The sequence below is a fragment of the Notolabrus celidotus genome, chromosome 20, assembly GCF_009762535.1.
Source record: "Notolabrus celidotus isolate fNotCel1 chromosome 20, fNotCel1.pri, whole genome shotgun sequence".
Classification (NCBI taxonomy): Eukaryota; Metazoa; Chordata; class Actinopteri; order Labriformes; family Labridae; genus Notolabrus; species Notolabrus celidotus.
In genome coordinates this window covers 774,737-895,654 of record NC_048291.1, presented here as the reverse complement: position 1 = coordinate 895,654, position 120,918 = coordinate 774,737, and the positions used below count along the sequence as shown (strand labels likewise).

General features: G+C 44.1%; 6 protein-coding genes and 1 long non-coding RNA gene across 16 annotated transcripts; 3 read left to right on the top strand and 4 right to left on the bottom strand.

Annotated features, from left to right (window-relative positions):
* The first annotated feature begins 3,941 nt into the window (after window positions 1-3,941).
* On the top strand, window positions 3,942-30,729 carry hook2 (hook microtubule-tethering protein 2). The gene is made up of 23 exons (XM_034711024.1): window positions 3,942-4,173; window positions 7,706-7,788; window positions 8,290-8,362; window positions 8,493-8,543; window positions 8,628-8,760; window positions 11,568-11,635; window positions 11,955-12,020; window positions 12,123-12,203; window positions 14,027-14,184; window positions 16,588-16,728; window positions 18,968-19,169; window positions 19,307-19,417; window positions 21,094-21,181; window positions 21,409-21,475; window positions 21,804-21,941; window positions 25,589-25,676; window positions 25,921-25,926; window positions 26,075-26,109; window positions 26,195-26,277; window positions 26,397-26,500; window positions 28,691-28,798; window positions 28,888-28,959; window positions 29,054-30,729. The coding sequence occupies exons 1-23, from the start codon at window positions 4,129-4,131 to the stop codon at window positions 29,180-29,182; spliced, it is 2,130 nt and encodes a 709-aa protein (XP_034566915.1). The 5' UTR covers window positions 3,942-4,128; the 3' UTR covers window positions 29,183-30,729.
* A 2,781-nt stretch (window positions 30,730-33,510) lies between these two features.
* trir (telomerase RNA component interacting RNase) lies at window positions 33,511-36,718 on the top strand. 2 transcript variants are annotated; one of them, XM_034672927.1, is made up of 3 exons: window positions 33,511-34,328; window positions 34,626-34,697; window positions 36,279-36,718. In XM_034672927.1, the coding sequence occupies exons 1-3, from the start codon at window positions 34,011-34,013 to the stop codon at window positions 36,384-36,386; spliced, it is 498 nt and encodes a 165-aa protein (XP_034528818.1). In that variant the 5' UTR covers window positions 33,511-34,010; the 3' UTR covers window positions 36,387-36,718. The 2 variants fall into 2 exon arrangements, with proteins under 2 accessions (XP_034528818.1, XP_034528819.1); XM_034672928.1 differs by having other exon boundaries at window positions 33,514-34,313.
* A 1,697-nt stretch (window positions 36,719-38,415) lies between these two features.
* ubn2b (ubinuclein 2b) lies at window positions 38,416-53,015 on the bottom strand. Of its 2 annotated transcripts, XM_034672924.1 has the most exons (17): window positions 52,300-53,015; window positions 49,900-50,100; window positions 49,692-49,793; window positions 49,384-49,515; window positions 49,184-49,290; window positions 48,611-49,106; window positions 46,623-46,693; window positions 46,396-46,525; window positions 45,490-45,596; window positions 45,278-45,388; window positions 44,733-44,876; window positions 44,595-44,645; window positions 44,454-44,499; window positions 43,006-44,304; window positions 42,584-42,797; window positions 41,003-41,071; window positions 38,416-39,029 (listed from the first exon to the last, which is right to left on the bottom strand). In XM_034672924.1, the coding sequence occupies exons 1-17, from the start codon at window positions 52,636-52,638 to the stop codon at window positions 38,983-38,985; spliced, it is 3,666 nt and encodes a 1,221-aa protein (XP_034528815.1). In that variant the 5' UTR covers window positions 52,639-53,015; the 3' UTR covers window positions 38,416-38,982. The 2 variants fall into 2 exon arrangements, with proteins under 2 accessions (XP_034528815.1, XP_034528817.1); XM_034672926.1 differs by lacking the exon at window positions 41,003-41,071.
* A 1,846-nt stretch (window positions 53,016-54,861) lies between these two features.
* On the bottom strand, window positions 54,862-57,973 carry rpsa (ribosomal protein SA). Of its 4 annotated transcripts, none has more exons than XM_034711338.1 (8): window positions 57,843-57,973; window positions 56,939-57,109; window positions 56,361-56,479; window positions 55,846-56,091; window positions 55,467-55,595; window positions 55,198-55,381; window positions 55,079-55,111; window positions 54,862-55,002 (listed from the first exon to the last, which is right to left on the bottom strand). In XM_034711338.1, the coding sequence occupies exons 2-8, from the start codon at window positions 57,069-57,071 to the stop codon at window positions 54,908-54,910; spliced, it is 939 nt and encodes a 312-aa protein (XP_034567229.1). In that variant the 5' UTR covers window positions 57,072-57,109; window positions 57,843-57,973; the 3' UTR covers window positions 54,862-54,907. The 4 variants fall into 4 exon arrangements, with proteins under 4 accessions (XP_034567229.1, XP_034567230.1, XP_034567231.1 ...); XM_034711339.1 differs by having other exon boundaries at window positions 54,862-54,999; XM_034711340.1 differs by having other exon boundaries at window positions 55,222-55,381.
* Window positions 57,902-60,530, top strand: LOC117832278. Its single transcript, XR_004635174.1, has 3 exons — window positions 57,902-58,200; window positions 59,823-60,029; window positions 60,312-60,530. It is a non-coding gene; the product is annotated as an uncharacterized LOC117832278 (long non-coding RNA).
* Window positions 60,531-62,078: 1,548 nt separating this feature from the next.
* On the bottom strand, window positions 62,079-67,256 carry LOC117832876 (mitochondrial glycine transporter A-like). 4 transcript variants are annotated; one of them, XM_034712189.1, is made up of 9 exons: window positions 66,954-67,256; window positions 65,588-65,694; window positions 65,110-65,234; window positions 64,313-64,397; window positions 64,038-64,217; window positions 63,772-63,940; window positions 63,236-63,396; window positions 62,628-63,115; window positions 62,079-62,586 (listed from the first exon to the last, which is right to left on the bottom strand). In XM_034712189.1, exons 2-8 carry the CDS (start codon window positions 65,600-65,602, stop codon window positions 62,993-62,995), a joined length of 858 nt encoding a protein of 285 aa, XP_034568080.1. In that variant the 5' UTR covers window positions 65,603-65,694; window positions 66,954-67,256; the 3' UTR covers window positions 62,079-62,586; window positions 62,628-62,992. The 4 variants fall into 4 exon arrangements, with proteins under 4 accessions (XP_034568080.1, XP_034568082.1, XP_034568081.1 ...); XM_034712191.1 differs by having other exon boundaries at window positions 62,079-62,602; window positions 62,653-63,115; XM_034712190.1 differs by having other exon boundaries at window positions 62,079-62,594; window positions 62,653-63,115.
* Window positions 67,257-68,905: 1,649 nt separating this feature from the next.
* Window positions 68,906-117,955, bottom strand: LOC117832324 (myosin-9-like). 2 transcript variants are annotated; one of them, XM_034711415.1, is made up of 41 exons: window positions 117,626-117,955; window positions 100,426-100,757; window positions 95,666-95,822; window positions 94,916-94,943; window positions 93,370-93,463; window positions 92,864-92,884; window positions 90,936-91,028; window positions 90,791-90,854; window positions 89,767-89,865; window positions 89,538-89,681; window positions 87,911-88,006; window positions 87,166-87,437; window positions 85,811-85,984; window positions 85,090-85,263; window positions 84,896-85,010; window positions 83,784-83,968; window positions 80,255-80,376; window positions 80,103-80,172; window positions 79,848-80,008; window positions 79,478-79,586; window positions 79,255-79,386; window positions 78,939-79,145; window positions 78,716-78,853; window positions 78,505-78,628; window positions 78,243-78,414; window positions 77,946-78,158; window positions 77,713-77,857; window positions 77,423-77,629; window positions 77,224-77,328; window positions 76,953-77,105; window positions 76,611-76,859; window positions 76,314-76,526; window positions 76,011-76,223; window positions 74,813-74,974; window positions 74,578-74,706; window positions 74,406-74,494; window positions 74,194-74,317; window positions 73,871-74,079; window positions 71,983-72,091; window positions 71,710-71,882; window positions 68,906-70,498 (listed from the first exon to the last, which is right to left on the bottom strand). In XM_034711415.1, exons 2-41 carry the CDS (start codon window positions 100,750-100,752, stop codon window positions 70,375-70,377), a joined length of 5,895 nt encoding a protein of 1,964 aa, XP_034567306.1. In that variant the 5' UTR covers window positions 100,753-100,757; window positions 117,626-117,955; the 3' UTR covers window positions 68,906-70,374. The 2 variants fall into 2 exon arrangements, with proteins under 2 accessions (XP_034567306.1, XP_034567307.1); XM_034711416.1 differs by lacking the exon at window positions 92,864-92,884 and having other exon boundaries at window positions 69,034-70,498; window positions 117,626-117,952.
* Window positions 117,956-120,918: the final 2,963 nt, after the last annotated feature.

The window sequence follows — 120,918 nt, the reverse complement described above, 5'->3', positions numbered from 1 at the left end:
TCTGGCACCAGGTGAATTCCACAGCTGGACTGTAATAAAAAGAAAAAGTAGCCTGGCATATTTATGATTAATTCACTGATAGAAACTGATGCAGCAGGAGATTTAAAACCTTCCACAGCAGCATTTAAAACAAAAAGCATGAAAATCTGACTGTAGCTCTGTGAACTTCACAATCTGTGGAGACATTTCTAACATTAGGGAACTTTTTAATGTCATATGAGCATGTTTTTTTACTTTATGGTGATGCTATTTTCAATGTAGAGAAAGGAAGCCCAAGTGAAGGAGTTGAAGTATCTCACGGGAGAGTGTGACATGGATCGTGGGATTAACGGACGTGTCGATGCAGTAATGCCGGTGTTGTGCCAGATCGTTGTGGTGAGGAAGGAGCTGAAGGTGAGGTTTTACAGGTAGATCGACGTTCCATCCTTATGCAACGGTCATGCACTTTAGTGACTAAGAGAGTGAGATGACAAATACAAGCGGCTGAGCTTCCTCTAGGGTCAGGAGAGTTTCTGCTCCTCCTGGGCACCTCCCTTTGGAGGTTCATCCAACTTAGAGGTGACCACGAATGCTCTAGAGTCTCTCCAGCCACAACTCGGTCTCAGCAGATGTGTGTCTAACATGAGTCTGGTCCTGCTGGAGGTTTCTGCCTGTTAAAGGAAGTTTGTCCTTGCCACTGTAACTTGCTAAATGCTGCAAAGTGCTCTGCTCATGGTGGATTAAGATGAGATCAGACTGAGTCCTGTCTGTAAGAGGGGACTGGATCTGATCCGGTCTTGGTGCCTGGAGACAAATTAAAGCAAACTAGCCTCTTTCTATGAGTCTGTTTCAGCATTTGTACTAGATTTTACCTTTCAAATCAAATCCAGCCACATGCTCATCGTCCATTTATATAAATCGCCTTAATTTAAAAGCTTAACAACATTTTGCATCCTTAAATCAAGAGGCAGACACTCTGAGGTGACAATGCAGTTCATTATTGTCTTAAATGAACAACTGAGGAGGACAAAGTGTTGGTTGCTGAATTAAAAAAAGCTCAATACACCTTTAATTCTTTTATTTTTGTGCTTTAGTGAGACTAAGAATGCTTCAGGATGTATTTGAAAAGGTGTAATCTAGATATGCACACTTAACCATCGCTGTAAACAAAGTCAGATTTCAGTTGAGCGTGCGTGGAAAGAAGTCCCTCTATTGTGCAATCACATGAAAACATTACTCTGATTTTTCTCTCTGCACATTCACCGTCTGACACGGAGATGTTCAAACATCCAAATAATGTTAAAAAAGACAAATATTAAACATTTCAGGGGGATGAAGACAAGGTGAAATGTTTTTATTAATCAGGAAGACTTCACAGATATATAACGCCCGTGTTTGTGTGTGCAGAAGGCCGTTTGAGTTTGCACTTTAAGAATTTTTAAAAACAGGAACCATCCCCTTCTTTTTTTCCAAACAACAAAACCACAAGATTCAAAAAAAGGAATAATTACTCAATCTAAGCTGCCGGCCCTCCCACCTCCACCCTGCTAGTTCCCCCAGAGGGATGCAAGTGCGTCAGAGAGGGGTTGGAAAAGAGGAGAAGTAAAGCCTTTTTGACTTTCAGGAAGGAAGCACATCTGGGGAATAAGGAAAGAGAGAACGGGTGAAAAGAGGAATTAGCGTGGAGGAAGAGGAGCCGGCCAAAAATAGTCAGCCTCCGCTCGAGCCCGGCCTCGCTTGTGCCCCTACCACACCTCCTTCCACAGAGGCATTAGTCAGCCCTGACCTATCCCTCTGTGGGTGAATAACTGCTCTGCTAACCCCCCCCCTCAAGTCATGAACCTCACTTCCTCCCAGGTGTTATAAGAGACCCCGTCCTGCTTCTTCTCCCCTCCAACAAACACACTCCTTTTATGTGATTTACCTCCGTTACAGACCCTGGCAGGCTGCGTGAAGGACATGTGCAAACAGATTAACACAACATGGAATGACAGAAATGTGTAATCATTGTTAAACTGTAACCCACAGGGAGATAACAGGAGCAATGTCATCGAGGTGTGATGTTTAATTCAGCTGCTGGAGAGGAATACGTGCATTCTTGTGGCGAGAGAACCATCTAGAAAAACAGGAACCGTGTCCACACTAATATGGTAAAACCAGATGTAAGGCACTGTTATGACCGAGCTGCTTTTTGATTCATCTTCTGCAGGTGCACAAGAAGCACGGTGGACTTCGGTCACAGCTGAAGTGTGCTAAAGCAAACAGGAGGTGGTGGGCAGTGTTTTGCAATCCAGTTTGATCTGTGGCAGCGACTGAGAGTGCAGGAAGGAGACGTGCCAGCGTGCAGATCACCGAGGGAAAGAGCGTACGTGTGTGACAGCATGTTAATAATACGCGAGGGAGGCTTCTGACAGAAACTTGAGAAAGTTTCACTCACGCTGGAAATCCCAAACAAGTGTGACCTCAACAGTGTGACAATGTAGTGTTCAAAACAAGAGAGAGATATGAATGCTTAATATTTTATTACACTCATATGAAATTGAATAATATGCATAATAAATAAATTAATATATTTATATTTTCCTGTTGTTTCCAAAATCATAATCTGACTGTTCTTTTTTTTTTACTTTATGTCTTATTATACAGATTTTATGAAGCACCTGTCAGAGCCGTGTTAATTTAAGGTATCTAGCTGTGTCGGCTGTTTGTTGACTAGAGCCATCTAGTGGTGACTGAAGGAACTCTGAGTAAGCAGAAAGGAAAAACAACAAGACCTTCAACAGAGAGATAATATTCACATTCAGTATTTGAGTTTAAAAAAAATTATGAATTAAAAACTGTAAAAATAAACAAAGTTTGGGTGTTTTGTTTAATTCTGTTATATCAAGGTGAGAATGAGGGACATTTGTTGATGTCACAGGTTCTGATATCATTTTACAGAATATAAATAAATTATGAGGCAGCTTTGAGCCTCTATTTTAACTTATATTGTGCTTCAGTAAAAAAAATGTGGTTGAAAATAATCATTTAGTAAATTTATTTTTCCAAAATAAGTTTAAATTAAGTCTAAGTATTTTTAGAAAATACGTCTTTGTACAGTGGCCCTAAAGGTCCATTGCACAGACATCTCATGACCACAAAAAACATTTCACTAAACTTTTTAATTTCGATTTGGGTGCCAAATACATTTCACAAAACACAAACATAAAAAAAGCTCAAAATGTTTAATACAATGTGAAAAAAAAATCTCAAAAAGTGAAAATATCTAAAAAAAAAAATAAAAAAAATTGATAATATTTCACACAAAAAACTGAATGTTTTCACATTTAAGTTAAATGTATTTGGGTTAATGAAATTATGAACCATTTTTAACTTTTTTTGTTTGTATTTTAATATATTTTTTAATTTCAAATAATTTTGAATGTCGTGAAATTTTGTTTTGAATATGTTTTGCAATTGATCAATAGTTTTGTTATTCATATAATTTTTATGTCCTGTAAAATAAATTAAGCATGAAGAAGTTTGTATTGTGTGAAATATTTTTATTTCATTAAATATTTTTGTATTAAGAGCAATGATTTTGTATTTCTGATTTTTTTGTGTATTAAGATTTAAGTTATTCACGTTCTTTTTAATTATTAAATTTTGGTTTTGGTGAAACATTATGAATTGTTTTGGTGTTTATTGAAATGTTTTCTTATTATTTATATTTATGTTTCAGTCTTTGGTCTTTTGATTTAGTTTGTGTGTTTTTTAAAGAAACAAGTCAAAGTGAATTTAGCTCAAATACAAAAACACAAACTCAGAGTCATAAATCACCCTGTATTGTATCCTGCGTGAGAATAAGAGCTTAAAAACACACAGAAAGCCTTTATTTATTTATTTAATGATGTTTTTCTTCTATTTAGTCTGCGACATAATCCGTCTCCATGGAAACGCTCTTAATACGGAAGCCCGCTTGGGTAATTTGAGCCGAAACGCGAAGCGGGTAAGTAGCAGCAGCAGCAGCAGGAGGAGGAGGCCGAGGCTGGACAATGACTGACGTGGAGACAGTCAGGGAGTGAGTCCGACCCTTCTCTGGAGGAAAGAAGAGTTTAAAGCTGAACCTGTTTTCTTTGAGCTGCTGAGAGTTTGAGTCCGAGCCGCAGGATGAGTCTGGATAAAGCCGATCTGTGTGACTCTCTGCTCACCTGGGTAAGTTTCATGCTAGCTCCACAGCTAACCGGCTAACAGGTGACAGCAGGTGTTTGTTAATTAGGACGGCAGACATGGAATTTTCTTTAAACTCTAATCCCTCTTATACCTCACAGATATACACATTTAAAGCTCTTAAATTAAACACACACTCACAGGGAGGTGTAAAGTCATGTGTTTGGAAGCTAACTTCAGCTAGCAAGGTATGCTATCTAGTTAAGTAAACACATTGGAAGTTTGCTCATTCTCTTATCTGAAGCCAACGTCAGCAGAAGTTATCAGCCCCCCAAACAAACCTTAATACCTCAGAGTAATGTAGAGTAATCTCAGGCTGGTCTGCTCTAAAGCAGGGGGAAATCCACCTGTCTGGCACTTTCACACAGAGACTAAACTAACACACTGTAAACTAGTATTAAGAGCTCGTTAAGCAGGTCTGTAATCCCCTGCAGTCATTTCACTGATGTTTACAAAGACTGCATGAGTTCAGACACAGCAACTTATTACCATGCATTAATTACAAGTGGGGTTAGAGTATTTAAAAAGCCACATTCATGGGTTTCACTGCAGGTAGGAGGGGTTCTTTTTAACCACATTTAAGTTTTCTTTAACAGGAAGTCTGCTTTGATTACTGGACTTCATTAACCCTCCTGTTATCCTTGGGGTCACTTGGACCCCATTTAATGTTTAATGTCTCTAAATTAATTTCTAACATTTTTCTGGCTTCATATTTCATGTTTTTTCCTAATTTAATGGGGACAAATGGGAAAATGTTAAATTGAAAATGTTTATGTTCCAATTTTCTGTAAAAAATAATCATGCATCAGTGTTCCTTGGGGTCAATCTGTCCCCATGCTGTTTTAGCTGTATATAACATAAGAAATAACCACAGTTTACACACAACGCTGAGGTCTGTCATCCTCAGGACTGAACACACACACACTCACTCTTTCAAGACCCAACTCAGTCGAGGCATGATGGCTGTCTAACATGAGTCTGGTCCTGCTGGAGGTTTCTGCCTGTTAAAGGAAGTTTTTCCCCTCCGCTGTAACTAGCTAAATAATGCAAAGTGTAATGCTCATGATGGACTAAGGTGGGCTCAGACTGAGTCTTACCCTGTCTTGAAGTTCTCTGTTCATAATTTGAGACAGGACAGTTTTCCCCTCAGTCCATCTTAAACGGGCTCAGGTCCAGAGAAGTCTCTGTGGTTCTGGATCAGGTTTAAATATGACTTCCTCTTTCCATGGTTCAGTTTTAACCTGCATATGTGGATGCAGTGCCTCCCACTACAGAGTCATGTCTGTTTTTAATGCAGTGACTTCCACTACAGAGTCATGTCTGTGTTTAATGCAGTGACTTCCACTTCAGAGTCATGTCTGTGTTTAAAATGCAGTGACTTCCACTACAGAGTCATGTCTGTGTTTAAAATGCAGTGACTTCCACTACAGAGTCATGTCTGTGTTTAATGCAGTGACTTCCACTTCAGAGTCATGTCTGTGTTTAATGCAGTGACTTCCACTACAGAGTCATGTCTGTTTTTAATGCAGTGACTTCCACTACAGAGTCATGTCTGTGTGTAATGCAGTGACTTCCACTACAGAGTCATGTCTGTTTTTAATGCAGTGACTTCCACTACAGAGTCATGTCTGTGTTTAATGCAGTGACTTCCACTACAGAGTCATGTCTGTTTTTAATGCAGTGACTTCCACTACAGAGTCATGTCTGTTTTTAATGCAGTGACTTCCACTACAGAGTCATGCCTTGTTTAATGCAGTGACTTCCACTACAGAGTCATGTCTGTGTTTAATGCAGTGACTTCCACTACAGAGTCATGTCTGTTTATAATGCAGTGACTTCCACTACAGAGTCATGTCTGTGTTTAATGCAGTGACTTCCACTACAGAGTCATGTCTGTTTTTAATGCAGTGACTTCCACTACAGAGTCATGTCTGTTTTTAATGCAGTGACTTCCACTACAGAGTCATGTCTGTGTTTTATGCAGTGACTTCCACTACAGAGTCATGTCTGTGTTTAATGCAGTGACTTCCACTACAGAGTCATGTCTGTGTTTTATGCAGTGACTTCCACTACAGAGTCATGTCTGTTTTTAATGCAGTGACTTCCACTACAGAGTCATGTCTGTGTTTAATGCAGTGACTTCCACTACAGAGTCATGTCTGTGTTTAATGCAGTGACTTCCACTACAGAGTCATGTCTGTGTTTAATGCAGTGACTTCCACTACAGAGTCATGTCTGTGTTTAATGCAGTGACTTCCACTACAGAGTCATGTCTGTGTTTAATGCAGTGACTTCCACTACAGAGTCATGTCTGTTTATAATGCAGTGACTTCCACTACAGAGTCATGTCTGTTTTTAATGCAGTGACTTCCACTACAGAGTCATGTCTGTTTTTAATGCAGTGACTTCCACTACAGAGTCATGTCTGTTTTTAATGCAGTGACTTCCACTACAGAGTCATGTCTGTTTTTAATGCAGTGACTTCCACTACAGAGTCATGTCTGTGTTTAATGCAGTGACTTCCACTACAGAGTCATGTCTGTGTTTAATGCAGTGACTTCCACTACAGAGTCATGTCTGTGTTTAATGCAGTGACTTCCACTACAGAGTCATGTCTGTGTTTAATGCAGTGGCTTCCACTACAGAGTCATGTCTGTGTTTAATGCAGTGACTTCCACTGCAGAGTCATGTCTGTGTTTAATGCAGTGACTTCCACTACAGAGTCATGTCTGTGTTTAATGCAGTGACTTCCACTACAGAGTCATGTCTGTTTTTAATGCAGTGACTTCCACTACAGAGTCATGTCTGTTTTTAATGCGGTGGCTTCCACTACAGAGTCATGTCTGTTTTTAATGCAGTGACTTCCACTACAGAGTCATGTCTGTGTTTAATGCAGTGACTTCCACTACAGAGTCCTGCCTTGTTTAATATGCAGTGACTTCCACTACAGAGTCATGTCTGTTTTTAATGCAGTGACTTCCACTGCAGAGTCATGTCTGTGTTTAATGCAGTGACTTCCACTACAGAGTCATGCCTTGTTTAAAATGCAGTGACTTCCACTACAGAGTCATGTCTGTTTTTAATGCAGTGACTTCCACTACAGAGTCATGTCTGTGTTTAATGCAGTGACTTCCACTACAGAGTCATGTCTGTGTTTAATGCAGTGACTTCCACTACAGAGTCATGTCTGTTTTTAATGCAGTGACTTCCACTACAGAGTCATGTCTGTGTTTAATGCAGTGACTTCCACTACAGAGTCATGTCTGTTTTTAATGCAGTGACTTCCACTACAGAGTCATGTCTGTTTTTAATGCAGTGACTTCCACTACAGAGTCATGTCTGTTTTTAATGCAGTGACTTCCACTACAGAGTCCTGCCTTGTTTAATATGCAGTGACTTCCACTACAGAGTCATGTCTTGTTTAAAATGCAGTGACTTCCACTACAGAGTCCTGCCTTGTTTAATATGCAGTGACTTCCACTACAGAGCTGACTATCTTTCATGTCTTTATTTGCAGCTGCAGACATTTCAGGTGCCGTCATGCAACAGCAAGCACGACCTCACCAGTGGAGTGGCCATTGCACACGTGCTGCACAGAATGTAAGAGAGCATGCATTCCTCATTGTTGACCAAAGTTTCTGTTACATCATGTAATGTTTGAACATATAGACCAGGTGTTTAAGTGTGAATCGTTACTGTGTCATTTGAATACCTGTATCTAAGTTAGGAGCATAAATCTGAGCTGCTGGTTCATTCAGAGATTTGCTTATCTTTGTAAAATGCAAAAGACCTTGCAAAGTAAAGGAGCAGTCTGCGGTTTCTGTGCCGCCTGTTGCAGCAAGTTTCAAACATTTGTAACCAACAGAAGCACAAGAGAGTGAACTATTTGAAGGTCAATCCTCTGCTCCCTCTCTCGCTGCATCAAGAACAGCGCGCCACATGTGACTTTAAGAACCGCTCTCCTCAAATGTCATTGTGGTTAGCTGATCAGAAGCGCGGGACATCGTTCCCCCGTGGCTCGCTCTGAGTCTTGGAGTCTTGATGTCCAGAGATTGGCCGTCCTTGTCGTCACTGGAGTTCTCTCTGTGCTCTCATTAACAGAGACCCCTCTTGGTTTAACGAGACGTGGCTGGGCAGAATCAAGGAGGAGAGCGAGGCCAACTGGCGCCTGAAGGTAATTTGTGAAACAGCTGGATATGACAGGAGCGCCCGCAGTCAGTGAGAATGACACAGACGTCTCCTTTCATGTCCTCTGATTAAAGCTTGGATCATGATCGTAACTCTGATCTCTTTTCTTCCTTCAGGTCAGCAACTTGAAAAAGATCCTGAAGAGCATGCTGGAGTATTATCACGACGTAAGAATATAACTCCTACTTTCAATCTCTTGTTCTCTTGTGAATTCGATCCACACTTAATCCCACCTTGCTCCCATTGAACAGGTGCTCGGGCACCAGGTGTCGGACGGCCACCTGCCGGACGTGAACCTCATAGGAGAGATGAACGATGTCACTGAGCTGGGGAAGCTGGTTCAGCTGGTGTTGGGCTGTGCTGTGAGCTGTGAGAAGAAACAAGGTGAACGGAGGAGGGAGGGGGGAAAAAAGGGAGATGTAGCCATTTGTGAAAATATCTCACAGGATTAACTCTCAGTCAGGTCACATGAGCACCTCATCTCATGATTTCCCCACACATGAGGGGCAGTTCAGACTTCTTGAAGTGAGGTTTATATGAGGAACTTTTTAAACACTGAAAATGAAGCTTAACGTGGTGCTCGATTGAAAATGCCTTGAACACAGGAACTAGTGAGCCCCTGGTCAGAGCACAATAAAATCATGTTGGTAACTGGACACTGTTTGCCTTTCATGGACAGGACCATTAAAGGTATATGTGGCCGACGCCTCTCCACCCGCACAAAAGTGAAGCCAAATTTCCTCTGCAACACATTTGGACATCTAGGCAAGGCAGCTTTATTTGTTTAGTGCATTTCATACAGGAGGGCAACTCAATGTGCTTTACATTAAAACATTAATGGAAACATTCAGACAAGCATAAAAGAACAGAATTAAAATGACAAATATGATAAAACATAGAAAAGGAAAATTAGAAATATATTAAAAATTATATTAAAATTTAAAGTGAGTTAAAATAATCAAAGATAGGAAGACGGAGGTAAATAAAAAGGTGTTGATCTTTGATTTAAAGAGGTGAGAGTTGGAGCAGACCTGCAGCTTTCAGGGAGTGTGTTCCAGATATGTGGAGCATAATGACTAAACACTGCTTCACCATGTTTCCTTCTGACTCTAGGGACTGAAAGCAGACCAGTACCTGAGGACCTCAGAGGTCCAGGTGGTTCATACAGTAGCAGCAGATCAGCATACAGGCTGTATAAACCATCAGCAGGATTTTAAAGTCTATTCTCTGACAGACAGGAAGCCAGTGTAGGGATCTAAGAACTGGTCCCTGTTAGGACTCGAGCAGCAGCATTCTGTATGAGCTGCAGCCGTCTGATGGACTCTTTAGGGAGTCCTGTAAAGACCCCGTTACAGTAGTCTAGTCTGCTAAAGATAAATGCATGGAGGAGTTTTTCTGCATCCTGCTGAGACATGAGTCCTTTAATCCTTGATATATTCTGAAGGTGATAGTAGGCTGACTTTGTAATGGTCTTAATGTGACTGCTGAAATGAAGGCTGTTAACACTTCCGCATTGGAGTCATATTTATAGACCGGATGTTGCCACTTGGTCCTGACCCCCATCCCTTCCCCAAAACTGAAGAATAAAACAGCAAAGATCAAGGCGTTTGAGCCCTTTCTGATCGCTCTTACTAACTAAATCTAACAAAGTTCACATGAAAACAAACACCAGCACGATAAGCTCTAACTAAAGACAGGAAATGATTGGACGTGTATTTTGATTTCTTAGTTTGATGCATGTCCCGTCTGTTGACAGACAGGCGGCTTGCTTTGTGACGATGCTGCAGCCATCCTGCAGCATCGTTTGTTATCATGATGACATATTTATCCCACACCTGTTCATTTCTGTCAGGCCAGTGAGTTATTGCAGGGGTTCCCCAACGTTTCAGCCCCTGACCCCTAAAATAGCAGTGCCAGAGACCGGCAACCCCCACTGTCCCTCGAGGCGGTTAAATGTCCCTCACTGCGGCGGGAATGCACTCGTCGGCAAATCTGAAATAAGAACATAAAAAAGGCGTAAGAATCTTTCCAAACAGAGCAGGTCTAGACCGTACTCTATGTTCTATTATTAACAAAGACCGGATCAGATCCAGTCCCATCTTCCAGACAGGACTCAGTCTGATCTCATCTTAATCCACCATGAGCAGAGCACTTTGCAGCATTTAGCAAGTTACAGTGGCAAGGACAAACTTCCTTTAACAGGCAGAAACCTCCAGCAGGACCAGACTCATGTTAGACACACATCTGAATCTGAGACCGTGTTGGAGAGAGGGATAGAGGGAGATGAAGAGAGAGAGATGATAGTGGAGAGACGGATAGTAGTAGTTGTAGCAGCTGGAGTCTGGACCACGTCCACAGCAGCAGAGATCCAGAGGAACCTACGAGACAAGGGAGCTCAGGGACTCCAGAAAGGTCTAAGAAAAGAGAGAAGAGAGGGAGACCAGAAGAAAGAAAAAGAGGAGAATAAATGGTGAAGGAAAGGATAGAAGGAAAGGACAAGATGAGAAAAGGAGACAAAAAGGATGAAGAAACATGGAAAGAACAAAGAGAAAGAAAGGAAAAAGGAAGACCAGAAGAAGAAAGAAGAAAGGAAGGAAAGAAAGAAGGAAGGAAGGTATGAAAGGAAAAATGAATGAAAAAGAGAAAGAAGTAAAGAAAAGTAAGAAGGAAGGAATGAAAGAGAAGAAAGAAAGAAAGAAAGAAACCAAGAGACCCAAAAAAGGAATCTCCAGCAGAGATCCAGAGGAACCTACGAGACAAGGGAGCTCAGGGACTCCAGAAAGGTCTATGGTTAGTAACTTTAATGGGACAGGAAGAGTTAAAGTGAGAGACAGGCAGAGAGATGATGGTGGTGAGACAGATAGTAGTAGTTGGAGCTATTTGCCCTTAAATAAGCGCAGAGTGTCTTGTGTACTCACATGTATATATAGTACCACATTTAATCAAAACTTCTCAGTAAGAGCCAATCATCTGCTCTCAGTAGTAAACTCAATGTTGATTCTCTTTACCTCATATAACCTCACTTCAGAAGATCTAATGAGAGTAAATCCTGCTCGTTCCTCGTCTTCAGTTTAAAAAGCAGAAGTCTGAAAATACTGTCTCTGTGTTTGTTTGATGTGTAGGAGACTATTTGTGTTAATCTGCGTTTGGCTGCACCTTCTCTTCTTTGTGTTGTCTTCTCCTAATCACAGAGCAAATCCAGCAGATAATGACACTTGAGGAATCTGTCCAGCACGTTGTGATGACAGCCATTCAGGAGGTGAGTGAGCCTCGCTCTTATCCTCCCGCTTCCCTCCACTCTCCGCGTTAATCCCAGCTCTTAGTCACGCTCCATTCTCAATCAAAGAAACACGGATTGGCATAACACTGAACGGAGTCCCAGAAACCCTATTATGAGATATTTCAGGAGCGTGTTGAGTGTGTCATTGGCGCTCAGAGGTATGTTGAGATGTTGCACTATTAAGGGGAAACAACCTGTTCCAGGGAAGTTATTCAGAAACGCAGTAAGCCTTTCTTTTTGGAACAAGCTCTCCTGTAACTTTTGAATTCATTGACTTTGTTTTCCTGCCGTGTTTCAGCTGTTATCAAGGGAGCCTTCATCTGATCCAGGAAGCCCGGAGACCTTCGGGGACTTTGACTACCAGGTAAAAACCTTCTGAATATTTACTCTCTCTCTCTTTGTGTGACTGATATCATGTCTCCTTCATCTCCTTCATCTCCTTGCTCCGTCTGTTCTGTGTTCACAGTCAAGGAAGTATTACTTTCTGAGCGAGGAGGCCGACGAGAAGGAGGATCTGAGCCACCGCTGTCGAGACCTGGAGCATCAGGTTTGTTCTTACCTGAAGGGAATCCCTTGAGATCTTAGAGTTCGGATCCCTCTGATTTCAGTCCTAGTGGATAAAGGAACACATGACATCAAGTTAATTGTCATGCTGACTTCAGATTCTCCTTTAACTGAAAAAACAGCCAAAAAATGTCAGTTTCCTGTGCAGGCTTGCAAACTCTTGGTTTGACTGAAGAGTTAGTTAAATATGAGATATTTAAAGGTACAGTATGTAATTTTTAGAGGCATTTATCAGAACAAACTTGGTCAAAATGGAATAAAAAATTCAAAAGTATGTTTAAATCAGAGTATAATCACCTGAATATCATGATAATTTTGTTTTTGTGAAGTTAGACTGAGCCTTTTGTTGCTACCTCTTTCATGGAGGCCGCCATCTTGCTCCCCCATGTTTCTACGGTATCACAGAACGGACAAACTAGTTTGTATTTGTTTTGTGGCTCCAAGAAGAAGATAAAGAGGTTGTTGTGGGCAGAAAAAAATGTATTTCTAAAAGGGAATGAAAGAAAGAAAGAAGGAATGAAAGAAAAGATGAAGGATGGAAAGAAAGATTCAAGGAAGGAAGGAAGGAAAGAGGTAATGAAAGAAAGAAAGAAAGAAAGGATGAATAACAGACCCCAAAAAAGGAATCTCCAGCAGAGATCCAGAGGAACCTACAAGACAAGGGAGCTCAGGGACTCCAGAAAGGTCTATGGTTAGTAACTTTAATGGGACAGGAAGAGTTAAAGTGAGAGACAGGCAGAGAGAGGAGAGAGAGGGAAAGACAGGATCCCAGTGTGTCAGTCTAAGCCTATAGCAGCAGAACTAAGACGTGGTATGAACAGTATCTAACACAGAGTTTGAGTCCATTAAAGACTAGAGATCAGTAGAACACATCAGTTTGCCTTGTGTTAGAAAAGGTAACTCCTTCCTGTTTTAGGAGTAACACTTATATACCTGACTCTGACTCTGGGATGTATTGTGGCCTAGTTTCTCTGCTCTGTGTTGTTGGATGTGTGTGTGCCTGCTGCTTTCCGTGCCCTCGCTCTTATTGATTAGCCCGCCTGAGACTCTGTTTGTGTTCCCTTGGCTTGTTTTTGCACCGCCGACTGAGAGGGGACTAATTTAGTATTTTTAAAAGATCCACAAACCAGTCGATAGTTGCATAACATCAAGATAAAACTGACACATTGCCTTGGGATGGAGCGGTAGCCAACAATAATTTGTACTGCTCTCAGCCCACTTGTTTGTTTACTTACCGAGCCCACGCGTTAGGGATTAGTCATTTGTGTTGTTTTGAAAGCTATTTACCGTCATGGTCCTGCTCTAAAGCGTGCAATCTGTGCTGAAAGTTCAGAGTAGGGTTCTGCTGTGCTCACAAGGAGAGATGTCCACGGGGTGAAGTCACTTGATGCCAGCTCGTCTCACTGTGACTCAAACGTGAACATATTGTGCAGCCGCTTCCTCAAACCCGGAGTCAGAACATCTCTCCCCTTCAGGGTCACCATCAGATCAAAGATCCTCATTGAGCTCTGCATATTTGTCGATTCATATCATGACAATCTGGTTTATGACCTCAAGGCAAACACTAACAACTCACTATTGAGAAAGTCCCATCAGCCTGAGACCATTTGAACCAGCTGACTGGCTCGTATCTGAGAGCATGTGAAGTAAGAATAAAGCATAAGGAGGAGAAAGTGTGTCTCTTTACTTCTGTGAGTCCGTCTTCTTTTTATTAGGAGCAGGAGAAAACTTCTTCCTTTCCCTTTGAACGGACTTTTCTCATCAGCTGATCTCCTTCCTCCTCCTGTTCCTCTCTCTCTTGCGTAGTTGTCGTTGGCTCTGGAGGAAAAGTCGACCCTGCAGGCCGAGACTCGCTCCCTGAAGGAGAAGCTGAGTCGCTTCGACAACTCCACCACCGCCATCACCGGCAAGAAGCTGCTGCTGCTGCAGAGTCAGATGGAGCAGCTGCAGGAGGAGAACTACAGGTACAGGCAGAACATCATTCACACATTTCTAAATACAATACATGCTCCAGGAGGAGTTTTAGATACTGTAAATGTAAGAGAAGTTAACTCTGATGACTCTGTGTGACCTCCTCAGTCATGCAGGAGTCACCGTTATGTTGAGGTTTGAAGGTTTCTATAGAAGTGCTTTCAATTCTCGTCACAGCTGCGAAAGACTAAACCACACATGAGACGACTTCTAGGTCTTAACTGATTTTAAAACCATAAGAGAGCACACAGGAGGGGAAACTATTGACTGGTTTCAAACACCACAATCTCCTGAACACACTGTGTGAGATGAAACGGCCGCTACACCACACACTTAACGTTTGTGGTGACGATTTCACAGAAACTTGCGCGATCAAATGTGACTTCAGGAGACGAACTTGGAGGAGTGTGCTCTGATCTGCAGCAAGAAACAAAAAATGAGAAGAAAAAAGAGTGAAATGTCTGCTGAGGAGACGGTTCAGGGGCGGAGTCAGGGGGTGGCCACCCTGAAATCCTTATCCTTAATCAGCTGTTGGCGGATGTCAGAGGCGGCACTTATACTGAAATCAACTATTTGAGTTGTGTTTCTAACGGGCTGCTAGAAGCTTCTTTGCATTTCAACGTGAAACATTTCTTTTTTGAGTTCTTTAAATGGCGACTTTACACAAACGTCTTCATTTTCAGTCCTTTAAAAAGTTACGTTCACACAATGATTTAAAGCTGAGGTTGGTGTTCAGATTCAGATCCTCTTTTTGTCATACAGGTTAAAATGATCTTTATGTCCTGATGGTAATCAATACATAATGTGTTCTTAAAAAAGAGGTAAAAAAAGCTGCTATCTACAGCCGGAGGAAACCTGGGAAAACACCAACCAATCACCGTTTTTGAGGGTCCAAAATTTTAAACCAATCAGATCCCATCCTGCTGTTCTGCCCGCCTCCTGCAGAGCGTACATGTCCCCGGCGTTCACTCCCCGTCTCCTGCCTCTGCTTCCCCTGACTCTACTGACTGCCCCTCTGGCTCGACCTCAGGCCTGTCCCCTCTGACCCCATGAGGGGCTTCGCTCAGGACTGTAGTCCGGATCAGAGTCTAAAAAGCTCTCACCACGGGGGCTCTGACAAGCAGAAGAATTAATGACATTTAGTAAGTCCTACGAATGAATGAAGAACTTCTCTCCTGATGCCTTCACTGACTGTCAACACTGTAGGAATTAAGAACATCTGAACATGTTTAACAAACAGTAGAGCTGTTACAGTGTTATATATGTGTTATAACTTTTCTCCTGATATCGTGTCACCATGATGACTGGATAATGCTAGCATGACAGCTGTGAGTGCTAACAGCAGCCATGTTTGTTTGTGTTTTGAACTTTCACTATGAGAATGTTTTGGTGAGGACCGGTTTGGAATCAGTCACCATCATGTGGTCGTGAATCAGCGGCGCTCGTTCATGTGAGCGGGGGCGTAGTTTTGGAGGAGCTCTGAGGGGGGGAGGGGTTAGACGGAGTCCTGAAGACATGCTACAAATTCATGCTAGTTTTCTGAGACTACCAACCCTAGCTTTAACATTTTTTGGATTCTTTTATGTGAGAAGTCAAAGATGATGTAATATTTACTTTGCCTGGCCACCCCTACAAAAGTCTGTGCCCAGGTTTGGGTACCCCAGTCCAAAAAAAAGTCTAGCTCCGCCCTGCTTATTTGGCACAGCTGTGTTTACGTTTGCTGCCATGTTTGTGAGTTCTAAAAAGCATGCAACATCCCGTCGGTGACGCTTCCCAGTCTGCTCCTCTCATTAGTTCTTTCTGGTATTTCATCAGAAGCAGACATGTTTGATATTTATGATCCCAGGTCGGGGAGGAGAGGCGCAAACAGTCGTGTTGACGCCTCACTCTTAAAGATTATTTGGGCAAATGATCAGATATGACAAGGCTCGAATCAGGCCACGCCCCCTGATCACTAGGGGTGGCAAATCAAACCTTAAATCTTGCATTTAGAGGCATGTAAGCTCAAGTAAAACAAAGTTAGAGGAGTTTTTTTGTTAGTTAACTACAACCTTAAGGAAGGAGAGGACAGAGTCAGCACAGAGATGAGATGTACTGCCTTTTCCACACGGGCCAAAATCAACTCTAAAGAAAGCTCTTCATGGTTAAAGTTGCATCAGTGATTTTACAAACATTGAGTGAACACTACAAATCCTCCACCTCTTGCATTTCTAGGAACCAGATCCATAAACATATTTATTCAAGCATGTCTGCCCTTTTTTGTTTCAGTCCTTGAGTCACTTTTTGTCCTCTCACCCCTGAGCTCTTTCTGATTCTAACATGTAGAGTACAAGCTTTTAAACTCCACAATGTGTCCGCTAAGCTTCCTCTCTCCTCTTGTGTCGTGTAACTCTCAGACTGGATAACAGCAGAGACGACATGCGTGTGCGCGGAGAGATCCTGGAGCGAGAGGTGACCGAGCTGCAGCTGCGTAACGAGGAGCTGACCAGCCTCGCTCAGGAGGCCCAGAACCTGAAAGACGAGATGGACATCCTCAGGTGAGAGCTGTGAATTATCTGTGAAAACCTTCTGACAGTTTGTGCTTCAGGAAGTCACGCTCTGTGGGCGTTCAGTCCCATGAACACTGAGCGCTTTGTTGCTCTCCTGCAGAGAATTTGAGATTATTCAGCGACAAACAAGGAAAGACTCAAAACATCGAGCGCTCTTTGAAATAAAGTTTAGTCACCGTCAACACTTCCTCCTACATGTTAGGATTCTCTCTACGGGAAATACTAAACTCTCTGTAAATACTGGTTTAAGATTCTCCTCGGATCAGGCTCACTGTCTTATAAACACAGTACTTGACTTTGTTTTCAGACACACAACATCAAAACAGACCGCTTCATGAGCAATGAACGTTTAAAATACCACCAAACTCACTGCAACATGCACAGGCAAGGACAAACTTCCTTTAACAGGCAGAAACCTCCAGCAGGACCAGATCTAGACTATACTCTATGTTCTATTATTAACAAAGACCCAACATCAAGACCGGATCAGATCCAGTCCCATCTTCCAGACAGGACTCAGTCTGATCTCATCTTAATCCACCATGAGCAGAGCACTTTGCAGCATTTAGCAAGTTACAGTGGCAAGGACAAACTTCCTTTAACAGGCAGAAACCTCCAGCAGGACCAGACTCATGTTAGACACACATCTGCTGAGACCGTGTTGGAGAGAGGGATAGAGGGAGATGAAGAGAGAGAGAGATGATAGTGGGGAGACGGATAGTAGTAGTTGTAGCAGCTGGAGTCTGGCACGTCCACAGCGGCAGAGATCCAGAGGAACCTACGAGACAAGGGAGCTCAGGGACTCCAGAAAGGTCTAAGAAAAGAGAGAAGAGAGGGAGACCAGAAGAAAGAAAAAGAGGAGAATAAATGGGGAAGGAAAGGATAGAAGGAAAGGACGGGAGACATAAAGGATGAAGAAACATGGAAAGAACCAAGAAAGAAAGGAATAAAAAAAGAAAAGAAAGAGAAAGTGAAAGTAAAAGGGAATGAAAGAGAGAAAGGACAGGAGGTAAGAAGGATAGAATGAAAGGACAGGAGGTAAGAAGGATAGAATGAAAGGAAAGAAAAAAAGAATAACAAATAAAATAAAGCAGAAAAAGACAGGAATGACAGAAGTAAATAGAGAATGAAAGACAGAATAAATGAAAGAAGAGAAAAGAAAGAAAGAAAGGATGAATAACTGACCCAAAAAAGGAATCTACAGCAGAGATCCAGAGGAACCTACGAGACAAGGGAGCTCAGGGACTCCAGAAAGGTCTATGGTTAGTAACTTTAATGGGACAGGAAGAGTTAAAGTGAGAGACAGGCAGAGAGAGGAGAGAGAGAGAAAGACAGGATCCCAGTGTGTCAGTCTAAGCCTATAGCAGCATAACTAAGACCTGGTCCAAGCCTGATCCAGCTCTAACTATAAGCTTTATCAAAAAGGAAAGTTTGAAGCCTACTCTTAAAAGTAGAGAGGGTGTCTGCCTCCTGGACCCTGACTGGTAGATGATTCCAAAGGAGAGGGGCCTGATAACTGAAGGCTCTACCTCCCACACTACTTTTAGAGACTGATAAACAGGAATCTGAGACAGGAAGTGTCTGATTTTTGTGAGATTGTGTAAGTGAACAGAAGGTTGTCCTTTGAGGGTTTGTTTTGTTTGTGATCCTTCCCCTTAGTTATTTTATTTTACTTGATCTTCCTCGTGTATGGGAGCGTTAAAGTCAGATCCTTGTGATCAGTCCCCTGTATGTTTTTTAAAGTTATAAAACTCACTCACACATGTTGTCATCAGTAACAGCTCCCTGTGAAAGCTCAGTTTCCTCCTGTTTGAGTTTTGTGTGCTGAGCTGCAGAGCTTTTCAAAATAAAAGTACTGGTGTGGGTTTGAATCGCTCGGAGCTGAGAGAAGTATTTAGAGACAAACAAACATTGTTTTGTCCTTTCAGGGTTTTTTTTATTGACAGGATCAAAACTGCAGAGTATCAGCAGCCTGTTCCTTTAAGCAGTAGTTCATCTATTATCAATGTCTCCTTACAGAAACAACTCCTACACTGCCCACACACAGACGTCCATTCAGCTCCTCTCTGACATCTGTGTTGATAATGTGATTTTCATGCATTGACACCGGCTTGCGTCAGAGTTGTTTCAGCACTTAGGTACATTTCCACACGGATGTGTTTTGTTAAAAGTGATATTCCTGTTCTGGTGCTCCACGCTGCCCACACGCCGCTCTCCTCCCCCTCAGGCACTCGTCGGACCGGGTGAACCAGCTCGAAGCCCTGGTGGAGACGTACAAGAGGAAGCTGGAGGATTTGGGAGACCTGCGCAGACAGGTGCGCCTCCTGGAGGAGCGCAACACCGTGTACATGCAGCGCACCTGCGAGCTGGAGGAGGAGCTCCGCAGGGCCAACGCCGTCCGCAACCAGCTGGACACGTACAAGAGACAGGCAAGCTGGAGGAGGAGGAGGGGGAGAGATGCTTGATATTAACCACAGCCTGCTTTGTGCACGTGTTCAGAGAATCTTGAATTTGTTACAGAGAGCTGTTGCCAATGCAGACTGTTGCTATGCTCTCTGACTCGCAGGCCCACGAGCTTCACACCAAGCACTCAGCCGAGGCCATGAAAGCAGAGAAATGGCAGTTTGAGTACAAGAACCTTCACGACAAGTTCGAAGCGCTGCTGAAGGAGAAAGAAGTGAGTGTGTGAGGATGTTAGTGTTGGAGAGAGTGAGCACAGAACACTCAGAAAGGCTTTTACTGAGCTGTGTTATCAGGAGCAGTTAGGTCACACACTGAGGGGTATTTATAGACGCTGCAGCGACCTCGCAAAGCAGACTCACAGAGGCTGATGTCCGGCCTGGAGTCCTTTATTTCAAGCTCTAACAAAAGTTCCTCCAAGTTGAACTCTATATTTTCTTTAAATATCTTAAATTCTTATAGAAAGAAATTAAATGTTGCTGCTTTTAAGATTAGATAGAGACAAGATCCCAGTGTGTCAGTCTAAGCCTATAGCAGCATAACTATAAGCTTTATCAAAAAGGAGGTGTAGCTTTTTGAGAATAAATCAATCTTACAGCTGCAAGGACAAACTTCCTTTAACAGGCAGAAACCTCCAGCAGGACCAGACTCATGTTAGACACACATCTGCTGAGACCGTGTTGGAGAGAGGGATAGAGGGAGATGAAGAGAGAGAGAGATGATAGTGGGGAGACGGATAGTAGTAGTTGTAGCAGCTGGAGTCTGGACCACGTCCACAGCAGCAGAGATCCAGAGGAACCTACGAGACAAGGGAGCTCAGGGACTCCAGAAAGGTCTAAGAAAAGGGAGAAGAGAGGGAGACCAGAAGAAAGAAAAAGAGGAGAAGAAATGGGGAAGGAAAGGAGGGGATGAGAAAAGGAGACCTAAAGGATGAAGAAACATGGAAAGAACAAAGAGAGAGAAAGAAAGAAAGAAAGAAAGAAAGGAATTAAAGGAAAAGGGAAAGAAAGAAGGAAACAGAAAAAAAGAAAGAAAGAACAAAGAGAGAAGGGATGTCAAAAAGAAGAAAGAAAGGATGAATAACAGACCCCAAAAAGGAATCTACAGCAGAGATCCAGCGAGACAAGGGAGCTCAGGGACTCCAGAAAGGTCTATGGTTAGTAACTTTAATGGGACAGGAAGAGTTAAAGTGAGAGACAGGCAGAGAGAGGGAAAGACAGGATCCCAGTGTGTCAGTCTAAGCCTATAGCAGCATAACTAAGACCTGGTCCAAGCCTGATCCAGCTCTAACTATAAGCTTTATCAAAAAGGAAAGTTTGAAGCCTACTCTTAAAAGTAGAGAGGGTGTCTGCCTCCCGGACCCTGACTGGTACATGATTCCAAAGGAGAGGGGCCTGATAACTGAAGGCTCTACCTCCCATACTACTTTTAGAGACTGATAAACGGGAATCTGGGACAGGAAGTGTCTGATTTTAGGAGATTGTGTAAGTGAACAGAAGGTTGTCCTTTCAGTATTTGTTGGGTAAGGGATTCTTCTCCTTAGTTATTTTATTTTATGGGATGTTCCCCGTGTGTGGGAGCATTAAAGTCGGTCAAGTCTCTACCTCCCATACTACTTTTAGAGACTTTAATATCATTACTTTAAAGGCTGTATACACTCTTATGAGTTTCTGAAAGCAAATCTTCATGATGGATGACAGTTAGAGAAGCAGGATGATATGTTGTAAGGAAACATGATTCTGAATGCACAGGTAAAGATAATCAAAGGTATAGCAGGTCTCTTCGTCCACAGGGGGCGCCAAAATCAACACAAAGTTCCTGACAGGAGCTTTAATCCAGACTAGACTGATGATTCTTCTGAACCGAAGCTGAATCCTGTTTCTTGTTTCTTAGCGTCTGATCTCTGAGAGAGACACACTCCGAGAGACGAATGATGAGCTCAGGTGTGCTCAGGTCCAGCAGAGGTGTCTCAGTGGAGCAGGTGAGTGGACTCAGATGCACACCACTAACCTGGATTCACTGAAGTGGACTTCATGCAGAATAAACTGTGAGCTGTGAGCGTGCAGCCGCTCGGTGATGAACCCTGCACAGATATAAATGTGTGAACACGTTCTCTGATGTGTGACTTTTTTTTTTAACCAGAATAAACTGTTTAATAAAACGTGTCAGAGTAACCAGCTGACTCCTCGTCCCTCCGTGTCTCTGCAGGAGGTTTGTGCGACAGTGATGTCACCGTGGGAAACCTGGCTGCAGAGATCATGCCCACGGAGCTCAAGTACGTCTGCTGCCTCTCTGTGTCAGTCGTGTTTACGTGTAGGTAGCAAACAAATGTGAGCCGAACAGATGAGATCTTCTAAATCTGTCGCACACATGCTCTGGTGTCACTATCAGGAGCACACTTGTGCCCTATATATATATATATATGAATGGTGTGTAGTCTGAGGCTCTCTGATTGTCCCCCTGAAATAGCAACACATGTCAGAGCTGAGGGTTTGTCCGGGGCGTTGTCGGGCGGAGGGCTCGGCCAACTAACTGCCTCCGCCGCTCGTCTGTCCTCTGCTTCTCTCCCTTCACCTCCTCTTCCCCCTCTCTCTGCTCTTCAGGGAGACAGTGGTGCGTCTGCAGAGCGAGAACAAGATGCTGTGTGTCCAGGAGGAGGCCTGCAGGCAGGAACTGGTGGAGGTGCAGGCCGAGCTGGAGGAGGCTCAGCGCAGCAAGAACGCCCTGGAAACTCAGAACAGGTAGGCGTGTGTCTGTGTGTGTGTGTGTGTGTGTGTGTGTTTGTGTATTTGACGTGCAGTCCAACTGTCCAAGTGTGAAGTAATCATCCCCTTCTAGGCCACCATATTGTGTGTTCCTGGACATTAGGCTGCTTGTTTGGCTGATGGGAGGAGTGATATCTGCCTAAATGTCAACTCACCCTCTGGACCGAGCGCTCAGCCGAGCTGTGTGGGCTGGACTGGCGGACGGACAGCACAGCGCCAGATTGTTCCTTCACTGTGTGTGTGTGTGTGTGTGTGTGTGTTTGAGTGTGTGTGTGTGTTTTTATGCCTGTGGGCATGTGGACATGTGGGTGGACTGTGTGTGTGTGTGTGTGTGTGTGTGTGTCCATGCAACACCAGGCCCAGGGTGTGGGAAGCCTCCTCAGCAACAGTAACAGGAGGAGAGGAGTGGAGTGAGCATGCTCAGTAGAGTAGAGCTGTGAATGGCCAAGCAGCACAGGGACGTACACGACCTGCAGCAAATGTACAAATAAAAAATCCCCCATGATGCTTTGCAAACATCTTCCGCCCACAGTTTCTCCTCAGTATCCGCCCCGTGTTTCATCTTCACTCTCAGACTCCTTTTTTCTTTGTTGATCGTTTCTGATGTCTTCTTTTCGTTTGTTTACTTTTTGTTTCTGCGTCTGGATGTGTCCGTTCATTCTTCTTCTTTGTCTTCTTTGTCTTCTTCTTCTTCTTCTTCTTCCGTTTCTTCTTCTTCCTCTTCCTCTTCTTCTTCTTCTTCTTCTTCTTCTTCCTCTTCTTCTTGTTCCTCTTCTTCTTCTTCTTCTTCCTCTTCCTCTTCCTCTTCCTCTTCCTCTTCCTCTTCTTCTTCCTCTTCTTCTTCCTCTTCTTCTTCTTCTTCTTCTTCTTCCTCTTCTTCTTCCTCTTCTTCTTCCTCTTCTTCTTTGTCTTCTTCTTCTTCTTCCTCTTGCTCTTCCTCCTCTCTGCTCATCCAAACTGACACACGTCCCACTGAGCATCCCGTGTTTGTGAGTCTGGTGTCTCAGGAACGTTGATCTGAGTCTGGTGGGTCTCAGATCTCTGTGATCTTGGGCTTTTGTCCCGTTATCGTCTCTTAAATCCAAGGAGGAACTTTCACTTCCTCTGGTTTGATGATAGCAGCAGGGTTCAAAGTTTATAGTTGTGTGAACCGCAGAGCTCAGAGAAGAAGGAGAGCTGGATGAGGACAGGGTCATGTTCAATCCACCCCCTTCATTTACTGCAAATATATTCTGAGGCCGTCACAGTATTTCTGATCTGTGATAAAGCTCTCTACATATAGTTTCAGACCTGAGGTGTGATGGTGATAGTTCAGAGACTCTGCAGTGATTGATCAGATTCTCCCCTGATGATCAATATAAGCTGTAAAGTGAGAGACGGACGTCCTGTGTGTGTGTGTGCTGTGTCTCGTCATTACTCTGCTGATTTGTGCTCAGAGCGCTTCGTTAAAGATATACACCGAGTCTATTTCAGTCAGAGCCACAAACCACCACATATCACTCTGAGCTGATTGATGGACTGTGAGGTATGGATTTATCCTTAACAAGCACAAATCAGAGACCCACGTCGATCACAGCTGGAGTTTCAGCTCTTTACTTTGTCTGCAGGTGAGAGCAGAACAGCCATGAACATTGATGATAATAATAAACTTTATTTATCTTAGCTCAGGGTTACAAAGTGCTGCAGAACAAGAAGATGAAAAGTATGTAGAAAGAGGGAATCAAATCAGACACTAGTGGTAATAAAATACCAGAACATCTATCGTGTTGAGATAAAATGTTCAAGATGAACTAAAGCTGAGATAAAACACTCAACAGATTCAGAAGATTTCAAACCAGGAGGGAGAGAAGTCCAGAGTCTGAGATCTCACCTGTGGAAGAAGGACAGACATCACAAAGTCATATCCAAAGTCCAGAGAGGCAGAGTGACATGTCGTTAGCATGTCGTTAGCATGTTGTTCTCTGTTTACATTGTTGGTATCTCATGATCTTGATACTCCCGTGTGATCTTGTGGAGTTCTCACGTGATTTTGTCACCTCTGAAGTCCAGCTGCTGTGAGCTGCACCCCGCTGAGCTATGCTCCAGACACTCTTCCAGGGGGGCAGGGTGCACAGAGGGAGCAAATATGTCGTGCATGAATGTTGTGGGACGGAGACGAGTGCACAGATGATCTGAGTCCTGGAGGAAGTTAGATCTTTGTTTTGTCTTTTTATTTGAGTTGAAGATTTATACAACACATTCTCAAGTCAGCACTTGAGAAAAGAAAGAAAACAGAGATGACAAATACAACAAGAAAACATAACAGAGAACTGAGGGGGTTACAGTACAGCTGTGGATTTAATCTGAAATCCATTCTATGTGTGGGATTATAAACTCAATCCATCCTTTCCAACATTTATCAGAAACATCCTTTTGAGCTTTGGAGTAAATGTTAGTTTTTCCAATTCCAAAACTGTCGTGCGTCCCAGTAAACCGATCTACTACATCAGGTGAAGCCTGACATTTTTCTGGCTAGCAGCGTTCCTCTAACATATCCACTCTGAAAAGCTGAGAAGTTGAGGTGGCATCTTGCCCAGATTCAAGACTTGAAAACATAAATCTTGATTTTTAAAACCTGTTCAATCCTATCTCTGATTGACTTCCAGTTATTTTGCGTCTCTGGAAAATGTTCTGTAGTTTCTAAAGGTTTATTTTGGGGCCTTTATTGGATAAGAAAGCTGCAGAGAGACAGGGAATGTGAGGAGTAGAGAGAGGGGGGGGAGAGACATGCAGCAAATGTTCGAGGCCGTGAGTCAGACGACCGACCACTGCGACGAGGACTGTGGCCTCTGTTCATGGGGTATGTGCCTAGACCACCAGACCAACTGTGCCCTCATGTGTCTCTTTACATGAAGGGACACTAGACACCATCCTCAAGTATTCACATTTAATTTCAGGATTCAGACTTCTTTCTTTGTGTTTAATAATCAGCAGAAGAACCAAAAATCAGGGCGGTGTTTTATTCACCTTTCCAAGCGAGCGCTGACATTCTTCAACTTTTTGTCCTTTTTCAATTCAAGGATTGAAGGATTCAAGGATACAAGGGTTCAAGGTCTTTTATTGTCATACCAACACAAGTTGTTGCATTATATGGAATGAAATTTAGTTTCTCGGGTCCCGTATGAAGCCACAAAGATCACACAGTTAAAGGAAGACATTAGTAAGAAATCTAAATATTGTGTATGGACTGATTGAGTTATTTATGTCATAGTGCAATTGAATGTGCAAGTTGTTTAGGTCAGCACCGAGTAGTTTTGAGTTAGCACACCATTTCTGTTTTATTCATCTTTTCTCTCTCTCTCTCTCTCTCTCTTTCTCTCTCTCTCTCTCTCTCTCTCTCTCTCTCTCTCTCTCTCTCTCTCTCTCTCTCTCTCTCTCTCTCTCTCTCTCTCTCTCTCTCTCTCTCTTCCTCTCTCTCTCTCTCTCTCTCTCTCTCTCTCCCTCTCTCTCTCTCTCTCTCTCTCTCTCTCTCTCTCTCTCTCTCTCTCTCTCTCTCTCTCTCTCTTCCTCTCTCTCTCTCTCTCTCTCTCTCTCTCTCTCTCTTCCTCTCTCTCTCTCTCTCTCTCTCTCTCTCTCTCTCTCAGGTTAAACGAGCAGCAGATCTCAGAGCTGCGTGCTCAGGTGGAGGATCTGCAGAGAGCTCTTCAGGAGCAGGACAGCAAGACTGAGGATGTGAGTGAAGCCCCTCTTATAAAACCCTTTCTCTCTCACTGTGTGTAGAATCCAAATGTCTGCATGGCACATTCAGATGACTGATCCGAACACGCGTCTGTGGAGGACTGCAGTGATTCTCTGTCTCTGTCATATATGTCGAGTGGGATTTTAACCATGTTTGCCGTGGTGATCACGTTAACGCCTGCCCCTCTCTGTCTGTCTCTCTCCGCCTGTCCCCGCCGCTCAACTCTTCCAAAATCAGGCCATCGTAAGTACGGCCCCGGCCCCGGCCCCGGCCTCGGCCCCCCGGCTCATGATTTACTCTGTGACTCTCTCAGCTTACATTCTGTGTTTGTCTCTGCCTTCAGAACGCTGCGTGTTTAAACTGACTGTAACATGTTTATTTCCTCCTCCAGTCCTCCTTACTGAAGAAGAAGCTGGAGGAGCATCTGTGAGTTATTGATGGTTATATATCTCATTCTAATAATCACACATTCATCCCTTCTTCCTGAAAACACTGACGCGTGATGTTTCAGGGAGAAGCTCCATGAAGCTCACTCAGACCTCCAGAAGAAACGAGAAGTCATCGACGACCTCGAGCCCAAAGCGGACAGCAACAGTACGTCCTCTTCCTTCGCCATGACACTCCCGCTCTCTCGTTCTTCCTGTTTCTTCTTCTTCTTCTTCTTCTTCTTCTTCTTCACACTCCCTGATTTTTATCTCTCGCTCTCTCTTCAGTGGCAAAGAAGATCGATGAACTCCAGGAGTCCCTGCGCAAGAAGGACGAGGACATGAAGCAGATGGAGGATAAGTACAAGCGCTACGTGGAGAAGGCGAGAACGGTCAGTCCCCCCCGAAGAAACACAAACGGAGCGTTCCGTTGGCGTTGGCGGCGCGGCGGCGTGTGGCGCGGCGATAAAAATATGAGGGATCATTTTCACAGTTTAAAAAAAAGACACTCTAATTTTACACGTCAACACGGGTTCATGTGTTTGAGTTCACGTGTGTGAGCGAGTGTTCGGAGCCTCTCTCGGCTCGGTGTGAAGTCTCAGTCGCCGTGGATGATGTCACTCGAGTCTGTGTGGTTAGAGCTGAAGACGAATTTGAAAGTGAATCAGTTATCAATTTAGAATCTGGTGTTTAAGACCAGAAGAGTCTGTGAAGTCTCTTGTAGAACCCTCTCCAGCGTTCTAGAATCCTCTCTGAAGTTCTGTTTCTCTTTTTAAAACCTCAGATTCGCCCTTTAAAAGGAGATTCATCAACTGCTGATGTCACGGTTTGAGCAAATCTCGTGTGGATCTCGCCGAAATCTCACGTGACTTTTTGAACAAGCCGTTCAGAGTCTCATCCTGGGATTACTCCAACATGAGTTTACCTCACTTCTAATACCTGAGTCCTGTGCACTGGTACATTTGAGAGATATCTAACTGTGTTACTCAAAGAAGCAAGCGACCTCTTTGCGGTGTAAAGCATGCTGGGATACACACAGAGGTGTTCCAGTCTAACGGCGCCACTTTTTAACATCTTTCCTCCCTCATTAGGTCATCATCACACATCCAGAGAAACTCAAAGAAGTGTTCTCCTTATTTTCAGCTTTTAAAATCAAATATTAAATTAAAAAGCTTGGTGTGTAAACACTCAAACGTGGGCAAACTTTCAGACTGAGAGGTAAACGTGTGTTGGAGTAATCCCAGGATGAGACTCTGAACAGCTTGTTCAAGAAGTCACGTGAGATTTCAGTGAGATCCACACGAGATTTGCTCAAATCGTGACATCACCAGTTGGTGAACCTCTTTTTAAAAGGGCGTCATTCAAAGAGAGAAACACAACTTCAAAAAGGATTGTAGAAGGCTGGGGGAGGGTGTGGTTCTTAAAGAGACAGGCTGAAACAAAAGGGTTTAAAGACCGCAGTCTGAGATAGATCGAGCTGTAAATCATGTGAAGCTGCTGCAGAGATATCAGAGGGACGATATGAAGACTAGAAAGGAGGATTAAACCTCCTCTTTAAAGAAAACTGTGGTGTAGTCTGAAGTCGATGAACTCTGTGCTTTGACAGGACGACTCCTCAATTTACAACAATGACTGAGATCAACTGTCTTATTGGTCCCTGGCAGGATTACAAACTAGACAGTGATGTATATTTTCTTGTATGTTCAGAGGTTACTAATTTGTTTTGTTGAACATTAGGGTCATTCTCACAAAATCCTGGTTTCAAAGATTTCAAACAAGAACGATTTAAAAAGACATAAATGAACTAATTTTCATTTGAAACATCAAAAATAAGATCTTAGGTAATCAGAACTATAAATCTGAAAACATATATTGACAAGATATGACATTTTTATTCACATTTCACTAAACAAGTCCTTGAAATATCTCATAACCACCACTATCCAAAACACCACCAACATCAGAAAAACAAATAATGATTTGTATTTCTGAAAATGAATTATCAACAGGCCTTAATAGTTTTCCTTAAATTCAATTCTTAAATTTTTCCTGATTTCTCTCTCTCTAACACTCTCTATGATTTACAACCTGTTATTTTTATATTTCATGAAAACCTGATATATTTTCAAATGTATGCTGCAAAACTGAAATAACAAAATGTTTACATTCTTCACAAAAATTGAAAAGTTAGATATTATTTGTTAATTAATGAATAACCTCTGGATTAGCACCTGTATCAGTCATGAGGTGGATGATTTCAGTAATGAGAAAACACCATTAGCTTAGCCGTTGGGACTTCCTTATCCCACGTCACATCTGGTTGTCTGTTTTTGATGTGAGAGGAAAATGAAAATGACTCCAGAAGCTGCTGTCGTGTTTTAATTCAAACATTTCATTGAACAGAAACTCTAAAATCCTGATTCAGGGGTCTCCAACCTGTGAGCTGCTCTTAAAACACTGAGATGTGTGGTTAGGTTTCCAGCTGTTACTGGTTACAGGATGGAATATGTGCGTTGACTTGTTCTCTGCTACTACTCAGATCTGAATCAGAGAAACCCTCATGAGTCATGTCCTCCCTGCAGGTGATCAAAACTCTGGATCCCAAGCAGCAGCCGGCGACGCCGACTCCTGACATCCAGGCTCTGAAGAACCAGCTGTCAGAGAAGGAGAAGAAGATCCAACACCTGGAGGTGAGCGCGCCCTCATACAGAGACACATGTAGTCCTTTTAGTGTTTCACATTTCATCAAAGCTTCATGATGTTTGTGTTTCTGAAACAGCACGACTACGAGAAGAGCCGAGCCCGACACGACCAGGAGGAGAAGCTGATCATCAGCGCCTGGTACAACATGGTGAGTGTTTGAGTCTGAGGACAGGTGCTGGTCTACAACGTGGAGAGAAGTCCTGACTCTACATGTGTCACATCTCTCTCTCTCTCCGTCTCAGGGGATGACGTTGCAACAGAAAATGTCCGGCGAGCGTCTGGGTCCCTCCAACCAGGCCATGTCCTTCCTCGCCCAGCAGAGGCAGTCCACCAACGCCCGGAGAGGCCTGATCCGCCACCAGCCCAGATAAAAACCAGCACGACTGCAGGATGCTTGAACACACACGAGGGGTCTTCATCTGAGCTCCCTCCACCTGTTTGCCTTTCTAGAATACCTCCACTGGATCTCTGCACCTTAGAGAGTAATCCTCCTCATGCTGCTACTGCCCCCTGCTGGCTCTTAACGGTACCAGTCTTTGTTTCCCTGAGAGGAGAGAGAGGAGAGAGAGAAGCTGCTGCTGCTGCGTTTGACTCTGAGCTCAGAGGAGCAGGATGAACTGAGGGCCTGACGAGAGGCTGACTCACCTTTTCAGGTGACTTTTATTTCTCCTTTTTCTTTGAGGTCTGTTTTCAACCTTTTTTTTTATCTTTTATGTTGAAATCTGAAGATGAAATGTGAATCAGTGTCGTCACGATCAGAGGAGCGTGAAGAAGCTTTAGGACTGAAACAGGAAGTCTCATTCAGCCGTTCGTACGTCTCATCGGTCCGAGCTTTTATTTTGTCCTCTTTGTGTTCTGAGGTGAGTTTTTATTTTATTTTGAAGGGCTGTGTAAAGGTGTAAAGACCATGATGAGGGTGTAAATGGCTTTTCTCCTTTCTTTGTATTCACTTGATTTTCTCTAAACGTAACATTCATGATGATTAGAAGCTTCACTAGAGACGCCAAAGCACTTTCCTCGAGGGTGGGTTCCTTCAGTGCCTCAGATAATAATATTTAAAGCTCCCTCTGTGGACCAGACCGGACACGTCCAGTGTCTTCCTTCTTCCTGTCCTCTTTAAGAATCTCAATTCGGCTCTTACTCGTGATTTTTCTGATGGATCTTCTCGTCCGTCGTCTGAAGATGTGATTATGTCTGACTTCTTTTTTTATCTTGTCCCCGTCCCGCCTCCTAAAGATAATAACAGGGTGTTAGTTCTCAGTAGGACCGCGCTGCACTCACCACTTTTTACTCTGAAAGCTGATATAGATATACGATTTAAAATGATGTAGAACTGGAAATGAAAGCCTCCTAGTTTGTCACTGAGACGTGAAATCAAACGTACGATGTGATCGAGTCCACAGAGATAAAAACACTAAGAACCATGACTCAGCTCAAAGCTGTTTCACCGCTGCTAGACTTTAATTGAACCGACCTGCTGAATCCTCTTTGACTGGACCTGAGAGGGGGCTCACACGTCGACACTACCACTTCATCTTCATCCTCTACAGGTGTAGTCCTCTACAGGTGTAGTCCTCTACAGGTGTAGTCCTCTACGGTCCCGTATCACAGCTGCCGTGTGGTGACTTGTACTCCGTCCCTGTGAGTGTGTGTGTGCTGTGCTCTACACACACCAGAGTCCTGCTGACATGTTTGACTTGTGTTGATGATTTGTATTTATGGTGTTTTGCTCACGTTTGTTTCTGCACATTTTGCATGCTTTGTTGGGGTTTTAGTTTGAGCTGGTTTTGTGTCATGTGATGGTTTTGTAGATTGTAGCACAGCGTATGTCACACAGGGGTCTGAGGCAAGGTAAAGATTTGTAGTCCTGTCTACTTTTGCACTACAAATAAATAAATAGGATCTTAAGATAAAACAAGGTGCTGGTCTGGAGTCTTTCTTTGCTGTGAAATGTTTGTATGATACTTTTTTATGTTTGGTATTATCAATCAATCAATCTTGAGAAAGGATCCCAGTGTGTCTAGACCAGAATCTAAAGACCCAACATCAAGACCGTATCAGATCCAGTCCCCTCCTACACACAGGACTCAGTCTGATCTCATCTTAATCCACCATGAGCAGAGCAGTTTGCAGCATTTAGCAAGTTACAGTGGCAAGGACAAACTTCCTTTAACAGGCAGAAACCTCCAGCAGGACCAGACTCATGTTAGACACACATCTGCTGAGACCGTGTTGGAGAGAGGGATAGAGGGAGATGAAGAGAGAGAGAGATGATAGTGGGGAGACGGATAGTAGTAGTTGTAGCAGCTGGAGTCTGGACCACGTCCACAGCAGCAGAGATCCAGAGGAACCTACGAGACAAGGGAGCTCAGGGACTCCAGAAAGGTCTAAGAAAAGAGAGAAGAGAGGGAGACCAGAAGAAAGAAAAAGAGGAGAAATGGTGAAGGAAAGGACGGGATAAGAGAAGAAGATATGAATGATGAAGAAACATGGAAAGAACAAAGAAAGAAAGAAAGAAAGAAAGAAAGGATGAATAACAGACCCCAAAAAAGGAATCTACTGCAGAGATCCAGAGGAACCTACGAGACAAGGGAGCTCAGGGACTCCAGAAAGGTCTATGGTTAGTAACTTTAATGGGACAGGAAGAGTTAAAGTGAGAGACAGGCAGAGAGAGGAGAGAGAGGGAAAGACAGGATCCCAGTGTGTCAGTCTAAGCCTATAGCAGCAGAACTAAGACCTGGTCCAAGCCTGATCCAGCTCTAACTATCAGCTTTATCAAAAAGGAAAGTTTGAAGCCTACTCTTAAAAGTAGAGAGGGGGTCTGCCTCCCGGACCCTGACTGGTAGATGATTCCAAAGGAGAGGGGCCTGATAACTGAAGGCTCTACCTCCCATACTACTTTTAGAGACTTTAGGTACGATGAGCAGGCCTGCATGTTGGGAGCGTAGTGTTCTAGAGGAGTGATAGGACTCTATGAGCTCTTTTATTATTGAAAATCACAGAAGAAGACATTTGAAACTCGTCCAGGATTCCTCAGAGCGAGCACAGAGCCAGGTTTCATCACCTCGGTTCTTCTTGTGGACAAACTTTTTCGCTCTCAGGACTTAAAGGCCAAACCGATGAGTCAGGCTTCTCACGTCCTCGGCCTGAGCAGTTCTGTGAAACGGTGAGAGCATTGTTTTTCTGTCACATCACTCTCAATAAGCATGTTTCTGACAGCATAACGACATCTACCAAGCCAACAATGAATCACCCAAAATAAAAACGTGAAGTGACTGATGTGAGAAGACAGCAGAGGTACTGAACTCTGATTTATCCTCTTATTTTACTAACTACTGTCCATCTCTTCTTCTGAAAATGTAAAGTGAGGAGTGTCCAAGAGTCGGAGAGACGTGTTCGAAACCTTCAGAAATGTAAAATAATGAGTCTAAGGCTAACATTTTTAAGTCTTAACTCTGACTGAATCTGAGCCTGAAGAAAAAAACAACACAACCCAAAAGTCTCTCAAAGAAGCTTTAATTAATGGACTTTAAAAGAAGCTGACATAACGTTTAAAAACCTCTAATCCGCTGTGTTTGATTTATTAAAGTCATGCCTCAGACTCGCCCCTGCTGAGAAGAAAGCAGAAATACATTCTCATTTAATGAGTCTAACTCGAATTTCCACAAATATAGAAAGTCAAAGTTTTTTTTTAAAGCAGTTTCCCTTCAAGCAAGACTTTAGTTTTTTTACTTATTCTTATTGAACATTTAAAGTCAGCACATTCTGAGCTTATAATCACATACAACGTAGCACAACCAAGAATCTCTAAGCAACAGGAACCGAGTTAAAACTAAAAACAACTTCAGTACTTAAAGTCTACATCATTTATATAAAGTCAGGAGAACAATGGATACGATTAGAAACTCAGAATAAAAATACATGCCTAAATTTCAGGCAACAGAAATGTTTTAATATAATAACACAATGTAAGTTAATTTTTATTTGTTATTCAATTCAATTAAAAAAACTTTATTTGTCCCCGGTGGGCAATTTAAGACACATATGAGCAGCATTGAATACAAAAAACAGACACTTAAATTAAAAAGAATTGTAAAAAAGAAAGAAAATAGTTATCCAAAAAAAAACAAATTTTACATAACACTCAATGTCTCAATCTACAAATTGAATTTAATCATAAAAATGTTAAAGTTGGGAAAAAACATGAAGAATCTTTCTTGATGTCTATAAATTCACCAGTTATATGTTATATTATGTATATATAGCTTATAATTGGCATAATTGTTATAGAGTGGCCAGTTATTTTAGAAATATTTTGCACAATTTGACATTTAATGTATCTCCTTTTGCACAAAATACACAATTGGGAGTATAAACAAGCTCCAGAAATGTTATGCTAGTTATTCAGTTTGTTTGTAATATGTTTATTTGTGCATTATCTGTCTGTTAATATTATATATACATTTTTAAATTATGTTTTATTTTTTAAATAACATTTAATCATTCAATTATACCTGAAAAATAGCGTTTTTAATGAAAAAAAATCACATCCCAACATATTGTAACATATTTTGACCTCTTTGAATCACCTTCTCTTTATTTAAATCTTTGTTTTTCACAGTAAATCAGTTTTTACAGATTATTTCCTTTAGAGGTGAAAAAATAAGAACACAGCTTCCGAGACAAAGGCGCGTGCTGCTTCACTTCCGGCACAACAGAGTGCGCCTGCGCTGTGACGTGACGTCAACAAGGGGACACTAAAGATGGCGGACAGCAGCTGAAGCTAGCCAAAAGCTTCGGTAGAAATCCACAAACCCTCGGGTCTGTGCTCCAGTCAGTCGGGATTAAGTGACCCAGTTATTTTATTTAGAGGATTTAGATTCTTCTGATGATTTCAGGTTGAGTTTTTATTCTGTTAAAGCCTCTTTAAACACGACATTAGCTGTTAGCATCAGCCGCGTTAGCATCTCGAGCTGCCCTGCTTTTGTTTTTGTCTCGAACCCTCAGGGCGGACTCTGTGGAGGATTTCATGTCACGACTTTCTCAAGAACTGAATCTTTCCTGAGCTGGACCAAGTGTTTCTGAGACAGACTGACCCAGGAGCTTCTTATTCTGCGGGTTCTGTATCTGAGCTAACATCACACACACAGACGATTAAAGGGACACACTCTCTTTTATGAACTTTAAAAACCAGGAAACATGGATCCAAAACGCGCCCACAGTAAACCTCTCAGCAGCAGCAGAGGAGGAGGAGGAGAGGGAAGCAGCGGGGACTCCAGCTGCGGCAGCCCGGCCTCCCCCTCCCGCAGCCCGGCCCCGGCAGCAGCCCGAGCCCCGCTGCTCCCCGGAGGAAACGCCTTCGCCAACGACGGCAGCTTCATGGAGATGTTCAAGAAGAAGATGGAGGAAGAGCAGAGGAACAAAGAGAGTGGTGGAGAGGCTGCAGACTCCGTGCAGGGACAGACTCCCGTGGAAAAGAGGCCCCCTCCCGTGGCGAGCTTTGTAAGGGGTTTAGTTGTAAGCTGAGATAGCTGTAGATGCATTTTAACACTCAGATGATAACACACACACACACTGGTTAACAGCTTCACACACACATACCTGTTAGTCCTGTCTGATTTATGAACACCTTGTTCCAGTGTCTACACTCATAGACCAGTGAAGACTAGACCTGCCCCCCCTCACCCATGATGCTTCTCTGGTGGTCCTGCAAGACACTAAATGTAGACCTTCTGCTCTGGTGTAGTGTCCTTCATTGGCAGTCCGTCTGAAAGAGCTCCTATAACGGTTTCAGTCTTCTATCCCCTAACCCAGGTGGGGAAGCGCAGAGGAGGTGTGTTCCTAAAGACCGGCATGGTTGCGAAGAAGCAGAAAAACGACTCAGAGGTGAGTGTGCTCTGTCAACATCACATTCATACCTACAGGGATCCTGCAACAAGTCTGACCCTACAGACGACACAAGGGTACTCAGGGGGTAGCATCCTCAAACAGCTTCACGTAAAGCTCCAGTGAGGAGTTTTTACGTATATACTGATGCCCCCTTAAGCAATAAGACCCTCAGCTACGAGATCCACATCCTCTCTGTTCCACTTTAAACCTCAAACATCCACAAAGAGTGACAGATCGGACTCTTTAAAGACAGCAGGATGAGGTTTTTGTCTGCAAACAGGACCTAGTGCTTTACAAGACAAGATCAGGATAGATACAAGTCCATCTTTGCCCACATGGGGCGCCAAACTTGACTCAAAGCAAGTCTTTAAGCCTGACTGATACTTCTGTGTCCCTGCGTGTAAAGTCTGACGTTCACCTCCTCCCAAATTGTAACTGAGGGGCATGGTAGTTCCTGCATTTACAACACTTCTACTTCTTCTTAATAATTATTACTGCATGATAAATAATAACAGGTGTCAGCTCTAATTTAACACAGGATGCTCGGCGTCCCCGTGAAGGAGCAAGCTGAAAACCTAGCTAGTCCAGGAACGTAGAGTCCACAGAGCCCACAGGTGTTTCAGTAGAGTACAGCAGAGCGACACGGACACATCAACACATTAGTATGTAGTGTTCATGTCAGCCTCGGACCATGTAGAAGTATAAACCAGCCTGAAGTGCAAGCCCTGTGATTGGTCCGCTGGACTGCATCGTATTTCATTCAATCATTGTACATTTAATCTCCTCTCTTCTCCTCTTTGTTAAAACTGCAGCATGATCAACAGCAACAAGTATCAGCTCTAATTTAACTTAACACACTTGGAGTAGTTGTAAAAAAAGAAGCTGAAAATGTATCAGGACCAGAGTCAGAGACCACACTGCCCTCAAGTCTTTAAGCAGAGTGTTGTAGAAGGAAAGTCTAATCCACTACGGTCTAGAAGTGGAATTATTAAAGACTTGGTTCAGAGTCTGAACGTCTGTCAGACAAACTACCACACGTCTCCATTCCTGCATCCCTTTTCTTCTTCTTCTAGGGATCCTAAAGACACATGCACTATGTATTGCCTCATGATCTTTAGAGAACCTGTGGTGACACTCTGTTCAATTTTGAAATGATGCTTAAAAAGAGGCGATCTAAAGAATGTCCTCCTGCTGTTTGCTGTGTTTTTAACTCACCGTCTTTCCTTTTGTTTCTGTTACTCTATTTTAAAAGTTTCTACATTTACACATTTCTAAAAACTACTGAAACACATCAGAGGTTTCATGAATGAGGTCGTATTAATGAGAGGGTAGAGTCGTGATCTGAGAACAGAAGAGTTTGTTAGAGAAGAGAATCATTTAAATCCCAGTTGTAGTACGTCTTTATTCTTTTACCATTTTATTCTGAAAATCCTGGATGTCTTCCTCTAATGTGACCTCTAATAATCTATAAAAAACTTCTTGTTTAAACTGATAAAAGCCTGATCAGCTGACAGATGTTATACCTTTCACACTTCACCTCTTCTCTGTTGCTCATCCCTTCTTTCTCTCTCTCTTCAGGCTGTTCCCGGCAAGAGTGACGCGTGGTCAAAGTACATGGCCGAGGTCAAAAAGTACAAAGCCCATCAATGCGGGGACGACGATAAAACCCGGCCGCTGGTGAAGTAGTCTTCCTCAGAGCGAGCGGCCACGGTGTTCAGAGGGGGGAAAACCCGATCTGGGAGACGCTCCGGGAGAGCTGGCCGACCCTGACCTCCCCCACACTGCCGGATCGAGCTGCCCTCCATCTTTCACAAACTGCTTCGATCAACAGACCTTTCTCCCTTTTTGTATCGTTCTCTCTCATCATTCGTCGGACTCTGGTGATTTGATCTCAAACTTACCTTCTCCATCATCGTTGTATCATATTTTCAGATTTGTCATGTCGGGGTTTAAGTCGATGTTTCTTTTGGTTTTGGAGCCAAATGGAGGTGTGAATTAAATCTACACTGCCCTTTGAACTGTGCTGTGGTTCCTGTGTTCTGTGAGGGGGGGCGGGGTTTAAAGGGATCTGGATCAGGTAACCCAGCTCACGTTTAGCACTGTTAGCTCAATCTGATCCTGTTACCGCCTTTCAAAGACGACCAAAGTGCTCTGAATGGATGTCGCAATGCACATTTTGTCCACAGGGGGCGCCAAACCTGCACAAAATCAAACATCCTAACTGCTGCTTTTTTTTTCAAATGTTCTGAGATTTTTATTTGGACAAAATCTTAATTTTTCACACCACTGATGTTTGTTTTATCTTCTCTGATCTGTCAGCAATTTAATGATTTAAGGATCATTAGGCACTATGAGGAGTTTTTAAGTGGTTGAGAAACAGACTGAAACTGGTACTGATGCCTCTTTATGACCCTCAAAAGCAAACAAGACCATCCACAACAACACTGATAGCTTCTCTGTTGTCATTTTTAATGCCTGACACCGCCCTGAGGGGGTAGGTGTCAGATCAGATGATTGACATCTTGCTTTAGAGACACCTCGTTATGTCTATTTTCATGGCAAATAATCACACCGTGTGATACATTTGTATGTTAAACAACAGGATGAGGTTATTGTCTGAAGATGCAAATTTTGCATGTACAGGATAAGAGATAAGAGGTATCATGTTGTCCACAAGGGGGCGCCAGAATCGATACAAACCAAAAGTTCCTCACAGCAGCTTTAAAGAGTAAAAAAAAGGATAATTTTAATGTTTTGGTTTGTTTTTAAGAATCCAAACCTTTGCTGGGATCAGGATACTCTTGAATATTTTAAATCAAATTAAATAAATCCAATTCAAACATTTTAATTTAAACTAAGTTTGATCAAAATAAAAATATATTCTGGATTACTGAAGCGAGCACGGGCCGCTCTTCCTCAGGACAAACTGTTTGCTGCACTTTAAGAAATATTGAGTACTATTTAAAGTTTTATAAAAAATTAAATTGCAATGCAGCTAGAGTCCCAAATTTGACCCTTCAAAATAAAATACAGGCCAATCTGAAACTGAAATCATGTCTTTTTCCTCAAATGTACGACTTTAGTGTCGTAAACGTGGATTTAATTTGAAACATTCACATTTTTATTATTAATTAGAACGACTTTAATCCTTTTAAACATTAAATTGAATCAATCCCAATCAAAGTCAAACACTTAACATAAAATTTAAGTTTTAACTTAATTTTAAAAATTTGTTTAAAAGATATTCTGGATGACTGAAGAGAGCACGGGTCGCTCTTCTTCAGAACAGACAGACTGTTGCACTAAAAGAAATGTATAAGATGCTCAAATATCTTCATTTTGGAACATGCAGTTAGAGACCAAAATTTGACCCTTCAAAATAAAATACAGGCAGATCAAAAATGTGACTTTTTTCCCCTTGTAAGCGTAGGATTTCATTCTCAAACATTTACATTTTTATTATTCATTAGAACGACTTTAATCCTGGAATCTAACAACCTAATACTCTGACGTACAGAGACGTGAATAAAACCAAAGTGTGTGGATTTTGGCGCCCCCTTGTGTCCAGATTTTGTAATCCTTTAAAGTCAGTTTCAGATTACATTTGATCCTTTTTTTTTTGAATAAGGAAGGGATAAAAGTAAGATGGCTTACCTGATCTTTAGTGGAACAAAGTGGATTACCAAATTAAAAGTTTGGAATAACCGGACCCAGATTTAAAGATTTCCTCACTTTCATGTGAGAGCTGATTGAAGGTGTTTTAATCTGGAGGTGTACACATCACTGCGAGGGAAAAGACTTTAATTAAAAGTAGTTTGGAGTTCTGTACAGTCACGAATTCATCCGAGAATTCAAGTACAAAGAAGAGTCGTTTCGCTCTCGTCCAGAAAAAGCTCCAATTCAAATTCAGTTTACATTTCATACAGGTGATAATTACAGAATGATAAAAACAGCACCGAAGAGACACACTGACCATGCATCAGAGAGGGACACACAAAGGCACGCGTCCACACACACACACTCTCACTCACACACACTCACCTAAAAATCCATTCACTCTTCTCCCTGTCCACAGTGATATAGGTCGGTCTTGTAAACATCATGTCATTAATTCTATGAAGTATTCAAAGTTATCAAATGTTCTTAAAAAGATAGATTCAGCGAGCGAGCGTGACCCAGGAGCCCTAAAAGGATTCACCGCCGTCACCCCCAAAGTCCTGATTTGTCCCGACAAGTCAGCGTCCGCACGGAGGGGGAGGGGGGGCGTCGAGATCCGGCGTTATCATAACGTCTTCCTCTTGGCGTCGCCGCCCTGGCTTTGAGTGACATCTGCGGAGGATGGAGAGAGAACTTCAGACGTCATGGAGTGAGTTTTAAAAGACGAGGGAAACACAGACGAAGCATGCTGACACCAACACACAGGCAGAGACCGGGAACAAGACCAGACGGAGAACACCAGACACTTGGAGAGGAGAGGAGGGGGGAGGAGAGGAGGGGGGCGTGGATGAGCAGGCTGTGTGTCCCATCCCAATCTCCACTCTGTGACTCACTGACTTTCAGGTGTGTGAAATGTTTCTGCGCCGACATTTACATGACTCTCTGGGTTTTCATTTTTGATGTGCGCACAAGAAACCAACAATCAGACGTGTGTAAGCAGAAATAAAAAGACTCACTCTAAAACTAAAAAGATAAAGTGAGGGGGGCGGTACATGTGGCGGCGTTTGGGTCCTTTCTGTGCAGAGGTGGAGCTTCAAGGAGACACAGCGATCAGGTGACGTCTCTGTAGCTGAGTAATATGACGGTCACAGAGGACTGACGGAGGGACAAAGACGTCCCATCACTGTGTCTGCATCAGTTCCATTTTTCATGGAAAAGTGCTAGTGCTAGTTAGCATAGCCACATAGCTACATGTTGGTAGCTGTGTACCAAGACACACGTCGACATGCTGACAAATAAAACAACAAGAAACACTAAATCTGTGACCAATGGTTCAGAAAGGTCCTGCTGCAGGCGCCTCTCCGTCAGGATCAGATTCTGGATCAGATTCAGAGGGTTGAAGTAACGCGGGTCTGTGAGCAGCCGTGTATATTCAGCCAACATGTAAACATTGAATCTGGATGGCCGAGGCCACACCCACTTCCTGAGGGGGTGTGGTCAGAGAGCTCATTCTCATTTAAAGGCACAGACACAGAAAACAGCCTGTTCTGAGCAGGGCTGAAAAAGAGGGGTTTACAGGCAGACCAGAATCTGATTTCAAAGAGTTTTTATGAGCAATAAACTTTAAAGACATGTTTTGGGGACCTCTTAGACCAATATATGTTGATGAAGAAGAGCACAATATGTCACCTTTAAAATGTGACTGTAAAAAACTGACTTTAGGGCGCTTTGGTACCTGGATGTTTTAAGAGGGAGAACCTGCACAAAGGAACCTACAAGCTGAAGAGATATATGCCAAAATAGTTGCTTTAATTAGGACATGAGAGGTTGAAGAACAAAAGTTCCTCACTGTGCAGAGAGGCGAGTAAAGCCAGGTTGAGCTACAGGTTGTACGGGGCAAAGCGGTGTTTGCATGTTCTCCCAGTGCATGCAGAGCTCCTCCAGAAACATGCCTGTCTTTAAAATGTATAAACTATCAGATCCTTTAAAATGACTCATCGTGTCATTTTAAAGGATCTGGCAGAAAAGGAACCAAAAATGTGGACAAACCTTGATCTTATTTAATTCCTGTAATCCAGCATGAATCCAAACCTCTGCTTGGATCAGGATAATCCTGAATATTTTAAATTCAATGAATCCCAATCCAAGTCAAACATTTTTAACATAAACTTTAAGTCTTATTTAAACTAAATAAAGATATATATATTCTTGATTACTGAAGCAAGCACGGGCTGCTCTTCTTCATAACAGACTGTTTGTTGCACTTAAAAAATGCACTCAAAACTCTGCAGAGTTCACTCAGTTTGTTGAGGTAAAGGGTGTTAATGTAGCTGCTCACTAAGTGTAAACAAACGCTCGTTCACTGGAGAGGTGTTCAATAAAGTTTGACTGAAAAAAACTGAATACTAAACATGACGGTTGAGGTGGAGTTAAGTTTGTCAGTGGATGACGTAGTGAATCACTTTGTGGTCGTTGACTGCGTGTTTGTTTGTTGTTTGTTTGTTTGTGTTCCTTTCCTCAGTTTCAAACCGTCACACACGGCACACCTGGGGTCATTAAAGTTCATGTAGGTCAGTGAGAGTTTCAGCTTCAGGGTGGAGATTGGGATCAGGACTTGAGAGGGTGGAGGGAGCGTCAGATTTTACCTGAGAAAGCGAGCTGCAAGTGAGGAGGCAGAGCAACCTGAGACCCTGACTGGAGACTCTTATACAGATCTGAGGAGACAGGACAGGGAACAAGGAGGGAGGCAGGGCAAGGAGGGACAACAGGAACAAGGTGGAGGAAAGGAGTGAAGGAGGAGAGAGGTGAGGGACAGGCGGAGAGAGAATGAGAAACCCGATGAGGTCATGTGAGTAAAAACAGAGGGATGAGGGAATGAAAGAGAAGTTTGGGGCAAACAAAATGAATTATGTCAAACAGGAGAAAAATCACGAGCTTACATCTGACGGTGATAAACAAACGATGCTCTGACATTTAACACGGGACAGTCTGCACACACAGTCTGCACACACAGTCTGCACACACACACACACAGTCTGCACACACACACAGTCTGCACACACACACCTTCCTCTGCTCTGTTCCTAAAACACACAGAGGCTCCAGTATCAGGGACAAAGACCGTCTACGTTTCTGAGGCGTGTGGGTTCCAGTTCAGCTTTTCAGTTCCTACAGGGACATGAATCTTTCAGGACTAAACCTCAGGGAGAATTCAGTTAATCAATCCAGGGCTAGTTCAAGGCCTACACCTGATCTGGAACCAGTTCTTCCTGTTTCGATCGTTATAGCCTCCGTACATGGGGCGCAGTTAACCACCAGACCAGATCAGCTGATCTTTAAATATTCATCACGTTTTTACTCTACAGTTAAAAACAGAATCAGAATCAGGAAGAGATAAAAAACAGAATAAATAAGCAGAACTGGAACTGTTAAGGGGAACTGGAACAAATTACTGGAAGAGGAGTTGATAAGCAAGGCTTGCATCAATTAACAGAACCAGAATCAATAAAAGGAACTGGAACAGAGAAGAGAAGCTGGATTAAAGAAGTGGAACTGTGATAACAAAACAGGACTCAAACCAATAAGTGGAACTGGATTCTAAAAAGGGAACTAAAATCAATACATGGAACTGGAATCAATGGGGGAACTGGAATTGAAAAGTGGAACTGGAATTGATAAAAATAACCAGAATCAATAAGTGGAACTGGAATGAAGAAGCAGATCTTGAATCGAAAAGCAGGACAGGATTCAATAAATGGAAGTGGAATCGATAAGTGGAACTGGTACCAATATGGGGAACTAGAATTGATAAGCTGAACTTAAAATCATTAAAGGGAACTGAAATCAATAAGTTGAACTGGAATCGACAAGGGGAACTGAAATCACAAAGCAGGACTGGATCCAATAAGAGGAACCAGAATCTATAAGTGGAACTGGAATAGTTCTTTCACATGGATACAATCATGAGTTCAAGTTAAATATTCAGCCGCCTGCTTCCATCCTGTTCACAGAGCGGCCGTGTGCAGCTTTACTCTGAGAGGCGTAAGAAGGCGGGGCCTCATTATGGCGTAATAAACCTCAGTGATTTATTTGAAGGGTTTGTTTCTTTAGTAGTTAACAGAAATAAAAATGTTATTCTGAAAGCTCTATTCCTGACTAAACAAAGACCACATGCTCTGTCCCTGACTCAGATCTTAAAGGGGTTTCTGTGTCGTGCCATCACTCACTCTGGGTCAGGGTTGAGAACGCTGCATTGCTACTGGCTGCCGAGCCGCTCGCCGCTGTACTGGAGCCTGCCGGGCCCAGCGGCGGCAGCGAGGGGAGCAGCGAGGGGAACTGGAAGGGAAGGGAGACGGGCACCAGGCCCCCGAGAAGGCCCCCGAAGCCCAGAGAGAGAGAGGAGGGAGAGCCCAGCAGACTGCCGGCACCTGCTGTGGAGACCTGAGAGAGGACACGGGATTAACAACGTTCACATGTTTTCATCACCAAGCTCCAAACTGACATCAGGACTAACAAAACTACAAAAACCAAAGCTTCAGGAGAACCAGCAGGGACCAGTGACGACTGCAGCAGACTCTTAGGTCATGGTCTAGTCCCGGAGGAGGTTTAATCAAAGCCTGCGGTGTGAGAGGGATCAGTAAGTACAAACCTGCGGTAACTGAGAAGAGATAGATGATGGGACAGAAACGACCGGCTTGGCCCCCTGAGGTGTCCCGCCCCCCAGCCTCAGGCGCTGTCCTGGGTTGGCAGAGACTGCTGCGGGGGAGGCACTGGATCCTGAATGCTTGCTTATGGAAACGGTGTTTATAAGGCTGGTGTTGGTGGTGCTATTGTTGTTGGGGGTTTTCTGGACGCCCGGAGGAGTGTAGCTGCCTTGACCCGGCTTGGTCGCTCCTCCTTGGACACCTGAGAACGGCGGGCGGAAACCTGCTGGGGTTTTGGCGGAGTACTGGTGTAAGATGGGGGTCGCCTGAGAGCGGGGGGTTTGGGAGATGGAGGGCGAGCCTGAGGTGGGGGGGGTGGAGATGACGGTGTTTGGGGTGCGTGGCGTTAGCTTGACGATGGGGGGGATGCTGCTGTGGGCGGACTTTGTGAGGGTGGCGTGCATAGGGGTGATGAAGTTGGACTGCGGCTGGGGCTGGACTCCTGGGTGAGTCTGTATGAGGGAGGGGGAGGATTTGGTGGGCGTGGTTTGGGGGAGGCGGGTCGTCTGGTAGGTTTTGGGCGTCATGTGTGAGGCGGACGCGAGGCTGTGGATGCGTGAATGAGGTGATGTGATGATGATGGTGTCTCCGCTGTTGACTTTATTATTGCTGCCTTTGAGGAGGCCGGACGGAGGAGTGGAGATCCCCATCTTCGATCCGGGCGCCAACAGCGGAGACGCTGTGGGTGGAGGACGTGGTTTGGGCTGCGACGCTGTAGGCGGCATGTTAGCCTTAACCACGCCCACGCCTAAAGTCCTTTGAGCATTCAGCACTGAGTGTCTGTGTACCTGAACAGCACCCTTCACCACGCCCATCCCGTCCACCCTGACGGAGGTCAGGGGCGAGGACGAGAGGGACGCGGGGCGGGACAGAGGGGTGGAGGAAGACGAAGAGGTAGAGATGTAGTGAGGTGTGTTGGAGCTGGGAGTGCTGACTGAGTTCTTTTTCTGGTGCTGGATGAGCTGTGAGGCGTGGAGGGGGGAGGGGGTGGGAGTGGCCTTGGGGGCGGCCTTGGGTCCATCGGGGGAGGGAGGGCTGTCTCCGTGGGCGAGTCCCTTGGCTGCGTTTCCGAGGATGGCCAAAGCCTGCGAGATGGAGTCCAGCGAGGGAGTCGTCAGATCCTCGTCCAGGGAATCGAGACATATGGGCTCAGCCGGGGACTGAGGCGGTCGCTTGGCAGCCTGAGCCGCGGGGGAAGGGGTGGCACCTGCTGAGGGGGCGGACCGCTGAACCCACACAGCCTCCTGGAAGAGGAACAACACCAAAAATCACATCGACAATCCCTCATGAACCAAATGCATCAGATGCTTTGTTGCTATATTTCAGGACAGGTTTATCTAAGCCTCACTGAAGCCTCTCATTAAAGCTGAGAGACGTTAAAGTGGAGGGTTACCTTTGGCTTGGGGGTTTTGGGAGCAGGAAGCATCTTCTTCTTTGCTCTGCAGGGAAATAAACACACACATGGAGTGAGAACGAGTCGAACCAGCGGCTCAGTGATGAAGAAAAGTGTCAGATAAGGAGTCGGCAGACTCACGTGTATCCTGTGAGGTGACCGTGAGCCATGATGCTCTCTTTGAACAGCATCCTGTAATCAGAGAAGAAGAGAAGAAATATGAATGCAGACGGAGAGTAAGTCAACATCACGTGGGCTGCAGTCTGGCAGGAAACACACCTGGCCTGCATCCAGCCTTTAGGCCACAGGAGCTTCACTTCAGTCTCCATGAAGGCTTTGAGGTAGTCCTCCAGAGACAGAGAGTTCTTGCCCTCCAGCTCGTAGCAGCTCAGCTTCACCCGCACCAGGTTACACAGCAACACTCTGGAGGGAAGAAGCAGAACGTACAGGAGAGAGTGAGAGCGTGTGCAGACTGAAGCACTTTCCTGCTGATTGCACGAGCGCGCAGAGAAGTGGAGTCTTGATTGCAAGAGAGGTTCTGCTGTTTATTTAACTCTGAATATCTGCAGACTTTCCAACCAGCACCTGCCCAGAGTTCAAGATTCAGCAGCTACAGGAAGCAGAGAATAGAAGCTGCTCAACGTGACCGGCCTGAACATGCATGTTAAACGCTCTAAACCTGCTGCAATCAAACACGGGTCAAACTGCACATCACACAGACTTTATGCATGTTCAAAAACATTAAATCAGGCAGCTGAGTCCATGTTTGATCTCAGGAGGCCAGGCCTTCGCACACGCTCATTCCGCTCTGATGTGAAACTGACCTCAGTTTGTCGTCCCAGATGAACTTCTTCCGAGGGCCCATCACCCTCTTCCCTGGCTTCTCCTCATCATCATCCTCTGACCCGTTTTTCTCCCCCTCTCCAGACTGCTGCCTGCGAACACGCACACGCACACACACACACACACGAACATTAACCATCAGAGCACCGTTACAGTCTGACGCTCTGATGCCAAACGAGATCCCCGTCCTTACTTTGCTACTTTCGCGAGGCAGTCCATGTTGTATCGAGCGATCTGCTCCGGCATCACGCTGCACACCGCCAGCTTGAGCTTCAGCAGCGGCGTTCGAAGGCGGTCGTCCTGGGAGACGGGGAAAATCACACATGAACGCTGGGCTCACACACTCACGAGCTAAATATAGAACAGGGTATAAAAGGCAGAGAGCCAGGGAACACAGCGCTGACAGAAACATGACTTCATCTTTGCAGCTACGCTGACATGCACCTGCAAACTGGAGGAGTCCTACCTACAACATATGTGAGACAGCGAGCAACATAAACATGATGTTATAGATATGACTCAGAGGATTAGCAGCCTTTTTTATCTCAGGGTCCTCAAACATCTTTAAACTGCTCTGCCTGCCTTGTCCTGCTGCTCCCCCTGCAACCCACCTCCACCTCCTCCTTCTTTCTGCTGTGTCTGATTTTACCAGTGTCATAAGTATCGTCACTCTGTTCTGTAACTCTCTGGGTCTTTGCTGATGCTCTCCCTGCTTTGCCTTTTCACCTAATACCCAATACTTGTATTTGTACAGCACAAAAACTGTAAAAACAGACGATAAAAGAAGAGAAGAGGAGGTGTGCTCTCCCCGCCTCAGGCTTTGGCATTCCACGTAAGCACATGGAAGGGCAGGGAGCTCCCAGAACAGAGTCACACTGCTAAATATAACGTATTGCATGCAGATAATTAACTCTGTTGACGAGTTTTCCTACGAGCCTGCAGAAACACGATCAATAAAAACTCGGACAAATAACTGAAACCTGAACGTTCCAAATCCCAAAACCGTGATCCTGTATTCATCAGCAGGAGTCTGTTATAATAGAGAGCAGAGCTGAGGTAGCTTCAGGTCTGAGTCTGAGGGTACCGTCCTCCCACACACCTGTATGTTGAGACTGAGCTTCTTCAGGCGTTTGAGCAGAGCCTCTTTGTTGCAGGGGACGAAGGCCTCCAGGTGGCAGTAGACGGCGGCTCGCACCTCTGCAGGCTGCTCCTGGACCTGCAGCTCGATACTGACACACACACACACACACACAGAAACACACACACACACACGTTAGAGATTTACATTTGACCTTTACCCAAAATGTAAATGAGAGCTGCACTCACTCCAGCAGGATGTTGTTCATGTCCAGTGTGAAGAATTTCTTCCGGCCTTCTTCATCGAAGAGACGAGACGCCTTCGAGGAGAGAAAATCAAACACAGGTTAGGAAACACATTTATCTCCTGTTATCATCCTTTTTATTACTGGCTGTGTTAAATACTTGATTCTGATTGGTAGAAACCCAAGAACTAGGGTCACTGATTCTTAATCTGGAACAGAATGGAACACATCAGAGGAGAATAGGATTGGAAAGCTGTGATTTGATCACAGCCAATAAGAACACTGATTCATTCTAAACAACAAAAGCAACAACCTGATCACACCTCATGTTAATTTAATCCACAGAAAGTAGTCCGTCTCATTCCCCCTCTGCCTGTTGACACTGTGGTAAAAACCTTAGTGTTAAAGTAAAGCCTGAATTGCTCATAATGAGTGAAAAATAAGAAAGAAAACTGATTTTTTAAGTTTCTTGAAATAAAATAACGTCTTAATTTGAGAAAATTGATGAGTACTTTCATAATACGCCAATTAAAGATGTTTTTTACTCCTTAAGGGCAATTCAGGCCTCACTTTTGGTTTTTAATATCTTGAATTAAACATTTTTGGGACTTTTCAGATGACAGTGGTTTATTTAAAGTTGTGAGACGCTGATGAAAGCCTCGGGCTGACATCGTTAGTTTCTTTGAGCTGGTGTTTATTTCTCAATTTCTGCTCTAAAAGTTTTGAACTTATTGTCCTTTTTGGGAATTACTTTTTGGTAAATTGACTTGTACTTATAAAGCGCTTTTCTAGTCTTTCTGACCACTCAAAGCGCTTTTACACTACTCGTCACATTCACCCATTCATGCCCATTCACTCACTGATGGTAGAGGTTGCTACAGTAAGGGACCATCAGTGTCAGCTAATCTCATTCGTACACATATCCCTCTGAACAACAGAGGGAGCAATTCAGGGTTCAGTGTCTTGCTCAAGGACACTTCGGCATGTGACTGCCAGAGCTGGGATCGAACCGCCAACCTTCAGATTGATAGACGACGACTCTACCCACTGAGCCACAGCCTTGAGTACTTTCAAGTGAGCACGCCATTACTTTGTCTTACTTAAAGTCCAACAAGACATTTTTATACCAGAAATAAGTCAAAATCATTCTTTTAGTTCTGAGTTTTTTCACTGTAATGTGAACTAGAACAAATAAACAGGTTAATGTTTGAACTTGACCATAAATTGAAATGTTTAAATCTACAAAATCATCTTTAAATCAACATTTGAGTCATTTTTTTTTATGTCTTTGGATGGTAGCTGAGTTATAAGAAGGATAATGCTTTGTGTCAAGGTCTGCTCACCTTGTTTGGGATTCTAGTTTGCATATTCTACCATTCACTGTACATTTCATGGTTATGATATCAAAGTTTCAGGAGCATGGCCTCACCTCAACCACACCTCAACCTTTTTCCCATAAATTCAAACCTCCCTCCCTTCCTTCCCTTTCTCCTTCTGCTCCTCTCCTCCTTATCCGTAGGGCCCTGAGGGGGTTCGTCGTGCCCGGGTGCTACGCCGGATCCCCTACTAAGCTTCCCCAAAGCGACTACGAGTTCAATATCGTCCAATATAATAATCCGTGATTAATAAACTATCTTTCAAATCTCATTCTGTTGTTGGTGTGGTCCTTGCTAGTGAACCTCACTTACATGTTCTTATTCTACCTGTTGTTTTTACAGATTGCTAAAATTAGAGGTCAATAAATAATCTGATCTAAAAGAAATCTACTTGAAACCATTTTCAATACGTATCCAGAGACTTCTGTAATGAAAGATAATGAAAACACACCGGTCCCTGACTTCTTCAGGGTTCTCTTAAAACTTAATCTGCACACTCTTTTTGGTTTTGAAGACAACACTGAAAGATCATTTGCAGATGAATTGATAATAAAGTGATTCTGAGTCCCATCCCTGATCTAACAGAAGAACCCGGGTAGAATAAAGGTGCTCGTACCGCTCTCAGGTCTTCGATGCGTTTCAGGAGCGGCCCCGGGAGTCCGCTGGGCAGCTGAGGCGGCGGCATCACGCTACCCTGCGACACTCTGCTACCGCCCGCTTTGTGCCCCATCCCGAAGGCGCCGTTCTCTCCCTGCACTGGACTGGAGGGCTGAGGGGAGTCCAGCATCCCAAAGTCCAGGTCGCCCATCATGTCCTGCAGCAGGTCGTTATTGGCGGTGCCCAGCAGTGACATCACGGCGGGGTCGGAGGTCAGGTCGGAGATGTTGCAGTCGTTGCCGCCTGCAGCCTTGACGTGGGCGTTGAGGAGAGCACTGTTGGCGTTTGGCACTTTGGCGTTGGGTCGTTGCAGACCAGCTGCTCCCACGTTCTTCTTCCTCATCTCCTCCTTCTCTCGGGTGAAGCGGCGCAGCATGTTGGCCAGGTGCAGAGAGTCCTTCATCAGCTTCTTCCTCTTCTTCTTCTCCGGTCGGTGAATATTCAGGGCTGTTACTCTGCAGGACGAGAACGCGTGATGAGAGGAGAGACATTTAAAGACGAGCAGACGAGCAGACGGGGGATAAACACTCACCCGCTCTTTGGTACTTTGTTCTTCCTGGGTTTCTTCTCCTCCAGAATCCCACCGTCCTGCTTTTTCCTCCGCTTTTTAATCACCCTCTCCTCCCCGTCTTTCATCTTCTGTTGAAATAAAACATGAAACATTTATAAAACTGAACATATTAAGCTCCTGAACATGAATAATCTGCATGTAAACCTCAGTGGAGAGCTCACCTTGAAGTGATTATCTGCCGTGTTGGCGTTCTCGCCCTCAGAGTCTGACGCCGCTCTGAACTGCAGCGTCCCCGTGTTGATGTAGAAACCTCCGTGCTTCGTGGTGAGAGACGCCGGGACCAGCTCGTCGTACTGAGAGAAAGAGAGAGAGAGAGAGAGAGAGAGAGAGAGAGAGAGAGAGAGAGAGAGAGAGAGAGAGAGAGAGAGAGAGAGAGAGAGAGAGAGAGAGGAGGAGGTATCAAAGGAGGGTCTGACACACTGAGGCAGAGAGGGATGCATGTGAGGGATCTAGGAGAAAGGAAACTCACAGCCTCTGAATTGTCGATGAACGGGTCGGTCTCGTCGTAGCCGTATCCGATGTCGATGAGATCCTGCATCCTGTCCTTTTTCTTCTTCTTCGGACATCCACCCTGAAGACGGAGACCAAAACATTTACAGTCCTTCTGCGTGTGCAAACAGCAAACACTGTTCTGATCTGACACTTTGATTTGAGCACGCAGAGATCGACACACTCACATATTTGTTTTCAAATTTGCGGGCGAGCTCTTCGACCTCCCGACGCTCCTTGTCGTCGTCGGCGAACGGGTCGCTGGGGTCCAACGGAGGAGCGAGTCCTTTAGGGACCGTTGGAGCAAGTCCTTTAGGGGCCATTGGAGCGAGTCCTTTAGGGACTGTTGGAGCGAGTCCTTTAGGGACAGTTGAAGCTGCAGCTTTTACCTGAGGGAGAACACAGACAGAGAGACTCAGTGTCAAACATGTGAAGCAACTTCTTAAAGTCTTGTTAGATTATATTTTCTGGAAGCTGTAAAAGAATCAGATTTATAACTTTGGTCGGCATTTTCACTCACTTCATTTTGCAATATTCAATAAGAGAATGTTATTTTATTCTCTCTACAATCCTTCCCTTTAAGCATGAAGGCAGCTCTACCTGCAGCTTCTTAAAGATCAGTCTGGTTCTGTGTTTGTAGTTTCTCTCATGTACGGCACGGTTCCCAAACTTTCAGCACGCAACCTCCAAAATAAAAGTGCCAAAGACTCTCGACCCCCCCACTGTCCCTGAAACTGATAAATGTTGCTCATACTCCATTCAGCCGCTCTGCAGAAGGTTAACCAAGCTGCATGCACATGTGTTTCCTGTGCTGCTGGGAGTTAACAGATACTTTTGTTGATGAAGTGAAAACTAACCTCAGGGGGTCGTCTGGCAACAAAGAGCGTCAGAAAATGAATGAAACCTTTCTTATTTTCAAGGTTTTATTTCAAATTGAACGGCTAGTTTTCTCTATATTTTTACATTAAAGGGTAAGATATGAAAATGTGCAATTATTTAGACATCTTACGACCACCACTAAGACCTTAGGATCCACTCATGTGAGGTCCTAAAATCCAAGACACCTCAGCATCTGTCTTACCATTATCTCTTCTCTTTCAATTTAACTTGTTAGACTTAAAAATGATCATATCCACTCACATACTGTCTATTAAAGGGTCTGAAGTTGTTTGACTGGAGGGTCACAGAAACTAAATATTAAGTATATAAATAAATAAGACAAGCAGCTCTATATGGGTAAAGTTTGGAGCGTTTCAAACATGTGAATTCTTAAGTTGTAGTTTTTTTTACATTAAAAGCTGTTTTTCCCTCTCAAGAAGGAAACACTTGATTTTTCCCAACAAAGGTTCTCCTCAGACTCTTTCCAAACAGAGCCGGTCTAGACTGTACTCTATGTTCTATTATTAACAAAGACCCAGCATCCAGACCGGATCAGATCCAGTCCCATCTTCCAGACAGGACTCAGTCTGATCTCATCTTAATCCACCATGAGCAGAGCACTTTGCAGCATTTAGCAAGTTACAGTGGCAAGGACAAACTTCCTTTAACAGGCAGAAACCTCCAGCAGGACCAGACTCATGTTAGACACACATCTGCTGAGACCGTGTTGGAGAGAGACCTGTCTGTGCCTCGTTGTTGTGGACATGCTGGTTTAGAGAGACGATGGATGTGATAGTTTTTGGACATGTTTGAACTTGACTTCATTGTTGTTTATGTTTTAAAGAAGTTCCTCCCTGAAGTCTGCTTTTTTTCTGCACGTCTGAATCCCAGACGGAGACCTTCTTCTTCTTCTGTTATTTAATCGCAGGTAGCAAACAAAGTAGATGACATAAAAGCTGCATGAACCATTTAATCTTTTGTTATTAAGTTAATACTCAAATATCAGGAAGTCACTGTGCACTTTATCTGCCCTCTCTGTTTTGCCAGCAGACTCTCACACAATCTGACCCTAACACACTGATGTCCCCTCAGGCTGGACCCTGATTATCTGTGTGAACACACACACTTATAATATCTGCATGCCCTCACTTAAACCCAGAGATCCTTGTCCCAAATAAACACCCAGCATCCTGTGAATGTACAGAAGCTGATTTCAGATGATTTTTCACGTGACAGCACTACAATTATAATGTAATGTGAATTGTTGTGATAATAATAGACAAAGTAAGATCATGTGTCCACTCACATGTTGCTAAACTTGATAAAAAATCCTGTAAAAGGTGAATTTAAAAGAGATTTAAATACTGTGAGTTCAAAAAAGCTTATTTGTCAGCCTTAGTGCAGACAAATTGTCCCATTTCTACTTTTAGCTGAATAAATGTGGATTGTTTTAAAACTCTTGTATCATCTTTGATTTTTGTTTACATTTAAATGACTTAATAATGAGTGTTGGAGTAAAGACTTTGTTTAAGCTGCTTTTCCTCTTGAAAATGACTTTAATCTCATTCAGCTTCATTTAAAGGAAGTTTATAACCTTGTATTTCTTTAGGGAGAGTATGTCTGTGTCTATGTGACACCTGAGCCTCACAGCAGCCCCTGAGGGGAGGCCAGGTGAGCCCCCTCATGGAGTCTGTGTGTGTGGGTCTCACCTGAGTGACGGAAGTTGGCTGCACCAGCTCTCCGTAGTTGAACTCGGAGGATCCTCTCTCGTTGGGCTCGGAGAGAGTGAGGTTGAGCCGGACGGTGGGTTTCCTCTCCTCGCTCTCTGTATCAGCTCCTGTCGTGTTCCCAAACAGACCCCCGCTGCTTCCTCCTCCTCCTGCTCCTGACCCGACCCCCGCCGCACCTCCACCTCCATCTTTCCCCACAGTGCTGTCTCCGGCCTCATCCTCCCGGCGGCGCTTCTTGGTGGGCTCCGGGGTCGTTGGAGAGGGGGTGCTGCTAAAGGATGAGAGGGTGACGAACGGGACTTTCCTCGGCTCTGCCATCTGACCCTCTCCGTCCGACGAACCGGGGGGGCCGCCGCAGACCTGTGAGCCTCCTGTGTCCTGGTCTGGAACCTGGAGCTGGTCGAGTAGCTCAGCTAGCTAGCTTGCTGTGCTAGCTTAGCTTCCTCAGAATGAGTCCTGCAGGAAACACAATCACTTCAATCTCCTCTTCGCGCCTTTTTATCCATATATAAGAGTCCCCGGAACACACCTCGTCGCCTACGAGGGACCTAAACTTCGGGAAAAGGCAGTTTGAAGAGCGTCCATGGAATTAGTGGTTAGCTACCGGAGGAATATTGTGTAGTAGCCATCTTGATCATTATTATCATTATTCAGAGGCAGGGCGTGAAGAGAAACCGGAAGCCGGGGAGGAAAGGGAACAGCGCTCGACCAATGGGGGAGCAGGAACACGTACAACGCTCGGCCAATAGGAGAGCAGGAACACGCCCACCTGACACATTAGCGCGAACGTGCAGGAGGTGATTGTTCTGCACGCGCGGGATGTCCGGGCCCTTGAACGCACCATCCGCTGCTCAGAAATAAGAGCTTTGTCCATTTAAGAGTTAATATAAGTCGATTTTCTAACAGGATTATAGAATAATGATAACAGATACATATATGAGAGCCTTTTGTATAATGGCATCAATAATTTACATATGATTAGATTTTTTTAAAAAGTACAAAAATCCTGTTAAACTAGGAGAATGTTAAACAAATACAAGAAGAGATATTAGAGAAAATAATAAAGTTGCATTAACATATATGCTGATGTCGAACAGACAATATTACAAATAACAATGACCATACTTGTGACTCCAGCTTTAACATAAAACATAAGGAAAAAAAAAAAAGGTAAAAAAAAATAATAATGATGATAAATATATTAATAATACAAAATATATATACAGAAATATACATACAATAATACGCACTTTTGTTCATAGGCTTTTAATACCCCCTAACCACACTGGCTCAGATACTCACTGCACTGTTAATTGTATATTTCTTGTCATTCCTGTTGTTATTATTACTTTTTATTTATATTCCTCTCTTCCCACTCTTCTTTCCCTCTCTTCCTCTGTTCGTGTGTTTTTTTAAACTTTATTTTCTCTTTGTTTTCCTCATTTTCTGTTGTAAAGCACTTTGGATCAACTGTGTTGTGTGTAAAGTGCAATATAAATAAAGTTGATCTGATTTTATATATAGACATATAAACACACCCACATCCAAATTTTCCAAATTAAAACGAGTAAGTAAACCAAACAAAAAGTTAAATTAAACCACAAGTTAGAAAATAAATAGAGCCCATGCTGCCAAATCCTACCACACTACTAACATTCCAAATTAATTTCACCTTGTCTCCCAAAGAAAATCAATGAATAGATTTATTAATATAAGAGAACTTGCTTGTTTTTTGATAATGGCAAAAAATATCCTGTTATTAAAACAAAGCAAGTTCAAAAATGATGACATTTTCTGTTGATTCTTTGCTTTTGCAGCTCTATGAAAAAGTTATATCCATCCGATATAATCAACATTAAAGTCTGTCAGATTAAGTCTTGCAAAAAACACCCATAAATGACTAATTTCTACTTAAAACTACTTTATTGTACTCTGCTGGATCATAATATACATTATAATTTATACTACGAATGTCCTTGTTAGTTTTATGAACAGTTTACATTAAATATTTTTAGTGCATCATCTCTCCTACATAATGTCACATTTGTGCATAACTTTATTGGTCTTGATAAATATGTTAATATGTACAAACATATATAATACATTTTATTTATACGTCAATTTTCAAAACAGGGTTACTAAGTGCTTTACAGATAAAATAATTGAGAGAAAGTTAGGAAATAAAATGATAGAGGCTAAAAAAACAAGGAAATAAATCAAATATTGTATGAAGGATTTTTTTAAAAGTATTAATGTGCTTGATTTGCCTGCCAACTAAGAAAACATCCCTGTAAGTCACTCCTGCATCACGTCCTAATAACCCTGTATAATTATAGTTATTTATACTCGTGTGAAAGAGCTGTTTACACATCTGATTCTTATTTAGTTATTTTTCTGTATTTGTTCTCTTGCTTACATATCTGTGTTGCTGCATCTAAATTCCCTCCTGTGGATCAATGAAGCATGGTCTTATATCTCTGACAGCAGTAGATGTTGTGATGAGAGAAACATAAATGTGACCTTAATAAAACAGAACAAATTTTAAGTGTAAAAAAACACTTTTATTGTAGCCAAAGTCGTTTTTTGTTTAAGACCAGTCGGCGGTGGCTCCACCCCAGTCAGACGCCTGGGCGGTGGGAGCGGTGGACCAGTCCTCTGTGGCGGGCTGGGTGCTCCAATCTTCTGCAAGAAAAAATAGAGGTAGAAATGTGCAAACACAACAAACAGTAACGTGCCATCATTAGTATTAAACACTCACCAGTGGGGGCTTCACCGGTCTTTACAGCTGGAACTGGAATACAAATTAAAGGATTAATTAGTTCACATTCAAACACAGAAATTTCAAAAAAATGATTAAGTAAAAAAAAGTTTTATCACCAAGAGGGGAAGCGGCTGGCTTACCAGCAGGGAACTGCTGGATGGGCACAGACGGTACAGCTACACCCTCGGACCAGTCGGTGACCTCAGGCTGAGCGAACTCAGCGGCAGGAGCGCTCCATTCACCCTGGAACTCCTCCTTACCAACGGCCTTCTCAGCTGCGGCCTGCTCCTCCTTCTCGATCTGAAAGGACACAAAGAAGATCAGAGTGAGCAAGACAACAAGAGGAACAAACTAACACAACCTCGACGTGAACTTCATCACTTACCTCCTCAGGGTCCCTGTAGAAGTACAGATCAGGCATGACCTCCCATGGGTGCTCCCTAGAGATGGTTCCTCTCATCCTGAGGACCTCTCTGGCCAACATCCACCACATCAGACCCACAGAGTGGTGACCCTGAAGGTTGATAAATAAAGCTTTAAGTTTCATAATAACACAAATCAAGAGTTCTGAAACAGTTTGGCTTCATGTAGCGAGACCTCTTCTCCCACTCCCCTGAGATCAGAGAGTGGAGCTAAGAGGTCAAGCATGTTCATCTGGCACACATCCTACACCCAGCGCTGCACAGACAGGATAGCGCCGGGCTCTAACAGGGTGCCGTGTGTTCTGAACACTCAGAGATCAACACATCTTCAGCTGCTCTCACCTTGTTGTTGCAGGGGATGGAGATGTCCACGTATCTCAGTGGGGAGTCGGTGTTGCACAGAGCGATGGTGGGGATGTTGACGTAGGAAGCCTCAGTCAGCGGCTGATGGTCAGCGCGGGGATCTGTCACGATCAGGAGGCGGGGCTCCCTGAAAGCTGCCTGGATCTGATTGGTGAATGTACCGGGGGTGAAGCGACCGTGGAATGTGGTGGCGCCAGTGGCTGAGGCGAACTTCAGCACGGCTCTCTAGAGTAACGAGGAGAAACATGTTATGATGAATGAATCTGTTACAGAGTGGTGTTATTTTGTGTTTATGAAGGGGAACTGTGGCTCAGGTCACTATCAAACCCCAGTCATGGGACAGCAGTCCTCATGGTGTTAGCGAAAACCCGGCACGCTCAATATCGCACTCTTCCGACACCGAAACACCGACATCAGTGCCCGGCTTTAACAGAGTGCTGATCATACTTCACTGTAAATATAACAGCCCCCGTCTACAGGTGACATTCAGTTACCTGTCCAGTGTTCCTGGAGGAGATGACGCACACATCAGCTGGGTTCTCAATGGCAACAATGGCCCTTGCGGCCAGCAGCAGCTTCTCCCAGGTCTTCTTCAGGTTGATGATGTACACACCTGAACATTGGGACAAGGAGGCACAGCATGAGGACCAACAAAGTCTCATCTCAGTCATTCACCCAGTGTTAATGTAAATGACGATACATGATCATCAAGGACTCTTTCTTTCATGACGATGACAGGCTCAAATACATGATATCACAGCCTCTGTCTCCTCCTAAATCTGGTGATTGCTACATCTTAATGAAGATGAACTGTGGCTCAGGTCACTATCTAACCCCAGTCATGGGACAGCAGTCCTCATGGTGTTAGCGAAAACCTAGCATGATTAATATTGCACTCTTCCGACACCGAAACACCGACATCAGTGCCCGGCTTTAACAGAGTGCTGATACACTTCTCTTATTCATGACCCATTCATAATCCATGATACTCTCTCTCCGCTGTGTGTCTGATCTGTTGAAACACAAGCATCACAGTCCATAGTAGTGACAGGTTCAGTGTTTGATCACTCACCGTCACTTTTCCTCTTGTAGACGTACTGCTCCATCTGGAAGTCCAGGTTGGTACCTCCCAGGTGGGTTCCTGCTGCGAGGAACTTCAGCACATCCTCCTCCTTCATTTGAAGGACATCCAGACCTCCGGACATCGTGACCGCTTTCCCTGCGTTACGAGTTAATGGGAGAGCTGGGGAAGAGGGAGGGGGAAGAATATATTTTTATTAGTACTTGGTTTTAAATGTCTGGCTATTCATGTTTGTACAGGGAGTATGCAAAAAAATTATTTGTATCCTTGATACATTGTGATTAAAGTTCTTTCTGATTGTGAAAGCACATGTCAGACTCTCATACTTAGACTATGCATTAAGGCATTACTTTGCATTTAGTTATGCTTGATCACAGAATGTTGCATTTTAAATTTTGGACTCAAAAGGAGTTTAGTATATGCAGAGGACAGGGTGTTATTTAGGCTTTAAACTCGAGCTGATGAAGCTTCAGCCTGCTGCTAATGGTGAACCTGGCATGCTACAGGCGTTAGCAGCAGGAATCCATACTCAATGTGACCATTTAAACCTTAAATATATAATTTTAACAGCTTGAAAGAGATGTAATATTAATATTTGTGTTATAAGTGGTGGTTTTTTTGGTTGTTTATTTAATGAGAGACATATTTTAAGTCTAATGTGTATTTTTTGTCAGGCAGGCGCCGGGTCAGCCTCAATGGCATGAGCGCGTGTACCACGCTAGCCAGTTAGCTTCAGACATTAGCATCATCAAAGTTAGGAATATTAAGCTCAAACAGACGACACAGCTTCCATTTCACTGACTTATACCGTGTTATGTGTTCGCTCTTATCTTACTTGATACTCTTGGTGTCATTTAAAGGTTTGTTTATGAAAGAATTCAACATTTAAACTCACCACGAAACAACGCCGTATGGAAATCTGCCACACGGTGAAAAAAAGAGGGCGCTGGGAGGAAGTGACGTACTATAAGTACTTGGATTCCAAGCCGCTGATTGGTTGATAGTTATGACAGGGTGCTGTGTTACTTCCTGGTTGGGACGCTGAGGGGAGCTGTTGCTGTGTGGTGTTTAAACGGTGACAGGGGTAACCAGAGGCCAGATCCCGGAGCGGACGGGTCTCCCATATTAAGACAATGAGATGGAAAGACCATATTAAGACAGAGCTGAGACGCGGACTGCTCGGTGAAGGTCTGACCTGTGGGGCAGCTTTATTTACTGGAGATAAAGAGTTCCAGGCAAAGGGGGACATTAAGGTACACAATGACACAGCCAGTTAAAGAACATACATGAAACCTCATGAGGACTATAGATGTTAAAAAGACACACTTACTCCACCTGAGTATATCTCACCTGTCTATTTCAAAACATACTTTAACTTCCATCACATCAGGGACACTTTTGACCCTAACTTCATTAAGAACATTAAAGTTTTGCCTAATTAGATAAGCAGAATGATATTAATGCATTTATGTAATATGCTGGATAGAGATAAAACATTTTGGAGTGAAGTGAAATAAAATCAATAGAGCAAAATAAATAAGAGTGGGAAGAAAAGTTAGAAATAAGGTAGAGTTAACAAGGATCAGATGAATATGTACTTATAAATCTATATTTTTTTATTATGTATATTTTTTATTAGTACTTGATTTTTAGTGTCTGTCTATTTATGTTTTTACAGGGAGTACGCAACAATACCAGAGTCAAATTCTTTGTATTCTTGAGATACATGTGATTAAAGTCCTTTCTGATTCTGATATAAGAGATAAATAGATTAATAATTAAATAAGATAAATAAATGTTGAAGCAATGATTATAATAATGCAGTCCAGGGCTTAAAATAAATTAGTCCAAATTAAAAGCTAGATTAAAAAGGGAAGTCTGAAGTTTACTTTTAAAAACACTCAGAGCTCGCCTTTTTAAAGTCCAGAGGCAGAGAGGTCCACAGCTCACGGACATAAACTCAGAAAGCTCTCTGGACGGTGTTTGAGTGAGACACATGAGGAACATTTAAAAGATGGGCAAAGGGGGACATTAAGGTTCACAATGACACGGCCAGTTAATAATGAGGGTTATATACTGTATGTTAAAAAGACACAATTACTCCACCATTATACTATACCCCTGATTACATAATGACACACTTTAACTTCCATTACATCAGGAACACTTTTGACCCTAACTTCAAAAAGAACATTTTAAATTTGCCAAATGAGATAAGCAGAATGATATTAATGCATTTATGTAATATGCTGGATAAAGATAAAGTCCACAAACTGCTGGACTTCAAATCAGCCCGACATTTACCGCCGTCCACACAGATTATAATCCACCAGCACAACACAATGATAGCATGCTTTACGAGAGCACTTTTATGCGTTCGATGCAGGACTTTAACTTCTAAAACTCATCACTGTGACACTTCTTTATCTGAGGTTTCACTCCTTCGACCTCTGGAAACCCAAACATCAGGGTTTGTGGGTGACGATGTGTTGATTCAGCCTGAGTTTGGATGGAAATCAAGGACGGCTGAAGAGTTCAATCTTACAAATAAGGTTAAGGAAAGGTGGGCTGATGTTCCACATGGTGCAATAACATGTTGTGGAGCTGTTTTCTGGGAAGTATCCCGCCTGTCGATACAGACAGAGGGATTTTAATGTGACACATTAAGTCACGGACAGTTTGTATTTTTAGAGCGACTCAAACACAAATTACCAAACTGTGTTGAAATCCAAATAAAGGATCGAGCAGCCAGCAGCAAAGACTCATCACTGTTATTAGAGAGGATTTATTATCAGAGTAATATTTCAAGATAGGTTTCTAGAAATTAATATATATGTTACTTTATTTAAATCCTGTGCTTTTTTGTCCCTTTCAGCGCGCCGTAGTTAAGCTGCCGCAGCTTCTTCCTGCTTCCTTCTGCATCATGATGGAAAATAAAGTCTGTCTGAGTCAAAATATCACTGAAGGACTTTGAGTTTGAGCGACACCTTCATGTTTATATCGACTTCACGTCTTAAGGAGATTTTCTGAGACCGAGCAAGACGACGTTATTTATCTTTACGTCTCTCCAACAAGAAAACAGGTTTTTATTTTTCTTGATTTGGTTAAATTTGGTCTTCCTCCCTTTCTTTTTCCTTCCCTTTATCTCACTCTCTCTTGTATTCCATTTTTTCTCTCTCCTTTTTATCTCTCGTCCTTCTCTTCATTATTTCCTCTCCATCCAGCTTCTTTTAGCGTCACCTTTTTGTCTCTGTTCCTCTCTTTCTCTTTCTTATTTCCATCTGTCCCTAATTTCTCCATTTCTCTCTTTTGTTTGTTTCTTTCTTTTTCCTCTCGATCCTTCTTTTTCTTTCTTTCCCTTCAGGTGCAGACATCAGACGGATGTCAGTGTACAACCACATCACAGAAGCTGCAGAGCGATATTTAAGAGAGAGAGGATCACCACAGAGCTGAGGATGAAGCTCTCTGAAGATGTCTCCTTCCTCTGAGTCATGGTTTCAGATCACACTGGTGCAGCAGTGCAGCTTTAATTTATATAATGAATCTCAAAACTAAGATCATAAAGTATATGATTCATAATCAAGACACAGATATAAAGCTTTACTTTGTTACATGTGATTAATCTGATATTTAAAATGTATAAGGTCTAAGCTTCCTCACAAATGTTTGTCAGTGTTTCTCTCTGTTCTCTGTTCTCTGCACTGATTTATGGACTTTTGTATCTCTGTATCATTATTTGAATAATCTTATGGCTCTATTGGGTAACGTCTCACCCTCCTCTAATCCTCCCACTCTTTGTTTCCACTCTTCAGCATTAACTCTAACTTTACAGTCTGTGTGCTGATTTGTTTTACAGCCAGGTTAAATCATGTAACACCTATAAAACAGAGGAACCAGGACTCAGGGACAAAAAACTACTAAAAATGAGGACAAGGATTCATGGAGTGATAACAGGACCGCCGTTTAGTCATCAGGAGCTGAAGAGCAAAGGTCATTATTAGAGCTTTATGATATCAGATATAAGAAATACTTTATTTATCCCAGGGAGGGAAAACCGGTCATTACAGAGCTCTATGAACAGAATGTAAGGAAGTCAAAATATTAATAGAAGAAGAAATAAAATAAGATCTAAATACAAATAAAAAGGTAAAATAAATAAATGAATAAATAAAATAGAACAAAATTAAATACAATAAAAATAAATATATATAATACGATATAAAATTATAAAAATAAATAAAATAAATAAAATAAATTAAATAAATAAAATAAATAAAATAAATACAATTAAAATAAAGGTCAAATAAAATAAAATAAAAAAATAATATATTAAAATAAAAGTATGAATAAAAAATATAAATAAAATAAATAAAATAAATAAAATAAATAAAATAAATAAAATAAATAAAATGAATAAAATAAAATTGAACAAAATGAAATACTATTAAAAAATTAAATACATAAAGGTGATCTCTGCATGCTCACAGTGAGTTTTCATGGAGTTTGTGTGAGTGTGAAAGCAGGATTAGCTTCACGGCCTCCTGATAGAATAATTCATCTCTCTGTTGTCCTTTTCTTTTAGTAATGATTGTTATAATCCTGTAAAAAGATGAAGATTATTAACATATGAGATGAATCAATCATTATGAAGGTTAGTAGCAGCATTTCCTTTGGACTCTTGATCCATGTTTCAGAGTTACAGCCTGTAATCATCTCTGATAAGTTCTGGGGTCTGACTCTCTCTCTGCTGTTATGTCACCTCCTCTGCTTATCTCTCCGTCACAGCACTCTGATACTTTGTCCTTTCTGCTCTGTCAGTCTGCTGAATATGCTGAGTGATGTGTCTCTGTAATCTCTGATGGTTTCACATCACAGCTGACTTTACATTTTATATGTTTGTGCTTTAATGAGAGGAAAGAGAGAGAGAGTATGAGTGGTGTATTCTCTCGTCTCTGCTCTCTGACTGAACCAGGTCTCAGACTGCTCCGTTCTTGTTCCTTCACACAAGTAGGACAAAGATAAACCTTTGAGATAAGACTGATATAAAGTCTGCTGCGTCATGAAGCGTGTTCTCCTCCTGCCGCAGCGTCTCAGAGGTCAGCTCGTCTTCACACACAACAAAGACTCCTGATGGATTCATGTGGCAGTGTTTTATTTTCTTAAAAAGGTAGAGCTCTTTCACAATCAAAGACACATTCTGCACAACAAATACTACAAAAATCATGAAGGCAAAGGAACAGACACATTACAACAAGCACATAAATATCAGTGTTATTAGAAGGCGTGGATCTGTACCAGGACAGACCTGCGGGGGTTAAAGTGCAATTCAAAAGTCTGAGCTGAATGTGGGACAAGGTCTCGGGTCATGGGAGACTGCAGCGCTGCAGATCTCAGAGACAAACCTGATCCCGAAAGAGGGCCGACATTTCTAACTTTTAGTGCAACACGGGACGTCTCTGCACGCCGACTTCAAACTGCATATCCCTGCACAAAGCATGCTGGGATACCGGGGGATGCAGACCATGCTTCATCTGCACTCAGTCGTTAACGCTGCTTCATAAAGTCTTCAATAAACTTTGAAGCTGCTCATCGATTTCTCAAGAATCTTCTTCTTGCATCTTCTTTCGTGACCTCTTCACCTCTTCTTCTCTTCACCTCTTCACCTCTTCTTCCTCTTCACCTCTTCTTCTCTTCTTCCTCTTCACCTCTTCTTCTCTTCTTCCTCTTCTCTTCTTTCCTGCCTCGTTTTGAATCCTCCTTCTTGCAGGAAACAGTTCTGCTCTGTCGTTTAGTCAGGAATAAAAACCTCTTGTCTGGGTCTTGTTGGATTGAGAGGACTCCTCCTCTTGTTTCCACGATCTTCACAAGGCGATCTCGTTCTGTCAGGACCTCTCGTCACTTCCTGTTTCAGTGCGTGTTAGTCGTTTTAGACATCAACTTCAAGCTTCAGTCTCTCTCTGACTCTCCTCTCAGACAAACATTGTCTCCTCTGCAGCTCCTCCCTCTTCTTCTCTCCATCACTCTACTTTCTTCTCCTCCTCCTCTTCACGACTTCAGCCCGACCTGAGCCATCATCTGCTCGTACACCGTCCACGCCATGGCGGCCATCATAGTCCTCCTCAGCGCCCTGGGAACCGCCCCTCTGAGGAAGCCCTGCAGCCCGTGCTCCTGTGAGGAAGAGGAAGAGGAAGAGGAAGAAGAGTCAATGAAAGCGTGATGATGTGATGTCAGAGGTGAGATAATGAATCAGAAACATGGCGATGATCTCAGTGAGAGCGAGGGAGTTACCATGTAGATGTATCGGACCGCCTCCACCGTCCTCAGCTGTGGATTCACCTGGACGTGAGTTTTAACCACGTCAGCCGGCTGAGTGGTCAGAGAGGCCAGAACGCCGGCCAGGACGCCGCAGCCGAAGTTAGCCAGGGGGGCGGAGGGAGACGATCTGATCTCTGAGAGGACGACACAAAGATCAATATTTTATGTGTTCTGTGTGTTCTGCATGTGTTCTGTGTGTTCTGTGTGTTCTGTGTGTTCTGTGTGTTCAGTGTGTTCTGTGTGTTCTGTGTGTTCTGCATGTGTTCTGTGTGTTCTGTGTGTTCTGCATGTGTTCTGTGTATTCTGCTTGTTCTGCATGTGTTCTGTGTTCTGTGTGTTCTGCATGTGTTCTGTGTGTTCTGTGTGTTCTGCTTGTGTTTTGTGTGTTCTGTGTGTTCTGTGTGTTCTGTGTGTTTTGTGTGTTCTGTGTGTTCTGCATGTGTTCTGTGTGTTCTGCATGTGTTCTGTGTGTTCTGTGTGTTCTGCTTGTTCTGCATGTGCTCTCTTACCCATGGGCAGGGAGGCCTTGGCCTGGCTGTAGAACATCACGTAGATCCCTGAGAACGGAACGTCTCTGAGCAGCGTGGCCGTTAAACCGGAGAACAGAGCAGCGGGACCTTCAGTCCGACACACACTGCGCAGCGCCCCGGACACACTGCCGTAGCTGTACCTGCCGCACTGACACACACACACACACACACACAAAGTCAGTAAGGTGATAAACACACACACACACATGTCCAACCTCAGGTGTCTGAACATCATCTCTGCTTACTTCATATCGAGTCTTGATGACGGTGACCGGCAGCATGAAGATCCCCGCCACCGTGCGGGCCCCTCCCCCCAGCAGCACGGCCTGCAGGGCGCCCGGGCAGCCGTCCTGGAAGTAGTGCTGCTTCAGAGAGTAGTAGGTGCTGAAGTAGAGTCCCACACCCGGGATGGTCCTCACGAAAGACTGGAGGAGCAGACGGAGGAGAGAGAGGAGGAGGGTCAGAGGAAGGTCATGGATCATTCTTTGGTTCTTTCACAGAGAGGAGGTCGTTCTCTCACCGGGGACATTCCTTTCCACAGTCCCACCAGACGCTCTGTTCTCACCACGCTCATTAACACCGTCACCATCCCAACACGGCCCGACCTGGAAGAGGAGCAAACACATGAGTGGACAGAGACATGAGACATGACTGATGTAGACACAGAGAATCACAGACTTTAAGAAGTGTCTCATATCAAAACTAAATCTCACTCTTTCTGTGAGTCTGCAGACTTCACAGGAAGGACAGGAAGGATAGGAAGGACAGGAAGGACAGGAAGGATAGGAAGGGCATGAAGGACAGGAAGGACAGGAAGGACAGGAAGGACAGGAAGGACAGGAAGGACAGGAAGGACATGAAGGACAGGAAGGACAGAAAGGACAGGAAGGACAGGAAGGATAGGAAGGATAGGAAGGATAGGAAGGATAGGAAGGACAGGAAGGATAGGAAGGGCATGAAGGACAGGAAGGATAGGAAGGACAGGAAGGATAGGAAGGGCATGAAGGACAGGAAGGATAGGAAGGACAGGAAGGATAGGAAGGGCATGAAGGACAGGAAGGATAGGAAGGACATGAAGGACAGGAAGGACAGGAAGGACAGAAAGGACAGGAAGGACAGGAAGGATAGGAAGGATAGGAAGGGCATGAAGGACAGGAAGGACAGAAAGGACAGGAAAGGCATGAAGGACATGAAGGATAGGAAGGACAGGAAGGACAGGAAGGATAGGAAGGACAGGAAGGACAGGAAGGACAGGAAGGACAGGAAGGACATGAAGGTGACAGACATCACAGTGTGGTCGTGTCTCTGAGGACTCACCCGGGCTTCATGCTGCTGTGCAGGGTCTGCAGACGGGTCTTCACGAGGTCCAGAGGCTGGAAAAGCAGCGTGGAACAGGTCCCACTGAACGAGCCACACATGAAGGCTTTGATGGCTGGATGAGCCTGAAGAGACGGAGAGAAGAAGAAGAAGAGGAAGAAGAAGAAGAAGAGGAGGAGGAGGGAGAAGGTTTTATTGCAGGGCTTCATACATCATGAAGTCAGAGAGTTTGTTCTCCCCTCCTGTGTTGAAATTTAACAAACAGCCGTGATGTAACAACACGCAGAGATCAGACGCCTCTCCTCTGAGGCTCATCGGCCTCCTAGTGGCGTCATGTCAGACATGTCAGACATGTCAGGTGGGTCAGGGGGGTCAGTGAAACAGGTCAGCCGTGGGTCAGACTGCTGTTATCTCTGAGACACCGTGACCTCACTCACAGTGTGTGCTCAGAGTCTTCACAGACATCAGGATCACTCACCAGAGACAGCTCCATGCTTCTGCAGGACCAGGACCAGGACCAGGACTCAAAGATCTGCTTCTCTCAACCTTCACTCTGACGCTGCGCGACCTGAAGATCCTGAACTCCTACAGAGAGAGAGAGAGGATGTTTAAACACACAGACACACACACACCACCTGACATAAGTAGCAGTGTGCTTCTTAATTGGGATCACCCGACACACACACACACTCTTCATTAACTAAAGATCTGTGTGCTGCAGATTAGAGAGGATCAGTGAGCGTGACTCCACTGGAGGAGTTTCACGTGAGATCAACACATGATGAACATGATTTGATTCTTGTGTCATGCATGAATAATAAACCTCACTGACAAGGCCAAATATCAACGACATTAATGACATCCTGATATTTTGAAAGTCCACTGAAACATTTCAGGCTGTTAAACACAGACTTCATTATTTCTTAACTCGTCATAATGAAGATAATAAAGAAGAAAATGTGATTCACATATTTCACACATCTGGAGTCGTCTGTGATGATTTAAAGGATCCTAATCTCTTCTGAAACACATCCTCCAGGATCACAATAACACTTTATTTTTGTATCAAGATGTTATTAATTAACTGTTTTGTCTTCAAATCTAATGAGTAACTTTAATCTCATGTGTGCACGCTGCAGGATGACTTATTCCATCCTCAGCCTCCAAGAAAAACAGCATGGAGCTCTGAAAGCTGAGCAGCTCTTGTTGATTTAACTTGTTGTATAATATTAGTTTAGAAGTCATGATGCACTACAGGTCTCATAAGTCTGCTAAAAGTTTGTTTTCTTGCATGTTTTATTTGAACTTAACCATAATGGTTAAAAAACTTCAACATGAGAATCAGCTGTAATAAATTCTGCTGAAAAAGAGATGCACACAGAAGACAAATTAAGATATTAAGGCAAATAATAGTGTGTTGCATGAGTCTAATTTGATCTGATCCAAAGCCTCTTGACTGCATTATCTAAGAGACACAACAGACTTTTAAAAACACAGTTTCAGATTTATAAAAATCCCCTCAAAAGGTCAATTTTACTCCTTTTTTCTGTCTAGACCACATTAGACTAGGTCCTGATCCAGAACCATAATACCTAGACCTCTCAAATCTGGACTAAAAAATTCTACAGAGGCTTCAGTCTCTTAAAAACACGGTGTCAGGTTTTTAACACCTTTACTGTATTTGTGAAAATTATTTAAAAAAAAATAATTTTGTCGCAGAATTATTTCAGGTGTGTTGCGTTTAATTGCTCAACATAATGTAGGAATTAATCATTTTAAGCAGATGTTCAACTTAATTATTATTTTCTACATGAAATAAACTCCATAAAATACTCTGCTCTTACCTTCCTCAGATCCCCGGTAGTTTGGAGGAACCGTTAACCGGTACACCGACTGTTACAGGTCTGAATCCGCTCGTTAACACCGGTTAACACACGTAACCTATATTTCCAGAACGTTGACGTGTGACCTCAAACTGTTCTGTCGTAGTTGAATTTAACGTCACTAACTCGCGTTAACTGTCGGTAACAAATTCACTCACTACACCTCTCCGTGCTGTCCGGTGCCGTCCCGTTAAATAACTGCCTGTTCGGTAAGTGACCGAACTTTAACATACCAGCCGGTTCCTGATTTCAGCGCATGCGTGTCACAGCAGCAAAGCATGCCCCGCCCATTGAGGAGCTTCTGGCTTCTGATTGGTTGAAGGGATGTAGGTGGTGTGAATATAAATGAGCTCTTCTTCTGTGACTATAATAAACTGAATTTTGACGTTTAATCACAACTCATTGAATAAAATAATAAATACACAATCTACACACACAGTCAGAGCTGCAGGTCAGGTTTTTAAAATTAGTCTTTACACTCAATATTATTAATTCACAGACAAACTTACACAACCTGCTGCTGACGAAGAGTGACGTGATGTGAAGTCAGAAAAATCGATTCTAATTTACGACATTGATCAGAGAGAAAGTATTTAAAAACTTCACATCGCACAAAAACTCATGATGTAGGACGTCAAACTGGTGCTGACGTCAGAATATTGACATTACACTAAAACACACTCACTGTTATTTTCACACTAGACACTGGACAGAACTGGAATTTAAATTAACTTAGTGACTACAATTAAATACAAAAGAGCATGAAAACAATAATGAGATTTTATAAATACTTATTACTATAAATGTAGTAATGGTGACAGAATAAAGTACTTTAAACTCTACTAAATAAAGTCATAATGTTAAACAAGGTAATTAATAAATTAGAGGTTGTTTGAGATAAAAACACAAAATTGTATTTATTAAATATTAACCTGTTTTTCTATTTTATTTTGTCCCCTTTTTCAGTTATTTTTAATTTTTTTTTTTCTATTTTAATTTACTATAATTATCATTATTATAATTTATTTTATTTTTTTGTTTTGACATATTTCTACACCTGTCTACCTATTTTTCTTTTCTTTTCTTGGATAAACACGACTTGCCTTCACTGTTAAAATTGATCCTCTATAATAAAAAAAAAAACAGATCTTTGAAAAAAAAATATATATATCTATTTTTACTTTCACTATTCATTTTCCTTTTTCTTCTTCTCCTTTTTAGTTAATTTACTATGATTATTGTTATTATGATTTTTTTCTAAACAGATATTTTCACCTGTCTACTTATTTTTGTTGAACACCACTTGCCTTAACTTTTAAAATTGATCCTCTTTATATAATGTGGAAAGAATTCAGATAAACAGATCTTCAAAAAAAAAACAAAAAAAAAAACAGTTTATTTTTTTAAACATTTACCTTTTTTTTGTACTTTGAACACTATTCTAATTGTTTCTCTTTTTTAGTTAAAATTATTTTCTATTTTTAATTTACTATAATTCTCATTTTTAATGTTTGTTTCTGTTTATTAACATATTTCCTCACCTGTGTACTAAATAAGGTTTTCTTTTCTTGGATAAACACCAAAAACAAACAGAACGAGCAAACACTATGAAACAGATTCTCACCCAGTCTTCCTCTCCATCCTTGTTGACTGTGTTTTCAGGTTTTTACTCTTGTAGTGAAACTTTTGTGAAACCGGTTCTAACTTGCTCTTGCTCTACTTCCCTCCGTCTGCCCCCTGCTGGTGAAAACACGTCACTGCATAAACAACACCTCCAGCACCTCAGGGGGGCCGAGTTCTGGACTTCAACCTGATGTCACGGATCACTTAACCTCTCTCTCTTATTGACTGAAACAATGTAGAAAAACACAAACATCAGCAGAAGAGGACAAAAAGCACACAGGGCCGGCGTGTAGCGGTTTAGAAAGCCTCTTTTATTGCAATAACACCAACATTTCACAACATGAGATCCATTCCAGAGGTGCAGACAGACAAACACTACAGAAGAATGTTGGAGATGCTGTTTTTATATTTCCTTTTCTTTTTTTTAAGTGCGATTAAAGTGATGGTTTAAATTCTGAGCTGTTATTTTTTATTTCCTCTCACTTCCCAGCAGTGTGAGCCAAAAGCCGCCCTGAGCACAGCCTGAGAGGGGTCATCCTCTGGCGGGTGTGTGTGTGTGTGTGTGTATGTTTTTAACCGTTCTGCAGAGGGGGTTTTAAACTCCCTGCAGCAAGCTGTGCTCTGAGAATACAGTGTGTGCTGTGAGTAATAAACAACCCCACCACCCCGTATAGACTTCACCTCCAACATCAACAAAAACACTGATAGTGATGAACGTAAAATAAACACAATATATCAACGCACGTCCGGATACAAAGCCAACCGCCCCGCCCGGGAGAATTCAGATGCGTTTAAGGCCTTAGTGTGTGTTGGCACTCTGAGCTCCTTCGTCCGTGTTTTTAAATGAAGCACATAAAGGCAGTGGTTTACGTCAAGGCTTTAAGTGTTTGTTTGTTTTCATCTCAGTGCAAAAACGAAGAGATTTCAGCACATTCACAATCAGATAAACGCCTTCAATATGCTTCAGAGTCCAATTAGTCACCTGAATCCTGCCTCTGATTTGATGTCGCTGCATGAAACGTGTGTATCACATTGTTAAGCCCAAAAGCGGAGTCACGAGTACTAACTGCAGCTAAATGGATCGAGTACATTTCAGCATAGAAACCTTCATTATAAACTGAGGCCAGAGCGCGAGCATAATAAACATGAAGCACTTCCATTTTTAACCATTATAAAAACGTCTGCATAAAATACAATTCTATAGATCGAGATATTACTTTGGTCCCCTTCCTGTGATCCGTCTTCATTTACCCCTTTACTTCTTTCTTTCTTTTCTCTTTCTTCAATTAGAAAAATAGATCCGTGATCAGGACTATTCATAATTGGAATGTTTCCTTATAAAAATATCCTTTCTTTCTTTTTTTTTTTCCCAGAGATGAAAAATGAAGCAAAAGAAACAAAATTTGGCCCAAAAAGAAACATGTGTGTGTGTGTGTGTATGTGTGTGTGTGTGTGTGTGTGTGTGTTGTCAGCATGGTGATTGTCCCAGTTTACTGGCTTCAGTGTGTGTGTGTGTGTCAGTGTGTTAAGAATGCATAGATTGTCATGTTGTGTCGATCAGACTGTCACAGGACTAAACCCCCGTCTTTAGTTTTTAACAACATCCTCATCTTTGTGTTCCTCTCTGTCAGTTGTTGCGGTTATGTGTGCTCTTTGTGATTCTGGGTCTATGTGTGTGTTTGTGTGTGTGTGTGTGTGTGTGTGTGTGTCTGTGTGTGTGATGCAGTTTTTCAGGAGTGGAGCGGCACACTGTGGCTCTTCATTCAGGTTTAGGCTCAGCGGTCTCGCTCTTGGGCTCGCTCTTGGGCTCGCCCTCCTCGTCGCTTTCGACGCCTGAAGCGCGGGGGACCGTGCGGCGAATAAGGTAGGGGAGGTCACCACGTCTGAGAGGAACACAAGATCAATGTTAAAGTGACTGCCTGAATTTTCTTTCACTGCAGAAGGTACCAGGCCTTTATTTGAAGCAGGCTTTTACATGCTTTTACTGCAGAAGGTACCAGGCCTTTATTTGGAACAGGCTTATTTTTGCTTTTTACTGCAGAAGGTACCAGGCCTTTAAATGAAGCAGGCTTGTTTTAGCTTTTACTGCAGAAGGTACCAGGCCTTTATTTGAAGCAGGCCTGTAATTTGTTTTACTGCAGAAGGTACCAGGCCTTTATGTGAAGCAGGCTTTTATTTGCTTTTACTGCAGAAGGTACCGGGCCTTTATTTGAAGCAGGCCTTTATTTGAAGCAGGCTTTTTTTTTGCATTTACTGCAGAAGGTACCGGGCCTTTATTTGAAGCAGGCCTTTATTCGTTTTTACTGCAGAAGGTACCAGGCCTTTATGTGAAGCAGGCCTTTATTCGTTTTTACTGCAGAAGGTACCAGGCCTTTATTTGAAGCAGGCTTTTATTTGTTTTTACTGCAGAAGGTACCAGGTCTTTATTTGAAGCAGGCTTTTATTTGCTTTTTCTACAGAAGGTACCAGGCCTTTATTTGGAACAGGCTTTTACATGCTTTTACTGCAGAAGGTACCAGGCCTTTATTTGGAACAGGCTTTTACATGCTTTTACTGCAGAAGGTACCAGGCCTTTATTTGAAACAGGCTTATTTTTGCTTTTTACTGCAGAAGGTACCAGGCCTTTAAATGAAGTAGGCTTGTTTTAGCTTTTACTGCAGAAGGTACCAGGCCTTTATTTGAAGCAGGCCTGTAATTTGTTTTACTGCAGAAGGTACCAGGCCTTTATTTGAAGTAGGCTTTTATTTTCTTTTTCTACAGAAGGTACCAGGCCTTTATTTGAAGCAGGCTTTTATTTGCTTTTTCTACAGAAGGTACCAGGCCTTTATTTGAAGCAGGCTTTTATTTGCTTTTTCTACAGAAGGTACCAGGCCTTTATTTGAAGCAGGCCTTTATTTGAAGCAGGCTTTTTTTTGCATTTACTGCAGAAGGTACCAGGCCTTTCTGTGAAGCAGGCTTTTATTTGCTTTTTCTACAGAAGGTACCAGGCCTTTATTTGAAACAGGCCTGTAATTTGTTGTACTGCAGAAGGTACCAGGCCTTTATTTGAAGCAGGCCTGTAATTTGTGTTACTGCAGAAGGTTCCTCTCCTCACCTGAGCTTGCTCTTGAGGGAGCTGACTTCCCGGTTCATGGCGTCCGCGGACTCGCTGGCGTCCTCCAGCTCTCTCTGCAGCTTCCTTCGGTTGGCGTTCGCCCTCTGAGCCTCCTCCTCAGCCTCCTCCAGCTGACGCTTCAGCTGCTTCGTGCGAGAGTTCAGCTTGTCCGCCTGCAGGTGAGAGTCGAACACGTTTAGACTCAGATTGAGATCGGACTGACGGGAGCTACAAAGATCTTCATGGGACGTCCTGAAGAGAAGAGCCGCTCACCTGATCCTTGAACTGCTCGGTGTTGCGTCTCTCGTCGTCCACCTGCAGGATGACTTCCTTCAGTTTCTTCTCCGTGCGTCTCACCATCTTGGTGGCTGCCTGTCTCTCCCTGAGTGAAGAACGCCACGAAGGTCAGACCCAAAACATCCATTGAAGATTTCTACCCACAGTCTTTAACTTCTTGATTCACAGTTCACTTCAGATATGTTTGTGGAACTAAAAGTTTGGTTTTCATGTCAAAACTGTAAATCCTTAAATATGGGAGGAGGTCTTTATTTTCTTTTACCATACAGAATGTACCAGGCCACTATATGAGGCAGGCCTTTAAATGAAGCAGGCTTGTTTTAGCTTTTACTGCAGAAGGTACCAGGCCTTTATTTGAAGCAGGCCTTTACTTGCTTTTACTGCTCAAGGTACCAGGCCTTTATTTGAAACAGGCCTTTACTTGCCTTTACTGCATAAGGTACCAGGCCTTTATTTGAAGCAGGCCTTTACTTGCTTTTACTGCTCAAGGTACCAGGCCTTTATTTGAAGCAGGCCTTTACTTGCTTTTACTTCTTAAGGTACCAGGAACTTTATTTGAAACAGGCCTTTACTTGCCTTTACTGCATAAGGTTTCAGGCCTTTATTTGAAACAGGCCTTCACTTACTTTTAATCCAGAAGGTACCAGGCCTCTAATTGAAGGAGGCCTTTACTTGATTTTACTGCAGAAGGTACCAGGCCTCTAATTGAAGCAGGTTTGTCTTTCTTTTACTGCAGATAGTACCAGGCCTTCATTTGAAGCAGGCTTGTCTTTCTTTTACTGCAGATGGCACTAGGCCTTTATTTGAAGCAGGCTTTTATTTGCTTTTCCACAATAGAACCAGGCCTTGACTTGTTTTTAAAACAGAAGGTACCAGGCCTTTATAAGAAGCCAATCAGGCCTCTAAATGAAGCAGGCCTTTACTTGCTTTTACTGCAGAAGGTACCAGGCCTCTAATTGAAGCAGGCCTTTACTTGCTTTTACTGCAGAAGGTACCAGGCCTCTAATTGAAGCAGGCCTTTACTTGCTTTAACTGCAGAAGGTACCAGGCCTTTATTTGAAGCAGGGCTTTACTTGCTGTCACTACAGAAGGTACCAGGCCTTTACTTGAAGCAGGCGTTTACTTGCTGTCACTACAGAAGGTACCAGGCCTCTAATTGAAGCAGGCCTTTACTTGCTTTTACTGCAGAAGGTACCAGGCCTTTAATTGAAGCAGGCCTTTACTTGCTTTTACTGCAGAAGGTACCAGGCCTTTATTTGAAGCAGGCCTTTACTTGCTGTCACTACAGAAGGTACCAGGCCTTTATTTGAAGCAGGCCTTTACTTGCTGTCACTACAGAAGGTACCAGGCCTTTATTTGAAGCAGGCCTTTACTTGCTGTCACTACAGAAGGTACCAGGCCTTTATTTGAAGCAGGCCTTTACTTGCTGTCACTACAGAAGGTACCAGGCCTTTATTTGAAGCAGGCCTTTACTTGCTGTCACTACAGAAGGTACCAGGCCTTTATTTGAAGCAGGCCTTTACTTGCTGTCACTACAGAAGGTACCAGGCCTTTAATTGAAGCAGGCCTTTACTTGCTTTTACTGCAGAAGGTACCAGGCTTTTAATTGAAGCAGGCCTTTACTTGCTGTCACTACAGAAGGTACCAGGCCTTTATTTGAAGCAGGCCTTTACTTGCTGTCACTACAGAAGGTACCAGGCCTTTATTTGAAGCAGGCCTATACTTGCTGTCACTACAGAAGGTACCAGGCCTTTATTTGAAGCAAACCAGTAAAAGTGAGTGATTATGTGTTAATCTGGATCAAGCATGCCCCTCCCTGTAGTACATACAGTGAGTGTATGATGCAGAGTAGATCCTTCCTCACCTGGTCTCCATGTCCAGCTGTTCCTCCAGCTGAGCGATCTTGGCCTCCAGGGCGGTCATGTTGGCCTTGTACTTGGATTTGACGGTTCCCTCCAGTTCCTGCAGCTTCAGTTTCAGCTCCTTGTTCTGGCGCTCCAGCTGAGAACGAGCTCCTTCCACGCGCTGAGAGCTGCTGCGCTCGGCGGCCAGCTCCACGTTCATCTGGTCGCTCTGCAGGAGGAGATCCAGGAAATCAAGGATCAGGTTCAGTTTGAGGACACCATGACCGATCCTTCTTCACATACAGAGCTGTAAAGCTGGGACTCCGCCCTCTGCTCCACTCACCTGCAGCATCGCTTTCTTCAGTCGGTCGTTGACCAGCTCAGTGTTGCACTGCTCCTCCTCCAGCTCCTCCTCCAGCTGAGCGATGCGAGCCTCCAGCCGTCTCCTCTCCTCTGCGGTCTGAGCACTGAGAGGCACAAAGAAGAAATGAGGACATGAATCTCAAACCATGGCGTCTGTTTCTCTACGTCAGTGAAGTTAGAGCGACGTCTTACTGCTTGGCGGCCTGGTTGTTGATCTCATCCTGCAGTTCGTCTCTCTCCTGCTGCGCCTGTCTCTTGGCTCGCTCTGCGGCGGCCACCTCCTGCAAGAGGACGGACGAGAGCAGAGTGAGGAGAGAGCAGACGGAGGAAGAAGAACATCCTTCACAAGAGACAACAAACTCACCTCCTGCATCTGGAGCATCTCAGCCTCCATGCTTTTCAGCTTCTTCTCCGTCTCCTTGCTCTGAGCGAGGATCTCCTCTCTGGACATGCGAGTGTCCTCCAGCTCCCGGAACAGGTCCTTCATCTGAGCCTGCAGAGTCAGAGGATTTAGTCAGACCGGGTACAAACTGCATGTTCTGTGTTTAAACGATCAGCTGAGGTGAACGTGACGGGTGCTTTTATTTAACCGGACTCACTTGGAGTTTCTTCAGCTGTTTCAGCGCCTCGTCACGGTTCTTGTTGGCCATGTCGATGCCGGCCTCCAGCTCCTTCAGGTCCAACTCCAGCTTCTTGCGTGCGGCGACGGCAACAGAACGCTGCTTCCTCTCATCCTCCAACTCCATCTCCATCTCTCTGACCTGAGGGAGGAACGTTCCAGGACTTGAGCTTGCATGATTAAGGTGCAGTTTTAGGTCTAAATCCCTCAGTTGAACCTTGAACTAGTTAGAAAACCCATAACTTAAAGGTGACATATTCTGCTCTTCTTCATCAACATATATTGGTCTAAGAGGTCCCCAAAACATGTCTTTAAAGACATTTCAAAAACTCTTTGAAATCAGATTCTGGTCTGCCTGTAAACCCCTCTTTTTCAGCCCTGCTCAGAACAGGCTGTTTTCTGTGTCTGTGCCTTTAAATGAGAATGAGCTATCTGGCCACGCCCCCTCAGGAAGTGGGTGTGGCCTCGGCCGTCTGGCACGTTGATCTAATGTTTACATGTTGGCTGAATATACACGGCTGCTCACAGACCCGCGTTACTTCAACCCTCTGAATCTGATCCAGAATCTGATCCTGACGGAGAGGCGCCTGCAGCAGGACCTTTCTGAACCATTGGTCACAGATTTAGTGTTTCTTGTTGTTTTATTTGTCAGCATGTCGACGTGTGTCTTGGTACACAGCTACCAACATGTAGCTATGTGGCTATGCTAACTAGCGCTAGCACTTTTCCATGCAAACTAAAAATCATCCACTAGATCTTCAAATCTGCAGACGTGGGGAGTCAAAGCGACCTTTGTGTTTATTAAGACAGCCTACAACTAGCATGCCTCCCTCCTAAGCTCCTTGTTAGCACACATGTGTGCAGGGAATGAAAAACGGAGGAGGGGTTGAGTTGTATTTTATACAGTCTATGGGCTGAACAAGCTCCGAGCTCTGACTTCCTGTTACAGACCGGATATTGTTGTTACGTAACAAAAACACTGAAAACTGAAACGGCTGGTTTCAGCACACATTTACAGAAAGGTGGAGAAATCAGAACAGGGGCAGAATGGAGTCTTTGACTTTTCAGGGGGTTTGTAGACAGGGACACAGATTTCAGGGAGAGGACCATTAAAAAGTCCATTCTGCAGGATATGTCACCTTTAAGATTCTCTCTCATCTCTGCTGCGTCCTCCGTACCTGTTTGACGAGCGATCTCTTCTTCTCCTCGCCCATCTCGTCCCGCCCTGCGAGGTCTCTCTCGTACTGAGCCTTCATGGCCTGCATGTTGACCTCCAGACGCAGCTTGGCGTCCTCGGTGGCCTGCAGCTCGTCCTCCAGCTCCTCCAGCTGAGTCTTCATCTCCTCCAGCTGCTGGTCCATAGCACGCTTGGACTTCTCCAGCTCGTGGACCTGCAGGTAAGGAGAGGAGGGGTCGGTGACGAGGAGGAGGAGGAGGAGGATGGACACAAAAAGAACAAGGCAGGCTTTTTCCAGACTTACATTCTTTCCCACGTCGTCCTTAGAGGAGACGAGGTCCTCCATCTCAGCACGCAGCAGTTTGTTGTTGCGGTCCAGTTCTTCCTTAATGTCCATCAGAGCGTCGAGCTCGCGGGTCAGAGCTAGAGAACGGGTCTCCTTCTCTCTGGCCTCGCCCTCAGCTCGGTCACGCTCCTCTGCGTAGCGGGCGGAGATGTTCTTCTCCTCTGCCAGCATCTGAAGGAATCACAACGATTGTTAAATCAAACCAGCCAAGATGAATCAAAGATCAGAGATCGTCCTTCCTGCGTGAAGTCTCACCTGGTCAAACTTCTTCTGCTTCTTCTCCAGGTTGGAGACGATCTGCCTCAGATGATCCTGGTCCACCACCATGTCGTCCAGCTCCTGCTGCAGACGGGTCTTGGTCTTGTCCAGCTTCTCGAAGGCGGCACATTTCTCCTCCATCCTCTGGTTCACGGCCTCCAGGTCCCTCTGGAACCTCTTCTTTCCTTCCTCAGCCGTCTCCAGACAGCCGGCGTCCGACTCCACCTTCTTCTTCATCTCGGCGAGCTGCGGGGGACAGAGACGGCGTCACTCAAACATCTGACGTGGGACGGCGTTTAATATCTGAGATGAAGACGTGTTGGGATGTTTCTCTCTCACCTGAGCCTGCACCATCTGCAGCTGCTTCTCCACGTTCCTCTTGGCCTCCTCTTCCTCCTCCAGCTGATCTCTCAGGCTGTTGTGTTCTTCCTCCAGCTGGCGCACACGCGTGTTCTGAGACAGCTTCTGGCGAGTCTCTTCCTGGAGGAGCTCCTGTTATGAACACAGACGGGACAGAACATGAAGAGTGTTTGAATCCACTGATCGGACTCTCTGCGTGGTTTCCTGTGAACGAGGGGAAGCGGTGTTGTGAGGTTTCGTGTCTGCGTACCTGAATATCCTGCAGCTGAGACTCCACGGCGGAGCAGTCTTTGGTGGCCTTGATGGATTTGCCCTCCACGTCATTCAGCAAAAGGCTCACATTTTCCAGTTCAGCCTGCAAATCAGAAAACACCACATGAGCCTCTGACCGGAGCAGAAACACGATCCACTTCCTGTTCGTCTGCTCAGCTGATAGATGAAGGTCGTACCTGAGACTTTGAGAGCCTCTCTGCCAGCTCCTGCCTCTGGCGCTCGCTCTCTGAGTGTTTGAGCTGCAGCTCCTGGACCAGAGCTTCGGCCTTCTTCCTGCGGTGCTCGGAATCTCCCTTCCCCTGCGTCAGCGTCTGCAGCTCGATGGCCAGCTCGTTCCTCTCGGACTCCAGAGCCTGCTTGGCCTTCTCCATGGACACTTTGTTCTGCAGGAGAGGACGAGCGTGTGAGACTTCTGCGCTCAGAAAACAAAGGCGCATACAGAAGATGAGATCCCTGACGGACTCACCCTCTTGGCCTGCTCCAGCTGCTCGTTGAGCTCGTCGAAGGCCTGTCCGTGTTTCTGTCTGATCTCGGACAGCTGCTGCTCGTGGACTTTGGCCTCGTCGTCCAGAGTCTTCTTCAGATGAGCGACCTCAGTCTCACGCTTGGACCTGAGCAGAGAGAGCAAGGATTCATCAGTGAGCTCTCAGACTCATGAACAGAGGTTTGTTGCAGCTACCTTGAGACCAGAATCTCTACCTGAGCTCCTGCTGAGCGGCGGTGGAGTCCAGCGTGTCCTCCAGCTCGGTCTTCAGGGCCTCCAGCTCTTCTCCCAGGTCCCTGCGGTGTTTCTCTGCCTTCATGCGGGACTGCTTCTCCAGCTCCAAATCCTCCTGCAGCTCGGAGATCTGAGCCTCCAACTCACGGATCTTCTTCTGGGCCAGGTTCTTCTGGGCCGCCTCCTCCTCCATCCTTCAGGGAGAAGCAGGAGAGATGAGTAAAGAGGCACAGAGGGTGATCAGTGTAATGATGAGACATGAAGGGGTCTGAACAGACCTGGCCAGAGCTGCCTGGAGCTCCTCCTCCTTCTTGGCCAGCTGAGCGCGGAGCTCGGCGATCTGCGCCTGCAGCTCAGCGATCTGGTCGTGAACGTCGGTGTAGTCGCCCTCCAGCTTACGGCGGTTCTTCTCCACTTCCTGGCGCTGCTTCTCCTCCCTGCGCAGGCGGTCTGACAGAATAAAGACAGATTAGAACCGTGGAAAAAGAGAGAGAGGACGCTGTGAGCTGGATACTCTTTGTCCACGTGTCCTCGTCCTACCCTCCAGATCGGTGATCATGGCCTCGTGCTTGTTCTTCAGTTTCTGCAGGCTCTTGGATTTCTCCTCCTCCTCGGTCAGGTTGGTGGTGAACTCAGAGATCCTCTCATCCATCAGCTTCTTCTCCTGTGATCATCAACCAGGGAAAATGAGCATCCTCAGAAGACGTCGCTCACTAACTCTGAAGAAGAGTGATCGAAGCGGTTACATTACCTTCAGGAGTTTGTTGTTCTGGTCCTCGAGAACCATCACGTCCTCCTCGATCTTCTTCACCTTGGCCTCCATCGTGACCTTCTCCAGCTGGAGCTTCTGCCTGGCGGCCTCCTCCTCATCCAGCTGCTGCTCCAGGTCCTGTTCAGAGTCAACAAATCAAACAGTGAGTCCTCTATTAAACGTTCACAGTTCTTCTTTAAATGAACCAGTTCTTCATCCTTACTGAAATATTCTGCTGCATCTTCTTCTTCTCTGACGTCAGGTGTGAGGCGCGCTCCTCCTCCTCCTCCACACGGGCCTCCAGGTCGTGGAGAATCTCCTCCAGCTCCTGTTTCCTGGCAGCCAGACGAGCTCTCATCTCCTCGGCCTCGGCGCAGAGTTCTGTTTCTGCCTGGAGCTGCTCCTGCAGGGCCATCTTCTCTGCGCTCAGCTGCAAACAGAGCAGGAGGACGCGTTATTATCTGAGGACGAACTACTCCGACACACCGCTCCATCAGACGCTTCATTCGTTCTGGCCTCTACGTCCTGACGGTGTTTACCTGATGCTGCTTTTCCTCCATTTCCTGCAGCTGCAGCTCGGCGTACTGCTGCTTCTCCTTCACCTTCACCAGCTCTTCATCCTTGGCCATCATCTCCTCCTCCTGCCTGCTGACTTGAAGCAGGGGCTTCACCTGAGGGCAACACGTGAGGAGAAGGTGTGAGGACAGATAACAGAAAGGTCAGACTGTTTGTAAGATGTTGTGCAGACAGACAGAGACCTACCTTAGTGAAGAGTCTCCACCACTGCCAGTTCCTGAGCTTCAGGTAAGCGGCACAGTTCCTCTGGATCACCTTCATCGCAGTCAGCTGCTGCTGTCTCTTAGCGAAAGCCCTAGAAAGACAGAGACAGAAACTCAGACCATGACTCTCCATAAAACCTTCACCTGAGTAAAACCTGCATGTTATGTGAATGCAATAAGTCTGGGTTGTACTTCTGAATGCTTCAGCGTTGATTCACTAAGAAGTATAAACCAGGCTCAAGACGCCAAACTTTCAGACATGCAGATTCATTCTCTTCTTTGCATTAATTTGAGTTTGCATAATTCTTCGGTCGCTCTAAAGAAGATGAAAGATGGCGTTCGTCTGCACGTACTTGCGGGCGACGTATCCTCTGCACCAGGCCTGGAAGCTGATGATGATGTCAGTGATCTTCATGTCTCTCTCCTCCTCCAGGTGAGCGAGGACTCCGGCTCTGAAGAACACTTTGCTCTGACCGATCCGGAACAGGTTGGGATCCAGCTCCAGGCTTTTGATCTGACGGGAAGAGAGGAAACACTCTGATCAGTCACACTGCAGAGAGACAAGTTCAGCATCATCCAGCTCAGCTGGAAGTCAGAGGACGTCTTACCATGAGCACGCAGGCCTGCTTCCCGTCCATGAAGCCTTTGGGGATGGCGTTAGGAGTGAGGATTTCATACCTGAGAGAGGAGGAGGAGTTAGTTTCATGTTTTCAGAGACAAACCGACCACAGAGAGAGAACAGCAGGTACGGGTCTGTTACCTCTGTCTGAACTCCTGGAACACGATGCGGTTGGGGAAGCCCTGTCTGCAGATACGGATTCCCTCCAGGACACCATTACACCGCAGCTGGTCCAGCACCAGATGGGGGTCCAGTTTACCAGCCTGGGGGGGGAGGAATAATCGCAGACAGGCGACAAAGATTAGAGACTCTCTTCTGTGAAGTTTAAGGAATTACGATCAAGAACTTTTTGGACGTTTATAGGGATGCACCGAAAATTCAGTCACTGAAAATTTCCAGCCGAAACAGAATGATGTGATGAGAGCAAAAACAACGTCTGGATTGATTTGTGTGAAAGCGAGTCCTGCAGCGCAGATCACAAGTTCCCCGCGACATTCACTTCACACCTGTGGGTCTTAATAGAGAACAGTCCCTCTCTTCTTGCCCCCCTTTGAGCAGCTAAATAAAGAGATCAGCTCCTCTGATGCATCTGTAGCAGACGTTCTTCCTTTAATGCAGCACTAAAGAGTCTTCTAATCAAAGAGTCTGAGACGGACCACTGATTGAAAACAAAGACTCTTGGAGTCTGTCAGCACACGTTTCACTGAGATCTATTCGGATCCTCTGCACTTCATCGTGACTGGACTTGATCCACGTTATAAAGATCAGTACCTGGATGTGGGAATAAAGCAGCGCACACGAGAAATGATCCAGACCACGATGGATGAGGAGAACCAGCTTGGAGAACAGAGCGGCCTAGGGGGCGTGTCCAGAGCTTTTTGAAGGGGGTGGCCCAACGGAGGCTCTCACATAGGCAGGGGTGGCCCAACAGAGGCTCTCACATAGGCAGGGGTGGCCCAACGGAGGCTCTCACATAGGCAGGGGTGGCCCAACGGAGGCTCTCACATAGGCAGGGGTGGCCCAAAGGAGGCTCTCACATAGGCAGGGGTGGCCCAACGGAGGCTCTCACATAGGCAGGGGTGGCCCAACGGAGGCTCTCACATAGGCAGGGGTGGCCCAAAGGAGGCTCTCACATAGGCAGGGGTGGCCCAACGGAGGCTCTCACATAGGCAGGGGTGGCCCAAAGGAGGCTCTCACATAGGCAGGGGTGGCCCAACGGAGGCTCTCACGTAGGCAGGGGTGGCCCAAAGGAGGCTCTCACGTAGGCAGGGGCGGCCCAAAGGAGGCTCTCACGTAGGCAGGGGTGGCCCAACGGAGGCTCTCACGTAGGCAGGGGTGGCCCAACGGAGGCTCTCACATAGGCAGGGGTGGCCCAACTGAGGCTCTCACATAGGCAGGGGTGGCCCAACTGAGGCTCTCACATAAGCAGGGGTGGCCCAAAGGAGGCTCTCACATAGGCAGGGGTGGCCCAACAGAGGCTCTCACATAGGCAGGGGTGGCCCAACTGAGGCTCTCACATAGGAAGGGGTGGCCCAACGGAGGCTCTCACATAGGCAGGGGTGGCCCAAAGGAGGCTCTCACATAGGCAGGGGTGGCCCAAAGGAGGCTCTCACATAGGCAGGGGTGGCCCAACAGAGGCTCTCACATAGGCAGGGGTGGCCCAAAGGAGGCTCTCACATAGGCAGGGGTGGCCCAAAGGAGGCTCTCACATAGGCAGGGGTGGCCCAAAGGAGGCTCTCACATAGGCAGGGGTGGCCCAACAGAGGCTCTCACATAGGCAGGGGTGGCCCAAAGGAGGCTCTCACATAGGCAGGGGTGGCCCAAAGGAGGCTCTCACATAGGCAGGGGTGGCCCAACTGAGGCTCTCACATAGGCAGGGGTGGCCCAACGGAGGCTCTCACATAGGCAGGGGTGGCCCAACGGAGGCTCTCACATAGGCAGGGGTGGCCCAACGGAGGCTCTCACATAGGCAGGGGTGGCCCAAAGGAGGCTCTCACATAGGAAGGGGTGGCCCAACGGAGGCTCTCACATAGGCAGGGATGGCCCAACGGAGGCTCTCACATAGGCAGGGATGGCCCAACAGAGGCTCTCACATAGGCAGGGATGGCCCAACGGAGGCTCTCACATAGGCAGGGGTGGCCCAACGGAGGCTCTCACATAGGCAGGGGTGGCCCAACGGAGGCTCTCACATAGGCAGGGGTGGCCCAACAGAGGCTCTCACATAGGCAGGGGTGGCCCAACAGAGGCTCTCACATAGGCAGGGGTGGCCCAACAGAGGCTCTCAAATAGGCAGGGGTGGCCCAACGGAGGCTCTCACATAGGCAGGGGTGGCCCAACAGAGGCTCTCACATAGGCAGGGGTGGCCCAAAGGAGGCTCTCACATAGGAAGGGGTGGCCCAACTGAGGCTCTCACATAGGCAGGGGTGGCCCAACGGAGGCTCTCACATAGGAAGGGGTGGCCCAACTGAGGCTCTCACATAGGCAGGGGTGGCCCAAAGGAGGCTCTCACATAGGCAGGGGTGGCCCAACTGAGGCTCTCACATAGGCAGGGGTGGCCCAAAGGAGGCTCTCACATAGGCAGGGGTGGCCCAAAGGAGGCTCTCACATAGGCAGGGGTGGCCCAAAGGAGGCTCTCACATAGGCAGGGGTGGCCCAAAGGAGGCTCTCACATAGGCAGGGGTGGCCCAAAGGAGGCTCTCACATAGGCAGGGGTGGCCCAACTGAGGCTCTCACATAGGCAGGGGTGGCCCAACAGAGGCTCTCAAATAGGCAGGGGTGGCCCAACGGAGGCTCTCACATAGGCAGGGGTGGCCCAACAGAGGCTCTCACATAGGCAGGGGTGGCCCAAAGGAGGCTCTCACATAGGAAGGGGTGGCCCAACTGAGGCTCTCACATAGGCAGGGGTGGCCCAACGGAGGCTCTCACATAGGAAGGGGTGGCCCAACTGAGGCTCTCACATAGGCAGGGGTGGCCCAAAGGAGGCTCTCACATAGGCAGGGGTGGCCCAACTGAGGCTCTCACATAGGCAGGGGTGGCCCAACTGAGGCTCTCACATAGGCAGGGGTGGCCCAAAGGAGGCTCTCACATAGGCAGGGGTGGCCCAACAGAGGCTCTCACATAGGCAGGGGTGGCCCAAAGGAGGCTCTCACATAGGCAGGGGTGGCCCAAAGGAGGCTCTCACATAGGCAGGGGTGGCCCAAAGGAGGCTCTCACATAGGCAGGGGTGGCCCAAAGGAGGCTCTCACATAGGCAGGGGTGGCCCAAAGGAGGCTCTCACATAGGCAGGGGTGGCCCAACTGAGGCTCTCACATAGGCAGGGGTGGCCCAAAGGAGGCTCTCACATAAGCAGGGGTTTGATACATCATCTAAGCTTAATTCTTTAAGGACTTACAAAAGATGTTTTTTAAAGTCACATTTGAGGATAAAGAGCAGAGAACATGTCTGTGCAACACAAACAGAAAATGCTTAATCTTAAATCCAAGGAGTTAAATGTTAAACTGTCCCCAGTCTCCCTACTAATAATTGGCATAATCATTTATTTCAGTGTTTCGGTTTTTGATTTCGGTGCATCCCTAGTCGTTTATAATCCGTGCATCAAGCTTTCTTTACGACTCTGATCTGCAACATCTCCACTAGGAGAACCAGCAGAAGAATAAAACTCCCCGGGTACCTTCTTCTCGTGGTTGGGGATGATGCAGCGCACAAAGTTGGGGTTTGTGTTCCTCAGAGTCGCCATGAGCTTAGACAGCTGCTCCTTGTACAGCTGGCCCACCGTACGGAACATTCCCTTACGAGTCTTGAAGGCACCGGGCTCGTTCATGCCGGTGACCTTATCCAGGCCCACGATGCGGTCCACTAAGAGAGAGAGAGGAGAGAGGTATCGTGTTAGGATCTGGGAGGGTTTAACTCTTAACTTTAAGATATCCAACCAGGCAAACTCAAGCCAAACGCACGTCATGAGGAGGAATGAGTATGACTGTTATCTCTCCACTTCTCTTGCTCTAAGCTCGTAAAAACCAGGAGCAGTGAGACACCACACAAACACCGAGTGAACGGGGGGAACAGGGATCAGGTGGAGTCACAAAAAGCAAGTGAAGCGTGGAGAGATCACACACCAAAATAAACGAGTGCAGTGGGTGGAGACTAGGACTGCTCTGTAAAGTGGATCTATGTGAATGTGTGTGTGCGTGTATGTGTGTCAGGGAGGTGTGACACTTTGGCGGTTGCAGTGGACATGTAATGTTTTTAACGGTGATCAAAAAAACCAAACCAAACCCATGCAGTATATACCCATCGCTGCAGTACCCAAGACCAACACCAGGGGGCCCCAAACAACGCTATTACACAGAGGGAGAGAAGGAAAGATCACCAGGAGGTTCGTAACGTCACACAGAGAACATGTTTTCACCCAAAGCTACGTCTGAACATTCAGGAGAAGAGCACGGAGGACGGATCTGTGTTCTCAGGAAGAGGGGGAACAAAGAAAGAGAAACCCGGTCACCTGAGTCTGAGTGGAGAAAAGGAGAACGCTGATAAAAATAGGCTTTCTGACATTTTTGCACATCTGAGACCCCGTAAAAGAAAGTAAAGACACACGAGAAAGACAGACGGACCGGACAGAGGAGAAAGAAAGGATGAGGGAGAAGGTAAAGACAGAGGTTCACACAGCAGACGATACAAAGAGAGAGAAGACAAGATCAAACACAAAACAGGAAGAAGAAAACGTGAGAGATAATCCCGATCCTCCGATACAGCGGCACGCAAACACCAACACCAACTCACCGTCTTTCCAGAGCTCAGACACAAACTTGTCAGTGGACTGGTTCAGCAGAGAGGTCACGTTGTCATTCAGGGGGTCCATGTTCTTCATCAGCCACTCGTCTGCTTTGTAGTCCACCTGAGGAGGATCAGCAGGAAGGGTTAGGGTCACCGTCTTTGACTCGCAGATCTGTCACGTCTCGAACGCAGAGGTTTACCTTGCCGGCGTAATGGATGATGCTGAAGTCGGCTTCTTCCTTCAGTTTCTTGGGCTTGAAGAACTTGGGGTGGGTGCCCTGCTCCTGGAGAACCTTCTCCACAAAGCTCTTGTCGGTGGCTTTAGGGAACCAGCACTCCTCGTCCAGCAGAGCGAGGATACCGGGAGGGCTGGCCTGCACACGGAGGGGAGAGAGAGACGACGTTAGAGGAGACTTAGACCACACAACAAATCCCTCTCAGACATGAACACACAGCTCTTCAACCCACCGTGACCTCCACGGTTACTCCAAGGGATTAAATGTTGCTTCATACTTTGCAAACAGTAAAGCTAGGGTTGGTAGTCACGGAAAACTAGCATGAATTTGAATGTAGCATGTCTTCCAGCAACAAGACACTCCAGAAGAACGGCGACAGGGAACTTGCTGCTTTGGGCTCTTGTACAAGCTCCACCAGCCTGACTGGTCTCTGATAATGCAGCTCAGTGACTGAGTGCTGAAGGGGACAGCTGTGCTTTAATACTTAATAACAGGTAGCTTCAAAAGTCCTCAAATTCATTGCATTTCAAATGATCGCTGCAGGGAAGGTTCTACATGTTGCTTTATCCTAACAGCCCGACTCTTTCTTTTGATTCTTCTGAAACACAATCTGCTTTCAGGTTTGAGAAGAGCAGCTGCTTTTGTTTCTGTAACATTCAGACAGACATGAGACTCTCAGACTCACAGGTTTCTCAATGAGGTCGATGCAGGGCTGCAGATCCAGGCCGAAGTCGATGAAGCTCCACTCGATGCCCTCCCTCTGGTACTCCTCCTGCTCCAGGATGAACATGGTGTGGTTGAACAGCTGCTGCAGCTTCTCGTTGGTGTAGTTGATGCAGAGCTGCTCGAAGGAGTTCAGCTGGAAGACATAAGAGGATAAAACATTAACGATCAACATCAGGAAGTCTTCAAACTGTACCTGATAGGCAGGAGCTTTACCCTGAACTATGTGCGTTTGGACCGGTGGACCCAGGGTCTAAATTTAGTTCAGGGGTAGATAATCTCCCCCCTAAAAAGCCCCTGCTGGGGGGTAGTACTTTTCAAAGGTCCCAGGACTTTCAGGGGGCGGGGCCTGCAATGCTGAACGTGTCTGATTGGTAGATTAACCTCAGTGTTTTTATTCCTCTCTCCGTCCACAATAACATCACACACATCTGTGATTCTCTTGATTTCTCTTTCTTTCATTAGTTTTTATTTGTTCTATCTTTTTTGTATGTGTGTGTACTTTTCAAAAGAAGAAGCTGTGATTCTCTTGATTTAGCAGCTTGTAACAGTAGTCTTCTCTCAGCCCACCGTGAATGCGTCTCTCCTCCCGGTGTTCCGGTTTTAAAAGTGACCCTGTAAACTGGAGACCTTCAGCTGAACGTGTCAGTGTTTGTGGAGTTTACACAGCTGTTGAAACACAGAGGGAGTTCCTGGGAATGCAAACTAGTTTAGTTTTTATTAAGATTTCAAAATATCCTCATCAGATATTTAATGATGGTCTAAAGACGTTTATGAGGGATGCATCCGGCTGAGAGTCTCCAGTTAACATGGTCGCCGTTTAAACCAAAACACCGGTCGATCTCTGCGATCACGGCTTTTTGAGTTCAAAAGGATTTTAAAGCCGTGTTGAAACGTCTTTGCTACTCGCGCTTATCTCCTCTCACGTGTTGATTCAGTGAATCCATCTGTGATGAAATATAGCACCATCTAAAACAGACCAGCTGAGTCTCTTCATGCTAACAGGCTAACTGTTGTGTTGCTCAGAATGATACCTGCCTGTCCGTCTGCTTCTATGGGGTCATCTGTGATGAATGGCATTCCTCTTTGTGTTACTGCCCTCTACTGGTCTGGTGGTGTAGTGCATTTACTTTTTTTCCTCCATACGTCACTGGCCTGATTTACACAATCTACCCGGGACTTCAGCCCGCGGTCCAAACACAGACAACAATGGGGGACCAGGAACCTTTTAGTTCAGGGGGAAGTAGTTCTGGGGGCTAAAAGACCCCGGGACTTGTAGTCCAAATGCGCCCATGATGTAAAACTTCAGCCACTCACATCAAAGATCTCAAAGCCGGCGATATCCAGGATGCCGATGAAGGACGCTCCCTGTCTCTTGGTCTTGTCGAGGGCTTTGTTGAGCCTCATGACGAGCCAGCGGAACATCCTCTCGTACGTGGCTTTGGCCAGGGCCTCCACAGCGAACTCGGCCTGCTCCTGGGTCTGAGCCTTCTGCACGTAGTCTCGGCCTACTTTGATCCTGGGGGACAGGATGGCCCGGGTGAAGTCTGTGACGTTCATGCCCATGAGGTGAGACACTTTCTGGGCGGCTGTGGAGGAGGGAAAGAGGAGAGGAGAAGAGAGAACACACACAGTCAGTAAAGACATTAATCAACTGTGAATGACTGAATGAATGCATGACGATGCTTTCGTTCCTCTACACAACACCAGATCAAAGAGCTCTGACTGACAGTCAACGTGTGAAGCTTTTTGTCCTGCAGCAGCACCTATAGACGTTAAGTTGTCGCCTGTATGTCAAAGGTGACGTAACCACAGCGCTTATGTCGGCAGGTTCAAACACAAGAGACCGATCAGAGCTGCCTAATGATGTTTACAGTGTGAAGTGGCTGTCAGTCAACTATCCTGCTGAGTGTTGTTATTGTAAGGTGGATGTTGTAACAGGTTGAGATACAGCTGCAAAGAGCATGAGCAGTTAATTATGTGCAACCTTCCTCTAAACATACATCGAGAGTAAAAGTCGTCTTTAAATCTTTGAGGTTAAAGTCCGCTCTGGTAAACTTACTGGTGTTGTCGGGGATGGAGGCCTGGTCCGTGTGACGCTCCTTCTTGAAGGTCATGTTACCGAGCTGCAGCACAGAGGACACCACCTTCAACATGCCTGTGTTAGAGAGAGAGAGAGGAGAGAAGCATTAATGTGGTTTGATGTTCCCGTTAGTAAACACACAGACAGACTGCAGGGCTCTGAGCCGGGGCTGAACGTCGACATTAACAGGCGCCGGTTTGTTCCAGTTATTAAATTGAATTTAGCAGATACTCTCTCTGAAGGGAAGAAGAATTAGGAAGAGGAAGGAGGAGGAAGAGGGAGGAGAAAGAAGGAGGAGAAGGAGTAGATGAAGGAATAGAAGAAGAAGAAGGAGTAGAAGAAGAATGAGTAGTAGTAGAAGAAGTGGAAGTAAAAGAAGGAATAGAAGAAGAAGGAGCAGCAGGAGTAGAAGGAGTAGAAGAAGAAGGAGTAGATGAAGAAGGAGTAGATGAAGAAGGAGTAGATGAAGAAGGAGTAGATGAAGAAGGAGTAGAAGAAGAAAGAGCAGAAGAAGAATGAGTAGTAGTAGAAGAAGTAGAAGTAAAAGAAGGAGTAGAAGAAGGAGTAGCAGGAGTAGAAGGAGTAGAAGAAGAAGGAGTAGATGGAGTAGACAAAGAAGGAGTAGAAGAAAGAGCAGAAGAATGAGTAGTAGTAGAATAAGTAGTAGTAGAAGAAGTAGGAGAAGGAGTAGAAGGTGTAGAATGAGTAGAAGGAGAAGGAGTAGAAGGAGTAGCAGGAGTAGAAGAAGAAGAAGACTGCGCTCAAACTGTTTTCTTTTATTTATATATTTATGTTTTGGTGCATTTTTTGCCTTTAATGGAGAGAACAGCTGAAGAGAGACAGGAAACATGGGGAGTAGAGAGCGGAGGAAGACATACAGCATATATTCGAGGCAGGGAGTTGAACCCGCGACCACTGCGGCAAGGACACTAGCCTCTGTGTGGTGCACGCAGAGGATAAGGATTATCTTATCTTAATAAACTACCAAGTGTGGAGTTGTTCTCAAAGAGCTGGGTCTAAAACTTTCTCTAATGTAGAGTTGGACTGCAGATCGATTGGAGTTGGGTGATTCATTCCACCTCTGAGAACTACAAAGGAGAAGAGTCTAGCTTGAGTGCGTAGGTGTTCCCGGAAAAGCTGTCTCTTTAGCTTTCTCTTGAAGACAGAAAGAGACTCTGGAGTGAATCTGTGCACCCCACATAAAGACGCATCCCTCACTCCTCCTCCTTTCTAACCTCACCCTCAGTCCTGTCCTCTTATAAATGCATGAAAAGTACAAAAAGGTAATCATTAAAAAAGTGCACATGGTGCAGAGAGGTGTCGTAGTGGAAGTGAAACTACACCTCTGACTTTGGTATCAAAGGTTAACACTATAAAGAAAGATTAAACTGCAGCTTGTTAGTGCAGGTTAAACATTACAGGGAGAGTTGAAGCATCAAAGATTTCATATCCGGCTTCCTGGTGAATTATTGTGAACCAGTTTTTCGCACACACTTTCTCAGGTTGTAAAATCCAGATATCAAATCTTTGAGTAAAGCCGATGTGAAGAATATCCCCGTCCCACACGAGGAGCAAAGTGAAAGAGGTTTGTTACTGTCTGGCGTACCGATCTGCTCGTCCTCTGGGATGCTCATGATCTTCATGGCCTCCAGGGTCTCCGTGAACATGTCCTTGTCCTGCTGTCCGGGGATGGTCACGTTCCCGTTGGACAGGAAACGGTAGTTGTTGTAATTCTCCAGGAGGAGTTCATCTGAGGGAGAAACATGTTCAAGGTGAGACTTCTTCTCTTTAAAGGATTTATAAACGATCTGAGATTCATGCAGGATGTTTCTTACTGCGCAGTTTGTCTCCAGCTCCCGTCAGCAGGTAGTAGAAGACGTGGAAGGTCCTCTCGTCTTTGGCCTGTCGGATGGCACGAGATTTCTCCAACAGGTCTAGAGGTCGGCGTGTCAAGGAGGCGTTTTCTGATACTTCCATTAACTCCCTAATAATTCAAAAACCTCTAAATCAGAGCAAAGCAACGTCAACGTGTTTTTACTCGTGCTCGGCTGGTTGAGCTGAAGCTGGTCAGCTCATCGTCTCAAACCGCTGGATGTTCCTGCAGAACTCTGGAGATTTAGGAGGCATAGAGCTACAAGGGAGGAGAGCTGGTCTAAGGAGACGGAGGTTTATGGAGAGGAGATAGAAGCCGTGTCTCTCCTCTCTCATCATGGGCAACATGAGATCTCTGGATAATAAGATGGACGACCTAACAGGACGAGCCAGGAGTCAGACAGAGTTTCAGGAATGTAGCATGGTGTGCTTCACAGAAACGTGGCTGCATCAGGATATAACCCGACCTCAACGTCTCCATTGAGGGCTTCCAGACCGTCCGGGCAGACCGGGATAGACCAGAGAGTGCTGTGGGCCTCCGACCATATTATCTGCACAGGGAGATCTCACATGTCATACTGGGAGCTGTTTACATCCCCCCTCTGCCAACTAGACTACGGCGTCCAACCATCTCAACGCTCCCATAGACAGACCACAGACAGACCAGCAGAGGGCCCTCTTCCTGATCTCCAGACTGACAGAGCACCCTCTTCCTGATCTCCAGACTGACAGAGCACCCTCTTCCTGATCTCCAGACAGACCAGCAGAGGGCCCTCTTCCTGATCTCCAGACTGACAGAGCGCCCTCTTCCTGATCTACAGACTGACCAGCAGAGGGCCCTCTTCCTGATCTCCAGGGCCTTCATGGATTTATTTTCTACAGAGCTCATCATGTATTTGTGTAACTTATTGTGTGTAGAGAAACTGTAATGACTGAATTTCCCTCCTGGTATAAATAAAGTATTTCTGATTCTGAAATCAAGGATACAAGTCTCAATATTGGCCCCGACGATGTAGCCGTTGACGTCAAAGTTGATCCTGATGAATTTTCCCTGAAAGGAGAATAAAAAGCGTTAAAGAGAAGTCGAACAGACCAGGATTAAAACCTGAGCACACGTGACGCTGCTTCTTACAAATCTGGAGGAGTTGTCGTTCTTGACCGTCTTTGCGTTTCCAAAGGCTTCCAGGATGGGGTTCGCCTGCAGCAGCTGCTTCTCTAGCTCCCCCTGGTGGTGATAAAAACACACACAGCAATGCAACTTTTAAAGCACCCTCTCCATTTGAGCGGACTATTAAAATCAGGACAATCCCCCGCCATGGATTCACATCTGACAAACCTAAATCAATAAAACATGGAGCTGGTCGTGAGAACCTCACATCATGATCTGTTGTTCATTTTACCAGACTGACTCCTCATGGTGATTATTCTGCTTTGTTTTAGGGAACATGCTGACAGAGCGGTATGTTTGTTTACCCGGGAGGTACTTACATCTGAGGGAGGGGGGAGGGGGGGGGGAGGACACGGAGCGAACAAATCATTTCAACAAAAGGCGATAAAAGATTGGGTACCATGAACACACACACAAAAAACACACACCAAACATTTACCCACACACACGACGTCATGTTAGTGCCGAAACCTGCAACACCACAGAGACCCTCATCAGTGACCCGTCACCGGTTACCCCCCAAAGCAGAATCATCCAGTGAGCCCAGAGCACAGAGACAACACAAGACGCACTTATCCAACCTTTACCTCCACAGACCTGCTGTTTGTAAAAGTGTCTTGAGATAATGTTTGTTGTGATTTGGAGCAATACAAATAAAGATTGATTTAAAAGCTTCGAATGAGTACACTCCATCCTTAAGATAACAGTTTGAATTGTTTTGCACCGAATATGTTGACATCTCACGTTTGATTAGATAAAAAGTCAAAGCAAAGACAACGTGCTGTTTGTCATTCTGCTGCTCATTTTACATTTAAAAAAAAATAAATATAATATTTAATAAAATAAATTAATAAAATAAAAATAAATACATTTTTAAATTTATTACTTGAAAACTTTATATTTAATATTTTACATTTAAAAAATAACAAATATAACATTCCACAAAATAAAATACATTTTTAAATATAATATATTTCATAAAATAAATTAATAAAATAAAAAATAAATATATTTTATAAATAATATTTAAATAAAAAAAGATATATATATATATATAGATATAATATTTTATAAAATAAATTAAAATAAAAAATAAAGGAAAGATGAATTAATTTTTAGAAAAATATATTTTATAAAATAAATTTAAAAAAATAATTATTTTTTTGAATTTATTAATTTAAATTTTATATATAATATTTATTATTTAAAAAATATGTATCAAATATAATATTTTTTTAAATAAATTATTAAAATAAAAAATGATTAATTTTTAAATATAATTTAATATCAGATTTTATATGTAATTTGTAGGTTTAAAAAAAATAAAAATGGTGAAAGCAAATCTTTATAAATTTTGACAAAACACTCACACTCACGCTCACACTCACACTCACGCTCACACTCACACTCACACTCACACTCACACTCACACTCACACTCACACTCACACTCTTCTGAAATTCTTTATGCAAAAAGAAAAAAGCAAAGTTAAACTTTGGAGCAACAATACAATGATGAAAAATTCAACCAGACAAATGTTTGAAAAGATGAAACAGATAAAAAACATTGCTGTGTTTTTGCAGCAGCGACCCGTCCCCTCTGACCCTCCCCTCTTATCCTCCCATTGTCTGGCTGAATTTTTCACAGGAACACTTAAGGCTGCCGCTGATCTGCAAACAAACTTCCTCCAGACTTTCTATTGGCTGACAGAAACACGTCCCCTCTGCCCTCCAAACAAAGTGACTCCCACAAAACGACGAAGCGCTCCAGCGGGGGACAGGACGGGAAGGAGAGGTGAGGGGGGGTGGAGGTGGGAGGAGAGGGGATGAAGGTGAGGGCGGAAGCAGATGGGGGGGGGAAGAGGAGTGAATGGAGGGAGAGAGTTAACTCACATGTGACAGGATCGAGCTGTTCTGTTGATGGGAAGAGAGAGATACAACAACCTCAACAAGGGATGAAGGACGTGGTTTTCATCAAACCTCACTCATGTTCATCGATCACACAGCTGGCAGGAAGGAGAACAGCGGCGCAGCTTTCAGGCGCAGTCTGACGTCACGAGTTGATCTCTCATGGACGTCAGGGTCTGAACCTTTAAAGCTGCACTCCTGTTCTCTCTCTCTCTGCACGACTACTTCTTCATCTCCCTTTTTCCTTTCATGGAAGTTCAGTTTCACAAGAGAGGAACTTATCTAATGTGGAAAACAGCTGTTTGATGTACACACTGAAGTGCACAATCACATGAGAATAACAGAAGAACAGCTGACTGTGTAACGAACATATCTGTAAGATGAGAGCTGAAGATGGATGAGAGAAGAAGTGAGAGCAGGGAGTGATGGAGTGAGTGAAGAAGGAGATGTAAAAGAGGATGGTTCAGAAGGTGAACTGTGCAGGGACTCACCTGGTCTTTCTTGGTCTTGTGAGAGGAGGCCACATGAGCCAGATACTGGATGACTTTTTTGGTGTTTTCTGTCTTACCAGCACCGGACTCTCCGCTGTGAGAGAGAGACAGAAGAAGAAGAAGTGACAGGATTAGGAGACGACTGTCCTCAAAGAAAAGATGGTGAAGGGATGATTCTGTTGGCCTCATTCACAAACATTTGTCTTTAATGTGTTCTTGAGAAAGTCTCTGAGAAGGCGGATTTATGACCCTGCTTTGAAACTTGAAGCTTGTTCCTGATCAGCAAAGACAAACAGATCGTAACAGAGCGTGGGACTGTGCTGCTGCGTCCTTAAGATCTTTAAATGACGGGGCGCTAAACTCCAAATGTAAAGAAAACTCTAGACGTCCTGAAAAAGAGGCAGAGCTGCTGGAAGAGGAAAACAGAAGCTGCTTTTCAGCCGGAGGAACTGTGATGGACATCTTTCAGAGAGCAGCTGAAAGATGTTGAAAGACTCACGGTCACCACGTCTCAGCAGATATCTGTTCAACTCTCTCCTCTCTCTCCTCTCTCTGCCTGTCTCTCACTTTAACTCTGCCTGTCCCATTAAAGTTACTAACCATAGACCTTTCTGGAGTCCCTGAGCTCCCTTGTCTCGTAGGTTCCTCTGGATCTCTGCTGTAGATTCCTTTTTTTTGGGTCTGTTATTCATCCTTTCTTTTCTTCTTTCTTTCTTTCTTTCTTTCTTGCTTTCTTTCTTTTTCTCATTTATCTTATTCCTTTTTCCCTTTCATTCTGTCTTTCTATCTTGTCTGTTTTGCTTTCATTACTTCTTTCTCTTTTTTATTCCTTCTTTCTGTCATTCTTTCTTTCTTCTTTTCTTCTTTCCCTTTTCCTTTCATTCTATCCTTCTTACTTTTCTTGATTTCTTTACTTCTTTCTCTCATTCGTTCTTTCATTCCTTTCTTTCTTACTTTTTCTCCTTTCTTTCTTTCTTTCTTTCCTTCCATGTCTCATTTTCTCACCCTGTCCTTTCCTTCTGTCATTCCTTCACCATTTCTTCTCCTCTTTTCCTTTCTTCTGGTCTCCCTCTCTTCTCTCTTTTCTTAGACCTTTCTGGAGTCCCTGAGCTCCCTTGTCTCGTAGGTTCCTCTGGATCTCTGCTGCTGTGAACGTGCCAGACTCCAGCTGCTACAACTACTACTATCCGTCTCCCCACTATCATCTCTCTCTCTCTCTCTCTTCATCTCCCTCTATCCCTCTCTCCAACACGGTCTCAGCAGATGTGTGTCTAACATGAGTCTGGTCCTGCTGGAGGTTTCTGCCTGTTAAAGGAAGTTTGTCCTTGCCACTGTAACTTGCTAAATGCTGCAAAGTGCTCTGCTCATGGTGGATTAAGATGAGATCAGACTGAGTCCTGTCTGGAAGATGGGACTGGATCTGATCCGGTCTGGATGTTGGGTCCTTGTTCATAATAGAACATAGAGGACAGTCTAGACCTGCTCTGTTTGGAAAGAGTCTGAGGCTGATGTGTGATATGTGATGTGTTCTTAAATGCAGACTCACGTGCAGAGGATGGACTGGTCTTCACGATCTGCAGAAACAGAGAAAGCAAAGGATGAGTTTGCAACATCAACAGAACGACAAAGCAGCTCATTATAACCGAGTGTGTTATCACCACAGTGCATGAAGTCTTAGTCCGTGCAACAGGACGTGCATTAGCCACAGACAGGAAACCAATATCAGGCTTCCTGTGACTGTGCAGAGGTGCTGCTGGGACTCTGATTAAACAGCGGAATTACCCGCCTCCATTAAAGTGGTCTGTCTGCACACTCAGCTGCTCGGCGCCAAAACAGAGCAAGAACGGGACAGAGGGGAGCTGTTTGGACTGAGCTCTTCAAGGAAACGGACCTTAAAGGACGCTGCTAGGCTGAGGACGTTAGAGTACAATAGCCCTGCAGGAAACACCCGCTAAGTGCTCGTAACGCTCGGCTTTGTTGTCGCTGCTGGTTCAAGTTACAAACACTGAATGTTTGCGATGTGGTGAAGGTGAAGAGCTGAGAGGAATGTGAACACATGCCTGGTTTTATGATAGCTGCAGCTGAGAGAATGAGGAACGTGACAGGCTGACACTGACTCCATGCTCTGCAGCGATAAACAAAGCGCTCTCATGTTCCTCAATAAAAATTCCAGGGAGGGCGTTTTAAGGGACCAACGTTAGAAGCTCGGGCTATGACACTTCTGGGAAACTTCTGATTGCACGTCATTGTTTCTGTCTCAGAGCAGCTGTGCAGCGGGGACAGGACGGTGACTTACCCTGCATCATGCTTCTGTAGGCTGTGTCAGTGATGGCGTATATGTGCGGGGGCATTTCGTGTCTCTTCTTGCCCTTGTACATGTCGACGATCTCCTCTGAGTAGATGGGCAGGTTCTTGTAGGGGTTGATGACGACGCAGAAGAGACCGGAGTACGTCTGCAAGAGAGAGGGAGAGAGAGGGAGAAGTTACAACTTTGTAGAGGAGTTCTGAAAAGATTAGATGCATGAAAACAGGGATGCACCTGATGCACATTTAAGTTTCTCCTGGAGATCCATATCAACTTTATGCAGCACTTAAAAAGTGGAAACCAAAAAGGACTCCATCACATGTTGTGCATGGAGATAAAACATCAGACACTGTTTAATCTTTATCTGCTTCACAGTCAATGAAATGCTTATGTTATCTTTGAGACCGAGGATGATAATCATTATTCCTGAACACAATATTTTGTCTAACGTCTGCAGCCTCTTCTAGTTTTCTCTTGCTCTATTTATGTGTTTAAGTAAAGGATGCATCAGTGAAGTAACCCTTTGGATCCCCCTCTAAGAAGCCTCCTGATTTATGAAGGTGAAATTGGTTTCTTTATTTTGAACATGTAAAAATCAAATAGAAGAAATAACAAATCTTCATAACTTATCGTCATATTTACACGTACGATCAAAGTAGAATCCTCTTCCTCCCTGTACCTCCTGAAAATCCCTTCTTCATACTAATCCTGGAACTTGATTATGTTTTGGCGTTGCTGTAGCTCCATGTCGAGTCTGTTCTGAAGTTTTATTCCACAGATTCAAATACAAAAACTGTTCCTTGTGGTCTGAACACTCAGTCTTTAAATTTAACTCCCCCTCTCTTTCAAAGATTGATCTTTGAATGTGTCTGGGCTAAGGTTGCAAAGGGGTGGACATTTTCCATGGGAAGTAATACTGGGGAATTTTGGATATATTCCAAATTGGAAATTATAGGATTATGGGTAATTTAATGTAAAGGTATCATATCCAAGCATAAATCTTTGTTTTGTTATAAGCAGACATCCATCCAAAATAATACAATTAAATCAGATTTATTTTTAAGTAGAACTTTATCAAATGCAATCCCAAAAAAGTCCCATTCAACATGTTAAATACAAAGTGCATGTAGGGGGCGTGGTCTCTGTAGCCCTGCAGTAAGCAGTGTGCTGTGTGCATGTGATTAAGGAATAGCAGAGAGAGATTAAACTGGACTTCATGAAATCTGGTTGTCTTAATCAGGATTATTATCTGTTTGTTTGTTTTTTAACTCTGTTTTTATTCTTACTGCACTTTTATTATGCCCTGTAGCACTTTGAGATTTGCTCCAAATGTAAAGTGCGTGATAAATAAAATACATTTATTATTTGATTATGCTAAAATGTATTTTCCCCAACTATATCTAAGGTTCTCTATTAAGAGCCAACCTTCAATTTAGTAAATTCCTGCTTTATTCCCTTTAATGCCAATGGAAAGATTCAAAGTTTGAAAAAATCATTTCCAGGTTTTGGAATAAAGAGATAAGAATGATTTAGTAGACCTGGGGATTAATATCACAGATGAACAGCCAGATCAATGAGCAAACACAGAGATGTTGCATTAACACCAGGTAAAGGCTCTGCAACTACAGTGTTATACACAGGGCATATTTTACACCTGAGAGACTGGCTCATATTAAAACTGGTGTATCCCCTCTCTGCCTTCGATGTAAACTGGAAATTGGTACGCTACTACATACAGTGTGATCCTGCAATAAGCTAAGGCAGTGGTGGCTGGGAATTGAGAATATTCTTGAGAAAGTATTATTGCAGAATATTTCCTTGTCACCTGTGATAGTGATGCTCGGGGACTTGACCGACTTGAAGCTCCCCTCCCAAAGCTTAAAGGGTTTTATGAGCCTCGCCATTACAGCTGCCAAGAAATGTATGACATCTAAGTGGAATCATGTCGACCCTCCAAACACTATTCAATTGATTAATGAGGTCAGTTCATGTGCTCCAAAAATAACCTACTCCATCAGAGGTAGCTGTTTCACAAGACCTGGGACCCCTGGATGGCCTTTCTAGAGTCCGGTCAATACAATATTTAACTTACTCATACTTCATCTGTATTCAAATGTCAGCCACCTGTAGATGTGAGTCAGGTGTAAGGGGAAGATATGCATGTGTATGTTACATTGAGGATTGTGGGTGCAGCTCTCCTTGTCATGGCATGGTTTTGTTCTTTGTTCTTTGTTTTTGTATTCTGTGGTGTTCTGTAAACTGTTTGTCTGAATAAGAATGAAGAAAAATGAATAATAAACAGAATGATTTAGTGACTGAGATATTTAAACTCTGTCTCTGGCCTGCAGAAGAGAATCGATCTCTCTAAAGTTTGCATCTCTTTAAAAAAAGGGAAGTTATTTCTCTGATTGGATAACAAAGACCTTCCCCTCCCGCTTTAAAACTCTCTCATGAAGCATGGTTTGTTTTCCTCTTGCATTACGTAACCTCGACCCCACCCTGCTGCAAGTTTAAACTGATGATTTAGTCTGACATTTCCAAACTAAAGCTACTCGACAGGTCGGCCGAGTCTTATCTCCGATCTCTCCGACAGGTTTATCTCTCCTGCCTTCATCCCCACATCAAAACCTTCTTTGTGTGCAGGCAGACTGAATCTGTAAGACTTAGTCCTCCTAATGTAACTTTTTTTACGTCTGCTGCATTCCTGTTCTGCCCTCCAACATCTCTGAACCAGGCATCTCTCCCCAGAGAGTCCGGCTGCAGAGCCTGGAGGCACTTAAACCAAGCAGAGCCTGAGTGTACGGGGGGGAGGACTGAGGGAGGGAGTGGACAGCAGGCCGTGTTGATATGACCGGGTCACTTCACAGCGTCAAAGAGAGCAAATCACTCCCAGCCCGGCACATCAGGATGAAGATGATTAATTATAGGGGCAGTAATAGCTGTTGCAAAACAATTTACATTCCATGTTCGACCCTGAAAGAACGAAGGGGGGGAGTCTGGAGCTCCACCCTCCCCTCCTGTTACCCTTTCCTCCCCGGCTGCATTGTTCCCCTGCAGCTTCCTGTTTACTGGATGAGTCCAAACACAGGGAGCAAACAAGACAGAAGTGCAGCAGGGGACGGAGAGACGGAGAGATGGAGGGACAGAGGGATGGAGGGACGGAGGGGGAGAGGGAGGAGAGCGGCTGCCTCACAGTGACAGCTTGCACACAATGGCTTTCTTCAACAATGGGGCTTAATGAGATAATTAGGAGGTGGGCAGGGGAATAAATTGGGTTGGAGACTATCTATGGAAGATTGTTTTTTTATGGAGCAGAGAGGATTTCATCACAATTAAAAAGGAAAATGCTTTTAACAGCATCCAGGGACCGAGTCACCCTGCCCCTGTGGCCTCATATTTCACTGCTGCAGGAAAATAAGGGCTGAGAGAGAGAGAGAGAGAGCGAGCATGTGGCTTCTTTGGATCCTTTCATGCATGAACTCCAACATACTCTAGATCATTTCAGGACTTTCAGACCCTCATATATCTCAGTCTGATGTCCTCTTGTAGCTTGAAACCCTCCTGTGAGAGAGGGCGGCTTGGTGGACTTTGCAGGAGGAGGAAGAGGGACCTTTTCTGTCTTTATTTCACTCCAACATGTGTAAAGAGATTTTCACAAACGCACAAGATGAAAACATTAAACAGAAACTGAGGCGAGCTGCAGCAGAGAGTCGGGCAAAGGATGTTGAATTTTCCTGACGTGTTCACACATCTGCATTGAGGATCTTAAGGACACGTCTTCAGAGAGCGGGCAGGAGAGTCAGAATAAAGTCTTTATACTAGATTACTGTAATACCCTTCTATCAGGCGGCCCTAATAAGTCTCTTCAGCTACTGACTGGAACCAGGAAGAGAGAGCACATCTCTAAACTGCCTCCCCATAAAATCCTTCTTCTGACCTACAAACCTCTTCATGATCAGACACCTTCATATCTTAAAGAGCTCATAGCGCCCTATTACCCCTCTAGAGCACTACGCTCCCAACATGCAGGCCTGACTCAAAGTCTCTAAAAGTAGTATGGGAGGTAGAGCCTTCAGTTATCAAGCCCCTCTCCTTTGGAATCATCTACCAGTCAGGGTCCGGGAGGCAGACAGCCTCTCTACTTTTAAGAGTAGGCTTCAAACTTTCCTTTTTGATAAAGCTTATAGTTAGAGCTGGATCAGGCTTGGACCAGGTCTTAGTTCTGCTGCTATAGGCTTAGACTGACACACTGGGATCCTGTCTTTCCCTCTCTCTGCCTGTCTCTCACTTTAACTCTTCCTGTCCCATTAAAGTTACTAACCATAGACCTTTCTGGAGTCCCTGAGCTCCCTTGTCTCGTAGGTTCCTCTGGATCTCTGCTGCTGTGGACGTGGTCCAGACTCCAGCTGCTACAACTACTACTATCCGTCTCCCCACTATCATCTCTCTCTCTCTTCATCTCCCTCTATCCCTCTCTCCAACACGGTCTCAGCAGATGTGTGTCTAACATGAGTCTGGTCCTGCTGGAGGTTTCTGCCTGTTAAAGGAAGTTTGTCCTCTCCACTGTAACTTGCTAAATGCTGCGAGGTGCAATGCACATGTGGATTAAGGTCTGTCTTGGTGTTGGGTCTCTGTTCATAATTTGACATAGAGTGGTCTAGACCTGCTGTGTTTGTAAAAGCGTCTTGAGATAGTGTCTGTTGTGATTATACAAATAAAGATTGATGGATTGATGATTGATTGATACTCACATATATGAGTCCAGAGTAGTATCTCTCCTTCAGGTTGTGAAGCACGGACGCCTCGTTCAGGCACGTGAGCTCGGCCATGTCCTCCACCTTGCTGAACTTGGGCGGGTTCATCTTCTGGATGTCATCCTTGTTCACCCTGATCTTCTTCCCGGAGTCGGCCAGCTCCACCACGCACTCGTCCCCGCGCTCCTCCTTCACCGAGCCGGCCTCGAAGCCCAGGCGCTCCGAGGGGACCCATACCAGCTTCTTGGTGGCCCAATCCGCCTGAGCCAGGGGGTTGTTGACCAGGTTGCGGTCCACGTACAGGAACTTGTCTGCGGCTGACATGTTGGCTGTTTCAGGAAGAGAGAGAGAGAGAGGGAGAGTGTTTGTGGTTAGTGACAGCAGACTCAAAACTCAGAAGTGTGGACATTTCTAAAAAGTACCAGAGGACCATTTCTTCCATCTTGCCTTTCTCTAATCTGCTTTTTGTCTTCTCATAACGAGCTCAAAAGGCTCTGCTGGTGGACTCAGAGACATCCAGTACCAAAAAACAGGAAGAGTTTATATTTTCTTGTACTACAGGCGAGTATTTAAGGAAATTTTGCTGCTAACTGAAGGTTAAAATCTGCAGATGGGTTACTTTATTTGCACTTTATCCCCCTTATTCAACTTTTGCAAAGAATTCTCTTGTTTATGCACAAATAATATCACAGGAAATACTTTCTCTTAGTCTCTTAGTCCACTAAATTCATAGTTCAGAGGTGAGGTTAAAGTTGCATCCATGCTGTGAATTAGAGGAGTAATATCCGGCAGAGAAAAGCAGCATGTTGTTGCATAAAGGGTTTAGTTTGAAAGGACTGGACCTTTGCTACCCTCACGTCCTCACATGATATCTGAGGAATTCAAAAAAGGTCACAGCTGACGGGACGTACAGCAGGAAGAGTCTGCTCCGGTTAGGTCAGGTCTGCTTGTGTCAAACAAGTCTCCGTGTTCCTCTCTGCTAACCGCTGTGAATACTTAATCAAATCTCCAGCCGCCGAGCCGCCGGAGTGACACTGGGAGAAACATCAGAGCGAGATCACAGAGAGTTAAGTCCGTCTCTCAGCGGTGAGGCCTCTCCAGTTTGTCTGTACTGAGAGAGTCTAGCTGGTGGGACGGACGCCAGAGAGGGAGCATGTCTGTGTTTATGTCAAGGTGTCGGGTCAGGAGGAAGAAGGAGGGGCGTTGACTCTGCGTGATCTAAGAGATTGTGCAAATGTCAGCCCGACTTATAAACCGATAGTTCCGGGTTTTGAACCCAGAATCTAAATCTGGAAACACATTTGTTGCATTTTTTTCTACTTTGATGGAGGCGTGAAGATAAAGAAAGACATCAAAGAGGAAGCAAGCTGCTGGTATTCTTTTGTTTCTGGATTTCCAAAGATGTTTCAGATGAAGTCCTTAACCAGCATCTGCAGGGTTCACTGAATCCCCTCATGGGCGTGTTGGTCTTAAACAATGTGTGGCATGGCGGCACCATGAGAGTGCATTAGTAAAACAGAGCAAACAGACACATAGGAGAGATCCACTCATGAGGAGGTGTCAGGTATTTGCTGATGCATTCAAGTTGAGTTGTTTTAGCAGGACAGAGGGATTAGAGATGACCGGCCTTTGTTCCCCTCGTCTCCTTTCATCACGTTACCGCTTCCTGAAGGAGGCCGATCCGGGATGGCGTAAGGCGAGGACAAGTTCACCTCGCCCTGCAGAAGATCCACATAGAGGATCTACTATTAGCTTTTGTTTGGTCTTTGTAGTAAGAGTTTCAGGGCTAATCTGGGTATGTTGAAGGACGAGGACTCCCTGACCTCTCGCTCCTTACGTGTTTGCTTCACCCCGGCCCTGCATCTGCTTTTCTTCTGCTGCTGGTTTGTCCACCCTAAAGCTGTTGCCTTGTTTCCAGGTCGTTGAGCCCGGTTTAGGTTTGTTTTGACATCACTGACCACAGAGTTAATTCCTCATTTGACCTTTTGATTGGACAACAATGAGTGAGAGTCAGCGGTCGAGGTTTCAACCGGTCAAGGAAGAAAGAGTTCTGCAACCACAAAGTTTCCTCGGTCCTTCAAAGCTACTCGAGCCACAGAAAGGGAACTAAAACTTGCTGTGGTCGGAGTCAGAGTCCACGTTGTGATCTCTCATGACCCTGGGAAGACATAAACTGCACCTTGTTGATTAAGCATTAGGAGGACTGTCAGAAAAACTTCCTCTATGCTGCAGGGCAGGAAGCAATGAGCATGTTTAGGAGGGAGGTTTAAAATAACTCAAATTAAATAGCTTACATTAAATGCAGCATGAAACAAGGACACAAAGCTTTGTCCTGGTCTGAAAACACCTCAGAGAGCTCACAAAGTACCAGGCTGAGTGTTGTTGACAGGGAGTGCTGCGGTCTAACCTGTAGAGAAAGTCACTCGACCAGTGGAACCAGTATCAAGCTAGTAAAGAAAGACTGAGCTGCTGGAGTCAACCCGCCTGTTAAAAGTCTGGGCCTTCAACTGAACATGATGTGCTTTCACTGACACAGCGCCCCTGACTTTACCTTCTCAATTATCATTCCAACACAGCAGGAGCATGACACCGTTTTCCCAGCAGCACCGAGGCAGAGGGGTCATCAGGCGCCCTCTGGATGTTCGCTCACCTCCAAACACTGAACAGAGGCGGTGCTGCAGAGGCCTCTTTGCATATTATGTGCTGCTCACATGCAAACATTAAGAAAATCCCAGAGAGGACACAGCCCAGTGTTGTGTTTATGATCACCCCTGAGATGAAATATTAGCTCAAGTGTTTCCTCCAGTGGGACGAGGAGGCCACTTTCTCAGGGCTCTTGTTGTGAAACTCTGCTTTGCACAACACTGCAGAGAACACTCAGGTTTTCAGTGAAAGAATATCAAGTTTTAAAGACATCTAGAGAAGAAACACTGATCTCAGAAGACTCTCATTTTCATTTATACTAACTAGGATTGTTCTGTGATTTCAAAATGCAAAAATTTCTGAATTTACTTCCTCCTCCCTGAGGAGATAAGGCTCACAGAGTCAGTAACATCTTTTAAATCTCTTCTTAAAAGCTGTTTTTACAGACCTGCTTTTATGTGACTTCATCTTTCTAACCGCTTTTACTTCTATTTTAATATTAGTTTCAGTTTATATCAAACTAATTCATTCTTTTAAATTCTATTTGATTATTTTAGTTTATTATTTATTGTTTTATTTATTACTATTTTCCTAATTTATTATTTTTTATTTGATTTATTTATTTATTTGTTTATTTTTTATTATTATTTTAATGTTCCTAATTTATCCTTTATTTATTTGTATTTATTAATTGTATTTATTTATTCTTGAAAAACCTCTTAAACAATGATTTATTGGTCTATTTCACACCACTTCTTTCTGTTTAATTTAACATTTTAAGTCCTTATTGTCACAAATGACAAATTCAGACTGATGTATTGGAGGTTTCAGGACCCATTCCATTATTTTAAAAAGGTAAATAAAAACCTGAGCTTTGTCATAATTAAAATAATTTAAAATATCTGTTGGATTTTTTTGTAAGCTTGACCAAGAAACACTGATTTAAGAGCTAATAATCAAAATTAATCAAAGTTTCAGCCAAGTAGCTAAAGACCACTTTGTCCACAAGGGGTGCCAAAACTCCCAAGATCCCAAAGTTAATCACAGGTGCATTGAGATTTTATTAATGTGGGCCTGTTGAAACATTGGCGACTGACATGACGCTCTAAAGCTCGACTACCAGGATGTAAACCAGCACAGAGGAGAGATGGCGACTCGTAGCACGGTGTGGTTTGTCAGTATGTTGTTAAAGTAAATGTAGATAAAGTTGATGTAGGTTGTGTCTGGTTAAACTGACATATAAACACTCCACCAGAGACATGAGGAACCAGCACAGGTATGAGGACGCTGACCTGCAAGGAGGACCAAAGGGAGGCAAACTAATCTGACTGTCTTTCCCCTTCAGACGAGTCGGTTAGTCCGCATCTAGATCAGACCCAAGGAAGAGAAGCTAAACTAAGTCAACAAAGTCCACAAACTCGCCTCCAAACATGTAACCCAGGCGTCCCTCCCTCCTCAGACTCCTGAGGTTGCTCAGAAGGAGAGAGAAGTTTAACAGGGTTATGTCAGTGGTGTCTGTTCCAGCACATTAACCCTGCTCTGTGAGAAAGAAAGCAGACGGAGAGCCATTCTTCTCATGACCCCCTGCCTCCCCCTGCGCTCCATCACGGCTCTGTCAGGCCGCGCTACAGCCCACGTCCATCACCGCTCAACCCGCCTCCAAACTCCTGTGTACAAACTCCATCCTGTAACACAACGTGGGGCAAATTAGTCCTGCATTACCTCTCGGCTGGCTCCACACTCCCTCCCCTGCCCTCGGCCCCCCTCTCCAGTCCTCCCTCCCTCCCTCCTCTCCCTCTCTCTCTGTTTATCCAGTCTTTTCAGGGTTGCATTCCTCCCATACTGACCCTTTATCAGGGAGAGACAGCAAGCAGAGGCATTCCACGCATTTCTGCACTCTCTCTTCTCCGCCTGCCCCCCTTACATCTCCCTCAGACTTCTTCTCCAGCTTCCCTTCCTGTTTTTTACTCTCCTCTTATTCCCATTACATCAGCAGGTCATGTTTGCCTTCAGGGGAATCATCTCTGTGGAGATCAGTATCGCCTCACAGCACAGCCATCGCTGCATCAATCACACAGACCTGAGCGCCCTCTGTCCCTCTGCAGATGTTCCCATGCTCCTTTAGGATTCACTTGACCGGTACTTTAGGATCAGATGGGGCCACGATGGGATGAATGTACACCATGACTGGTTTTAATCCCTGCAGCTTTCAGAGTTTGGCAGAAACAAGAAGTGAAACAGAGGAGGAGGAACACGCCCTGAAGCTCTCAGGCTGTTTCAGTTTGACGTTTTATCATTACACCCAAACTTCAGGGAGACATGTTGGATATCATAAGAACAACAACACACACTATTATCTAATATTGCTGACGTTAAACGGACCAAGAGACACTCAGAAGATATTTCATGTTGCAGAACAGAAACATCTGGGAGCTGTTGATTTATTTGGACGACATTGCAACTAATTAAAATGTTTTTTAAGTATTTATTTAGAAATCTTTCTTAAACTTTTATGAGTTTTTTGTTTGACCAAAAGGACCAAACATTTTAAATATTTGTTATATTTCAATTTGTGTTTATTTAAAGATGTCTAGCAGCATTCAAAAGAACAGACTTAGTAGAAATAGGATGTGATATTCATATTTAAATTGGTAGGAGTGGTCCCCCTTCCCTGGAGGCCGCCATGTTTTTAAACCAGCACAGAACGGACAAGCTAGTAGCACACCTGTTTTAGTATTTAGTGACTGGATGCAAGAAAAAGATGAAGAAGAAGAGAGTGGTGGTTGTGTGCAAAATAATTTGTACTTTTAGACTTTTTTGATGGTAAAAACTTGAGGAATGGAGGATCATGCATCCTGTGATGCTTGAGAAGGATGTGGGGTGCAGGTTCAGTATCTCAATGACATGATTTACACTGCAGCAAAGCTAACTAGCTAGATGGTCACCAAGACTTCTTCTTCTTCTTCTTCTGCTTCTGCTTCTTCCTTCTGGTGGCAACCAGCATACAGACTCACTAATGCCCCCTACTATGAACCAATTAGTTACACAGTATATTAAATTTTAACACAACATCAATATCTCATTTTTAAAACCGTGTTTGTTTTTTGTGACGGCCCGTATCACAGCTACTCAAACAACGACAGGATGTGGGATGAGTCATATCTCATCCTCAGCTTCACCTCCACCAACGGTCTCCGCCCACATCATAAGAGTTTGAAGGTTGCTTATTGTAGAGACACTTTTTATGGCTTCCTTTGCAGCTTTGCTTGCTGGGGATTTTTTTTTAAGTTAATTGAGGGCGGGGCTTAAATATTTGGATTAACCAATGGGAAGCCTTGCAGAAAAAGTTTGAATACCACAGATATAGACTGATGCTTTATTTATTTATTGAATTGGTTTTATCTGCTTATTGATTGCATTTAGTTGTTTTTATTATTGTCTTTTAGCATTATTTATTTATTTGTTTTAACGCTTTTATCTTTTAAAATTCACCTTTTACACTAAACTGATGAAAAAGTTAAATTTAGAAAAATATATATAATACAGAATTAAATATATCACACAAAAAGAAGCAATAAGACTATAAATGGAAAAATTTAAAAAATTCACAGGAATCTGTGCATTGCAATTACTCACATAACCTTAAATGTTTTTATATTTAAAATTCACGTTTTACACCAAAATCTGATGAAAAAGTTAAATCAAAAAATATATATATACATATATATAAAATACAGCAAAATATATTGTCACATAATAAGAAACAATAAGGCTTTCAATAACAAAGAGAAAAATAATAAAATAAAGAGTAATAATAAGAATAAGAATAATTTTGCACAGTGCATTGCAGTTACTCACATTTCCTTGTAACACTTTTATCTTTTAAAATTCACTTTTTACACTAAACTGATGAAAAAGTTAAATTTAGAAAAAAATATATAATAAAGAAATAAAATATATTATAACAAAGAAGTGATAAGGTTTTCAATGAAAAAGGAGAAAAATAAAAATAAAATGTTGGCACAGGGAAGCATTGTAATTACTCATACCCTGATACTGCTTTTATCTCTTAATGTTTTATCTGTTTATTAGTGTTGATATCTTTAGTGTTTTTATCTCACTCCTCTTTTACTGCTTAATTCCTTTGTATTGATTTTAACTCAGATTTATTGATTTAATCTTGCTTCCTTTGTCCTTTTTGTCTCAGTTCATGTTGTTGGGAACTTAAAGTTTCTTATGATGAGTTCACTTGTTGTTTGGGATCTTAAGCATGCTCCTGCTCGTCTGTAAACCCTTGTTTTCATATAAATAGAGCTATTATATTATTGTTAAGATTACAATCATATTACAGCACGTTATCTCACTCGTCTGTTTATACTCGCCTCTCTTTGACTCACATTCATGCCACAGATTTGCTCGCTGACACACTTTGAGCCCCTCTCCTGAGGATCCACGAAGTCTAAAAATGACTCCAGCAGCTATTCTAGTGTGACATGCACTGTTCTATATCGAAATCAGAAATCAGATGAGGAAAATAAACTCCCTCATGCCGGGTTTTTTTTTCCTTTCAGCTGACAGATTGAAGACGAGGATGGATGCGGTCTTGACTTTGGGATAGAACCGTGTGCTCAGGCTGCTGCTGCTCTGCCAGGTCCTCCATAATCCTGTAAAAATCAAGGTCTCCCTGACTCCTCGTCACTTCGCAACACCACTCTGCTGTTAAAGCATCGCCCTTCATTCTGTTAAGACCCCTTTACAATGGGATTAGCTCGTTGGGATAATCATAACAAGGATTATTCCTTTAATTCAACACATAAAACACAACATAATCCCAAAACAAGATGTTGGCAAGACCCCTGGACTTTATGAAACCTGGCAGAGAGACCATTAAAGGATTATTTCTTCAAATGCAGACAGAGTTAAGGAGTGTCCCGTCAGAGAAGGAGAGGAAGAGGAACCGTCAAACCAAACACAAAGGAGGAGGAGGCCGGTTTTAGAAAGCGGGGTCATTACAGAGACCAGAGTGTGGTTAAAAAGAGGAAATAACGCTGCGAGGAGGAGATGGAGGGAGAGAGAGGAGAGCGTCCGTCTCATTCAGGGAGCAGATCAACCTCAGTTTTAAAAAGTGAGGCGATTGGTGCAACAGTCAGACTCCCTCTCATTCCTTTCCACCTCACCGAGTCTCCCTGAGCGACTGTAAAAACCAGGAGACGTGTCGGCCTCCACCACAGCATGCCCATGTACAGTCAAACCCTCCCGCTGCACATGAACCTCTGCAGCAGCTGTGATGTGTTCACTGACCCATCCACAGGAATATTAATACATCCTCACTGAAGTCAATAACACCATAACTGCATCCTATCACAAACCCCTGAGAGCTCAGGCTGAGACATTCCTGCTGCTGTCACTCTGTTTGTGTCTTTCCAACAAACAAACACTGGAACTCTCAGCTCTGTGACCCGGTCTGAGTGCAGATCAACCAGATCAACGATCCACTGACTGCTGACCCTCGTTAATCTGAGAGCGGGACTCAGAGGGTACGGATAAAGTCGAGGTTCATTACGGGCACAGCTTCCTCCTCCCTTCGCCCTCCGTCTCTGGAAGTCAGCAGGGTGGGGCAGAGAGAAGAAGAAAGGAGAGGAAGGAGGAAATGACAAACTGAGAAAACTATGTTGCCGTTTGTGAAGCTTGAATGTGCGTCGACAGCGGGAGGGAAGGTGGCGTTCTCTCGAGCGGGCCGAGAAAGCAAATTAAGCCCTTGCTGGAAAATAACCGCACTGCATGACAGATCTACATCACTTTCCACATTACTTTTCACATTCCTGCCCAGACCAGGATCCAATTTCACTTTCAACTGTAAGCTGGCCAATGCCATCTACCCTCTGCAACCGCAGGCTCGACTGGGCCTGACTGAGAGCGCTCAGCGCTCCGCCCACGCCATCACATGTACTCAGTACCCTCTCATTAACACCACCATGCCATGTTTCACTTTTTCAGAGCAGACTCTTGATAGCTAACCGAACTGTTCATCTTCAGAGTCAGAGTGGATCTATTTTTATCAGTTAGTGAGACACAGAAGTTAAACTCAAACTCCATCCTGTGATTTTGGGGTTTGAAGCTGCACCTCCTCTAGCATCCGGTCTAGGTCTCTAGTTTTACCAACCAAGCCTCTAAGGAAGGGGGCCGCTCTGATGTAGCCTAACATGCTAGCAGCATCAGTGCTTTCCTACTGGTATGTTGGCTTCATATCCAAAGCTGGGTTTGTGTCCTGTGTTAAGTTCTCAACCTTTGTGTCCATGTCCTTGTTGGCAACATAGTTTTGTGTTCCACTGTGTGCAAAACTTTAGCTGCTGATTCACACTGAAACATGCTAACACTTAAAACTTCATGTGTTTGTGTTTGATTGTGCGTTCAAGTAAGTTCTTAATCAATTAATATATACTTTATTTATTGTTGACATACCCTAGTTCCCTTGTTTAGGAAGTATTATCTCATTTAATGCAACAAAACACAGATTTAAGCTTTTAAAAATCAATGTAACATGTCAACATTTATTGTTTTTAAATAAACATATGGCATGGAAACCATTTATGGCAAAGCCTGGTGTAATTCTATCAAGTTAAAATTGTATTTAAATCATTTTGGCTCTGGCTAGGATTATTAATATTAATATATGTAATTATTTAGATTTTTAGAATTAATATATCTTTTTTATTTTACCATTAACATAGTATTCTTGATCAATTATTATTTTCATTATAATATATTACTATTATTCTATTATGAATATTATTATTTTTTACTAATATATTATTTTTATTAATACATTTTAATTTTTACTATTTATATTACTTTTTTATTATTACAATAATAGATTAATATTTTTTCTATTGATATATTGTGTTTTTTTCTATAAATATATTTTTTCCTTTTTTTATTTTTACTATTATTTTATTTTTATAAGCCTTATTATTTTCATTATTATTGTCATTATACACATTTCATTTTATTTCCTCTTGTTGAGTCTTTATTTCTTAATTTTTATATTTTCTTTTAGGGGGGCTATGTCTGTAGAATGTTAAATGTTATATGTTCATAAATATTTTTTTATAAATATTGAAAAATAAATGTATTTCTTTTTTAGAAAATGAGTTTAACCCTCTCTCCTGTCTTTCCTCTGAACCTCAGAGCAGCTGGTTATGAATCACATGCTAACTTCCTGTCTCCATGCGTGTCCCAGTATGAAGTCATGTTTTAAACTCTAACTCTCTCTGCTGAGCACAAACGATTAAAAAGGTTAAAGTGAGGACAGATAATTGACCGTCGGGCGTTGTCTGATAAGCTCATTGTTTACAGGATCAGAGAACAAATTCCACATTTACCATCCAGACAGCTCTCTGATCGGATCATCGAACAGACTGACTGATTATTAGACAGAGGAGCACCAGTTCACTCTTTCACTGGGACCAGCTGATAGAGGGAGCATTAGATAAATAGATAGGTGGTTATGTAAGATGTTAAAACAGACGGTGAGGAATGCAGAGGGGAGTTAAGGTATCGACATGTCAGCAACTTATCTTAGTGAGGAACGCTGAACTGGCAGGGCCACTTATTATTTCAGACCAGGAGGAGAACATTTGGGCATTAATACTCCACCTGTGCTCATCCTGCTGCCAGACCGCCCCCCCTCCCACCGTCAGGATATCAAGAGACTCTTTTCAATGCTATCTCTTGTTATCCACATTAAAGACACTCCCTTTGAGTCACTCTTTAACAATCAGCTCCACAAACCAAACATTACAGGAGCTTTGAAAACCTCAACAGACCCGGGAGTGAAACATCCCAACAGGAGACAGACGTTAGACTCATTACGCAGCATGTTTCAAAGTTCAAGGTGCAAGAGAGTCTGCAGAGACTGAGCTAACCACTTCCTCATGGAGCCGCTCAGCCAGGTGTGCAGCTCACACACACACACCCTGGTCTCGGGCAAAGTCTAGTTTCTGTCAAGTACAGAACCACTACCAACCAGATCCTGTTTTTTTTCTTTAGACTTTATTCAGTGTAAATATCTAAAAAGCTAAAACAGCAGGAGGAAGGAAGGAGAGCAAAGAGCTGCAAACTATCACTTAATACTTAAACCGGCGCTCCAGAGAGGCTCGAGTGTGGGTCAGTAATCTCTGCTCAAACATTACCTCATCACCGTGTTCCTCTGCAGAGACCAAGTCTGCTCTGTGTAATACCAGAGTCCAAGCAAAACCATTTCCTGGTATTGTGCAGCTCCACTGAAACGTTACAGGTGTGAGCCGTGAGGGGGAGGATGGAGGGAAGGATGGGGTGGTGGCAAAATACACAAGCAGAGGAAAAGACCAGGCGGGGGAGGGAAGGGAGAATGGAGGAGAACATGGAGGGGAAGCAGAGACCAGCAGCAGCAAAGGTCCCATGAGGAGACTGAAGAGATGAGGAAATGTCTTAAACTTCACTGAGAGGTAAGAAGGAACCTGAAGAAGATCCTTGAGAGAGAGAACATAAAACATCAGACGGCGTGTAAACAGAGAAGCACATACCGATGAAACCACAAACATGTAGAGAACACGTGCAGATAGCAGACGGGGATCTGAACAGTCCTCTCTCTGACTCTCTGCATGAATGAATCTCAGCTGACTGCGTGACACTTTGCTGCACTACATCTCAGAGACAACATCCATTACTGAGGGCAGGAGGAACCAGAAACAGCAGGAGGGACCGAGTCCTTGTCACATCTTTAGAGATTTTAAGAAGTCTGTGTTTGCACCAGATGTTCAATTAGTATTTAAATATCAAGACTCTCAGACCCTAACCATGGTGTTGGGCAATACTTTGCACACTGAAGACGTCCTCCACAAAACAAAGCTAAGCTAACTTCATGAGTGCATTCTGTCCAAGAATTTTGACTGTTGCAGCAGCTCTCTCTTGGTTGTTCTTCTATCTGTTTAGTTCTCTTTGTATTTGGAGCCTGTCAGGACCTTTAAGGACTCATTTGTTGGCCATGGACACCAAACTGACTACGTCTGCAGGGGTGTTTTAACTGTTTTTGTTCCTGTGTGTGTCCGGAGATCCTGTGTATCCATGGTAACATTGTTTACATACGAGATCAGCTGTTAGCAGCCCGTAGCATGTCGATGCTAACGATGCTAGGCCCGATGTTCCCTGTGAGCTGAGGAGAAGGAGGCGAGGACGACGTGCTGGTACTGAGGTGCAAGCTAAGAAAAGACCACATGGACCTGTCCTTCCACCCACCGTTATGGGGACTGTAAGATCTATCTACGATAAGGTGGACCAGCTAACCCAGCACCAGAGTAGCATCATGCTAACAGAGCTAACACCGGACACCAACGCCACATTGGAAGGATTTCACCTGCTGTGGGCGGACAGGATACAGGAGAGCCAGACTGAACTAACTGGGGAAGAAGACCAGCTCAGTCCTGGACCCTGTGGAGGTGGTGGCTGACAGGAGGATTATGACCAAGCTGGACAAATTTAATAAAACTAGCTTACGACCAAATTCCACCAGATCCGTGTCGGGTCCGGTTTCATAACTTGGCAAACTCAAAGATATTAAGATTATGAGTTTTCCATCACGAGGAACAGCTGACTTGACAGACAGGCGGGAATACTGTAGCTGTTGGCGAGGAGGCTCAAAGTCCGCCTCTTTATTTCACACCCACTTGTCAAAAGTTATGTTGAGTTCAACATTTCCAATATGGCTGCCGCCACTGACTGGCCTCAAAACAGCGCTTCAAAAACAGACGGGTGACGTCACAGATCCTACGTCCATATTTTACACAGTCTATGATCACAGCGACAGATCTGATCCGTTTCTATTCTAGTCAATGTGTTAACTTCCACTGGATCCGCTCCGTTGCGGAGTCCAGTCTGGCAGGTCGGATCAGATCCACAAGACTTCTATTTGTGCCGGATGCCGGAGCACGACGCATCAATCTCAACAGAGCAGATGGAGCGGGACAGGAAGTCAGGTTTCACCAAAACAAAAGTAAAACATCCGGTTAATTTTCAGAATAAAACACTCTGTGTTATCACCAGATCGTATTTCACTTAACTACAACAACAAACCAAAGTCATGATGAGCGGAGCCAGGCCTGGAGTCAACAGGTCAGAGGTTTTCAGAGGACCAGAAAGACAACATGGATGAGGAGAGGAGGAGGAGGAGGAGGAGAATCCTTGACCTCAGTCACATGACTCCAGCTGTCCTGAAAACGCAACCAGTGGATGTTGACGGACGAAAGAGAAGGGAGCCGGACTGGACACGGATCTGGTGGAAGTCCTGTGTAAGACTAGCTCACTGCCGTCAGTTGCCCTTGTAACAAGAACCTTTCTGACCCCTGATGATCATGTTTTCAGGCGGCACGAGACACAAAATGTGAGCATGGATTGTTCCTTTCCAACAATCATTTCCATGTTGACTCCTTCAGATTGTTCTGGATCAAGCTGGATCTAAACCCCTCCAGATTTCCCAATCATTACTCAATAACAGCCTGCGTTTATGCAACATGAGACCAAACAACCATAAAGACTCTAATAAATCAACTCCACTTCTCCCCGTCTCTCCTCTCTGAGACCGACAGTCTGAGTTTAATCGATGATTCATCTTTAGATCACACACATCAGATACATGTTCGAGGAATCATGAGACCTCTTCCCAAGAGACAGATGTGAGACCTGATCCCTCAGTCTGTGTCACTCTGCCCGTCTCCACGCAGAGGGAGGTCTATGAGTAATCCAGCACGACCGTCCCTCAATCCTTCAATGAAATGCAAACATCCACAGGCATGTTCGCTCAGACTGGATCACTCTGGGAGAATGAACACCATTTTAAGATGTCTGGTCTAGAACACGTTACATAGCTCTCCCAGGCAGGAGAGGGGGGGGGTGAGTGTGGACACTGCTGACACATGAATGAAGGAATGTAACAACATCTGCAGGGGGTCCATAACAGCAATGAAACAGGCAATAAGTGAGAAGAACTGGACTCCAGACGGGCCGTTGCACAATGCATCGGCTGAGATGAAATCGTGACTCAAATGCAACAGCAGAGACAGGATATGGCACACCGCTTTCAGCCGACGTATGCATGCACCGATGTGACTGTGTGGGCGTGCATCATGTGAAAAACCATCATGCCTGAATATCTAAAGTGTGTTTAAAATACGCCCGTGTTATGGTGCAAGAACTTTCTGGCAGGGAAACATAAAGTGGGAGTTTCTGATTACAACAAATACGAGCAGCTCACACTCAGACTCCAGCGGGTTCACAGACGTCACGCATAGTTCTTCCAGAGCGTGCGAGCATACCAGAGTGTGTTTGCTCCTCAGATTGCAAACAATGATGTGCCATCAGACAGAGCAAACATGGATTGTACAGAGAGAGAGAGAGAGAGAGAGCACAACTCTTATGTAGGTGTAGTGACACAGCATAGTTAGGAGGGTTGTGATTGGGTAAGAGCAGAATGTGTGAATGAAAATCTCAGCACTTGTAGGAGTTTGAATGAGAATATTTTGAAATCCTGGGTGCAAAAAACTGATGCCTTACCTTCAATTTAAAGGCTGTTTTAAAGGAAATTACTCAAATAGAGTGTGTTACAATCATCAGTGTGCATTTTGGGGATAATTTGTGCAGCAACTATCTGATTTTTGAAGTTGCACCACATAAATAAATCACTCTCTGCATGGCGTTAAGTTGAAAAATCACATAAAACTGTCACTGTAACACATGGTGCATTACTTATGTTCACCATAGTAGATTATACTGTAATTAGGAATAATGCATGGTAATTATAAGCTGGTTTAATGTGTTATATTTCAGGTATCATGATGTCATTCAAAATACACTCATCAGAGTAAGTTAGCATTATCTGTCTTACATTATATTAGCATTATGTTGTACAACTTGTTATATCATATACCCATATGTATTTATTATATTGCTTAATCTGTCATTACCAAACCAGAATCCCACCATGTCAACCTGTCAGTACTGAATAATCTTCAATACTGTCTGTAATTACTTATATTTAATCCATTTGTATGAATCTAAATTTATATTATATCTATATCTATTTGTACTTGACTCAAAACCCACCTATTCACAAAGGCTTTTAACCTAGAATTTATTGATTTTTGTTTTGTTTTGCTGCTTTGCATAATTTACTTTCCTGTAACGTGTCTTGGAGTAACTTTTAAAGTGCTTTTATAAATAAAATGTGTTATTATTATTATTATTATTTTACTAATTTAAACTCTTGATTGTACTTATGTCTGGGTTGCTGCAACAACTGAATTTCCTTCTGGGGATTATTTGTAACAAACAGATGTGTGTCATATATTATGAAAATAAAAATTGAAAGTCATAAAAAAACAAAAACAACTGTATGAAACTACACTGTGATTTAAACCTGCTTTTTGAAAGATAAAAATTACATATATATAAAAAAAAGTGCATTACTCCAACTCACATGACTTGCTCCCCTCTGAAGTGGAGAGGGTGGACTCATACAAGTACCAAATAAACAATTAACTGGACTGGTCCACCAACACTGAAGCGGTCTACAGGAAGGGACAGAGCAGACTGTTCTTCCTGAGGAGACTCAGGTCCTTCAGTGTCTGCAGCAGGCTTCTGAAGACCTTCTACCAGTCTATGTTGGTGGCCAGTGCTCTGTTCTTTGCCGTGGCGTGCTGGGGGTGGAGGTATCAAGACGGGTGAGGCCAGCAAGCTCAACAAGCTGGTAAAGAAGGCCCGCTCTGTGGTTGGCCTAGAACTGGACAGTCTGGAGTCAGTGGCTGAGAGGAGGATGATGGACTGGATAACCCCTCTCACCCTCTCCATGATGAGCTGTGGCTGATGGGGAGCTCGTTCAGTCAGAGCATCATTCCACCACGGTGCAAGACTGAACGCTTCAGGCGCTCCTTTGTGCCCACCGCCTTAAGACTGTTGAACAGTAACGGAGGCCACAGACTGCACCATGCTGATCACTGACACCCCCCCCCATGAACAGATCCATAACATCCCTGCTCTGTCTGTCACACTCCATCATCTCATCCTGAACTCTCTCTCTTGACTGCTGCTGGCATTATAATGCATAATATACTGTATTATATAATTATCTTGCCATATTATATTATGTTATATTACATTATTGTTTAGTACAACTCACGGTCAAATACATATCCAGACCCCGGCAGTAGCTCAGTCCATAGGGATTTGGCTTGGGAACCGAAGGGTCGCCGGTTTGAGTCCCAGTATGGGCAAAGTTTGGCAAGTGGACTGGTGGCTGGTTCACTGCCGAGGTGCACTTGAGCAAGGCAGTATCCTCACTCTGACATCTCTCCCTAAGCATGTTCACTGCATGTGTGTGCAATTGTATGTATATACCAAAAAAACTGTATGTGTAGCACGTCCAAAATAAAATGAGTGAAAAATTGAATTTCCCCCCTGGGGATCAATAAAGTACCTTTCTTCTTCTTCTTGTATTTATTGCTTAAATCTGTCATTACCAACTATAATCACACCATGTCACCCTGTCACTACTGAAACATTTATAATACTGCCTGTAGTTACTGCTATTAATCTAAATTCAATTTGTGACATTGTATATATCTAACTTGTATTCTATTTAATTTTATTTGACTTATTGAAACTTCTTATTGATTGTACTTGTGTCTGGGTTGCTGTAACAACTGAATTTCCCCCCTGGGGGATCAATAAAGTAATATGTTATCTTATAAAGGTGAATGTAAAGCTGAAGCCACTCAGCTGTGATGAAGAGTTTAAATCTCACTCATATAACTTCAGTGTGTTCATATAAACCCCTGAAGGCGGAGGGACACAGAGTCAGAAAGGCAGAGAAATGCACATGACATGTTTGCCGCGAGCGGAAAAGCACTGCGCCGTTTCTCTCCCTTTTTTCTTTCTTTTTTTTTGCAATGCGCCGGCGAAGCAGTGACGTCATGCCGCGAGCCAGACATATTACTGGCCACACACGGCGCAAAGTTAAACACGAGCGCAAATAACCAGATTACACGAAGTTAACTCGACTTTTCTACTTCATCTTTGGAGTGAAGAAACTTTCCAGCCCTCTGAACTCAGGTTTCAGCTCCTCTTCGGCCTTTTCTGCAACTCATTCAACCGAATCACTTCCTGCCGCCGCCGTTAAGGCTTTCAGCTTCCCCGCCGCTTCCCTGCCGCTGCCGTACCGCTGACGGCTGAACCACACCACCGTTATGTCCCAGTAATCCCCAAAGAAAGGGTTAGCAGTGCTGGAATGACTTCACCTGAGCTAGCTAGGTGTTAAAGTAAAGGAAAGTTGAGCTTAAACACATGAAGGAGGTTTCACTCCACCCGGCGCGGTGTCTGACTTCGCGGCAGTGAACGCGCAGCAGACGCTTCCTGGTTCACCGCACTTGCCGCACTTCCCGGAGTACCGGAGTGACGGCAGCATTGAATGAGTTGGAGGACGAAAGGAGAGCATGGTGGACAAAGGAGGCAAAGTGAGAGGTCTTACCTGCTTTTTGGTTGCAGGGCGCCTTTCGGTGTGTGGCTAACAACAACCAGGTGGTTCAGTTCCGCGTCGCCTTGAGTCAAACTTCTTCTCCAGTCGAACAGCAGCTTCGCAGAGAGTTCAGGCTAAACTACAGTCGCTCGCTTCCTCCCTCTCTTTCTCTCTTACTTCAGTCACTCTTTCTAACCTTTTTTTTTTTTCTCTCTCTCCCCTTCTTCCTTTTTGCCCTCCCTCCTCCGCTGGCTGCTCACTGGTTCGCCTGATTTCACTCAGAGCAGAGGCAGCAGGAACCGGGGTGCGGTCCAGGAAGAGGCCGCCATGTCCCGCCCTTCTGACCAATGACAGCAGCGCTTTGATCATTTGGACCAATCAGATCAGGGAGGAGGCGGGCTCTGCGGCCACTGGGGCAGGACAGAGGAGGAGAAAAAAACTGAACTTGAAAGAGTTGAGAGGAGGGGGGAGAGGGGTGCAGATAAAGCTGTGTTTAATGAGAAAGGTATGTGCATACTAAGGATTTTTATGACCATATAAGTACCAGCCACTTTCAGGATGGACTGCATCATCCAAGTTCACCTCCATGTGTCAACAAGGTCTAGTCTGCCTCAGATCAAGTAGCAGTGATGACTCCAACTGCTTCTTGCTGTTTCTGCTGCCAAAATCAGACCCCATGAAAACACACTGCTAATCATATCTTTAACGTGTTTACATTTCATGAAATACTTTCACCCTGCTGATAAAGAGAAAACACTGGCATTGTTCAAGCCTTCTGAAACTGAACACTTTCCTTTGTTTACACTGGAATAAAGATGATATATTCTTAGGTGCAGCTGCTTGTTGAAGGAGGTCAGAGGTCAGATACAGGAAAGGTCCAATAGAGCTGATAAGGATATTTTGTCTGGCGTGAGGACACTTACTGATAGAGTAGATATCGTCCTTTAGAGCCTTGGATCTCTGACAGATATCATAACCAGGTTAGAGAAAGTATTCCACTCCACTGTTCCTGTTACCACCAAGGGAACTGACAGAAATGACTTTAAATAAACTGGCTTCAAGTGAAAACAAACAACCTGGAAGGAGTTTAAGCAAACCTTTTAAAGGAGTCCTTCAACATGTAAATATTAGGACTGCATTCTCCACAAATCCTGCTTTTACTGTCTTTACAGGACTCCCTAAGAAGTCCATCAGATGGCTGCAGCTCATACAGAATGCTGCTGCTGCTCGAGTCCTAACAAGGACCAAGAAAGTAGACCACATCACTCCAGTTCTTAGATCTCTACACTGGCTTCCTGTCTGTCAGAGAATAGACTTTATAAAGCCCTGAATGGTTTAGGCTGATCTGCTACTACTGTATGAACCACCTGGACCTCTGAGGTCATCAGGTACTGGTCTGCTTTCAGTCCCTAGAGTCAGAAGGAAACATGGTGAAGCAGCGTTTAGTCATTATGCTCCACATATCTGGAACACACTCCCTGAAAGCTGCAGGTCTGCTCCAACTCTCACCTCTTTAAAATCAAAGACTAAGACCTTTTTATTTGACACTGCCTTCCTATCTTAGATTATTTTAACTCACTTTAAATTAAAACTTTAATGTAATTTTTAATATATTTCTAATTTTTATTTTCTGTTTTATTATATTTGTCATTTTAATTATGTTCTTTTATGCTTGTCTGAATGTCTCCAATGCTTTTAATGTTTTAATATAAAGCACATTGAGTTGCCCTCCTGTATGAAATGCACTATACAAATAAAGCTGCCTTGCCTTGCCTTTTATTTGCATGTGCATGCTTTAAATGACATGTGTCAGCATGCCTTTGCAGAAGTGGACATTTTCATGAATGCATCTTTTAAATAATTGAGTCCAAAGTGAGTATAAAGTGCAGCACAGTTATTTAATCGTCTCTCCCAGGCTCCCGTCGCTGAAACAGGTAGGCCTGGGATCCTGATCAGACATGTCCACACAACGTGGGAACCGCTGCAGGTGATAACCTCATTAACGTCAGGGAAGAAAACACTTGTTCACGCGTTAAATCACTTCTGACATTTGTTTTTCCTGGCGTCTCCCTGTCAGGTGCAGGCACCTGAGAGGAGGATACGTTCAGGCAGGTGAGAGGCAGGTATGAAGCAACAGGTGTCTGAGGGAAAAGAGTAGTGGAGTATAAAAAGAGAAGCTGGAGAGAACTGAAGGAAAAGGATGAATTAAATGAGTGATGTTGAAATGAAAGCTCTGCGCGGCCTCAGCCAAAGTCGACACAGAGGAGTGGAAAGGTACAGTGTGATCCTGTTTACTTCAAGTCCTCTCCTGGGACTCAGATTGGGTCATCTGAGCCCACTTTGAAGAGTGGAACTGGAGGCATGGAGCCAATACACATGCCACAACCAGCAGGAACACGTTAACAATGGAAAATATCATTCTGTTTTTAACTTCACTTTGTTTTTACTTTCTTTGTGTGAAAAATACTCAGACTATTCAAGAGCTTGGTGCAGGACTCACTGGAGAAAGAATCCCATCAGCGGTACATGGGAGGGGGACGGGCTCCAGTTCTCTTTGGGTTCATTTAAAGATTGTTGGAGAAGTTTGGGCACAAGAAGTTTACAGCAATACAAATAATGCTTTCAATGAAAAAATGAAACCTAAAAGTTAAAAGCCAGGAGTGAATTATGAGATTCATATATTTTTATTAATGGAAAAAAGGGATGAGATCACTTAAAGATAAACTAAGTATGTAGGTAAAGGAATGGTCAACATTTGAAGCCAAAAAGCTGTGTCTAATCGTTATAAATCTTAACATTTTTCAGCTCATTCTTGTCTTAATATTCTCTAAACTTTAAGTGCATCTAGTCTTTAAATTATAAAGATAACAGTGATTGTGAAAAAGAGGATAAATTAATTAAACAGCTAGAACACGGAGGAAAAGTTGGCTTTAAGTGATGAATAACTGTTTGAAATATCTACCTAACAGGTTTGAGTTGTCACAACAGTTGAGATAATGATCTAACATTATAGTTTAAGTGGCTCAAGGAGATAATTAATGAGCTGAATGGATCATTCTTTGACTTTTGGCTTTCAGAGAAAGAGTTTTTGTTGATAGCAGGGGCGTGTCCAGATTTTTTGGGGCACCGACAGAGATAAGGGTGGCCGGGATATGTGTGCACACAAACACAAGTTAACATAATTAATCTACCTTTAAGAGTAGGCTTCAAACTTTCCTTCTAATAAAGCTTATAGTTAGAGCTGGATCAGGCTTGGACCAGATCTTAGTTATGCTGCTGGGATCCCCCCCTCAACGGGTTCACAT

Excerpts from the sequence above, each read along its gene's own strand:
- ubn2b (XM_034672924.1), bottom strand. The coding sequence starts at position 52,638 with ATGGCAGAGCCGAGGAAAGTCCCGTTCGTCACCCTCTCATCCTTTAGC. Across the intron at positions 49,291-49,383 it reads CGGCAGATAATCACTTCAAG|AAGATGAAAGACGGGGAGGA; the intron begins GTGAGCTCTCCA and ends TTATTTCAACAG. Across the intron at positions 44,305-44,453 it reads CCAAAACCCCCAAGCCAAAG|GAGGCTGTGTGGGTTCAGCG; the intron begins GTAACCCTCCAC and ends TTCCTCTTCCAG.
- LOC117832876 (XM_034712189.1), bottom strand. Across the intron at positions 64,398-65,109 it reads CACAGCAGCATGAAGCCCGG|GTCGGGCCGTGTTGGGATGG; the intron begins GTGAGTCCTCAG and ends CTCCTCTTCCAG. Across the intron at positions 63,116-63,235 it reads CGGTCCGATACATCTACATG|GAGCACGGGCTGCAGGGCTT; the intron begins GTAACTCCCTCG and ends TCTTCCTCACAG.
- rpsa (XM_034711338.1), bottom strand. The coding sequence starts at position 57,071 with ATGTCCGGAGGTCTGGATGTCCTTCAAATGAAGGAGGAGGATGTGCTG. Across the intron at positions 55,112-55,197 it reads GCCAGCCGCTTCCCCTCTTG|TTCCAGCTGTAAAGACCGGT; the intron begins GTGATAAAACTT and ends TTTGTATTCCAG. Across the intron at positions 55,003-55,078 it reads GACCGGTGAAGCCCCCACTG|AAGATTGGAGCACCCAGCCC; the intron begins GTGAGTGTTTAA and ends TTTTTCTTGCAG.
- LOC117832324 (XM_034711415.1), bottom strand. The coding sequence starts at position 100,752 with ATGTCAGCCGCAGACAAGTTCCTGTACGTGGACCGCAACCTGGTCAAC. Across the intron at positions 79,387-79,477 it reads GGTGGAGACTCTTCACTAAG|GTGAAGCCCCTGCTTCAAGT; the intron begins GTAGGTCTCTGT and ends TGTTGCCCTCAG. Across the intron at positions 74,707-74,812 it reads AACAGCTGAAGAAACTCCAA|GCTCAGATGAAGGACCTGTT; the intron begins GTGAGTCCGGTT and ends CTGACTCTGCAG.
- hook2 (XM_034711024.1), top strand. The coding sequence starts at position 4,129 with ATGAGTCTGGATAAAGCCGATCTGTGTGACTCTCTGCTCACCTGG. Across the intron at positions 8,544-8,627 it reads TGCTGGAGTATTATCACGAC|GTGCTCGGGCACCAGGTGTC; the intron begins GTAAGAATATAA and ends CCCATTGAACAG. Across the intron at positions 12,204-14,026 it reads GTCGAGACCTGGAGCATCAG|TTGTCGTTGGCTCTGGAGGA; the intron begins GTTTGTTCTTAC and ends TCTCTTGCGTAG.
- trir (XM_034672927.1), top strand. The coding sequence starts at position 34,011 with ATGGATCCAAAACGCGCCCACAGTAAACCTCTCAGCAGCAGCAGAGGA. Across the intron at positions 34,329-34,625 it reads GCTTTGTAAGGGGTTTAGTT|GTGGGGAAGCGCAGAGGAGG; the intron begins GTAAGCTGAGAT and ends CCCCTAACCCAG. Across the intron at positions 34,698-36,278 it reads AGCAGAAAAACGACTCAGAG|GCTGTTCCCGGCAAGAGTGA; the intron begins GTGAGTGTGCTC and ends CTCTCTCTTCAG.